The sequence below is a fragment of the Capricornis sumatraensis genome, chromosome 20 (genome assembly GCF_032405125.1).
Source record: "Capricornis sumatraensis isolate serow.1 chromosome 20, serow.2, whole genome shotgun sequence".
Classification (NCBI taxonomy): domain Eukaryota; kingdom Metazoa; phylum Chordata; class Mammalia; order Artiodactyla; family Bovidae; genus Capricornis; species Capricornis sumatraensis.
The window spans coordinates 65108137-65252315 of record NC_091088.1 but is presented as its reverse complement, the minus strand read 5'-3'; the positions used below and the strand labels follow the sequence as shown (position 1 = coordinate 65252315).

Genomic DNA, 144179 nt, shown 5'->3' with positions numbered 1-144179 from the left:
ATGTAAAAAGGAATTGAATATTGGCTTTCTTAACTTTAATTCCTCTTAATTCCTCCTAATTAATTACAAGATTACTTCTATAAGGAGCTATCATTCTTTTGACTCATTGTTACCCATGTCAGAAAATTAAGTCTTATAGAGAAGTCTGCCTTGTCAAGGTTTCTACCTTCACCAAGGGGGGTTTCTTTTCAACCCATAAAAGTCTGCCTTGTCAAGGTTTTTACCTTTGGCAAGGGGAGTTTTCTTTTCAACCCGTAAAAGTCGGTTTCTTTCAACCCTTAAAACACTTCCCACTCCTTCTCACCCTGTCTATCTTACAGGGGGGTCTGCAGAACCCTAAGTGAGGTCCTATCCATCCTGAACACTCAACACTGGGGGGGTAACAGAAATTACTCCGGTGGGAGTGATTGAAATCACTCCAGGGGGAGCAACAGAGAGTGCTCCAGGGGGAGAAATTGTTCCAAGAGACCTACCTTCGAATAGCCTGTTCCAGGCACCACTTGCCGGGGTCCCAGCCCCGGTGGATCGAGGGAATTCGAAGCAGGGATGGAGTCGGCGAGGAAAAACTTATTTATTTAGAAATATAAAGAGAGATAAGGAAAGAATAGTGTAGTAGGAAAATTAGTGGAGAAAGGAGGCTCAAGCTACCGCACAATTGCACTCATTTCACACACTAGTAAAGTAATGCTCAAAATTCTCCAAGCCAGGCTTCAGCAATATGTGAACCGTGAACTTCCTGATGTTCAAGCTGGTTTTAGAAAAGACAGAGGAACCAGAGATCAAATTGCCAACATCCTCTGGATCATGGAAAAAGCAAGAGAGTTCCAGAAAAACATCTATTTCTGCTTTATTGACTATGCCAAAGCCTTTGACTGTGTGGATCACAATAAACTGTGGAAAATTCTGAAAGAGATGGGAATACCAGACCACCTGACCTGCCTCTTGAGAAATCTGTATGCAGTTCAGGAAGCAACAGTGAGAACTGGTCATGAAACAACAGAGTGGTTCCAAATAGGAAAAGGAGGACGTCAAGGCTGTATATTGTCACTCTACTTAATTAACTTATATGCAGAGTACATCATGAGAAACGCTGGACTGGAAGAAACACAAGCTGAAAGGGAGAAATCTCAATAACCTCAGATATGCAGATGACACCACCCTTATGGCAGAAAGTGAAGAGGAACTAAAAAGCCTCTCGATGAAAGTAAAAGAGGAGAGTGAAAATGTCGGCTTAATCTCAACATTCAGAAAACAAAGATCTGGCATCCGGTCCCATCACTTCATGGGAAATAGATAGGGAAACAGTGGAAACAATGTCAGACTTTATTTTTTCGGGGCTCCAAAATCACTGCAGATGGTGACTGAAGCCATGAAATTAAAAGACACTTACTCCTTGGAAGAAAAGTTATGACCAACCTAGATAGCATATTCAAAAGCAGAGACATTACTTTGCCAACTAAGGCCGTCTAGTCAAGGCTATGGTTTTTCCTGTGGTCATGTATGGATGTGAGAGTTGGACTGTGAAGAAGGCTGAGCGCCAAAGAATTGATGCTTTTGAATTGTGGTGTTGGAGAAGACTCTTGAGGGTCCTTTGAACTGCAAGGAGATCCAACCAGTCCATTCTGAAGGAGATCAACCCTGGGATTTCTTTGGAAGGAATGATGCTGAAGCTGAAACTCCAGTGCTTTGGCCACCTCATGTGAAGAGTTGACTCATTGGAAAAGACTCTGATGCTGGGAGGGATTGGGGGCAGGAGAAGAAGGGGACGACAGAGGATGAGAGGGCTGGATGGCATCACTGGCTCGATGAACACAAGTCTGAGTGAACTCTGGGAGTTTGTGATGGACAGGGAGGCCTGGCGTGCTGCAGTTCATGGGGTCACAATGAGTTGGACACGACTGAGCAACTGAACTGAACTGAACTGAACTTGGTTTACGTGGAAAACCTTTAAAGTTCCAAGACGAGGAACTTGCACCGTCTATGTAGGCCACCGGTGCCTGCTTGAATAGCAGAGGATGCCCTGCCTTGGGTTCCCTCTCGCGTGGGTCTTAGAAGCCAGGGCAAATGAGTAGACATGGTGAACCTCCATGCTCCAAATGGGAATTCAGCCAGAAAAGGGCAAAAAGAATGACATGGGGGAGCCAAATATCGGTGCCAGACCCAAGACTTTTTTTTCAAAAGCAGCTTATATACCCCAAGTTATACATAAACAAACAATGGAATATGCAGAGTTATGCAGGGGCAGCAGTCCTGACCCTTATTGAGACCAGGCTTTCTTTTTGCATACCTTCCCGTATACAAAAGTTCTCAGGTGGTTTACATTATCTTCTGGCCAAGAGGTCTGTTAACATTTTTATGTCTCTCTTCCTAGATAATGTCTATCAACCAGAAAACACTTTTTCCCTTGAAGTTTTTTTTTTTTCCTTTAATCTGCATCACCCTCAAAGTACTAAATAAAGTTACATTCCTGTAGAACAAAGGTGTAGTGGGTTATAACAAAGAAAGTACTTAACTCAAAGATCTAATGTTGTTAATATCAGGGCTACTACCTGTTTTTTCTATATACCAACTATATCTACAAATAAAAGATATGAAAACTTGGCAGCAAGTATTGGCTCAACAAAAGAAACCCTTAATCAGTCCTATTCTAATGATTTTGATTCCTCGGAAGCCCCTACATTCCTAGGATATTTTAAGCTTCCTGTGCCTCTCGCGGTCGAGAGGCTGCAAACAATCATATGCGCAGCTGTAAGAGTCTGACAGGCAGGCTAGAAAGCCATCAGAGGGGTTTTGGGATTGAAATACTCTTACTATGCCCAGAAGACTTATTATCTAAAAGCTCTAAATTAACTTTTTCCAGAAAAAGGTGGTGGGGTGACAGCCCCCTGTTAATGTCAGAAGAGTAGGTGGAAAGCATAACACAGTAAAGCAGGCAGACTCTGGTTTTGGGGATAGATGCTCGAGAATTTCCAGGGGGACCCCTGAGCCTCGATTCCACCATTGCATATGCCAAGCCTCCTTCCTCATGACGTTTGCCATGGGCGAGGTTCCTCATGATGGCTCCCGGCAATTTATGGTCACCATTCTACAAAATGCTAATATAAAGGACAGTTCATGGTTGTTTAAGGAAAGTAAGTGTTTTTAGTAATAAAAGGTATGAGCAATGACATTGATTTGGGATGCTCATAGCAGTGAATGGTAGTGAGCCGAAGCTGGAAGCAAGTTCTTAATTTCCCAGATCGAGACTCCTAACCCCTGGACTACAGGAGCCAACATTTAGGGCTAAGGTCCCTAGTCTGGCCTGCCTAGTCAAGAACAAATTCAGATGATGAGGCAGATGATAAAGAGTAAAGGACAAAGTTTACTGAAAGGAAAAGTACATGTGGCAAGGCACATGGGCAACCTCAGAGAGAGAGAGAGAGAGACGCCTTTGGGAAGTGTAAATTCTTTACAGAGGGGCTGTTTTCCGGGTCTTCATCTTCCTTCAGGCCAATCACCTTGTTTATTTGCCCTGGCTAATTTGTCTCAGGACCCTCCCTGGAGTGTGCATACACACCTTAGCCAAGTTGGATCTCAAAGTAAAGGCTTCTGGGAGGAGCAGGACTCATTATGGTCTGGAATTATCCTGTGAGTTTTGACTTCAAAGCAGCCTTTCTGGGCATGTGTAGTGTCTCCCTTAACAAACAGGGTTTTTCCCTTTCTTTGCCCTTGCCATAATTATTCCCTGAGATTAGAGAATGACTGTGTATTTACCCTGTTTCTGTTGGGTGTAAATTCCTCAACTGGAGCCCATGTATCTCTTATCTCAGGGAATGCAAAGCGGAAGATGCCACATTCAAGACATTTAACATGGAGCCCATCAGTCTCCTACCAGAAAATTACATTTTATTAGGGAGAAAGAAAGTAAGTCTGACTTACAGGTGGTTGTTTCTAAATGAAGAAAATTATTTAATTAGGGAAAAAAAAGAGTTTTTATGCAAAGTGGACCTCCAAGAAAAGAGGTCCCAAAAGACAGTCTATATGATCTGTAACAATCTGTCATTTGACTCCTGTCAGTGTTGTTGCTCGACTATGGGAAGCATGTGATGAGGTGTTTCAGAGGGATCTATTTCCTCTTTGTCCCCCTTCTGTGCTGGATTTAATTGGATGCCTGCTTTTTGGTCCGTTTAGAACAGTGCTGACACCTCCAGAGATTATTTCAGACCCAGCCTGGTTCTCTTCCTGTGTGCTGCACTTGGGAGACCTCACTGGAAGAAGGGGAAGACTGGCAGCTCTTCGAGTGCATTTGGTGTCTCAGATCCTACACAGAGCTGCCTTCAACCTGTCTTTCTGTTCAGAGCCCTCAGCTGTTCTTGTCATTACTACTTTTGCCACATCCTTCAGGGGTGTGTGTAACAGGAATGTGGTTTGGATCTTCTGTGACTGTAACTCAGGAAACCTGTAAGGACAGTGGATATTGAATGAGGTCCTCTTTTAGACAGGACCTGAATTGATATCTTGTTTTTGCCTTGGAAACGATTTCCAAGAAGGATGGCTGAGTAACACAATTACACAGGTCAGTTCTTGTGTCTGATCTGAAGTTTCCTTTTTACACTCCTGGAGTTCATTGTAACTTTTTGTCCTCTGTTCTGCCCAAGTGGGCCCTGATGGTTCAGAGCATGGATGCATCTGTAAGTCTCGGTTTCAGTCCTGCTTTTGCTCAATTACTTTCATGTTCCCTGGAGTTGTGTACAGGAACCCTGTGAATCCACTACCTTTATTTGTAAAATTGAGGTAATTAGTGCTGTTAGGTGGCATAGAATGTTGCCTGTTTTACAGAAAAGGTCAGAAGTTAGTGTTTTTTGGGGTTTTTTGCTGTGCCTTGTGGCAGGTTGTATGTTAGTTCCCCATTCCTGGATGGAATCTGTATTCCCTCCAGTGTATGTGCATAGTCCTAACAACTGGACCACCAGGGAATTTGCCTCAAAGATTACTTTTGCTTAAAGAATATATTTACTTCCTGTCTTGCTTATTGTGACATCTCTTTGTTTACTTTACATCTTGTATGTTTTTATTTTATTTTTCATCATGCACCCTATCCTATCACTTCATGGCAAAAGATGGGGAACCAGTGGAAACAGTGGCTGACTTTATTTTGGGGGGCTCCAAAATCACTGCAGATGGTGATTGCAGCCATTAAAGTAAAAGACGCTTGCTTCTTGGAAGAAAAGTTATGACCAATTTAGATAGCATATTCAAAAGCAGAGACATTACTTTCCCAACAAAGGTCCGTCCTGTCAACCCTATGGTTTTTCCTGTGGTCATGTATGGATGTGAGAGTTGGACTATAGAGATAGCTGAGCACCAAAAAATTGATGTTTTTGAACTGTGGTGGGGAAGACTCTTGAGAGTCCTTTGGACTGCAAGGAGATCCAACCAGTCCATGCTAAAGAGATCAGTCCTGGGTGTTCATTGGAGGGACTGATGATGTTGCAGCTGAAACTCCAGTACTTTGGCCACCTCATGTGAAGAGCTGACTCATTCGAAAAGACTCTCATGCTGGGAGGGATTGAGGGCAGGAGGAGAAGGGGACGTCTGAGGATGAGATGGTTGTATGGCATGACTGACTCAATGGACATGGGTTTGGGCGGACTCCGGCAGTTGGTGATAGACAGGGTTGCCTGGCGTGCTGCGGTTCATGGGGTTGCAAAGAGTCGGACACAACTGAGAGACTGTACTGAACTGAACTGAACTGCCCGCTGCGCCGAGTCGCCCCTCCTCAACGTGCCGGCCCCGCCGGCTGAGTCGCCGCGCCCAGGCGCGCCGGAACGCTCCGCCCCGCCCCTCCTGCTAATTCGAGACGGCCCGCCCCTCTGCTCATGGGGGTTCCGCCTCACATTACAAAGGTCCGGCTGGTCAGGCTTCTCTGTACCACCTACTCCAGGAAGGCCAGGCCCTGCCTGCAGGCCGTCCAGCTATCTTTCTGCGCGTGCGGCACCGTGACACACGCGGAAGCGGAGAGCGGCGAGTGGAGGTTCCAGCGCAGCGTGAGTTTCTGTCCTTGGAGTCAAACCTGCCTCTCGCAGTCTCCTTTCTTTGTACCCCGGCTCTGAGGGTCGGTACTGACTCTAAATCCCCGCTCCCGCCCCGCCACGCTCAGCAAATTCGAACATCTCCGTAAGCGGCGAAGGGGCGCCTGCCTTTTGGTTTGAAGTCCGCACTGAAGCCGGTTCCTGCTTTTGGAACACTGAAACGCTGCGTTTCGCACTTTTTCTGGCTTAACGCTGTTTACTGACCTCACTGACTCCTCTACCCTTTCTGCACTACATACAATTCTATTAGGCGAGGTGGTTTATTCGCTCCACGTTCTTCAGCCGCTCCTCGGGCCCTGGAGGCCTCGCCGGCCGCCCCTCTCCCGAAGAGGCCGCGTTCTCTCCCCGGTCCTGGGATTCTGGAGAGCTCTCCCCGCTCTGAGACCCATCTCCCTCCCAGCCCCTCTGTTCTCACGTCTGCTCAGGCCGGTCCTTCTGCCCTTCAGTGACCTTTCCCCTGATCCCTGGTAGGGGGAGGTGACCTGAACCAGCCACGTGACACCCATGGTTCTTCGGCCCCAAATACCACCCGCTGGAATTTGGCTCTTGCGGGAGGGCCTTTCTTATTCAGTCTCGTACCCTGTAAATAGTGGGCGGAAGGCGGGATCAGAAGAAGCAGAGACAGCGACTCCTAGAGAAATGGAAAATTGAGAATAGCATGTGGGACAAGCGATGGCAGTGAAGAGGATTGTGAGGAACTTGAAAAGAGACAGCTTCATGAAAGAGAATGAGCCTTGAAGGGAGCGGGTGGGGAAAGGAGAGAAATTCAGAGAAAAGCAGGATCTCCGGAGCGTTAAAGGTGAGCAACATAGGGAGGTGTGGCTGTTCTTTCCGACTCTGCGAGTCTTGTATCTCCCAGAGTTTTCTCAAATCCATGTCCGTTGAGTCCAGGGATGGTATCCAACCATCTCATCCTCTGCTGCCCTCTTCTATAGCCTTCAAGGGAGAGCGCCTGTAAATCAGGGGTCCCAAAGAGGGCGACAGTGGAGAGGCAGTTTACACAATCCGCAAAGGGGACACAAGAGTTGGGACCAGAGCCACAATATCCTGCTGGGAGAGAAAGGGGACTCCTAGAGATTGGAGGAGCTGAGAAAAAAGTGAGCTGGAAGGAAGCATAACCACTTGGGAGTGCCAGAGTTGGGAGGAAGGGAGGGCAGAGGTGGAAGAAGAAAGGCAGAAATACAGGGAGACTGAGGATCACCAGGGAGGTTGAGAGAAAGCAACTTGAAGGCGAACAGATGGCAGAGAGAGGTGGGATGGGAGGCAGGGAAGAAGTAGAGAGGAGGACAGGCACAGCAGGAGAGCAGAGAAAGAGAGACAGAGAAAGAAGCAGGGAAACAGATCAACCAAATGGGGTGGAAACAGCTAGTGTGCAGGTGACGGTGGGGACTAGATCCAGAAGAGTGCTGAGTCAGTTGGGTAAGAATTATTAAGTCGTTATGCATTGATTTTTGGCTTTAAAATCTAATGCAAATCTTGCTGCTTTAAATTATACAGATAAGAATGAGAATTGCAAAACTTCTGTCTGTGAGGCATGTGTATTTTGTAATAATTTGTATTCAAAGATCATCCATGTGTAGAGCCTGTTGAGGTGGGGGCTGCAGCAGTGACTTGATTCTCTCAGCTGTGGGTCACCCCCTTCCCTATTCCTGGTGAGAGCAGAGATGAAGAGAGAAGAAATGGGACAAGAACTGGACTGACTCTTACTACATGATGCCTTTTCAAGGAACTTTAAACATGTTCTTTGTGATGGTTTTACTTTTGGCTTTCTGTTTTGTTTACATTTAATTATTTTTATAGCTTGGGATAAAGATTTGTTCATTCAACAGCAACTTTCTTGTAAACAGTTAAGGAGATGTGTCTCACTTGGGACAACGTGGATGAATGTAGAGAATATCATGGTAAGTGAATTAAGACAGACAGGGAAAGACTGGTATGTCCTTCCATTATATGGAATGTAAAAAAAAATGAAACTCACTAGTACCAGAGGGTAAGATGGTGGTCATCTGGGGCTGGGAGGAGGGGAAGATGGGGGGATGTTGGTCAAACGGTACAGATTTTGAGTTGTGAAATGAATGTGTCCTGGGGAGGTATGTGCAGCATGCTGACCGTAGTTAATCCTGTTATGTTACTGCATGCTGGGAATTTCTCAGGAGAGTGCGTCTTCAGTGTTTTCACCACACACAGAACATGGGAATTTGGAGGTGATGGATGTGTTCATTAGTGGGTTGTGATAAATATTTCACAGTGTACATGTGTCACATGGTCACAGGGTGTATGGTATGTATACACATACTCCTTTGGTTAGTCGCTTCTCTCCCATCAGACAGGCTCCTCAGGATCTTGTATGGGGCCTCGCCCCAGGAATGTGCAAAGAGCTGCAGATGATTCAGATCTGGATCCTGCATTGAGCACCAGGGCTCTTAGCCTCCACTTCTGAGACTGAGTTCAGGCCCTGGGGGAGGGGAGGGTGCTCTGTTCTGAGTGGAGCTGGACCAAGGCCTGCTGTGTGACCTGAAGGGCATCTTGGGGTCAGCAGAGGTGCCCCCTGCCACTGTGTACATGAGGCCTCACCAGGAGGGGAGTGTGATCCAAGGAAATTGTGGGAAAGTCCTGTGTTGGACTCTATGCGGGAATTGACTGTCCTGAGTCCCTCCTGAGACAGTGGCCACAGAGGACTGTCTGTTCCACACAGTGAGGGCTTCCCTGTGTGTGTGTGGTTGGGGCTCAGGAAAGGGATGTGTTGACTCTAAGCATTAAAGAGTGTGTTTTCAACTTTCATGATAGAACTGTGAAGACTCATGGACGAAGAAGCCCAGAAGAGGAAAAAGCAGGAGTCAGGCATGGCTCTTTCTCAGGTAGGGTCATATTCTCAGTGGATTCTCACACTGCCTTCCTGAAATGCCCTTCTCAGGACTCACTAATCATGTCTGACTCTGGAGTGTCCTGTCTGACTACTGTACATGCACACTCACCTAGGGCCTTCCCTCAGGGCCTGTCGTCTCCACTTAGATCCCGTTTCCTTATGACCTGGTGACCTGGCCCCTGTGAGGAGGCTCCCCTGGGCACCATCCTGGGCAGGGCTTCTTACCCACGGGTTGGAGACGGGGTCTCGGTGCTGTTGGGCAGCAGGGACTGTTTAGGGCTGATCTGGATGCGCTGTCTGCTCTCAGTCAACCAGGGTAAAGAAGCTGTATGTGGACCTCAGGTATTAACATGTACAGTACATGGTAAAATCTGCAAAAGAGGCCAATGAGTGGAAATCAGTTCTTACTTTTTATAGTACATTTAAAACTAAATGAGCACCTCCTTGAAAACTTAAGTGTTTGGGAATGGAATGGAAAGTTCAGAAAGAGATCTCAGGACTAGATGGTGTTTCATATCATTGTTTGTTTTATCTTTTTACTTCTTTTTCAGTTTCTTTTTTTTTTTTAATTCTTTTCATTGTTTCTAGTCTTTCCATTGTCTATTTAAACCATGAAATCAAGTTTACTAATATTTTTTGTCTTTCCTTCTTGGTTGCAAGTTGCGTCTTGCAGGATCTTAGTTCCTGAGGATCAATTGAATGTAAAACCCCTGCAGTTGAAATGCAGGGTCTTAAGCACTGGACCACCAGGAAAGTCCCAACTTTACTAATTTTGATTCATTATTTATTTCAGAAACAATATTTAATATAGGCAATTACAGACCAAGAATTGGCTCCAAATAGCTTTCCATTGATTTATCAGAATATTATTTCTACTGAAATGATCCTTACCTCTTTTTCTTCTTCTCCTTTTGTGTGAAAATAAAAACTCTGCTCGGGGCCTCTTGGTGAAATGTATTTTCATATCAGGGACAGTTGACCTTCAAGGTTGTGGCCATCAAATTCACTCCTGAGGCATGAGAATGCCTGAACCCTGTTCAGAGGGCCTTGTACAGGGATGTGATGATAGAGACCCTCAGAAACGTGCTCTCTGTGGGTAAGAATAACTTGCCTCTGAAGCTTGGGATCTGCCCTGGGGGTGTGTCTCTGCATTTTCTCTGTATGCCTCTTGGTAGCCCGTTTTTAGTGACTGAGCTCAAAGCCCTGTTGACTCAGACATGAAAAGCCTCATGATTGGCATTAGGAATTTAAACTTGTCCTTTCTTCAGGTGATCTGCCCACTACATGGTACACAAGGAGGTTTTCCAGAGCTTAAGTATTTATAAAGTTGATTTCAACCTTTTGAAATATCCAGTTTCCTATTTTGTACCCCTATGGTCTTGGTTTAGTAGTTCTTTAAAAGTAATAGATATTTGCATATTGTACTATTCCTTATGCATTCAGAAGGAGGGAGAGAGGGAATGAATACGTGAAGTACTGTTCTTTCCATCTTTAATGCTTTAATCAATATTCACACCTTGGAATTCATCAGAGAATTCATACTGGAAAGAGATGTAAGAAGTGTGGCAAAGTCTTTAGTTGGAGTTGGGGCCTTATAATTCATCAATACGTAATGGACAGAAACCATAGAAATGTAATGAGGGTGGGAAACCTTTAGTGCACGTTTAGTCTTAACTGACCATCAAGCAGTTAAGACATATAGGAGAGAAGCTCTTGAAATGTATGTGGCAAAGCCTTTAGTTACATATCTTATTTTTAAAGTTGACTGGAGAATTCATACTGCAGAAAAACCATATAAATATGATGTTTGTGGCCAGTGCTTTACTCAAAAGGTGAGCCTTGGAATTCTTCAGAGAATTCATACTAGAGAGAAAACTTACAAATGTAATGAGAGTGACCAAGATTTCAATGCATGTTGAGCTCTAACCAACCATCAGGCAGTTCATACAGGAAAGAAATCGTATAAATGTAATTTATGTGGCAAAGCCTTCTGTTACAGGTTTTATATTACGGTTCATTGGAGAATTCATACTGGAGAGAAACCGTATAAATGTGATGTATGTGGCAAAGCCTTTAGTCAAAATGCACACCTTACAGTTCATCAGAGAATTCATACTGAATTCAGTTCAGTTCAGTTGCTTACTCGTGTCCGACTCTTTCCCACCCCGTGAACCGCAGCATGCCAGGCCTCCCTGTTAATCACCAACTCCTCGAGTTCACTCTGACTCATGTCCATCGAGTCCATGATGCTATCCAGTCATCTCATCCTCTGTTGTCCCCTTCTCCTCCTGCCCCAATACCTCCCAGCATCAGGGTCTTTTCAAATGAGTCAGTTTTTCACATCAGATGGCCAAAGTATTGGAGTTTCAGCTTCAACATCAGTCCCTCCAACAAACACCCAGGACTGATCTCTATAGGATAGACGGGTTGGATCTCCTTGCAGTCCAAGGGACTCTCAAGAGTCTTCTCCAACACCACAGTTCAAAAGCATCAATTCTTTGGTGCTCAACTTTCTTTATATTCCAACTCTCACATCCATACATGACCACTGAAGAAACCATAGCGTTGACTAGGCAAACCTTTGTTGGCAAAGTAATGTGTTTGCTTTTGAATATGCTGTCTAGGTTGGTTGTAACTTTCCTTCCAAGGAGTAAGTGTCTTTTACTTTAATGGCTGCAATTACCGTCTGCAGTGATTTGGAGCCCAGAAAAATAAAGTCAGCCACTAATTCCACTGGTTCCCCATCTATTTGCCATGAACTGATAGAACTAGATGCCTTGATCTTAGTTTTCTGAATGTTGAGCTTTAAGCCAACTTTTCACTCTCCTCTTTCATTTTCATCAAGAGGCTCTTCTTCTTCACATTCTACAATAAGGATGGCATCATCTGCATATCTGAGGTTATTGATATTTCTCCCAGCAATCTTGACTCCAGCTTGGGCTTCTTCCAGCCCAGCGTTTCTCATGATGTACTCTGCATATAAGCTAAATAAGCAGGGTGACAATATACAGCCTTGACGTCCTCCTTTTCCTATTTGTCTGTTGTTCCATGTCCAGTTCTAACTGTTGCTTCCTGACCTGCATACAGGTTTCTCAAGAGGCAGATCAGGTGGTCTGGTATTCCCATCTCTTGAATAATTTTCCACAGTTTATTGTGATCCACACAGTCAAAGGCTTTGGCATAGTCAATAAAGCAGAAATAGATGTTTTTCTGGAACTCTCTTGCTTTTTCGATGATCCAGTGGATGTTGGCAATTTGATCTCTGGTTCCTGTGCCTTTTTAAAATCCAGCTTGGACATCTGGAAGTTCACAGTTCATTTATTTCTGAAGCCTGGCTTGGAGAATTTTAAGCATTATCTTACTAGTGTGTGAGATGAGTGCAATTGTGCGGTAGTTTAAGCATTCTTTGGGATTGGAATGAAAAGTGATCTTTTCCAGTCCTGTGGCCACCGCTGACTTTTCCAAATTTGCTGGCATATTGAGTGCAGCACTCTCACAGCGTCATCTTTCAGGATTTGAAACAGCTCAACTGGAATTCCATCACCTCCACTAGCTTTGTTCACAGTGATGCTTCCTAAGGCCCACTTGACTTCACATTCCAGGATGTCTGGCTCTAGGTGAGTGATCACACCATCATGATTATCTGGGTCGTGAACATCTTTTTGTGCACTTCTGTGTATTCTTGCCACCTCTTCTTAATATCTTTTGCTTCTGTTAGGTCCCTATCATTTCTGTCTTTTATTGAGCCCATCTTTGCATGAAATGTTCCCTTGGTATCTCTAATTTTCTTGAAGAGATCTCTAGTCCTTCCCATTTTATTCTTTTCCTCTATTTCTTTGCATTGATCACTGAGGAAGGCTTTCTTTTTTTTTTTATCTCTTCTTGCTATTCTTTGGAACTCTGCATTCAAATGCGTATATCTTTCCTTTTCTCCTTTGCTTTTTGCTTCTCTTCTTTTCACAGCTATTTGTAAGTCTTCCTCAGACAACCATTTTGCTTTTTTGCATTTCTTTTTCCTGGGGATAGTCTTGATTCCTGTCTCTTGTACCGTGTCACGAACCTCCATCCATAGTTCATCTGGAACTCTATCTATCTACTGGAGAGAAACCATATAAATGTGATATATGTGGCAAACCTTTAATCAAAGTGCAAAGTTGTAGTTCATCAGAGAATTAATACTGGAGAGAAACCATATAAATGTGATATTTGTGGCCAGTGCTTTACTGAAAATGCCAACCTTGGAAGTCACCGGAGAATTCATACTGGAGAGTAACCTTACAAATGTAACATGTGTGACAAAGCCTTTAGTCAGATTTCTGGCCTTATAGTTCATCAAAGAACTCATACTAGAGAGAAATCATACAAATATAATTAGTGTGCCAGAGCTTTCATTGCACATTCATCTATAACTGACCATTAGGGAAAGCGATATAAATGTAATTTATATGTCAAAGTCTTCAGTCACAGGAATCGTTTTGCAGATAATCAGTGAATCCATACAGGAGTGAAACCTTACAGATGTAATAAATGCAGTAAAGTATATCATCCTTTTGACCTTCAGAAAAGTCACACTGTAGGAAAACTGCACAAATACAGTGGGTGTGGCAGAGCTTTGGATTCTGAGTTCAGAACTAACTAACCGTCATGTAATGAATTCTGAGATCTTGCCCATGTCGGGATTGTGGCAAATGTTTTAGAAGGCATTCAAACCTTACAAATCATGAGAAAAAATCATACTGGAAAGAAGCCATACATTTAGCGTGCAGTAAATCTTAAGGGGAGCATAAGGTCACCTGTACATGAGAGAAAGGATGTAAATGGAATATATGTGACCACTGCTTCAATACACGTCTCATCAGTCACATCATCAGGGAATTCATAATCCAGAGAAAGGAAATGTAATAAGTGGGGCAAATGCACCAGGTAGCATTCAGGCCTAAAAAGACATCAGGTGATCCATACGCAAGAGACCTTACAAATGTATTCACTGTGGAGAGGCTTTTGTCAGGTGTTTCCATATAGGCTTCATGAGAAAATTCATACTCTAGTACATAGAAGCTATGTTGATGTAATGAGTGTGTCTTGACAACAGTCTTATAGAGAGCTTATAGACAACAGTCTCAATTTAAGATTCCATAAAGAAGTCATTCTGAAGGAAAAGCTTACAAGTGATAATGAATGTGTAAAACCTTTACTCGGGGCTCATATCTCACCAATCATCAGATGATCCGTACTAGGGAGATCCTTACAAGTGTCTGTAATGTTGCAAGGCTTCTAGGTGCTGCCTTAAATGCAGGATTTATCAGATACTTTATACTTAGAATTGCAATGACTGTGGCAGTTTTTACAATTATAACTCACTCTTTAGATATGTAGGAATATATATCCTGGAGACAAGCCACACAAATGTGTTTGTAGGAAGGAATTTTCTGAAACAGCAAAGTTTGGGGACGATACTAGAGCAATGCCTTACAGGTGCAATGGGAGTGGAAAAAGTTTCACCTTGAGTTGAAGTATTATGCAATAAGAGTCCATATTGAAGAGAAGTCATGAACTGTGTAGGCAAGGGCTTTCTCAAGACAACAGAGTGTATTAGACTTAAAAATATATGTCTTCCAAAGAAACCACACAAAAGTTGTGTATGCTATTTCCCCTGAAATCGGGAAGAAGACAAGGGTGCCCACTCTCACCACAACTATTCAACATAGTTTTGGAAGTCCTAGCAGTGAGAGAAGAAAAAGAAATAAAAGGAATCCAGATTGGAAAAGAAGTAAAATTCTTACTGTTTGCAGATGACACGATCCTCTACATAGAAAACCCTAAAGATAGCACCAGAAAATTATTAGAGCTAATCAATGAATATAGTAAAGTTTCAGGATATAAAATTAATACTCATAAATCTCTTGCATTCCTATATACTAAGAATGAAAAAGAGAAACTAAGGAAACAATCCCATTCACCATTGCAATGAAAAGAATAAAGTACTTATGAATAAATTCACCCAAAGAAACAAAAAGACTTATGTATACAAAACTATAAAACACTAGTGAAAGAAAGATGACACAAATAGATGGAGCAACCATGTTCGTGGATTGGAAGAATCAGTATAGTGAAAATGAGTATTCTACCCAAAGGAATCTATAGATGGGAAGATGTTAATGTGTGAACTTTGAGTTGGAAAATGAGTAAGTTCTGGGGAGCTATGTGCAGCATTCTAACTGCAGTAAATTCTTCTGTGTTACTACATACTTTAAATTTGCCAGTAGAGTAAATCTTAAGTGTTCTCACCGTACAAAACATGGAACCTGGGAGTTGATGGATGTGTTGATGACTGGATTGTGATAAATATTTCACAGTGTATACATCTGTCAAATGGTCACATCATGCATGATAAGTATACACATATCCATTTGATTAATTCTATCTCAGTAAGGCTGGAAAAGAAGAAAGTAGGAGGTGGGCTGGGTTTGCCACCTTTAATGGTGTTCAACCCATATTTCCCATGAGATCCATGAAGCATTTTGCAAAACCCATGTATGGTACCCCCTGCCCTATCAGACGTCCTCAGATACTTATGTGGGTCCTAGTCCCAGGTATGTTCACAGTGCAGCAAATCTGATCTGGATCCTGCATTGAGAACCAAGGCTCTTAGGCTCCACTTCTGAGACTGAGAACAGCCCCAGGGATGAGGAGGACACTGCTCTGAGTGGGGATGGACCCGGGCCTGCTGTGTGACCTGAAGGGGATGGTGGGGTCAGCAGAGGTGCCCCCGGCTGATGGGTACGTGAGGCCTCACCAGGAGGGGAATGTGATCCTAGGGAAAGTGTGGGAAAGCTCCTGTATTGGTCTCTGTGCCGGAACTGACCTGAGTCCCTCCTGAGACATTGGGCACAGAGGACTGTCTGTTCCCCATGGAGGGCTTCCCTGCATGTGTAGCTGGGGCTCAGGAAGGGGGAATGTTGATTGTAGGTATTAAACAGCATGTTTTCAACTTTTGGTATCAACCTCTGCAGGATGCCTGAGAAAAAACCTGGAAGACGGGAAAAAAAGAGGCAGGAATGGCTCTTTCTCAGGTGTCATATTCTGACTGTTTCTCAGTCTGTCCTTCCTGAAATGCCCTTCTCTGGACTCGCTAATCGTGTCTGACTCTGGAGTATCCTGTCTGTCTCCTATACATGCACACTCACCGGGGGCCTTCTCTGAGGGCCTGTCATCTCCACTTAGATCCCGTCTCCCCATGACCTGGTGACCTGGCCCTTGTGAGGAGGCTCCCCTGGGCACCGTCCTGGGCAGGGCTTCTCAACCACGGGTTGGAGACAGGGTCTCAGTGCTGTTGGGCTGCAAGTTTGCTTAGGGCCCATCTCGATGTGCTGTCTGCTCTCTGTCAACCAAAATAAAGAAGCTGCACGTGGACATGAGGTATTAACACTCACAATACGTGGTAAAATCTGGAAAAGAGGCCAATAAGGACAAATCAGTCCTGACTATTTCTAGTACGTTTAAAGCTAAATGACGACCTCCTTGAAAATCTTGGTGTTTGAGAATGGAATGGAAAGTACAGAAAGAGACCTCAGGGCTAGGGGGCTTTTCATTCCATCATCTATTTTTCACTATGAAGTCCAGGTTTACTGATTATTTTGATCTTCTTTGTTACATGGTGCAGCTTGCAGAATCTTAGTTCCCTGAGTATGGATTGAACCTGAAACTCCAGAAATGGAAGTGCGAGGTCTTAACCATGGGACTGCCAGGGAAGTCCCCAACTTTACTAACCTTGGTTCATTGTTTTATTGTGGAATTAACAAATAAACTTTGGTTTTTGTTAATAACTACATACCTAAAATTAACTGCAGATAAAGTCATTTTTTTTAGAAAAATTATTTATTTAGGTGTTCTGGGTCTTTGTTGCTGCTTGGTCTTTTCTCTAATTGCCAGCAGTGGGGGCTGTTCTCTAGTCGTGGTGCATGCGATTCCTGTTGTGTCTTGTTGCAGAGCATGGGCTGTATGATACTTGGGCTTCAGTAGTTTCAGCACGTGGGCCTTGTAGTTTGGGCTCTTGGGCGTTACAGCACAGGCTCAGTAGTTGCGTCACTTGGTCTTAGTTGCCCTGAGGCATGTGGCATTATCCTGGAGCAGAACCCATGTCTTCCGCATTTGCAGGTGGATTCTTTACCATTGCGCCAGGAGAGATGCCCTCATATTATTTGTGAAGACAGGTATTTTATAGAGATTGGACTCAACGTATTCTATATATGTTTTTTTATACGACTACTACTTTTTCTTTTTTTAAAACTAATATAGTATTAGAGTTGAGACGTCCCTGTTGGTACAGTGGATAAGAATGTGTCTGCCAATGCAGGGGATATGGGTTGGATCTCCCTGGTCCGAGAGGATTCCTCATGCCTGGGAGTAACTAAGCCCATCCACCACAACTACTGAGCCTATGCTCGAGAGCCTGTGAGCCAAAACTGCAGACCCCATGTGTTGCAACTACAGAAGCCTTGTGCCTGCAGTTCACCTACAACCTGTTCTCTGTAACAAAAGATGCCATTGCAGTGAGAAGCCCACTCACCACAACTACAGAGTATCTCCCCCTCAGTGCAACTAGAAAAAGCCACACAAAGTAAAAAAGACCAGCACTACCTAAATAAATAAACAAGCTTTTTAAAAAAGGTAATATAGACACACTTAAGTACAGTTGATTCATTTTCATGGCCCCAGAGATGCTGAAATACATATGACTAAAAAGTGATAATGGGAAAATGATTTAAAAATGTGTCAAGAGGCAACTCTTCATTTCAGTCAATTGTGTATTTACATGTACATGCATGTGTGCATGGATATGCAACTCCATGGTTTTATTACAAAACATCATCTCATAAATAAGCTTTGTATTTTTGAACAGTTGAAATTATATCTTAAATAAATGTGTAGCCATAATTTTTTTCTATCCTAGCACAGGAATGATTTAAATAGTAGTAAGATTACTGAAATTGTGTGTGGGGGAGGGGTTGAGGAGTGACCCTATACAATGACCTTTTATGGCCTTCCATTGCTCTTCAAATTCCTTGATGTTATTTGAGGTTTCTCAGGGAACTCTTACTGATGGACTTTAATGCTCTGTTACTTAACTGTTTGATTCCTTAGGTTCAAAGGAATTTGACTTAACTTGACTCCCTCCTTTTTTAGTATAAAAAGGGACTGAGTTCTAACTCAGATAAGATGGTTTTGGAGGTACAGTCCACCATATTTTCGGTCTGCTGACTTTCTGAATAAAGCCATTATTCCTGCCCCAGCAACTTGTCTCTCAATTATTGGCCTGTTGTGTGGAGAGCAGTAGAAGTTTAGAATGTGTACTAAAGGAACAATGCGGTTTTCATCAATTTTTAAAGATGTATTGCGCTTTCTGGCCACATGATGCAAAGAGCAGATGCAATGGAAAAGACCCTGATGCTGGGAAAGATTGTGGGCAGGAGAAGAGGGCGACAGAGGATAAGATGGTTGGATGGCATTACCCACTCAATGAACACGAGTTTGAGAAAACTCTGGGAAATAGTGAAGTACAGGGAAGCCTGGTGTGCTGCAGTTCATGGAGTTGGAAAGAGTCAGATTCGACTTAGCAACTGATCAACGAAAATTGCTCTTTTTAAAGCAATGGTTAGTAAACTTTTTCAGTTTCAAAATTAAAAAAAAAAAGGTACTGACGGAAGTTATCACATACCTTAGTCCTCCACTCTCAGACTGTAGGTTTTGACCTTGTGTCTCTGGAACTGAGCCATGTGGAGGTTGGCCTTCCAGCTGAATGAAGAACAAAGAGGAAAAGTTGTGATACAGGATGTCACTGTAAAATGGCACGTTTTCCCCAGGCATAGTTTTGTATTTCTTAATTTAGTTTACAATACAGAGAGAAATCCAGAAAAATTTCTTGTTTTCTTAAGATGGTTAAATTATTCTAATGGCAGGAAATGTTCTGCATCCAACCACTGCCCTACAGGAACTCTTTGAAGACCCAGGTTCTCAACCTCTGAATGGCAGGAGCAGGACAGGCAAGAACCTGCTGATAAAACCATTTATTTATTGCACTTGAAAGTATGTGGGTTATTTTCAAATACCTCTTGGTATTGATTTCTCACATAGTTTCACAGTAATAAGAGAGCACGCCCTGTATGATTTCAATACTCTTTATTTAGGCCATGAAACTTTTGCACCTTGTTTTATGCGAAGTTCCAGTGTCTCCTGGTTAATAGTCTATGGGAACTTGAATAAAATTTGTATCCTGCTCTTGTGTGAAAATTATATAAGTCTTAATTATGATGAATTGATTCACAATTCTTTTCAGGTCTAGTATATCCTACTTTCCTGTCCATTCTATTAATTTTTGAGAGTTTAATATTGAAATTCCAACTAAAAATCTTAATTTGTCCACTGAAGAAATTGTAATATATAGTGGAACGGTCTGCAACTACTTTCAAAGCCTCATGTAAATGTGTTGTCATACTTTCATAATTTCAAAAAATTTTAAAAAGGAAAATAAAATCTTTATTGAAACTTTTCTACTTGTTAGGAGGACATATCCTAGTTTGCAACATACTGGTCTCCAAAGTTATAAGCTTTTGCCTTAAAAGTGTAAAGGGACGACACAATGACCTGGGAAGGCTGGCCGCCCCTGCCTGCATAGCCAGGTGGAGCCCCGCCGCAGCAGTGCCTCTGGTCCGCGGAACCCACCAGCTTCCTCCTCTCTCCTGTGCCCAGTGCATGTTTTCCTCGCATCTTGAGGGGGGAGCTCAAAGTGACCCAGATCAGTTCAGTTCCGTTCAGTCGCTCAGTCATGTCCAAATCTTTGCAACCCCATGAATCGCAGCATGCCAGGCCTCCCTGTACATCACCAACTCCTGGAGTTCACTCAGACTCACGTCCATCCAGTCAGTTATGCCATCCAGCCATCTCATCCTCTGGCATCTCCTTCTCCTCCTGCTCCCAATGCCGCCCAGCATCAGAGTCTTTTCCAATGAGTCAACTCTTCGCGTGAGTTGGCCAAAGTACTGGAGTTTCAGCTTTAGCATCATTCCTTCCAAAGAAATCCCAGGGCTGATCTCCTTCAGAATGGACTGGTTGGATCTCCTTGCAGTCCAAGGGACTCTCAAGAGTCTTCTCCAACACCACAGTTCAAAAGCATCAATTCTTTGGCACTCAGCCTTCTTTCAAGTCCAACTCTCACATCCATACATGACCACTGGAAAAACCATAGCCTTGACTAGACACACCTTAGTCGGCAAAGTAATATCTCTGCTTTTGGGTATGCTACCTAGGTTGGTCATTATTTTTCTTCCAAGGAGTAAGCGTCCTTTAATTTCATGGCTGCAATCACCATCTGCAGTGATTGTGGAGCCCCCCAAAATAAAGTTTGACACTGTTTCCACTGTTTCCCCATCTATTTGCCATGAAGTGATCAGACCAGATGCCATGATCTTCATTTTCTGAATGTTGAGCTTTAAGCCAACATTATGACTCTCCTCTTTCACTTTCATCAAGAGGCTTTTCAGTTCCTCTTCACTTTCTGCCATAAGGGTGGTGTCATCTGCATATCTGAGGTTATTGATATTTCTCCCAGCAATCTTGATTCCAGCTTGTGTTTCTTCCAGTCCAGAGTTTCTCATGATGTACTCTGCAAAGAAGTTAAATAAGCAGGGTGACAATATACAGCCTTGCTGTACTCTTTTACCTATTTGGAACCAGTCAGTTGTTCCATGTCCAGTTCTAACTGTTACTTCCTGACCAGCATACAGATTTCTCCAGAGACAGGTCAGGTGGTCTGGTATTGCCATCTCTCTCACAATTCTCCACAGTTTATTGTGATCCACACAGTCAAAGGCTTTGGCATAGTGAATAAAGCAGAAAGAGATGTTTTTCTGGAACTCTCTTGCTTTTTCCATGATCCACGGATGTTGGCAATTTGGTCTCTGGTTCCTCTGCCTTTTCTAAAACCAGCTTGAACATGAGGAAGTTCATGGTTCACATATTGCTAAAGCCTGGCTTGGAGAATTTTGAGCATTACTTTACTAGCATGTGAGATGAGTCCAATTGTGCGGTAGTTTGAGCATTCTTTGTCATTGCCTTTCTTTGGGATTGGAATGAAAACTGACCTTTTCCAATCCTGTGGCCACTGCTGAGTTTTCCAAATTTGCTGGCATATTGAGTGCAGCACTTTGACAGCATGACCTTTCAGGATTTGAAATAGCTCAACTGGACCCACATCCTCAAAATTTCCAGGAGGCTGTGGGGGAATGCATGAAATTCAAATTAAATTGGAAGAATTTAAGGGGAAGAGAACTGTCTAGCAGCCAACAGGCAGTAAAAGAAAAAATCAAAGGTAGGCCCGGATTGCAGATTTTTAAGTCTGTCCCCAAACACTGACCATACCCTGGCTGCTTAGATGTTGTTGCTAAAACACTGGATGAATCTTACTAACAGGGGCTTCCCTTGTGGCTCAGCTGGTAAGGAATCCGCCTGCAATGCGGGAGACCTGGGTTAGATCCGTGGCTTGGGAAGATCCCACGCAGAAGGGAAAGACTACCCACTCCAGTGTTCTGGCCTGGAGAATTCCATGGACTGTATACACCATGGGGTCGCAGAGTCGGATACGACTGAGCGACTTTCACTACTACCACCGTTCTTTCCTCAACATATGACAAAAAGTTTATTTTGTTCATCGACATTTTTATACTGTAATTACAGAAGAATATACTATCTATTTATATATTAAAGGCAATAAATTAAAAAAAGAACCAGACTGTAATTTATGGGGCATCACAGGACTCTTACAACACCTCCCGGCCCCTTGCCCCACCTAGCTCTCCTGGGGCAGACAGGGACGCTCCTCGCCCCGCCCCTCGCCTGCAGCGATCCGCCCTGCCCCCGACCCGGAAGCTCAGCCTAGGAATCCGCGCGTGCGCAGTTTCCTGCGGAAGCGGAAGGCCGCGAGAGAAGGGCGCCGGGCGGTCATTGACTTTTTTTCTCCGAGTGTAAACGCGTGCTGCGCGCTTAGCCGTCCAACCCGCCCTCGCCACGCCCATCTTCAGGGTCCCGGTGGCTCTGCAGAAGTAATATCCCAACACCCCGCCGTCCGCCGGTCGAGTGTTCGAAATCGCTCTGAGGCTTGTCCTTGCCGTTTGCTTTTCAGCCTTAGGCCCCAGAGACACCGCCTTTCGGGATATTTTCCTGCTTAAAACTTAACCGTTAGTACTTAGGCCTGTGCCTTGTAAAGTCCCCGGGCGCGAGGGGGATTCGGGCACGTCCACCTCCACCGCTTCACCCTGTCGGCCCCTGGAGGTCGCGTCGACAGCCGCGCCCCCGAAGAAGCCGCGTCGTCTCCCCAGTCCTGAGATTCTGGAGAGCCCGCCCCGCCCGAAACCTCCCTGGCTCCCAGCCTCTCTGCCCTCGTCTTCTTAGGCCGGTCGTTCTGCCCCGCAGGCCTCCCTTCCTGGTCAGTCCCTTTTCCTCACCCCTGGGCTGAACGTGTGACACCCAGTGTTTTTCCGTCACGAGTCCCTCTTGTTAGAAAAGGTGCTCTTTTGATAGGCGGGCGTTTCATTTATTCATCATTTCTGTAGATACCTGGGCGAGGGGGATCAGAGAAGCAGTGACTGAGAGTGAAAGGCAAACTCAGAAGTGGAATACAATGAGAGAACGGACGGGGTCGCCCAGGATGGCTGAGGCAGTTGTAAAAGGATGGTGAAATGAAATAGAGTTAGCCCTTAAAGTAGCGGGTGGGTGAAAGAATAATGGACAAAGGCGTGGGATCTCCAGGAGTTGGAGACAAGGAGACAGGGGCCCTGCGTCTGCAGTAGGAGGGCTGACAGGGGTGATCCTGGGAGAGAAACAGGGATAGGTGTTGACTAGAAGAGAAGAGAAGGAGGTAAGCCTAGACACCTGGAGTGCCCCAGAGTGGGAGTGTAACAGGGAGAGAAGGGGTGTGACTAGAAGGCAGAGAGGGAGCAGAGTTGGAGAAAGAAAGAGACAGATGTATAGATGTTTAGGACAATTAGAAGGGTGGGGGTGGGGAGAAGAGCAGCAAGAGGAGAACAAGTTGCCGAGGGGGGCAGGACAGGTGTGAGGGAAGAAATAGGAGGGCAGAAACAGCATCCCACCTGAGGCAGTGGACACCAAAGGACTGTTCCACATAGTGAGGTCTTCCTGTTTTTGTGGAGGTGGCAAACGAAGGGGGGATGTTGATTCTAAGCCTGAAGCAGCCTGTTTTCCACTTGCCAGATCAACTTCTAAAAACTTACATTGTCTGAGGAACAAGCTGGGAAGAGGAGGAAAAAAGGCAAGAAAGGAGGAATGGCTCTTTCTCACGTAAAATCATATTCTCAGTTGATTCTCAGTCTGTCCTTCCTGATATCCCTTCTTTGGACTTACTAATCATCTCTGACTCTGAAGTATCCTTCCTGACACTGGTACATGCACACTCAGCAGGGAACTTCCCTCAGGGCCTGTCATCTCCACTTAGATCCCATCTCCCCATGACCCAGTGGCCTGGACCTTGTGTGGAGGGCACCATCCTGGGCAGGGCTTCACTCCCACAGGTTTGAGAAGGGGTCTCAGTGCTGTTGGGCAGGAGGGATTGCCTCGGGTCCTTCTGGATGTGCAGTCTGCTCTCTGGAAATCTGGAAGTAGACCTAAAATGGGAAATTTGTTCTAAGGTAATTGAAGCTAAGTGAGTGAGTCACTGACTTCAAAATCTTGATTGGAAATGGGATGGAAAGTTCAGAGTCAGGTATCAGTGATAAAGGGTGTGCTATTCCATCATCTGTTTGAAACTGTGACATGAATCTGAATCTCTGAGAGCTGGAAATTCACTGTCATTGCCTTCATTGTTCAGATTTTGTCTTTTCACTGTGTTCATTTTGTGGTTTGGCACAGAGATGTTTTTACTTTTGATCCAGGTGGGGTTTCCTCTTCATTGTTTAACCCATAGATTCACCATTTGTTATGGCAGCTGTCTATTTTCCACTGGGTTTTCTTAGATTTTAAATATATGCAAATAGTTATTTCTGAACATTCCCTTCTGTTCCCTTGGTGTATAAATCTGTGTTTATGCCAGTAGTACACCATCTGGATGATATTGTGATATGGCTTGAAAGTTTAAAAAGGGTGGCCTTCATCTTTCATCTTTGTACTTATTGAAGAGTATTTTTGCAGTTTGTGGTCCCCTTGAGATTCTTTATGATTTCTGGCAAGTGTTTTCTATTTCTGCGTACATCTATTGTACATTTCATAATGAATTCATTAAATCTGTGGAACATTTTGAGTAACTTGGAAATACAGAGTGCTGAGATTTCCAGTCCATGACTACTAGATTTATTTGTTTATTGTGGATTTCTTTTAGAAATGGTTAAGTAGTTTTCAGTGTATATGTTTCACCTCCTTGGTGAATTATTCCTAAGTATTTCATCCATTTTTAATACAATAGCAAGTAAAATTGTTATGTGATTTTCTTTTCACATTGTTCATTGTGTATAGAAATGCAGCTGATTTGCACGTTGACTGTTGTATCTTGCAAGTTTGCTAAAATTGCTATTTGATGTGGCAGGAGGTTTTTTTCTGTCTGTATGGAATCAGCAGTTTATACACAAAAGACTTTATCCTCTAGGGAAGAAGGTAACTTTCTAATTTTTCACTTTGGAAAGTTTTGATTTCTTTTTCTTGTGTAATTGCTCTGGTTAGGGGTTTCAGTCCTTTGTTGAACAGTGATGCAGTGTGCACATCCTTGCCTTCTTCCCAATCTCAGAAGAAAAGTTTTCAGTCTTTCACCATTGAGAACAATGTTCAGTTCAGTTCAGTTCAGTCCCTCAGTTGTGTCTGACTTTTTGTGACCCCAGCATGCCAGGCCTCCCTGTCCATCAGCAACTTCCAGAGTTCACTCAGACTTACATCCATCGAGTCAGTGATGCCATCCAGAGCCATCTCATCTTCTGTTGTCTGCTTCTCCTCCTGCCCCCAATCCCTCCCAGCATCAGAGTCTTTTCCCATGAGTCAACTCTTCACAAGTATTGCAGTTTCAGCTTTAGCATTGTTCCTTCCAAAGAACACCCAGGACTGATCTCCTTCAGAATGGACTGGTTGGATCTCCTTGCAGTCCAACTCTCACATCCATACATGACCGCTGGAAAAACCATAGCCTTGACTAGATGGACCTTTGTTGGCAAAGTAATGTCTCTGCTTAGTACACAGTTTAAGCGGAGTTGTTTTGTTGTGTAATCATCAGCTCTGGACTTAAAGAAAACAGTTTGTCCTTTTCTCCTCCTTGATAATTCCAGACCACTTTCTATCCTCCTCAAGAGCCCCAGACCCCTTTCTCCTCCTGGGATACCCCAGACTTCTCAACCTACCTAGGAATTGACTCTCTCAGCTCTTTGGCCAAGGAGAAGTTTGTTTATTAAAGTCCCAGAGGAAGCTTAACCTTTCCCCACGTCCTCAGCCTGTCCTTCAACATGTATCATGTGTTCTTTCACCCGCCCGTGGTGCTGCAGCTCCATCAGACACAAAGGCAAGGTTTGTATCCACAACACTCGCCATCTCCCTGCTGTGAGCTGGTTGTTCTTGAGTGTGAGGAGCAAAAGGTGGGCTGCCTTGCCCCCTCTTCTCTCTTTGTGGGCTTGGATGTATTGGCTACTCAATTCTTAGTCCATATAGATCAGAGCTGATGCCCCAAGCGTCTAACCCCGGGTCCGGTGATGCTTTCATCACAGTTGTCATATTTGGAAGATAGAATCGGCAAATGGGAAAGTACTGGCTGCTCTTTAATTTTATCTGGCACCTCAGAACCTGTAATGAACTGTCTTAGTCCCTGTCGGCCTCTTGAGATTGCTCAGCCATTTCTGCTGTTCTCCTTTTGTTGCCATACATGTCAGGGTGTGTGGAATAAGCTGGTGGATTGGGTCTTCTGTGCCTGTTACTTAGGAAAACTGTAAGGACAGCAGTCGAACAAAGGGAATATGTGTGAATCTTTCAGGCTCTTAGCTTGGCATCTCTGGGTGGACCAAATAGTCCCATCTCAAGGTCTTAGGCTATGAGACCCCCACATCTCATAGTTTTCCACTCTTGTACTGGTCTATCTAGTCTGGGAGTGTAGACTCTTCCTGACTTTGCCTTCTCCTTAGTTTGTATAATTTTTCCTTTTAAATTTGATTTGGGAGTATGTGGCTCTAGGGTCTGAAGTCATGTCCAGTTTCTTTGCTGTGGTAATCCGCCTGTGTTTACAGGGCAGCTCCTCCTGGACTCTCTGTGGTGTGGGTTTACTGGGTAAGAGAAAAAGTTTAAAGGAGAATACTTTCCCTTATTGGTTGTAATATTTTCCTGCTGCATACGGAATTACCACTTGAAGCTACTTAGTATAGTGGTCAGTGTGTTCTGTGATATGAGAAAGAATCTGAAGACCTTGACCTGTACATCTTTTTCTGGCTTTGAGTGATGTCAGAGAAGCCTGCGTGACGGGCACTGTGATAGTGGTGTTCACGTGTACTATCACCATGCCCTTTGAGCCTCACCAAGAGGTGTAGGAACTTCTCCTGACAAGGGTACTGTCCAGGTTCACACCCTCATATTTGTGAGGCTGTTGACTAAACTGTTGCTGATGCTGCATGCTTGTCACCTGGGTGCCTCCACACTTAATTTTGTAGCAACTTAATGACAGAGCTTATGTAGCGGAGTGATAACTTCGGTGATGAACCATCATTTGTTTTTTTTCAAGGCATAGCTACTTTCCATTTTTTATATTTGTATGCATTATAAATGATTGTCTTTTTTATTTTTGTCATTAAGTTTCTATTTTATGTTACTCTTTGTATTTTATTTATAATATGTGGGATGGTTGGTTAAGAAAGCTCCCCCATCTCTGTGGTGGAATTGGTGATCAGTACTTTGTAGAGTTCTTTATGTATTCTTAATGTTAAACTATTATTGAATATATGCTTGGCAATTTTTTGGTCTTATAGTGTACATTGCTTTTTCATTGCTGAGGATGGATTACTGCACAATATTTGATAATCAGGATGTGTGCAATTTACCTTTTTTACTTTGTTGGCGTGAGCTTTGTGTTGTATCTGATAAATCATTGGTGAATCCACTGTCGAGAATCATTTTTAGGTTATCTGTATGAAATTATGGATGCTAGGCAAACTTACTGTGATAATCGTTTCACAGTATACGTATCAGTTAATTTTTTCTCTGTAGCTTAAACTTACACAATGATATTTGTCATTGTAAGAGTTGCTTATAAAACCCCTTTATGTCACTGTTTAAAGAGTTGGGTTTAGAAAGGGGAAATAATTAAAACACGTTGGATAAAAGAATCAATAACGCAGTTTATAATCATTTAAAGTGTCTTGCTCTTAAAAGGCTGTGGTTAGTGATCCAAATGATCACATCCCTTAAGTCCTCCATCTCAGACACCCAGGTACTGACCCTAAGTTTGCTGTTTTGTAGGGTATGAGTAGGGAATAGCCCGTTTCTACCTAGGCAGAGTTTTGTATTTGCAATATAGAGACTAGTCCCATTCTTGTTTCTTAAAACTGCCCAAGTTCCCAGATCCCTGAATTGCTTCAGCCTCACTAGCAGGATCTGAGCACAACATACTGTGAAAAACAGTTTTTATTGAGAATAAACCCTTTTAGACTTAAGAGGAAGTATCTTGGCTTCCGACATAACTTGAAGCTTTTACCTGAGCAGTGTTACAGACGGTAACGGAATGCTGTCAAGGTAACAGGCCCCGCCCCCTCCACGCCCCGCCCCTCCCACGAACTCTGCGCACGGCTGGTGCTCGCCCCGCCCCTGGTCGGAAGCCGCGGCTCTAATACCAAAAGCCCTTTCCCACGGAGCCGGAAGTTGGAGAGCGCGGATCCGAGGTCCCCGAGCGGCGCCTAAGATTCCTTCTAGAGTAAGTTTGCAGAGCTCGCCACCCCTCCAACCGCCACTTCCGCCCCCGCTCACCCGTCCTCATGGTGTGGTAATTGCAAGCGACCTGAAAACCCTGGCACCCGGTGCTCGGCCTCGAATAAACGCTGCTGCTGCCGTTTCGGCCCAGTTATCTTTTCGTTTGGGTTTTAAGTATTGCTGAGGCGGTTTCGGCCCTCGGTGAACCCTTTTTGACCCCTGGCCTTGCCAAGTAAAGCCCTCTCTCGCGAGTTGGAGTCGCGCCGCCCCGTCGCCTTCTCGACCGCTGGAGGCAGAGCCCAGATAGGCCGCGCGCCCACTCCCCGGTCCTGGGATTCCGGAGAGGCGGCCCCGCTCCTGAGCCCCCTCCCTCCCAGCCCCTCCGTCCTCGCGTCTCCTGAGGCCAGTCCTTCTGCCTCGCAGCAGCCCCCTTTCCTGTCAGCCCGTCCCCTCACCCCTCATAGGGCAGGTGACCTGGGCCAGCCATGTGTGTCCCATGCCCAGTTCAACTCGGTCGGAAAAGGTGATCTTCAAGTCCGGGGGCGTCTCGTTCTGTCGCCCACTCAGTAAATTCAGGAGGCAGGAGGATCAGGAGAAGCAGAGTCTGAAGGACTGAGAGAAATAACTGAAACCGAGGAGAAAAGCATCAGGGAGAACCAATGGGAAAACTGAGAATGGCTGAGGGATTTGCAAAGGGATAGTCAAGTCAAAGAAGTTAAGCCTTGAAAATAGCCAAGTGAGTAAAATAGGGAAGTATTAATAAATTAGAAAGCCAGATCTCCAGGGACTGGAAAACAAGCCATAGGGAGAACTGCCCTGTCTCAGTGATGGGAGCGGGGAGGCAAAGGGCGATGAGGGACGTCAGAGGTGGAGAGTCCCTAACTGGGTTTTGGCCAGGTTTAAGTCCAGGCCTCTTGAGTTAGGGTCCTGAGTTGTGTTTTCACCCGGTTGGAGTCCCGCCACAAGGGTTCAAGTCTCAATCTGAGGTGGCCGGTTTTATGGTGCTGGCAGAGAAGGGTAGGAGCAGAGGAAGAAAGGGCTGGAAGGAAGCATAGCCACATAGCCTGCCAGAGAGTGGGGAGGAAGGGAGAGTCACAGCGAGAGGAGGGGAGTAATCTGGAGCGCAAAGAGGGAGCCGAAATGGGGGAAGAAAGAGGCAGACATAGGTATGGATTTTTGAAAGACTCAGGAAGGTTGGAGAGAGAGCATTTCGAGGGGGAACGAGTTGCAGCAGCCTGGGACAGGACACGCGTGAGGGAGGAAATAGGACAGGAGCAGCAGGAGAGCAGAGAGGGAGAAAAAGAGACACGGAGACCCAGATGAAATAGGGAGCTAGGTGAACAGAGGGGTAAGCTCGATCCAGGTGTGGCCAGTTTTCGGATACAGATGATTTTTTTAGTTATACAGAGGAGAATGAGAATTTCAAAACTCCTGTCTATGAGGCTTGTGTCTTTTTTTATTACTTGTGGCAGAAGATGACTTTCATTTGCAGACCCTGTTGAGCCTGGGGCAGTGGCTTCATTCACTGAGTTGGGAGTGACCCCCTTCCCTTGTCCTATCATAAAATAGAGGTCAGGGAAGAAGAGACCTGGGGCAAGAAATGACTGATTCTAAAGTGTCAATCTGTGGTAGCTTTTTTTTTTTTTTGATGAATTTTTTGGCTGGACTGTGCTGTGGGCTCAGGAGCTGTGGCTCCCAGGTTCTAAAGCACAGGCTCAGTAGTGCACAGGCTTAGTTGCTTGTACTTGTGGGATCTTCCTGAACCAGGGATAGAACCCATGTCCCCTGCACTGTCAGGCAGATTCTTAGCATTTTTAAAGGAACACTTTTGTTTTTTTTTAAACGGATTCACATTTTCTCCTTTCTTTATGTATGGTGCTTTTTGTGGCTTGGACTAGGTCTTAATTCATTCAGTTTCTGTACTCATTTTTAACTTCAGAAATAAGCTTTTTTAGTTTCCAGTATTCTACTCTTATCATCCTTTTCTAAATATGATTATTCTCCACATTTTTTTAATCTTTGACACCAGGTTTTTGGATTCAAAATCATCAGTTTTTTTTCCAAATTTTTTTTAGATTCATTCCTTGCCTGAGTGCTTTCTTCCCTTCATCTCATACATTTGAAATTTTCTTTGGTAAGTAGTAAATGTTCTTAGACTATTTTGTGCCATACTTAGCAAAAATGTCACCTCGTTTATCAGTTCTAATGAGATAGATGAACCTAGAGTCTATTATACAGAGTGAAACAAGTCAGAAAGAGAAAGACAAATACTGTATATTAATGCATATATATGGAATTTAGAAAGATGGTACCAGTGATCCTATATGCAGGGCAACAAAGGGAGACACAGATGTAAAGAACAGACTTTTGGACTCAGTGGGAGAAGGTGAGGGTGGGATGATTTGAGAGAATAGCACTGAAACATGTAAATTACCATATGTGAAATAGAATGATCAGTGCAAGTTCAATGCAGTAAGCAGGGCACCCAAAGCCGGTGCTCTGGAACAACCCAGGGAGATCTGGTGAGAAGGGAGGTGGAAGGGGGTTCAGAATGGGGGGTGGCTGCTTCTGCTGCTAAGTCGTCTCAGTTGTGTCCGACTCTGTGTGACCCCATAGACGGCAGGCCAACAGGCTCCTCTGTCCCTGGGATTCTCCAGGCAAGAATACTGGCATGGGTTGCCATTTCCTTCTCCAGTGTATGAAAGTGAAAAGTGAAGGTGAAGTCGCTCAGTCGTGTCTGGCTCTTAGCGACCCCATGGACTGCAGCCTACCAGGCTCCACCATCCATGGGACTTTCCAGGCAGGAGTACTGGAGTGGGTTGCCATTATAGTCACTGCTACTGCTAAGTCACTTCATTTGTGTCCGACTCTGCGCGACCCCATAGACAGCAGCCCACCAGGTTCCCCCATCCCTGGGATTCTCCAAGCAAGAACACTGGAGTGGGTTGCCATTTCCTTCTCCAATGCATGAAAGTGAAAAGTGAAAGTGAAGTCGCTCAGTTGTGTCCGACCCTCAGAGACCCCATGGACTGCCGCCTTCCAGGCTTCTCCTTCCATGGGATTTTCCAGGCAAGAGTATTGGAGTGGGGTGCCATTGCCTTCAGTCTGTTTATGAAAGAATGGAATGTTTTAAAACTCAGAATGGCACCAGGCCCCTCATCCATAAGATGCATTTTGGGATAATCTTGGCACCAGATGATACATCCCAGGCTAAAAATGATTAATTTGAATCTTGTAGAAGGGCAGATTACCATGCAAATAGTTTTGTTTACATAGATTAGGGGACAGTATCTGAGTATAACATACTGGTTTGTGAAGTAGGTTCTGAGCCATTAGGCAGAACAGACTTGAAGACAGAGTCTGGGGTAAATGCATAGTCCATTCACGTAGCTTAAGACAAACATTTCCATAAGAAAAATGCCTTGGTTAACTCAAGGTTTGAGAGTAGTTAACTTCAGGTAAAACCAGGTGTCATTATGGAAACAAGGTATGTTAAAAGAAACCTCCTTTTAAATTTGTATAGAGAATGACAAAAGTATCCCTAGTTGGTTTCCTCCTGCCGATTAAGAGAGAAAACGTCTGACACTTACAGCCTATTTCCTCCATTTGGAGACCCCTGGCCTTCCTGCCTGTTACCCTCTCATTCCCCTCCTTTCTTTTAGAAGAATTAGGTTGCCTAGGGAAAAGGGGTATTGTTCCCGTTCCATAACTGCTTCCGAGCTGAAAATGGGCATTATCCCTAAATTGGTGAGGCAACATATTCTCCTAACCCTCATACCGAAGATGTCTGATCCAGGGCCCCCAAATAGTAGTGGGAAGAAGCTGCAGCAGTAGCAGGAGTTTGAGCAACTATTGCAGGAAGGGGGACCACTTACAGGGTCCAAAACTGAGCTCTTATCTAGCATTCGGAAATGCATTGCCCGAGGAGACATATGTGCTGACAAAGCAAGAGATTTTATTGGGACGGGCACTTGGGTGGAGAGCAATAGAGTAAGAGAACCTAGGAGAACTGCTTGGCTGGGCGGCCCACAGTCTCGGATTTAATGGTGATGAGATTAGTTTCTGGGTGGTCTTTGGCCAATCATTCTAATTCAGAGTCTTTCCTGGTGGCACACGCATTGCTCAGCCAAGATGGATGCTAGCGAGAGGGATTCTGGGAAGTTGACAGACTCCATGTCTCCTTTCAACCTTTTTGGAACTCTTCATGTTGGTGGTGGCTCATTAGTTCCCTATTCCTTATCAGGATCTCCTGTCATAAAACAACTAATGCAAATAGTTACTATGGTGCCTGGGGGGGGAGTGGGGGGGTGGAAGGGGTTTCAATTAGTGTGCTTCCCCTAACACAGCCATTTGTAACTTAAAAGCTTTCATGCAACTAGAAACAAATCCAGTTACACAGTTACAGATGCAGGGAGCAAACAGCAAAAACAAAACAATCAATTATTGTAAGAAAGATAGTTTTCCACCATGGGGCGCTAGTTAACATCTCCCAAAATGAGGCAATTGAGGCTTCAGGAATATCCATAGCCCCAATCATCTTGTTCATGTGTTTAGTAAAATGAATAACATTAGGGCTAATATCAGGTATATATGTACAGCATTAGGTATGAACATTGGGGATAAGTTCCTCCTTGCACAGCTGTCAGAATATCTAAAGGCAATCTGTTTTGTAAAACCACGTTTCTAATTTGTGCTTGTTCAGCATTAAGAGGTGAAATAGCTTTTTGAGAATCTTGTAATGCCTGTTGAGTAAAATTAGTCAAAGCATCCACTCGTAGCATACCATCTGTAGTTCCCAAAGAGGGAACAAAGACTGCAGCCAAATAATCATACCAGTGAAATACGGACCTTGCCCGCCGAGTTTTAAGGTGGGGTAAATTAGCAGGTTTTTCTGGAAGCTCTGAAAATATAAAGCCGTGAGTAAAGGCTAGACCCAGGGTGCATCTCCCTATCCACCAAGGGGAAGCCATGCCCATAAGTAAGAGCCACATATCCAATAGGTCCAGGTCGCGTTTGGAGCAAGCCAGCTGACTGAGATATCCAGTCCCAATTAGTGCCTGGCCAGACAAAGGGAGGACCTGAATTGGGGTTGGAAAACACAGGAATGATTACATTGCATACATCCTGAGGCAAAAAATCCCAATCATTTCCAATCATTGTAATGAAGTTGTTGGCTGACTTTTGGGAATGGCTCTGTTTGCTCCCAGCATATAGTGGCAGTAGATCCTAGACGTCCTTTTTCAGGAGTTAGCCATATAACCTCATCCCATATTTGATAAACGTCAGGTAAAAAACCATTAGATCCAGACCTATTTGCCTTATGTGTAGCGAAATAGTCATTAAACCAAGACAATGTATAATCAAAATTAAAAGTCACATTATGTCCATAGTTAAAGTACAGAGTGTTGCACCAGTGCAATTTAGGGTTGGTAGATGCCATCAGATGTAGAAGAGGCATCACATATGATTGCTGTCGAAGGTATTCGCAGACTTGGAGAAAGTCTTTTTCTTGAAGTGGAGATGTCCACCACAGGAAGCCTTTCATGATGAAGAGGGGAGTGCTCCACAGACCCAGCAGTTAGACCAATTGTGGAATGCAGCGGGGTGAGCCCAGGACAGGAAGTCATTGTCTTGAGAATCAAACAGCACACTCAGGATTTTTGGAGCCAGCAGAAGTAGGCTCACATAGATTCTCAGGCCCATCTGAAAGGTACAAAGTCAGAGCATAGAAAGTAAAGACATAAAATGAAGTCCCTTAGTTCTGGTCAGGGTGCCTCCTCTTAACAAGTGTGATGTACCCACGAATCAATTCCTGGCACTTTGACAGCTGTGGAAGAAGAAAGAATTACCTGGTAAGGGCCTTCCCAGAGGGGCTTGAGGGATGGGCCCCCAGATCCCAATGCTTTTATGAGGACCTCGATTCCTGGCTCAAATAGAGACTTGCTTGACTCAGAGGCTGGGTCAGGAGTCATTTCCTGGAGTTCTGTTAATGCCTGTTGAAAAACTCAGCTGAGTTATATAACTAGTGAATTCCAAGGCTTCAGGGTCTATAACTATATCTGTGCATAAGTAGGCCTTCCATAAATACATTCAAAGCTGGACAGTCCTTCCCTTTCGGGGGCAGTTCAAGCCCTCATTAAAGCTGTGGGTAGGACTTTAATCCGGTTGTCCTGTGTCTCTTTAGTTAATTTGGGCGGATGTCTTTTGATAATGTCATTAGATTTTTCAACCTTTCCTGAAGATTGGGGTCTCCAGGAACAGTGTAAGTCATACTCTATTTCTAGAGCTTTAGATACCCCGAGTTACAGCAGCTTTAAATGTGGAGCCATTATCACTCTGAAGGCTCCGTGGCAGCCCAAACTTGGGGATAGTTTCATGAATTAGAATCTTTATAACCTCCTTAGCCTGCTTACTACAGCAGGGAGAAGCCTCAATCCATCGAGTAAAAGCATCTACCCAAACTTGTAAGCAACAATATCAATTAGCTTTTGGCATATGAGTAAAATCAATTTCCCAGTCCTCTCCAGGATACTTTCCACTTCGTTGTAATCCAGATATTGCTACCTTCTCAGTCTTTGGATTATTTTTCTGACAAACCTCACACCTTTTGATAATGTTCTTTAAAGTTTTCATTACATTTTTACCTTCAAACAAACGAGAAGCAATCTGGTAAGTACTCTCTGCACTCAAATGAAAACTCTGGTGTAAACCCTTAAGAATTTTCCATTGAGCATTTTCAGGAAGTATTAATCGTCCATCCTGGGACTATAACCATCTTTTGTTTGTAATCTTAGTTCCTCTTTTCTCATATCTTTCTAATTCTTGCTCAGTATATTATGGTTTTTCCTGTTTCTCAGGACCTGTCTAGCTCAAAGGCATCTGCAATGAAGGGGTTTCATAAAGTGCCAGCTTTTCTGGCTTGAGAGTCACCTTCAGCTGCTTTACTCCCATCCCTGCTGTGCCCTTTGCAATGCATAGCAGCTACACAATATAAAGCAGTTAAAAGTCTCTCAATCTCTCTGAAATGCTTCATAGGTTCTCCTGTTGCTGTTTCAAACTGTCTTTCTTCCCATATTGCAGCATGAGCATGCAAAGTCAAAAAGGCATACTTAGAATCCATGTAGATATTTAATTGCTGCTTTTTGCTTAACTCTAGAGCTCGGGTCAGAGCCACAAGCTCTGGTAACTGAGCACTGGTTCCCTGGGGGAGAGATTTTGTTTCTGAAACCTGTACAGCAGTCACCATGGTGTAACCTGCTTTATGCTTTCCATCCCGAACAAAAGAACTGCCATCTGTAAATATTTCCATGTCAGGATTGTCTAATAGGGTATCCATTAGATTCTACCAAGCTGCATAGTTTAAAGTTAGAAATTGGGAACAATCATGATCAGGTGTTTCATTTTCCTTCTCAGGAAGGAAAGTGGCAGGATTTAAATGTCCACACACTTTAAGCTTAGTTACTGGTCCTTCTAACAACAATGACTGATTTTAAGAAGCCTACTGTCTGTCATCCAAATATTAACCTTAGAATTTAAGATTCAATTCACATCATGAGAATTCAGGACAGTAAGATTTCTTCGATTAATTACTTTTAAAGCTTCAGGTGGTAATAAAGCCGCTGCCCCAATTACTCTTAGGCAGTGGGGCCACCCACGTGAAATTACATCTAATGTTCTGCTTAGATGAGCAATAGGTTGCCAGTGAGGCCCTCGGGCTTGTGTCAAAATTCCCAAGGCCACACCTTTTCTTTCAGTGACAAACAAATTAAATCGTGACCCTGTGGGCAAGCTCAAAGCGGAAGCTTGCAGGAGGGCATTCTGAAGAACCTTAAAAGCCTTTTGAGTATCTGGAGACCAAAGCAGTTGGTCTGTTTGGGCCTGCTTAGTTTAAGCTATAAGTTTATATAAAGGCCGGGCAAGTTCCCCATAACCCGGAATCCAAATATGACAGTAGCCTGTGATTCCCAGAAATCTTCTCAATTGTCTTAAAGTCATAGGTAGGGGATGATTTGGTATGGGTTTAATTTTCTCAGGGCCTGTGGCCCTAGTCCCTTCTGATATGATTAGGCCCAGATATCTAACAGATTGTTGACAAAGCTGAGCCTTTTCTCTTGATGCCTTGTAAGTGCAGCCTGCCAGAAAGTTAAAGAAATCTTCTGAGGCTCGGGAACAAGCTTCCTCTGTCTCAGCACAGAGCAAAATATCATCTACATATTGTAACACCACCGCTTCGGAGCTATTAAAGTTTTTTAAATCCTGTGACAAACTTTGTCCAAATAAGTGAGGACTTTCACGAAATCCCGGGGGCAAAACTGTCCAGGTTAACTGAGAAGCTGGCTGCATAGGGTCTTCAAAGGCAAATAGAAATTGACTTTCCACCACCAAAGGCACAGAATAGAAAGCATCTTTCAAATCAATTACTGAGAAATATTTGGCTCGTTGAGGAATTTCAGACAATAGAGTATAAGGATTAGGCACCATGAGGTGTAAAGGAACTACAGCCTCATTTATTATTTGTAAATCTTGGACTAGTCTCCATTTACCATTTGATTTCTTTATACCCAAAATAGGAGTGTTGCATGGACTGTTATAGGGAACTAATAGTCCCTGCTCCTTTAAAGTTCTGATGATGTGTTTTAACCCTTAACCTCAGGTTTCAGTGGATACTGCTTTTTATGTGGAAATAAGTGGGTCTTTGAGCTTGACAACTACAGGAATAGCATTTTGTGCTCGACCCACAGATTTTCCATCAGCCCATACTCTAGGATTTACAGTTTGTTCAACTAAAGGGAGAGAGAGGGAGGGCTCCATATTTATAAAAACAGAAGCATGGACCTTGTTCAGTATATTCCTCCCCAAAAGGGGTGAGGGAGACTCTGGCACAATCAGAAACTCGTGTGAAAGTAACACAGAATCTCAGTTACAACATAAAGAATAACTGAAATAATACCCTTTGGCCCATCCAGACAGTCCCATTATGGAAGTGGATCGGGAAGGAAGTGGGCCAGGGGCTTCAGTAAGCACGGAGTAAGTTGCCCAGTATCTAAAAGGAAATCGACGGATTGGCCCCCCACAGTTATTAATACCTGGGGTTCCTCAGGTGTAATTAGGACAGGAGCTTGTGTGGGAACCGCCAGGCACCTTCAGTCCTGATTGTCTTGAGAATCTGACCCCAGGTGTCATTATGACAACCCAGTATTTTAAGAGAAACCTCCTTTTAGATTTGTATAGAGAAGGAAAAAAATATTGCTAGTTTGTTTCCTCCTGCTGCTTAAGAGAGATAAAAATGTCTGACACTTGCAGCCTATTTCCTCCCTTTGGAGACCCCTGGCCTTCCTGCCTGTTACCCTCTCAACATCGTGTAATAAAATAGACATATTTTCAACTGTAGTTTTACCAAAGACATGAATTGTGTGTATGTGTTTATGTGTGCACACACAAATGGATATTTCTGGTCTCAGCTCTTTACCAGAGGATAACGGAGGTATGACATTAGATCTTGTGAAATTAAAGGCATTTCTTTGAGAAATGGGAAAATAAAAGAACATTTAACACGATAAAACCACCAAAATGCTTCATTCTTTCCTTTCAAAAAAAGAAAAAAAAAAAACCACCTAGTTTAACTGGTTAGTCTAATGGTCTGTTTTCTCCATGTTCTATGATCAGTGAAAAAAAAGTGAGCTGTGCGGTGATATGAAGATGTTTCCCTCAGGTCCCTTTGTGACTTTTCTGTGCAAATGGGGAAGGATGGGCTGGATTGACCTGCAGCCTTCCAACAGAGCCTCTCTCTTCATAATGAAAAAGATTGCTCAGATCCTATTTCCAAGCTGACCCCTTACAATGTTTGTTGTACCAGTGGATATATATTTGCAATTCTGTATTTTTAAAATATTTTACTGCAATCATATAATAAAGGATTACCTGCTTGGTATCAGTTTGACCCAGTCTTGAAAGAAAAGTTTCTTTTGCTCAGATACATGACAGATGTTCCTGGTCTTAAATGGGATGGGCAATAAGGACAAATTTGGCCCACTTGCCCTTCAGCCTCCCATTTCATTGTTCAGTTATACCCAGTTCTCTTCACTCAGCTCAGACCTTCTCACAAACGGCTTCTCTCTGGGCCTGAGGAAGCCGACTTGTAACATGCAGATGAGAGACTAGAGTGGAATCTCTGAGCATGAGCAACACTGGCCCCTGAAACGATTAGGCAAATTGGCTGTGTGTCTGTGTGTGGCAGTTCCGGTTTGGAGGGAGTTTCTGGTGGTAATTAGAATTGTAAATAGATCTCAGTCCTCCCTGAATGAAAAAGGAAAAGGAAAACTGTATGATGGAGGCAGGATCACAGGCTCAGAATTAGATGACTTCTATGACTAAGGCTAAATCTGAAGGGAGGTTTTTTTTTTTTTTTAAAGTCCTGACGTTCAGACCTCCACTGGCTTTCATTTGTTGGGTCAAAAGCTTGACTCTTCGCTGTTTCTCCACAGCCCTCTGTCAAGCTCAGGGCCCTGTCAGTGTCTCCAGCCTCATCCTGGGAGTTGACCCTTTGCTCATGGTTCAGCCTGTCCTGGTCTCATTTACTTTTTCTCTGTTTCCAAATACCAAAACCATTTCTGTCTGACATTGTAGTTCCTTTTCTCACTATCAGGCCACCATGCCTCAGGCCCTTTGTCACCCTTCAAGTCTGGGCTCAGAGAGGTCTCCCCATCCCCTCCTAACAGTCTCTCTCATGTTATCCAGGTTTATTGCCTCTGTATCAATTGCCATCAGCAGAAATTAATGCCCTTCTTCATGGGTTATTTTGAGTCCTTCCTGGTTCCCCTCTTTTTAGGGCTCATAGTGTTCCTCTTCTTCCCAGCATGGCTGCAGTACCTGATACTGGAAATGTCTGTAGATGACAGGACTATGGGTTGGGCTGAATAATCCTCTGGGAAGATCAAGAGAACAGGGCAGCTGATGAAGATGTTTCCCATGTTCTGGACTTTTCAGCTGTAATTGATTTTTACCCCATGTCACTACTTAATTACTCAAAAGATGAGCCAAGAAATATAGGAAGTCCTGAAAAGCCCTACAGAACTGGTGTCCTCAAGCAGTGAGCTAAGATGTCCCCATGTTTCGTCTGCTGGGTTTCATCCTCTGCAGCCCCCAGATCTAAACTCTGTCCATCCAGGACCAGTCATCATTGTGGACAGCAGCTTTGCCATCTAGGAGTTCATGTCCTTAGTGTCAGCATTGTGATTTCACCGTGCTGAGGATGATCAGAAATCCAAAACCTAACGGAGCAGGAAGGAGACGCTGCCCCCTGCTCCCTGCAAGAGCTAGAATATCTTCCAAGTAGGTGTGGGTGGAGAAAACAGGAGACAGTGAAACCTGGAGACCCTTGCATTGAGACTTACTCATCTCAAATGCCTTTGTACGTGGACTCCATAATGTCCCCAGGTGGTGGCAGACTTTCGCAGGAGGGCCAGTCTCTTGATTTTCATCCTGCATGTGCAGTGTCCTTTTGGTGGTAGCTCGTGGGCACTCCTCTTGTGACCGCCTTTGCCAGGAAACCCCTGTGTGCTTTAGTCTTGCTTAGTCCAGTCATCAGGGAGGAGAGGTAGACAAATGGGGAAAGCGGAGGGAGCCTGGTGGGGTCTGCAGGAGGGTTGTGGCAGTACTTGGGGGCATCAAGGTGAGTCCAGTGAATGGAGCATGTGCCCATCCCAAGTGTAGTTGCAGGGACAAGGGGTGTGTGGATCTGTTGGAAAAGAATGTCTCCGTTCAGGCTGGAGCACCTGGAAGCGGGTTTGTTGGAGAGCCCACATGGAGTGGTTTGAGGTTCTACTGCCTGAGCTCGTGTTCCGCAGGACAGCAGTGCTGAGGCTAACGTGCCTGCAGAGGTTTGATTTGACAACTCATGACCACACGTGAGCAGCAATGAAGGACGTGGAATTCAGCCAAGAGAAGTCTTTCCCACTGTTAGAACAGTGGCCTGTGCTGAGCCCACAGGCAGCTGTACGTGCAGGAGGATGGGAGCCTTGGGCTTGAGGGGCTGGTTCTAGCAGGTGCCCCCAGCATCCACTCCAGTCCCTGGCTTTTGTTGGCTCTTTTAACAGGCAGGCACTGTAGAGTAACATGGAAAATCTCAGGTCATTTTTTTGCATCAACTTTGGTATCATTGTGTACTTGGGGTTGCCGGTGCAGAAAGGTTCATGTGCATTTGGGAAGATACCAAGGGAATCTGGAGTGTTTCCTTGGAAGATGCCGAGTTCTCAGTGGGCCATGTGCATCATTGGAATTAACCCTCTTTTTCATAGTCTTTGGAGATTTCGATGTTTGACCTGGATCACTCACTCTAAATGAAAATATAGTGTCTTGTGTCTGTGGATCCTTGGGTGTCCTCTTTCGTATTTTGCCTCATGCATGAGCTATCAGGGCTTGGAATGCTTTGTGTTTGTATAAGAGGGTTAGAGGCTCATTATGGGCTCTGTGGAGACTCTGTTGGATACCATGAAAGTTTGTAAGTTTGTTTGAGTCCCGCAGGGAAAATAGGAGTACTAAGGTTAAGATCACAGAATACTTGTTATAAGGTGGTCCTGCTCGGTAGGGATCTCTGTGCCCAACCTGAGAAGAGTCATAAAGTCCTGTGATGTAGGGGAGGATGGCTCCAAAAAATCAGAGGGCAGCAATGCCACAGTGATCTGCAGCCTGGAGGCTTGTCCTCTAGAAGATGCAGCTGCAACTGTCTTGCTGCCAGGCTGGGTTCTGTGTTATCCACTCCTGTCCCTCCAAAAATAAGCACACATACAGCACAGTACAGAAAACACGGAATCTTAACTGCACTGCTGGTGGTAATGTAAATGGTTCTGCTGTGTTGGAAAATACAATGGAAGTTCCTTAACAAATTAACACAGAAGAGGCCTACAGTCTGTCAAACCCATTTGTGACAGATATCCAAAGGAAAAGCAATCAGTTTTTCAGGGATATGTCCGCAGTCCCATTAGTGTGACTGGATTTGCAGTAGCCAAGGCATAGACACAGTCCAGATGTCTCTTGACAAAAGAATAGGTTACAAAAGTGTGGTATAGAAATATTTATTATATACTGTATATTCATGAACTATTTTTTCTCTGTATATAAATACAAAAATCAAGAATCCTGCATTTATGCCAGAATGAATGAACCTAGAGAACATTATGCCAAGTTAAATAAGCCTGACAAACAAGGGCAGACACTATGTGGAAACTAGAATTGTCAAACTCATAGAGCCATCAAGTAATGAGGCTTTTACCAGGAGCTGGGTGGAGGGGCAAATGGGGCACTGGTAGTCTAAGAGTAGAGATTTTCCATTGTAAAATAAGTAAGTTCTGGGGATCTGAGGTACTGCGTGCTGCTGGTAGTGTTTCTATATCCTTGAAATTCACCCAGAGAGAAATAATACAGTGTAGTCATAGGTGGAAGTGTAACTTATTCAACTATATTAATTATTCAGTGTATGAGGCTATCACATGATCACTTTGTACACAGTACATTTATACCATTTTTGTTAGTTACACCTTAGTAAGGCTAGGCAAGAAAAAGAGAGTTGGGGGGGTGGTGTGCTTTTCGCCTCTGAATGGTGCTCAGTCCAGGCTTCACGTTTCATTGATGACATATTTTGCATACAGATGTGCCGGAGTCCAGCTCCAGCAGCCAGGGAATCAGCCTGAAGAGATGTGCGGTATCGGCGGAGAATGATGCAGCCTCTGACTGAAGGTACGGGACTGCATGTATATTTCAAGCTTCAGGTTCGCTCTTATACTTTAACAAAACCATTAGGTCAGAGGTTTGGCATTTTCAGTTTTCCCCTCACCCAGATTTATTGTCTCTATAAAACATTGTTGCCCTTCAAACAGAGTTTCTGCTTCAGCTATTCTCTCAGAATCTTGGTTACTTTAACTTGTGATTACACTGTAACTCATGCTTATGTCTGGGCTGTATAACACATTCCTCAGTTTATTTCTTATCTTTCTAAATCCTGTTTGCCCCTAGCATCCTAAGTTCACTATCTCCTAAGAAGGCTTTAGCTATTAATATCTCTGAAATTCCTAATCTGTGTAAGCTATTGTAAAACATGCTAGCACTACCACATTGCTTAAATTTTTAGCTTCTAACTATTCTTAATTATTCCAAAACCCTACATTCAGCAAACTTCCTTTGCCATAAACATTTCCCTCACAAATAGGTCTCAGATGACAATCCTTCCCATGGCCTCAAGCTGCGGCCTACTTGCTCATCCTGGAACACTCTTTGTAAAGATCCTTGAACAAAGGTCAGTGGTTAACTATATGGATTATTCTCTGGGCACAACTTCAGAAGGCTTTGTGCCTTCTCATGCTCCTCTCAAGGACAATAAGCACCTTAACCTTCTTTTCAGTAACGCAACCAAGGAAAGGAAAAAACAATTAGAATCACAAGACCTAACTCCTTCATTCTAGGTCTGTGCCTGGGGGACAAGGAGAAGGGGTTGGGGCCGTGCCTCCATTTTGTCAGTAATGTCTAATGGAGCTCCCGACACACATGTTTTGTACCCTCTGACCAGAGATTCCCCTTCAGGTAGTTTGTGTTGGTCCACAGCTCAAGACTGTTTAAGATGCCCCAGTTGATTCCAGTCTGGATCCCTCACGGAGCATCAGGACTCTTGAGTCCTCCCAGTCCTGAGGGCTGAGGTCTGGGCTGAGGAGGGGATGCTCCGTTCTGAGTGGGGATGGATCAGGGCTTGCTGTGTGACCTGAAGGAGATTGCCTTGTCAGTGGAGGTGCCTCCTGCTTCTGTGTACATGAGGCCTCAGCAGGAGGGGAGTGTGAGCCGAGGGAAAGTGTGGGAAAGTCCCATGTTGGTCTCTCTGCAGAAGTTAACTGTCCTGAGTCCCTCCTGAGACATTGGCCACAGGGGCCTGTCTGTTCCTCATGGTGAGGGCTTCCCTGTGTGTGTGTGGTTGGGGCTCAGGAAGGGGATGTGTTGACCCTAAGCATTAAACCGCATGTTTTCAACTTTCATGATAGACCTCTGAAGACGCGTGTTGCCTGGGGAAGCCCTGAAGTTAAGGAAGAGGAAAGGAAACGAGTGAGGCATGGCTCTTTCTCAGGTAAGGTCATATTTAGTCTGTCCTTCCTGAAATGTCCTTCTCTAGACTCACTAATCATGTCTGACTCTGGAGTGTCCTGTGTGACTCCTGTACACACACACTCACCCGAGGCCTTCCCTCAGGCCCTGTTGTCTCCACTTAGATCCCGTCTCCCCATGACTCGGTGACCTGGCCCTTGTGAGGAGGCTCCCCTGGGCACCGTCCTGGGCAGGGCTTCTCACCCACGGGTTGGAGAAGGGGTCTCAGTGCTGTTGGGCAGCAGGGATTGCTTAGGGCCTATCTGGATGCGCTGTCTGCTCTCTCAACCAGGGTAAGGAAACTGCACGTGAAAGTCAGGTGTTTGTATGCACAATAGCTGGTTAAATCTGGGAATCAGATCAATTGAGCCTGTCCTTTCCCTTTTGTGTATCTTGACATCCTTGTGAATATACCTTACATATACACAAAGAGTAATTTCTGAGTACTGTGTTGTGTTCAGTTGGTTTATTTGTCTGTTTTTATACCAGTACCACGTCACCTTGATTACCTTGTAGTAGGTGTTGAAATAGAAAGACCTCCATCTTCCTTCTTCAAGAGTTTTGCTGTTTGCTCTTTGAATAATTCTGTGACTTTCACGATGTTTTATTCTGCTTCTACAAAGATTGTCATGGCAGTATTGATAATGAGTTAATTGGTTGATTGACCCTTTGTGTGGTTATTAAAGAATCTGTTTTGATATAGCATGTTTAAATCTTAATGTTTTCTACTGATGAAACTTTGTCATGTGGGAAAGAAGATCTCATCTAATTCCTCTAAGGGTTTCAGTGCTTTGTAGAACTGCAGTGCAGAATGTGCATCCTTGCCGCCTTCTTGACCTCAGAGGAAAAGCTTTCATTCTTTCCCCATTGCTATGCTCTTTTCATAATGGCATTTATTATGTTGATGTTGGTATAATTTATTGTTTGTAGTTTGCTGAGAGTTCCATCTTGAAAGGTTGTCAAATTGTTGTCGAATGGTTTTTTTCTGCATCGAGTTGATCCTGTTTTTTTTTTCCCCCCCTTTAATCTGTCAATGTGGTGTGTCATATTAATTGATTTTTGTGTGTTGACTTCTCCTTGCCTTATGTGAATGAAATCCACTTGGTCATGGTGTCAGATCTTTTTATTTTTTTAGTTAAATTATTTTAATTGAAGGATAATTGCTTTACAGAAGTTGTTATTTTCTGCCTAATACCAACATGAATCAGCCATAGGTATACATATGTCCCCTCCCTCCCATCTTCCTCCCTATCCCACCCGTGTAGGTTGTTAGAGAGCCCCTGTTTGAGTCCCTGAGTCAGTCAGGAAATTCGCATTAGCTCTCTACTTTATATATGGTCATGTAAGTTTCCATGTTGCTGTCTCCCTACATCTCACCCTCTCCTTCCTCCCCTCCCACCTCCATCTGTTCTCTGTGTCTGTTTCTCCAGATCTTTTTAATATGTGTTGAAGTTGGTTTGCAAGTATTTTAATTTTGCATCAGTATTCGTCAGGGGTATTGGTTTCTAGTTTTCCTTTCTTGTGTCTTTGGGAAATCAGCAAACTATTAGAATCATGCTTGCTCCATAGAATTAGCAGGATTAGTGGTAATTCTTCTGTAAATGTTTGGTAGAATTTGGTCCTGTATTTTTCTTAGAGGTTTCTGACTACTTTTCAAATCTAGTTATAATGGGCTTCCCTGGTGACTCAAATCATAAAGAATCTGCCTTCAGTGCAGGAGACCCAGGTTCTATCCCTGGGTTGGAAGATTCCCTGGAGAAAGGAATGGCTGTCTAGTCCAGTATTCTTGTCTGGAGAAATTCCATGGACAGAGGAGCCTTGTGGGCTACAGTGCATGAGGTCACAGAGTCAGACATGACTCAGTGGCTATCACTTTCACTTTCAACACTTCTCAATTTTTTTATTTCTTAATAAGTAAAATAGTTTGTATGTTTCTGAGAATTTGCCAGTATGTCCTGTATTCTGTCATTTATAGGCATTATTGGTCATAGTACTTCCTTATCTTTTTGACCTCAGTTGTAATCACTCCTGTTTCATATCTGTTTTTAGTTATTTGAATCTTTTTTTCTCTTTTCCTTAGTCAAGGTGGGGTTTTCCTATACAGTTTTTTCAAAACATCAACTGATGGTTTGTTGATTTTTATATTTTTCTACTTTCTATTGTATCTCTGGTTTAATCTTTCTTATTTACATGTTTCCTTCTGCTAAACTTGAGTTTAGTTTGTTTTCTGTTTTCTGCTTCCTAGAGGTCTAAAAATGTATTTCAGATTTAAGATCTTTTCTTTTTTTTACTATAAGCATTTAACAGTTCAGACTTTCCTTTTAGTACAGTGTTCTCTGTGTGTTATAAATTTTGTAATGTTGTCTCTTCATTATTATCCATGTATTTAAAAATTTCCATGTGATTTTTTTCTTAGACCCATTTGTGGTGTAAGATTGAGTTGTTTAATGTTCACATTTGAGGAATTTTCTTGTTTTCTTGTGTTTATTTCGTTGTTGTTAGGGAAGACACTTTTATGGTATCAGACTCTTAAAATGGTTAATTTTGGCCTAACGTGGTCTCTCATAGAGAATATTTTCTGTGTCCTTGAGATACATGTGTTTTCTGCTTTTCTTGGGAAGTGTGATCTGTACATGCCTGTTCAATATTTGCTTCATTTTTCTGAGATATCTAATGTTAGATGTATATATATTTTTACTTGTTACAGCTTTTTGGTAAATTGACCATTTTATCATTACACAATATTTATCTCATTGCACTTTTTTTTCCTTCAGTTTATTTTGTCTGATATAACAGTCTCCCCTGCTCTCTTCAGGATGAACTGTCTTTTTCCATCCCTTCACTTTTCACCTTTCCATGTCCTTAGACTAGTGAGTACTACCTGTTTCAACTCTCTGACAAACTCTGTGTCTCTTGCCCTGGTTTTTTCCTCCTGTTAGTTCTAGTGGCTCCTGCTCCTGTGCATCATATGGTGGTGTAAGACAGGCACCCTGGACAGCTCCTTTCGTGCCACTGTAATTTCAGAAGGAATGTATTGAATATTTCCTTCCTATCATGATGTTTCTTGAGATAGTCTTGCTTAATAACAATATTTTTTTCCATATTATTTTTTGCCATGATTTTTAATTCTCCAAGAAGTTTTTTTACTTGATATTGTGATATTTTATTTTGGTCATAATCTAATGACTCTTCTAATTTCAAATCACTGTTTTATTGGAAATGGAAAAAAAGGCAAAGAAAGTCTTTGGCTTCTGTTAATGCCTTGCTATGTAAATCTAAATGGATAAAATTATATTTGTATCTTTGTATGTGGTAATTTTATTATGAATTGAGTTCAATTCATAATTGTTTTTAATTTTTTACCAGTTTTCTTTGGTAGCCTAGTATAGAATCCTGTTGACAAACTCAGCTGAGTACAAAGGATACATTTTTATCATCTGAAAGATGCTGAAACACATGTGAATAAAAGGATGATATAAAATTGTCCAAAAAATCTGTCAAAAGATGAATCCTCTCATGTCAGTTAATTTTTTATAGATAAGCATGCATGCATGTGCGAGTCTGTGGTTTAGATAGAAGACATCATGATTTAAAAACTACATATCACCTTTTTTTTCAGTTGAAATTATGTTATCAGTATAATCTGTGGCCTTGAAATTTTCTAAACCATCCTGTTAGTGTTTTAAGTAGTAAATTACTAAGAGTTGTGTTTCTGTATCCAAGTCTATAATGACCTTTCATGCCATTCCACACTGTTCACCTTGGACTTTTTTTTTTTTTTTCATATTAATACAATATTTATTTGTTTTCCTTCTGTCAAACCCTGAGCCCACCACTTTCCCCAGGCTGCCTGGGTAGTTACAGGAAAGGGAACATACAGGGAAGACACAGGAGAAAGAACTATGGGAGGTGGAAAGAGCTCCTTCACATCGTGAAGAAGATGAGCTAGACCACCATCAGCCAAAAGAGCCCCATGGCCTTTGAGAGGGCCAAGCCCGTGGTGTAGAAGAGCTACTGTTTCAGAGAAGGGTGCCTGGCATAACAGTGATGAAGCTCCCGAACAAAGTCCCACTTCAGCCCCGTAGTCAACCACCCCTGCTGTGGCAACTCCAGCTCCAGAGAACTTGGCTGCTGTGTCAAAGTCCTTTGAAATGGCACTGGTTTGGAAGCTGTGGCTAGGAATAAGTGAGATGGTCCAGGGACCTGGGACTGCCAAGCTGCTGTGGCTCTCATGGGTCAGTGTCTCTGGTCCTTCACCACCACTGCAGACAGTGATCACTCAACAGTGGGGAGGTTCTCCCAATCAGGGAGGGGGTAGAGACTAATTTGGCGCAGGTGTCCATTTTCAAGGGATGAAGCCCTGAGGCCCGAGAGCTGCTTTCCCTGCAGAGAAGACAGAGGGGCAGGGAAGAGGCTCTCCTTGGACTTCTTTCAAGTTTTCTTTAGGAGCCCTCTGTCAAAGGACTTGTAATGTTCTCTGTATTACTTCACTGTTAGATGCTTAAGCTTCAGTTGCTAAGCCCAAGCTTCTGAATTCAGGTGCTTCATGTAACATTTCTTACCTTCTTGATCTGAGTCAAGTTTCTCAGAGTGTCTGTGACACAGGTTTTCTTCTCTAAGGTGGGAACAGATGGTTCTTTAATGAGCTATTATGTTGATGACAGGTTCTTGCCTGTAAAGTACTTATTTAATGTTTAGAGTAATACTACAGTAATTTAGAACAACAGGAAGCCTTGAGACATTTGGTCTTTGCTGCTATTATCAACATCATAGCTGAAAATTTTGACCTTTCCATTAAAAGTGCCGTGGACTTTGTCATCTCTGAAGACACCACTCATGCTGTACCTCATCTAGAAAACGAGTTGCACTCACTGGGTAGAACATAATATCTGACACTTCTGTATAGCTAAAACAGTGTTGAGCTTTATTTTTATATATTGCATGGATTTTGAACAATGATGAAAAATCCATATTAATTGGAGGATCTCATAAGGTCTTAGGAAAAAGCATAAGAAATTAAAATTAGAGATCCATAATTTCTCCAGATACAGATACCCCTGCATTGATCTGTTAGAACACATACTTCAACCAAGTCAATCCATACCCTTTTACTACCCTTTCTCTTTTGCATGAAAATGAAAACTTTTCACGGCCCTTTTGGTGACATGTGATTTCATTTCAGGAACGACTGACCTCCGAGGATGTGGCCATCAACTTCACTCAGGAGGAGTGGGAATTTCTGGACCCTGCTCAGAGGGCCTTATACAGGGATGTGATGCTGGAGACCTACAGGAACCTGCTCTCCCTGGGTGAGGTTGACTTCCTTCCAGAGCTGCCCTTGGGATCTGCATTTTCCCTGTGTGCCCCTTGGGAGCCCCTGATATGTTTCATGTGAGAGTTCTGGTGACTGGGGCATGACACAGCTTCACAAGGTTAAACTGACCCTCTTCAGATGCTGTGTCTGTTTCATGTCATATCTAAGGTTGTCCCAGAGCTTGATTATGTACAGAGCTCACTGGCAGATGTTAAAAAAAAAATACCTAAAAACCAGATTTCCTATTTTCTACCTTTTGACTTTTGCTCAGTGTTTAAAAAAATCTGCGTCACTTTAGATTTCTTTCTTCTGATAACACTCAATATCTATTTGTTTTCACTTGCTTGTTTACTTTTTTTTGGCTGCACCATTCTGCATGTGGGATCTTAGTTCCCTGACTGAGGATCAAACCTACACCTCCTGCATTGGAAATGCAGAGTCTTAACCACTGGATCACCAGGGAAGTCCCAGAATTTCTGTTTCTGATCTCAATATTATCTCCATGTTGGAGCCTGAGAAAAAGCTCTGGACAGTGGGGAGTGATGTAAAAGTAGCCAAAACTACAACATGTAAAGAAAAACGAGAATCTCAAAAGCAGTTTTCTTCTATTTAGGAGTGGGACAAGTTGGTGGATTGGATCGTCTGTGGTTGTTACTTAGGAAAATGTAAGAGTGGGTAGAGAGATCGTCTTTTTGATCCTAGATCCCACGAGGGGAGCATACGTGAATCTCGCACGCTCTTAGCTTGCCATCTGTAGGCTGAGCGCATGGTCCCGTCTCAAGATGCTGTAATGTCTGACCTTCATGTTGTATTAGTTTTACTCTTGTGCTGCTCTACCCAGTCTGGGAATGTCAACTGTTCCTGATGTTCCATTCTCCTTACTTTGTATCATTTTACCTCTTCAGTTTCTTTGAAATATATTCCTGAGGGTCTGAAATTTTATCTGGTTTCCTTGCTGTGATAATCCACCTATGTTTAATTGGCAGCCTCTGAGTCTCTGTGTAGTGGATTTAGTAGGTAACAGAAAACTGTGATGGAGACACTATTCCTTATGTTATTTTCTTGCTCTGTACAAAGTCACCACTTGAAGCTATCCAGTAGAGTGATCAGTATGTTCTAGGATTATGAGAGAGAAAGTATCGTGAGAGCCTGATACATCTTTCCAGGTTATTTTCTGGCTTTGGAGACTCTGTCAAGGGCACCATGACAGTGTTGTTGATGTGTATCAAGGACCATATATTTTAGCCTCTGTAAATGGTATGGGAATTTATCCCAGGACAACTTTGTCCAAGTTCACATTCTCATATCTATGAGGCTATTGGCTGCACTATTCTGTGCATTGTAGGTTTTTTTTTTTTTTTTATCATTGAGTTCAAATTTCTGTGTTACTCTTAGTGTTTCTGTTTTGTATTTGCAATGCATTGGATGATTGATTGGGAAATAGTCCCTATGGTGGAACTGGTGATCAGTCTCTCTTAAAATTCTTTATATATTCTTTGTACTCAACTTACTATCAGATGTACGATTTCCACATATTTTCTCTTTTACTGTTGATTGTCTTTTCAAACTTGCTGCACTTTAATGCAGAGTAGTTTATAATTTTGATAGAGTTCAATTTATTAATATCTGGTTTTATTTTGTGGCCTGTGCTTTTGGTGTTATATCTTGTAAATCATTTGTGGGTCCAATTTCCAGAAATATTTCCTGCACATTTACTTCTAGGAGTTTTATACATTTGGGACTTAGGTTTAGGTCTTTGAACCATTTGAGTTTGTTTTTGTCTGTAGTGTAAGATAATGTTCCAAGTAAATTCTTTTGCTGGTGGGTATTCAGTTTTGTCAACATGTCTTGTTTCATAGACTGCTTCCCCCTTTTAGTAGCTTTTACACCCTTGTGAAACATCTTTTGAACATCTCTGCAAGAGCTGTTTTTGTTTTAACCATTCTTTTAAGGTTTGCTGCTGCTGCTGCTAAGTCGTTTCAATTGTGTCTGACTCTGTGCGACCTCACAGACGGCAGCCCACCAGGCTCCTCTATTTCTGGGATTCTCCAGGCAAAAACACTGGCATGGGTTTGCATTTCCTTCTCCAAGGCATGCATGCCAAGTTGCTTCAGCTGTGTCTGACTCTGTGCGACTCCATAGACAGCAGCCCACCAGGCTTCTCTGTCCTTGGGATTCTCCAGGCAAGAATACTGGAGTGGGTTGCCATTTCCTTCTCCATTTTTTAAGTACAGTTAATTTAGTTTTGTGTTTCAGCAGTTTACAAGATACTCAATGTAGTTCTCTGAGCTGTATCGTAGGTTCTTGTTGTTTTATCTATTTTGTATATACATTAGTTTGTAAATATTCAGACTCCTAATTTATCTCTCCCTTTCCTGCCCCCTCACCATCCTGTACTATCTATCCCCTTTGGTAACCATAAGTTTGTTTTTTATTCTGGTGAGTTTATTTTGTGAATAAGTTCATTTGTATCATTTATTTCATTTCAACATGTAATATCCTATGATATTTGGCTTTCTCTGTCTGATTTCACTTAGAATAATCCCTAAGTCTGTCTATATTGATGCAAAAAACATTACTTCATTGTGTTTTATGCTGTGGAGGTGGCAACCCACTCCAGTGTTCTTGCCTGGAGAATTTCATGGACAGGGTAGGCTGCCAGCTGCAGGTCATGGGGTCTTAAAGAGTTGGACACGGCTGAGCTACTTTCACTTCACAATATTCCCCTGTATATATGTACCACATATTCTTTATCCCTTTGTCTGTCAGTGAACATTTAGGTTGCTGCCACGTTTTGGCTGGTATAAATAGTGCTGCTAAAAACATTGGGGTGCATGTATCGTTTTGAATTAGTTTTCATCCTTTCTGGATATATGCCCAGGATTGGAATTGCTGCTTCATGTGATAGCTGTATTTTTATTCTTTATGGAACCTCCATGCTATTCTCCAAAGTGGCAGTACCAATTTATGTTCCTTCCAATAGTGTAGGAGGGTTCTCTTTTCTCCGCACCCTCTCAAGCATTTATTGTTTGTAGACTTTTTGATGGTGGTCATTCTGACCAGTGTGAGGTGATACATTTTTGTGGTTTTGATTTGCATTTCTCTCATAAGTAGAGACATCAAACATCTTTTCAGGTGACTGTTGGCCATCTGTTTGTCTCCTTTGGAGAAGTATCTGTTTTGATCTTCTGCCCAGTTCTTGACTGGGTTGTTTGTTGGTTTGTTTTGATATGAAGCTGTATGAACTGTTTGTATATTTTGGAAATAAATCCCTTATAGATAGCATCGTTTGCATATATAGTCTCCTAGTGCAAAAGTTGAATTTTTGTTCTTTTTTAGGTTTCCTTTGCTTTACAAGAAGGTTTTAAATTTAATTAGGTCTCATTTGTTTGATTTCGCTTTTATTACCATGACTCTAAGAGATAGATTCAAAAAAATTTTGCTGACATTTATGTCAGTGTTTTGCATTTGTTTTCCACTATGAATTTTATAGTATCTGATCTTACATTTAGATGTTTCACACATTTTGAGTTTATTTTTGTATGTGGTGTTAGAGAATGTTCTAATTTCATTCTTTTTCATGTAACTATCCATTTATCCCAGCATCACTTATTAAAAAGACTTCTTCATTCTATATTCTTTTCCTCCTTTGTTATAGAATAATTGACTCTGAGTAAATTGGTTTATTTCTGGGTTTTCTGTCCTGTTCTACTGATGTGTGTTTCTGTTTTGTGCCATCATCATACCACTTCCCTGGTGACTCAGATGGTAAAGCCATCTGCCTACAATGCAGGAGACCCAGGTTCAGTCCCTGGGTCAGGAAGATCTGCTGGAGAAGGAAATGGCAACCCACTTCAGTATTCTTGCCTGGAGAATCCCATGGACAGAGGAACCTGGTAGTCTACAGTCGATGGGGTCACAAAGAGTTGGACATGACTGAGCGACTTCACTTTCACTTTGTTGACTGTCAGTTTGTAGTATAGTCTGAACTCAGGGAACATGATTCCTCCAGCTCTGTTCTTCTTTCTCAAGATCATTTTAGATACCAGAGTCTTTTGTATTTTGGTACAAAGTAAGTTTTTCTTTGTTTTATGAAATATGTCATTGTTAATTTGAGAAGGGTTGCATTGACTATGTAGATTGCCTTGGATAGTATGGTCATTGTGACAGTGTTACTTCTTTCAGTCCAAGAACATGGTATATTTTGTGCCATCTGTTTGTGTCATCTTTGGTATCAGTCATCAGCATCTTACCGTTTTATGAGTACAGTTCTTTTGACTTTTAGGTAAATTTATTCCTTAGAATTGTATTGTTTTCTCTGAGATGGTGAATGGGATTGTTTCATTAATTTCACTTTCTGATATATCATTATTAGTGTATAGAAATGCAGCAGTTTTCTATATATTTTGTATCCAGCAAGTTTACTCTGTTTATTGATGAGGTCTAGTAGTCATCTGGTGGCATCTTCGGGATTTTCTGTGTGTAGCATCATAGTGACAGTTTTACTTTTCCTTGAATTCCTTTTATTTCCTTTTCTTTGCTGATTGTTGTGGCTAGGACTTCCAAAAATATGTTGAATAAAAGTGGCAATAGTGAACATTCTTGTCTTATTCATGTTGTTAAGGGGAGTGCTTTCAGTTTTTCCCGGTTGAGTATGATGTTAGCTGTGTGTTTGACATATACGGTCTTAATAATGTTGAGGTAGGGGCCATCTGTGCTGACTTTCTGAAGGGTTTTTATCAGAAATGGCACTTGAATTTTGTCAGAACCTTTTCTGCATCTATTGTGATCATATGGTTTTGAGTCTTCAACTGTTACTGTGGTGTATCATAGTGATTAACTTGTGGATATTGAGAAATCTTGCATCCCTGAAATAAATCCCACGTGATCATGGTATGATCCTTTCATGTCCTTTAATGTATTAGTAACTGTTTGAATCTGCTCTTTTGAACTCAGGGAAGGTCTAGGAGAAAAAAGCCTTTTCCTACAAAAAAGAGTTGGATGCCTCAGAAAGGCTTTTGCAACTGGGAAGGTCTTCCAGAATCAGTGACAGTCCCTCCTTTCCTTTGATACTCCTCGATCTTGAGATGACCATGTGTGGAAGAAGAAACAAAGTAAATGTCCAATAGAGAGGTTAATCATACTTGGCAGAGGAACCCAGGTTTAGATAGCCTTTTCCTGGATTTTCCTTCTGATTTCTGCTAATAAGATTCTTACACAATATCCTGGAATATTGTGTATGTTTTTCTTGAATATAAGCATTCCATTGTAAGTTACAAAATCAGAGTTGGATACATTACATTGTAAATAGTATAACAGGTATTATCCTGCTTTCTCCGTATATCACAGTCACTTTTAAAATCTCTCTTGTTTCTGTCCCATACCCGTAGTATAATGACCATAAACTTGCTGAACCAGTTGTTTTCTTTTAAGGTCAGTATATTCGTTTGCGCTCTCAGTTATTTTCACAAAGACATGCAGTCAGAAGCTGATATCTGACATAAACCTGTGTACCCTATGCTCCACGCAGGCCCTTTCTTAGTCCTGACCAGTCCTCACATAGTACCTTGATATGGATGGAAACATTGTTCTTACCTATCACATCCCTCCGCCTTCTACATATTCTCACTGTAAAGATAATCTCTGATAATTTATTGAACATGTTTCTCAGGACATGACCTAAATCACTCTGTGCATCCATGATGGCTCACAACCCATTTCAAGATGGGATGGTTGAATAATAGTTAAACAGACTTCTTTTTTCTTGTATCTTCTTTGATATTTTCCTTCTAAGTTTCTTGTATTATTTTTTTGAAATATTTTCTAGTCTATTCATTTGTTGGGTGGTCATGTTTACAAATAATTTTTTTTAGTTGTCCCTGTAGGTTCAGATTCATATCCTTGTTCTCTTACCACTTTGTGGGCCAATTGGGTGTGTCTCCTGCTCTGATTAGAGAAAAACATGTTAATGTACCTCAAGCCTTTAAAGCAAATTAGTGCTGTCAGTAGTACATGTTTTATAGTAAATACTCAAAATTTTATTTGTTTAAAAAAGGTAATATCTATATTCTGTCATGTTCTTTATGATACGACTTTATCTACATTATATCTTTTTTAAAATATAAATTTGTTTTCATTGGAGGTTAATTAGTGTACAATTATTGTATTGGTTTTGCCATACGTCAACATGAGCCCACCACAGGTATACACGTGTTCCCCATCCTGAAGCCCACTCCCTCCTCCCTCCCTGTACCATCCCTCTGGGTCATCCCAGTGCATCAGCCCCAAGCATCTAGTATCATGCATCGAACCTGGACTGGCGATTCGTTTCATATATGATATTACACATTTCAATGCCATTCTCCCAAATCGTCCCACCCTTTCCCTCTCCCACAGAGTCCAAAAGCCTATTCTATACATCTGTGTCTCTTTTGCTGTCTTGCATACAGGGTTATCATTACCATCTTTCTAAATTCCATGTATATGCTTTAGTATATTGTATTGTTGTTTTTCTTCCTGGCTTACTTCACTCTGTATAATTGGCTTCAGTTTCATCCACCTCATTAGAACTGATTCAAATGAATTCCTTTTAATGGCTGAGTAATACTCCATTGTGTATGTACCACAGACTTCTTATCTATTCATGTGCTTTTGGACATCTAGGTTGCTTCCATGTCCTAGCTATTATAAACAGTGCTGCGATGATCACTGGGGTACACATGTCTCTTTCAATTCTGGTTTGCTTGATGTGTATGACCAGCAGTGGGATTGCTGGGTCATAAAGCAGTTCTATTTCCAGTTTTTTTAAGGAATCTCCACACTGTTCTCCATAGTGGCTGTACTAGTTTGCATTCCCACCAACAGTGTAACAGGGTTCCCATTTCTCCACACCCTCTCTAGCATTTATTGCTTGTAGACTCTTGGATCGCAGCCATTCTGACTGGTGTGAAATGGTACCTCTTTGTGGTTTTGATTTGTATTTCTCTGATAATGAGTGATGTTGAGCGTCTTTTCATGTGTTTGTTAGCCATCTGTATGTCCTCTTTGGAGAAATGTCTATTTAGTTCTTTGGCCCATTTTTTGATTGGGTCGTTTATTTTTCTGGAATTAAGCTGCAGGAGTTGCTTGTATATTTTTGAAATTGGTTGTTTGTCAGTTGCTTCATTTGCTATTATTTTCCCCCATTCTGAAGGCTGTCTTTTCACCTTGCTTATAGTTTCCTTTGTTGTGCAGAAGCTTTTAAGTTTAATTAGGTCCCATTTGTTTAGTTTTGCTATTATTTCCAATATTCTGGGAGGTGGGTCATAGAGGATCCTGCTGTGATGTATGTCGGAGAGTGTTTTGCCTACGTTCTCCTCTAGGAGTTTTATAGTTTCTGGTCATCTGTTTAGATCTTTAATCCATTTTGAGTTTATTTTTGTGTATGGTGTTAGAAAGTGATCTAGTTTCTTTCTTTTACAAGTGGTGACCAGTTTTCCCAGCACCACTTGTTAAAGAGGTTGTCTTTAATCCATTGTATATTCTTGCCTCCTTTGTCAAAGATACGGTGTCTATAGGTGCATGGATTTATTTCTGGGCTTTCTATTTTGCTCCATGGATCTATATTTCTGTCACTGTGCCAGTACCATACTGTCTTGCTGACTGTGGCTTTGTAGTAGAGCCTGAAGTCAGGCAGGTTGATTCCTCCAGTTCCATTCTTCTTTCTCAAGATTGCTTTGGCTGTTTGAGGTTTTTTTTTTGTGTTCCCATACAAATTGTGAAATTATTTGTTCTAGCTCTACATTATATCTTCTTAAAATTTTATTTATTTTTTAATTGAAGGATAATGGCTTTACTGAATTTTGTTTTCTGTCAAACCTCAACTACATTATATCTTGTATGCATTTCACTTGCAACATTTTTCAGCAATATTGTGTCTGACCTTAGTCAATGAATACACAAAGCACTCACTTTTTATTTATTATATTTTGGTGCCATTAAACTAGGTAATTAAGAATAGTGCATGGCTAGAGATTAGCCTTGCTTGGTTGCTCAGTGGTAAAGAATTCAGCTGCTAATGCAGAAGATGCAGGTTTGATCCCTGAGTCAGGAAGATCCTATGGAGAAGGAAATGGCAACCCACTCCACTCTTCTAGCCTGGGAAATCCCATGGACAGAGGAGTCGGGTTCACTACAGTCCACAGTGTCGCAAAGAGGCAAACACGACTAAGCGACTGAACAACAACATAGGTGGGGGTTGCATTGTTTATTGGCTGTTAGAAAACCAGTGAATATTTTACGTCTTAATTTATGTGTCATTTACAGATGATGGTCTTTTAGCATGTATTCTGCAATACAGCTGACACATACCACTTGTTAACATTATAAAATGCCTTTTCTTTTTGGGTACATAGTTATATAGCAGATTTAAAAAACTATGTTGTTTCAAAAAATTGTTTTAATCATATTCTTCATTTTCTCTTTTTTTTTCAATTGTAAACAACCAATTATGAAAAGTTAATTATTAGTTGTGTAAGCTTGGTTTTGGATTATTTACTGTTAAAATATATACTATATTTTTTAGAATTTATGTACAGTAAATTTGCAGAATACAATGATAGTGTAATATTTTGTTTTCAATTTGAGACAGCTGTTGATTGATACGTTCCTAAGGGTTCTGGTAGAAAAACACTCTGTTTTTGAGAGTTGGCATAAGATTGTCCAATGTGAGTGTTTGGCATATTGTTTTTAAAACTAGGCTACCATAATGGTGAATTTATGTTATGCTTTCTTAAGTTAAGAATTCTATTCCTTTAGTGTTTCTAAAGACTTAAGGTGATCATTGTGGTGTTTCATAACTTGATGTATTACTTTTGGTATAATATATATTCAACATGAAACATTAATTTTGAATTATTGTGAGCAGGATACCTATGATTCTTTTTATCTTGTAGATATCTCTCCTACACATGTGATGAAGCATTTACAACCCAAAGCGAACAGTGATAAACGAGAAACATTCCAAACATTGATGCTGGGAAGCCCTGAAAGCTGTGAAATCAAACATTTTCATCTTTGGGAAAGTCAGGAAAATATGTGTGACTTTGAGTGTCAGGGGAGAGACGACAAAAGAAACTACAAAGGCACACCTGTAAGCCTTAATGGAAATGTGCCTGATGGAAGAGATTCGCATGATAGAAAGGATGGAGGCATCAAGCCCTTTGGAAAGAGGGTTGGATTTAACTTTCAGGATAAACTGCAGATATTTCAAACTGGCGGGATAATTTCTGAATATAATGAAGCTAAGAGTTCTGTCAACAACAGTTTCTCATTTTCACCAGTTCAAAGAATTCCTCCTTGTGTCCAAACCAGTGTTTCTAATATATATGGGAATGATTTTATGAATCCTTCAGGAATAACACAAGAACTCAAAGCACACAGGGAAAAACCTTACAAATGTGATGAGTGTGGCAAGGCCTTTACTCACAGCTCACACCTCAAGAGACATAGGAAAATTCATACAGGAAAGAAATTATTTAAATGTGATATATGTGATAAAGTCTTCAGCCAAAATTCAAACCTTGCTCGTCATCAGAGAGTTCATACTGGAGAGAAACGTTACAAATGTGAAGAGTGTGGCAAGGCCTTTTGTGAAAAGTCAACCCTTTTAAGGCATCAGACAGTTCATACTGGAGAGAAACCTTACAAATGTGCTGAGTGTGGCAAGTCCTTTTGTGTAAAGTCAACCCTTTTAAGTCATCGGACAGTTCATACTGGAGAGAAACCTTACAAATGTGATGAGTGTGGCACGGCCTTTCGTCTAAAGTCAAACCTTTTAAGTCATCAGACAGTTCATACTGGTGAGAAACCTTACAAATGTGATGAGTGTGACAAGGCCTTTGCTCACAGCTCAGTCCTCAAGAGTCATAAGAACATTCATACAGGAAAGAAATTATTTAAATGTGACACATGTGACAAAGTCTTCAGCCAAAATTCAAACCTTGCTCGTCATCAGAGGGTTCATACTGGAGAGAAACGTTACAAATGTGATGAGTGTGGCACGGCCTTTCGTGTAAAGTCAACCCTTTTAAGGCATCAGACAATTCATACTGGAGAGAAACCTTACAAATGTGATGAGTGTGGCACAGCCTTTCGTGTAAAGTCAACCCTTTTAAGTCATCAGACAGTTCATACTGGTGAGAAACCTTACAAATGTAATCAGTGTGGCACGGCCTTTCGTCTAAAGTCAACCCTTTTAAGTCATCAGACAGTTCATACTGGAGAGAAACCTTACAAATGTGATGCGTGTGGCAAGGCCTTTCGTGTAAAGTCAAACCTTTTAAGTCATCAGACAGTTCATACTGGTGAGAAACCATACAAATGTGATGAGTGTGGCAAGGCCTTTCGTCTAAAGGTAACCCTTTTAAGTCATCAGACAGTTCATACTGGAGAGAAACCTTACAAATGTGATGAGTGTGGCACGGCCTTTCGTGTAAAGTCAAGCCTTTTAAGTCATCAGACAGTTCATACTGGAGAGAAACGTTACAAATGTGATGAGTGTGGCAAGGCCTTTTGTGTAAAGTCAACCCTTTTAAGTCATCAGACAGTTCATACTGGAGAGAAACCTTACAAATGTGATGAGTGTGGCAAGGCCTTTTGTGTAAAGTCAACCCTTTTAAGTCATCAGACAGTTCATACTGGTGAGAAACCTTACAAATGTGCTGAGTGTGGCAAGGCCTTTCGTCTAAAGTCAATCCTTTTAAGGCATCAGACAGTTCATACTGGAGAGAAACCTTACAAATGTGATGAGTGTGGCAAGGCCTTTCGTGTAAAGTCAACCCTTTTAAGTCATCAGACAGTTCATACTGGAGAGAAACCTTACAAATGTGCTGAGTGTGGCAAGGCCTTTGCTCAGAGCTCACACCTCAGGAAACATAAGAAAATTCATACAGGAAAGAAATTATTTAAATGTGATATATGTGACAAACTCTTGAGCCAAAATTCAACCCTTTTAAGTCATCAGACGGTTCATACTGGAGAGAAACGTTATATATGTGATGAGTGTGGCAAGGCCTTTCGTCTAAATTCAACCCTTTTAAGGCATCAGACAGTTCATACTGGAGAGAAACCTTGTGATGAGTGTGGCAAGGCCTTTACTGACAGCTCATACCTCAGGAGACATAAGAAAATTCATACAGGAAAGAAACTATTTAAATGTAATATATGTGACAAAGTCTTCAGGCGAAATTCAAAGCTTGCTCGTCTTCAGACGGTTCACACTGGAGAGAAACCTTACAAATGTGATGAGTGTGGCAAGGCCTTTCGTGAAAAGTCAACCGTTTTAAGTCATCAGACATTTCATACTGGAGAGAAACCTTACAAATGTGATGAGTGTGGCAAGGCCTTTCGTCTAAAGTCAACCCTTTTAAGGCATCAAACAGTTCATATTGGAGAGAAACCTTACAAATGTGATGAGTGTGGAAAGTCCTTTCGTCTAAAGTCAACCCTTTTAAGGCATCAGACAGTTCATGCTGGAGAGAAACGTTACAAATGTGATGAGTGTGGTGAGGCCTTTCATGAAAAGTCAACCCTTTTAAGTCATCAGATAGTTCATACTGGTGAGAAAGCTTACAAATGTGATGAGTGTGGATAAGTCCTCGGTCAAAAACCACATCTTCAACTTCACTGGAGAATTCATACTGGAGAGAGACCTTTCAGATATAATGAATGTGGCAGGTTCTTCAGTCAAAATTCACACCTTACAAAACACTGGAGAATACATATAGAGAAACCTTCCAAATGTTTCGAGTGTGGAAAATCCTTTTCTCAGGTCTCAGCACTCACTAAACATCAGAAAATCCATACATGAGAGCAACTCATGTGAATGTGGTATATGGTAGAAGTCTTCAAAATTCAAAGTTCAAAATTCACAACCTACTGTTGCTCAGAGAATTCATCCTACTGAGAAACCATACAAATATCATGAGTGTGGCAACATCTTAGGCTTTATGAGAAAATTCATACTGGATAGAAGCCAGATGTATATGTATTGATTAGTCAGGTCTTTAGAACATGAGTTCATTCTAGAAAGATTCCTCACCAATTTCACAAATGTTAAAAAAAAAAAAAAAAAAAAGTAACCCTATCCTCACATCTCACCAGTAGTATCAGAGTATTTATCCTGGAGAAAACACACAGCAATGTAACGTGTGTGGCAAGGATCTTACCCAAAAGTCACAAGATAGGAACGTAGGGGAGCCATACTTCCCAGACTCAGTGGTTGTGGCAAATCCTTTACCTTTTTCTCTATATGTGTTCTCTGATGACTTTAGTTCAGGTACTCAGCAACTGCAGTAAGTCCATATTTGAAGAGAAGCTATAGAGATCTTTTCATGTAAAAGAAACCCGAATTCTACCTCAGCAAATATGATTCTTTGGGACAGTAGTCCGCCATCTTTTTGGTCTCCTGGCTTTCTGAATAAAGTCACTATTCCTTGCCCAACAAGTAGTCTCTCAGTTTATTGGCCTGTTGTGTGGTGAGCTCTAAGAACTTGGCTGTGGTAATCCATTGATCAAATGCATTTGCTACATGCGTTTCATGATGGTCTCTGGGAAGGAATCAGTGCAATGAAGGGATCGACTTCATTAGATACAATTCATTCACATCCATGTTCCCTGGAAAAACACACAGCCTGAATTACAAAATTCAATAGTGTGTGTGAATTAGCAATAGGGAGGGGAGAAAGTAACATAAAACTAGGACATGACTCATCACGGTCAGTAGGATCAGGAAGCCCTTCTGTACATAGTCCAGCCTGTTATAAAACATAATGTTCTACCAACTGACCCTGAACAGAGTAGGCAAGATGTTAAAAGGCCTGGGCTTTTCGTAGGAGGAGAGGGAGAGTTACCAGGGACTGATGGTGTGCTAGGAACAATGCATAGAAATAGGGTCATGTTCTCCATTGGATAGAAATAACTGTTGTATATATGATTAAAGAAGAGTTACTCTTATTTGTGGAAATTGAAGACAGAGCTGTCATGGTCTTTGTAGACCGGGACCCAAGGAATGGAGTCGATGAGAAGAAGGAAGCAGGGAACCCAAGTCTCGAGTGAAACAAGTGTGTTTTATTTGCAGAAACGGATGTTTCTATATCTTCATTCAAGGCAGCTTTAGGCAGTAAAAAAAACATTGAGGAAAAACAAAGCGAAGCAAATAACAATCTTGAAAGGGCCAGAAAGCATTCCATATCCTGAGGAAGAGGGGCATAACTGAACAGATTACCTTCAAGTAAAAGGCCACTGAAGGGAGTCACTGAATGGATTCCAAGCAGATGCTCTTTCTCATGACCTCAGTCCTGAGAACTGCGTGCAGCTCTGCTCATTCCTGTTTTCCAGGAACTGGTAAAGAATAGAGTCCTTGAGAATCAGCACACAGAAGAAGAAAATATCCTGTTGGATCCTTTAAATTTGAATGTCCCCTGACAGTTCCCTCTTTTTACTTTTTCATAATTGGGGATGACTGTAGATACTTGTGTGAAAAAGGCCCTGAGCAAGTGAGTTTGTTTAGTTTGAACAATTTTAGTTGAAAGGCATCAGTATGTTAAGATTATAATCACCAGGATAATTATCAGCATTATAGTTCCAGATCCAATACTATGTGTAATGCCTTGAAACCATCTTTGAGGGTCTAGCCCAGATAATTGATCAGCTAGCTGTTCAGCTAAGATTCCCAAATTGTTGGAAGAGGGTAGACTCTTAGAGAAGGTTTCAAGGATTTCCTTTTGCAACAATTGTACATTTAAGGAAGCATTATTATGCATATCTTGCAAATGAAATTTGATTTTTTTCCCAATTGTAAGCACTATGGTTGAACGGAAGAGGAGTGATACAAAATTAAGTAGAATTCCAATCACAATTTAATAATACTTGTTTTTGTAAATCTATTAATTGATCTCCAACCCATTGGATGGCTGTTTTTATCTTGAACTTTTTCATCTTTCTCAACCTGAGTGACCCATATTGTATGAGCATCTTTAGTCCAGTTTTGAATAAAGTTTCGTATTTGAATTGAAGTTTGTAAAGCAGTGTCTGTGACAGCGGCAGTGGTGCAAATGGCTATTAACCCCAAAATGCCAAGAATCAAGCATCTAATTGCTTAGACTGTCAGAGTAATTTCGTGAGTAACTGGGAGGTAAGTCTTACGATGGGATCCTGTTTGCAGGGTCGTTGGAGATCTGCTGGCAACCACAGACTACATTGTGATCGAAGAATCAAAAGGGATTTGTGTTTTTAGAGACATAGAGGAATTAAGACAAGTATACAATTTGCAATCTATACAAGTCACAGAACGTAAAGTCTTATTGTAAGTTTCCTATGGCGATAACAAAAGGAAGGGGAACGCAAGCTTGTATAAAATATGAATGATTATAATGGAAGGAATAGTTACTATGACTATGACTGGTCCCTATGAAATATCCAGTCCAGGTTCCAAGTTTTCAGTATTTGTAGCAAGTTTCCAGATGTCCCATTGTTCAGGGCCAATTTGTTTATTGAGGACAATTTGAGGGCTAGGAGGTGCCATTGCACCATCAAGCCAGCCAAGGAGTCCTTTGTCATGGAAGTGTTCCATTGAACTGTTGGTAATCTTCCATGTTACTTGAGTAACATAATCACACATGGTACTGTTAATATCATCTGAGCAGTACGATAACCACATACCATAGGCTCCCCAATCAACAATGGTGTAATTGGCCACAAACATGAATTTCCATGATTTAGCTTGACATCTATCTCAACAAACAGGAGTATATTTAAAATCCTTATAAGTAAACCCCTTACATTCCAACTTTTGCCCTTGTCCTGGAGTGTTGGTAGTATTGACATGGTTCTCATAAAAGGACAGGGCAGTAAACAGTCTAAGCAATGTGTGGAAATTCTTTTTTGGAGGCAGGATGAAAGCCCACGTCTGTCGACTAACATTAATACATAAGTCTGCTGGGCCCATGCATAAAGGAAGAATTTTATAGCCTAGAGGAATGTTAATTAATCTTCCTTCGTCCTCAGGATGAGAGGGCCCCTCCAAGCTCCAAGGAGGAGGCATATGTACTGAGTCATTAATGGATATAGCCGGTCCTGTATCTGTCCATTCTACAACCTTCAGTAAAGGGGGGTTAGGTATATAAGCCCAATAAGTGTGATTAATCAAGTCAGCCTGAACGGGGAAAGCAAAAGCAAGCATAGTGACAAAAATATTTTTAGGATTCCGAGGCATTCGCTGTTGAGAAACCAGATTTTCAGCTGGATTAGTAAGGGTTTTTATCTGTCCCCAAGTGGGGAAATCATAAGGTCGATGACCTCGAGTGCAGTGTTTCTTGGAAATTTTCAAGTCACCATGGCTTGTACTGGAAATTCCTCCACCTGGGGATTTTGCCATTTCTTCTCTATCATGAATGCCAGTGGCTCCCCTGGGGCGGATCTTCCAAAGAGGGAGCCAGCTGATCTCGTTGGGTCCATCTGGAGAAATCCAAGCATACCCCTTTCCCTGTAATATTAATTTTCCAGATGTCCATTGTTTAGTCCACCCGTCTTGATACCAAATGGGCAGAGGAAGGGAGGTATCCTTCAATGCCTCAATGTTTTTCTGCTTTGTCAAAGTATCCCCTTGAGGCAAGTTTAAAAATTTTAAGCCAATAAAGCTGTATTAAAATCACTGCAGATGGTGATTGCAGCCATGAAATTAAAAGACACTTACTCCTTGGAAGAAAAGTTATGACCAAGCTATATAGCATATTCAAAAGTAGAGACATTACTTTGCCGACTAAGGTCCGTCTAGTCAAGGCTATGGTTTTTCCAGTAGTCATGTATGGATGTGAGAGTTGGACTGTGAAGAAGGCTGAGTGCTGAAGAATTGATATTTTTGAACTGTGGTGTTGGAGAAGACTCTTGAGAGTCCCCTGGACTGCAAGGAGATCAACTCTGGGATTTCTTTGGAAGGAATGATGCTAAAGCTGAAACCAGTACTTTGGCCACCTCATGCGAAGAGTTGACTCATTGGAAAAGACTTTGATACTGGAAGGTATTGGGGGCAGGAGGAAAAGGGGACAACAGAGGATAAGATGGCTGGATGGCATCACGGAGTCGATGGACGCAACTCTGTGAACTCGGGAGTTGGTGATGTACAGGGAGGCCTGGGGTGCTGCAATTCATGGGGTCTCAAAGAGTAGGACACGACTGAGCGACTGAACTGAAGTGAACAATAGTTATAGGATTAAAGAGTATATTGTATTGGAATCTGTTGGGGTCCTTTAACGGACTGGAACCTGGTGGTCCGGAGTCGACGATAAAAAGTGAAAGAGAGAGAGACACGGGCACCCAAGCTCTGATGAAGCAAAGGTGCTTTAATGATCTTTCTGTGAGAGTATATAGGCTGTTGTACAAGAAATTTCTTTTGATAAAAACAAACATACAGCAACCATTACCAAGGGAACAAGGGATTAATAATGGTCACAAGGTCAGGAGACAATCCATATCTCAAGAAAGAGGATCGAGATTAAGCAGTTTTGTCATAAGGAGAAAGTTTACTGAAGGCGTTTCAAGCCTGTCTCCTATGACCTCAGTCCTGAGAGCGGTGTGCTGTTCCACTGGTTTCTGACAACAGAAACTGATAAGGAACAGAGGATTTATGAGGAACAGCACGTTAGAATCCTCCTGTTAAACATTCCCTGACAATTCCCCCTTATTTATATTTGTAAAAAGGGTTCTGACCATTTGAGTTTTTTAGTTCTAACAATTTTGCATGAAGGCAATGGTGAACGACAAGTATAATTGTCAAGACAATCACCAAAATTACAGTTCCAGACCCAGTGCTGTGAGTAATGCTTTGAAACCATCCGCGTAGGTCTAACCCAGATAATTCATCAGCTAGTTGTTCAACTAAAGTTTGCAAATTAGTGGAAGAGGGCAGATTTTTAGAAAAGGTTTCAAAGATTTCTTTTTGTAATAATTGTACATTCAGAGAGGCATTGTCATGTATGTTTTGTAAATGAAATTTGATTTGTTCCCAGTTGTAGGTACTATTATTGAATTGAACAGGTGTAACACAAAATTGAGTAGAATTCCAATCACATTGTAGCATCGCCTGTTTTTGTTCATGTATTAATTGATCTCCAACCCAGTTGATGACTGATTTTGGTTCCTGTATTTCATCTTGAATATCCTCATCTATCTGAGCCTGAGTGGCCCACATAGTATGAGCATCTTTAGTCCAATTTTGGATAAAATTATGTGTTTGAATTGAGGTTTGTAAAGCAATGCCAGGGACAGCAGCAGTGGTGCAAATAGCTATTAATCCCCAAATGCCAAGAATCAGCCATCCAATGAATTGTTTAGATCACCAGAGCAGTTTAACAAGTAACCGGGCAGCAAGTCCAGCCATGGGCCCTTCTTCCCAGGGCCGCTGGAGATTTATTGGTAACCACAGACTACGTTGAGATCGAAGAATCAAAAAGGGTTCATTTCTTAAGGAAACAGGAGAGTTAAGACAAGTATATAATTTGCAATTTATACAAGTTACAGAACGTAAAGTCTTATTGAATTGTAAACTTCCTATAGCTAGAACAAGAGGAAGGGGAACACAAGCTTGTGTGAAATATGATTGATTATTACGAAAGAAATAGTTTCTGTGACTACAATTAGTCCCTGTGAAATGTCCAGTCCAAGTCCTAAGTTCTTTGGTGCTCTCAGCAAGTTTCTAGGTGTCCCATTGTTCAGGCCCAATCTGGTTATGGAGGACTACTCCAGGACGAGGTGGGTGCCATTCCACTGTCAAGCCACCCAAGAAGTCCTTTGTCATGGTAATGTTGCATTATAGTGTTACTAACCTTCTATGCTACTTGAGTAGCATAATCAAGCGCAGTGCTGTTAATCATCATCTGAGCAGTTAGATAACCACATACCATGGGGTCCCCATTCGACAATTGTATGATTAGCTACAAACATTAATTTTCCTGATTTGGCCTGACACTTGTCCCAATGAACTGGAGTATATTTAAAGTTCTTATTAGTAAACGCTTTGGATAGTGTTCTTTGTTCTTTCCCTAACTCTTTCCCTAAAGTTTCAGTAGTATAAACATGGTTCACAGACAAAGAGAGGGCGGTAAATAATCTAAGCAACATCTGAAAGTCCTCTTTAGGAGGCAGGGCAAAAGCCCAAGTTTGTCTGCTAACGTTTATGCATAATTTTGCTCGGCCCATACATGAAGGACTTCATAACCTAGAGAGGTGTTAGTTTCACTTCTTCAAGGTGTGAGGGCCCTTTAAGCCTCCAGGGAGAAGACATATGTATGGAGTCATTGGTTAATATGATTGGCCCTTTCTCCGTCCATTCTACAACCTGAAGTAAAGAGGGGTTGGATATGTAAGCCCAGTGTGATTGATTCGTTCAGCTTGAGTTGGGGGGAGGTGCCAGCAAGCAAAGCAAACCAGGCAACAAAAACATTTTCAGGACTCCAAGGCATTCTCTATTGAGAAACCAGATTTTCAGGTTGATTAGTAAGGGTTTTTATTTGTTGCCCCAGACGGGAGATCATAAGGTTGTTGCTGCTGAGGGCGGTGCTTTCTGGAGATCTTTAGAGCCACCATGGCCTGTATTGGAATTTCTTCCTCCTGGGGTTTTTGTTGTCTCATTTCTTTATATTGAAGGCCGGGGGCCCCCTTGGGTCGGATCTTCCAAAGAGGAAGCCATGTGAGTTCATCTGGGGAAATACAAGCATGCCCCTCTATAAGATTAATTTCCCATATTTCCATTGTCCATTCAACCTGTCTTATTACCAAATGGGCAGAGGAAGAAGAAGAGTCCTTCATTTCCTCAAAATGTTTTTTTCTGCTCGTGTCAAGATATCTCCTTGCAGTAAGTTTAAAAAATTTAAAACAAAGCCATATTAGCAATAGTTATAGGCTTAAAGAATATATTGCATTGGAATCTAGTAAAGTCTGCTCTGGATAAGGAAGATAGAAGTGTTCCTGTGTATTCCCCCGTATTTAATTTTTTATTTGTAGTTTCAGTGTGTAATGTGTTTGTTTAACTGTGTCTTGTGTTTGTGGATTATAAGAAATGTCTGTAATCTGTATAATAGAGGATGAATGTAAAAATTGTTTGAAATGCTTAGAAATACAGGCAAGGTCATTGTCTGTTTTTATAGAATTAGGTGTTGTCATTATTGCAAAGTAAGCTAACAGGTGGGTTATAACGTGTAGTTTCATGTCGGAGAGCTGTGGCCCATATAAAAGAATTTGTATCGATCGAGACATGTAAGAAGGAAGAGGAAGAAAGTTCAGAGCAATGAGTTCCATCCATTTGCCATAAAATTCTCTTTCATTTGTCAGAAACCTTTTTTATATGTTTGTATTTATCATTATGGCAAATAAAATACATATTTATTAATAGTTTAAATCTCTTTAGTTTTTCTGTAAGGAAAACTTTTTGTAAGAGGAAGTTAGTGTTCAGTAATTAATTTTCTAAATCTTACTTTATTTGGAAATGACCTAGCTATTTAATAAACTTCTTATTTCGTTTAGTACAATTTAATGAATTTAGGTTAACTCAATCCTAAGAGATTTCCTTAGGTAGACATTTTGAAAATATAATTATTTTTATTAGAGTTTATCTAAAAGTTTTCATCTCATTTATATATTTATATATATATATAGTGAGTTACTTTTTGTTGACAAACTTAGTTTACCTTAAATCTAGGCACAATAAAAGTATTATATAATGATTTAAGACATGTCTTAATTAGCAAATGATTATATTTAAATAAACATTAAATATTGAATGTTTTTCAGTTGACATGAATTTAAATAGAGCTCATTAATTTCATATTATCCAAAAACAAAGATATACATTGAGACATAGATAATTTTAGATAGACAGACAGACATAGTTTTCCACTTGACATTTAAAATATCTTTCTGATATATGTATATATATATATGTGTGTGTGTGTGTGTGTGTGTGTGTGTGTGTGTGTGTATATATATATTTTTTTTTTTTCCCCCTGAGTTCCACCAATTTGTTTATGTCTGGAGTCCCAGATAGAGTGGGCTGTGTATCCCAAGGACATGATAAGAGTTAACTTCAGGTTTTTCCTTAGGCCTGTTTTTGTTTCCGAGGCAGAATTGGAGCGCCAAAAAAGTATTTTAACAAGTTAACCTTTTCCTAACTGCACATGTAAGAAGAACCGGTTTTGCAATTTCAAAAAAGATTTAATCAGTTTTTTCTGGAGTCTAAAAAATGAATATCATGGCCATTCAGTGTCAAAAATATCACTTCTCCTTTTTGTAGTTACAGTATATTACTAATGATATATGCATGAGGGACTTGCTGTCACATTGGATGTAAAGCCTTGGCTAAAAATTTTGACCAATAGGACTGTTAAGTATACCTTGAGGTAACACAGTCTAATGAAATCTTTTATGAGGCCCGATGTGATTAGGAAAAGGGAGAGAGAAAGTGAATCTCTCTCAGTCTAAAGGGTGTAAAGGCATATTTAAAAAGCAGTCTTGTACATCAGTAATAATAATGTGCCAATTTTGAGGAACAGTGGTAGGGGATGGGATCCCTGGTTGTCGTGCACCCATGGGTTTCATAGATGCATTAACTTTTCTAAGGTCTGTTAAGAGATGTCATTTGTTGGATTTCTATTTTATAACAAAAATAGAGTTCCAAGAAGAGTAAGATTCCTCAATATGTTTTAATTGTGCTTGTCTGTCTATAAGTTCTTTAGTAGCCTGTAATTTTTCTTTCATGAGGGGCCATTGTTCTGTGCAAATAGGCTCATCATTCTTCCAAGTTAGTTTAATAATTGCTTTGTTTGTTAAATGAGCAGTGGCCCCTAGGAAAAATGTGGAATGTATATTTGAGTTTGCCATTTCATAAGTAAGTCCCTTCCTATTAGATTAAGGGGTGCATCTAACACATAAGGTCTTAAGTTGCGGGCTGGCCTTTCAGTCCTTCATGTGGGTAGATTTGAATCTTTTGATAAATTTCTTATACTTTGGTTTGAGATATTCCTGCAATTTGGCAAGAGATTTTTTTCTATAGGCCAGGTTTTGGGCCATAAGTGTTTGGAAATAATAGTAATATCAGATCCAGTGTTGAGGAGACCAGAAAGTCTTGAAGCATTAATTTTGATATTTATATTTGATCAGGCATATTGAGATACCAATGATGTCCATAAGTGCGGGGGACGGCCCGTGAAGGGTTAAGTCCTGGGAGCTGCTCCGCAGGTATGCAGAGCCTTAGGCGTTGTCCTAAGCTCCCTGTCCCGCCACCCTCAAGAATTCTTGTAGCCCTTAAGGCTCCAGGTCGTCTTGCTCCAGGATGTCTTGTTCCTGCAACATGTCCTAGAAGATAGATTATCTTATACACGTATCATAAAAGATAGATTATCTTATTGAATTCTGTACACAATGGTAGGGGTCTGGTGATTGTATTTTGAGATTAAAGAATAACCTTGTACATGTCTTAAGTCACGTACTTTACCCTATAAATACCGTGGCCTAATAAAGGAAGGCATCAGACATAGTGGGTCTGATCCTCTCAACCCCATCTTTTGTCTCTCTTATTTTTCTTAGCGGGGACGCTCCGTTCTCTCCCTTTGCAGGTGCGACTCTTGCTTGTGCTGGCCGCGGCACATAAGGATTGTTTTTGATCTGCCAAATCTGCTTGTCTGTACATTATTAGAAGAGTTAATAGAAATGTAAGGCAACAGAAGTAATTGAGCAATTTTGTCCCCCTTTTTGAATTGCCATAGAATCTGAGATGACATAATTTGAATCTCTCCTTTATAATCTGAATCAATTACTCCAGGGTGAACAGTAATTCCTTTAGAAATCTAACTAGATTGGCCAAGTAAAAGACCAAAGGTTTGTGGGGGCAGGGGTCCAAAAAGTCCGGTAGGTACTGTAGAAGGGACTGCTTGAAGGTAAAGGGAAAAATCATTTAGGGCTGGTATATCGACCGCAGCACTGCCAGATGTTGAGGTTTGAGGGAAAAGATAGAAGTTGCCCCTGGTTTTTGTTGTAGGGGACCTGCGGGGGGCAGGGGGGGGGTCCCCTGTTTGGAGTTTCCCGGAATAGGTTTTCCTTCAATATCAAATTTAGATTTACAGTCTTTGGCCCAATGCATGCCACTATGGCAGCGAGGGCAGATTCTTTGAAGTTTTCTATTAGCCTTCTTAGGGCAGTCCCTTTCTAAATGGTTTTTTTCTCTACATGTAAAGTATCCTTCATTTCCCTTTCTAGAAGTAGCAGCCATTGTCGTAGCTAGCATTTGCATCTTTTGAGTTTCTGATTCTAGATTGCAACAAGCCTTCAAATAATAATAGTCCCAGTCTCACGAATTGGAACCGTAGCTCTCTGACATTCCAGATTTGCATTCTCATAAGCAAGTAATTTCTCTAGCTTTTTTTTTTTTTGGCTTCTTCTCTGATTACAGTACAGGAAATAGCAGTTTCTAATCGAGCTAGAAAACCAGCATAACGTTGATTTTTTCCTTGTAATGTTTTAGTGTAGCTACCTGTAGGCTCTCTTTGAGGAGTAATTCGATCCCAGGCTTCAAGGACCGCTGTTTTCCATTGTTCATGCAATAAGGGAGGGCATTGTGTTTGAGCTTCTATGGTATCAAATTGCTTGGCGCCAGTTAACATTTCAAAAGTAATTTGGTTTGGGGGAGTGCCAGCCCGAGCATTCTTGTTAGCATGATCTCTGGCTATATCATGAAACCACATTGTCCATTGAAGATATTCTCCTGGTTTAAGGAGAGCTTTTATTAAAGTTCGGCAATCATAGGGAATAAAATTTCCAATAGAAGATGCCACAACATTTAGAAGCTCTTTAGTAACAGGCGAATGTGGACCATACATAGTTACAGCCTTTTTCATGTGTTGCATGTGAAAAAAGATTAATACCCTCATATTGAGGTATTATGTGCCCTTGAGCGTCAGGATTTCTTAAAACTGAGAAGATGGAGAAACCATCGGCATCAGAAACTTGTGATTGCAAAGCCTATTAATTCAGAGAGCCTCTGTTGCGGAGGAGAGTGAGTAAGTGCTGATTTTTTGCAAATATGAGTCTGTACCAAGGACTTTTTGTTCAGAAGAGCATAAAAGGTCGTTGCTGAACCATGCAAACATCCATCCAGTAAAAGTATCCACCCAAACTTGTAAGCAAGAATACCCATTAGCTTTTGGCATATGAGTAAAATCAATTTCCCAGCCCTCTCCAGGATGCTTTCCACTTCATTGTAATCCAGATTTTGCTAGCTTTTCAGTCTTTGGGTTATTTTTCTAACAAACCTCACACCTTTTGATAGTGTTCTTTAAGGTTTTCATTACATTTTTACCCTCAAACAAACGAGATGCCATCCGGTATGTACTCTCTGCACCCAAATGAAAACTCTGCTGTAAACCCTTAAGGATTTTCCATTCAGCATTTTCAGGAATTATTAGTCATCCATCCTCGGACTGTAACCATCCTTTATCCGTAATCTTAGTTCCTCTTATATCTTTCTAATTCTTGCTCAGTATATTGTGGTTTTTCCTGTTCTACAGGACCTGTCCAGAATAAGGGTGTCTGTAGTGAAGGGGTTTCTTAAAGTGCCTCTTTTCTGGCTTGACAATCAGCCAGCTGATTACCTTCAGCTGCTTTACTCCCATCCCTGCTGTGCCCTTTGCAATGCATAGCAGCTACTTCTTTAGGACAATATATAGCAGTTAAAAGTCTCTCAATCTCTCTGAAATGCTTCATAGGTTCTCCTGTTGCTGTTTTAAACTGTCTTTCCATATTGCAGCATGAGCATGTAAAGTCAAAAAGGCATACTTAGAATGCATGTAGATATTTACACGCTGCCCTTTGCTTAACTGTAGAGCTCAGGTCAGAGCCACAACTCCGCTAACTGAGCACTGGTTTCCTGGGGGAGAGATTTTGCTTCTAAAACCTGTTCAGCAGTCACCAAGGTGTAACCTGCTTCATGCTTTCCATCCCGAACAAAGGAACTGCCATCTGTAAATATTTCCATGTCAGGATTGTCTAATGGTGTATCCATTATATCCTTCCAAGCTGCATAGTTTAAAGTTAGAAATTGGGAACAATCATGATCAGGTGTTTCATTTTCCTTCTCAGGAAGGAAAGTGGCAGGATTTAAATGTCCACACGCTTTAAGCTTAGTTACTGGTCCTTCTAACAACAATGACTGATTTTAAGAAGCCTACTGTCTGTCATCCAAATATTAACCTTAGAATTTAAGATTCCACTCGCATCATGAGAAGTCAGGACAGTAAGATTTCATCGATTGATTATTTTTAAAGCTTCAGGTGCTAATAAAGCTGCTGTCCCAATTATTCTTAGGGAGTGGGGCCACCCACGTGAAGTTACATCCAATCCTCTACTTAGATAAGCAACAGGTTGCTGGTGAGGCCCTCGGGGTTGTGTCAAAACTCCCAAGGCCACACATTTTCTTTCAGTGACAAACAAATTAAATTCTGACCCTGTGGGCAAGCTCAAAGCAGGAGCTTGCAGGAGGGGAGTCTGAAGAACCTTTAAAAAACAACTTAGGAGAGTCATTGTCAGAATCATTAGGTTCTAACAAAGGAGAGACTTCTGGATTTGTGCCTGCTGGCAGAGGAGGAGCATTTGAAGCAGCCGGGCAGGGCTAGTAGGAACATTTTGAAAATTTTTATGTTCTACTTGGGCCTTTTGTAAAGTTTTATCATCTACTTGATATTCATGCAATAAGTGTTCTGTCTGTTGTCAAGTATTGGGAGGGCTAGAATTTACCTTGAAATGGCAGAATTACAGCTTTAATGGGAGCCCATAGGGGTCAGAAATCAAATGGAATATTTTTTCCCTGCCTGGTGACTCATTCAACAATTTCTTTGACCCGGTGCCAAATTTCTAAATCAAAACGACCTTTATTAGGGGACCAAGGATTTCATTTAACCACTGTTTGAAAGCAACCTCTATTCATTGGCATGAAACCAAATGTCCCTGAGCTTTAAACAAATGGTAAAATAAAGTAGAGAAAAGATGGGGCTTTCCAGCCGTTTGACCCGTGTCTTAGTACTTACCAACCTCAATAGGTCTCAACCTCAATAGGCCCTGAGTCCCTCTGTCCGAAATGCCACGTATACCAGAGTCCCTGTTCGGACGCCACTTTGGGTCCTTTAATGGATCGGAACCTGGCTGTCCGGAGTCGATGATAAGAAACTGGAAGAGAGTAAAAGAGAGAGAGAAAGAAAGAAAGGCACGGAGACCCAAGCTCTGATGGTGCAAAGGTGCTTTAATATTTCTGTGAGTATATATAGACTGTTGTACAAGAAAGTTCTTTCGATAATGATAAAGATCAGAAAACCAAACGTACAGCAACCGTTACCAAGGGAACAAGGGATGAATAATGGGCACAAGGTCAGGAGACAATCCATATCTTAAAAAAGAGGACCGAAACTAAGCAGTTTTGTCGTAAGGAGAATGTTTACTGAAGGAGATTCAAGCCTCTCTCATCTTATGACCTCAGTCCTGGGAGCGGAGTGCTGTTCCACTCCTTTCTGACAATAGAAACTGATAAGGAACAGAGGATTTATGAGAAACAGCACATAGGAATCCTGTTCAACATTCCCTGACAGGAATCTAGTAAAGTCTGCTCTGGATAAGTGTCAGGGGACGTTCAACTTTAAGAGATCCAATATGTTGCATTTTCTTCCTTTGTGTAAGTTCAAGGACTTTCAGTTTCGTGTCAGCGAATAGAGGCTTATCTCCAAATGGTGGTTGAACATAATCCCTGGTTCCCCGATGAAGGCGGTTTCAATTTAGAAATTTGGAACCAGATTAAAGAGAATCTTAAAGGAGCCTCAAGATGGGGAAAAACTATTCCAGAATATTTCTGGCCCTTATGGGCTCTTATTAATAAAGCTGTGATTCTGCCATTTCAAGGTAACTCTAGCCCCTCTCCTCCGCAATATTCGACAATAGGCAGAACACTTGTTACATGAATATGAATTAGATGATGAAACTTTGCAAAAGGCTCAGTTAGAACAACATAAAATATTTCAGAGTTTTCCCACCATCCCTGCCCCAAGTGCTCCCCTTCCTCCTCTTGCAACGGACACGAAACCGAAAGTCCCCTCAATTCAAGAACAAGATGACCCTGACGGTAATTCTTCTGAGGCTCTTTTTGACACTAAGGCTGACAATACTTTTCTTGATGACAATGATAAGCCTTTGGCACGCACTCGTATTTATGAAAAAAAAAAACTATCATGCTTCACGATGAAGGCTTTCTGAGTTACTTGCTTTGCAGTCTCAAATCACTGAGGCTGATGGTTTCTCTGCTTTTCCTGTTTTTGAGAAATACTAACGCCCAAGGGCAAATAATACCTCAATAGCAAGGCATTGATTTTTCTCACATGCAACAAATGAAAAAAGCTGTAACTATGTACGTCCTCATTTGCCTTTTACTATGGAGCTTTTAAATGCTATGGCATCTTCCACTGGAAATTTTGTAACTTTATGATGGGCAACTTTTGATAAGGGCTCATCTTAAACCAGGAGAATATCTTCAGTGGACCATGTGGCTTCAGGGTGTGACCCGAGATCGTGCCAATTCTAATGCTTGAGCTGGTATTCCCCAAAACCAAATTACTTTTGAAATATTAACCCATACAGGGCAATGTGATGCTATAGAAGCTCAAATACAAAGCCCTCCTTGGTGGAAAACTGTAATAATTGTAGTCATCTGGTTCTTGCTGTTTGCTTTTCTATCTGTAACTATATAATGAACCTAAGTGACTTAGGCATTTAAGTTACAAGTGATTGTTCATGCTCCTGCAGTTTCGGCTGCCTCCTCTAGCTATTACTCAGGGCCACTGGATCAGAGGCCCTCCATATGAGGATAAGGAGGATATGTTGCCTCAACAGTTTAGGGTCTACGCCCCTTCCCAGCAGGAAGAAGTTACAGAACGATTTCCCCACCCCTTTCCCTGCCAACAATATTCTCCTAAAAGCAGGAGGAAATGAAAGAGTTAATGCTTAGGCAGGCAGTCCAAGGCCCTGTAAGGAGGAGACAAACATTCTCACTCATGCTTTCCTTAAGCCTTCTGCAGCAACATATCTTGCCAGAGAACTGACCTTTCTTTAGGTCCAGAACTAATGATTACACAGTGAATGTCTTACTCATGGAAATGCTTTTCTTAGGCTCTATGGTAATGATTATAATTGTAACAAATCTTGCCTGGGAACCTGTATCTCAAGACTTGTACCCCTGCTTACACAGCAACAGTATATCTTGCATAGAGACATTGTCTGGAACCTGTTCTCCCTGGCTAATCTTGTACCAAAGTTATCTCAGCACGTATGTCTTGGGAAATGGCCTAATAGACCTCTTAGAACGTTGAGGTATTCCTTTTATCGTTCTCAACAGCTAGTTGAGAAGTATATAAGGTTCCACTTAAACTAATGAGGTGGATACTCTTTCTACCCCCACAAATCTTCTGCCTTTTACTTGGCCGATCTAGTTTGACTTCTAAAGGAATTACTGTTCACCCTGGAATAATTGATTCAGATGATAAGGGAGAAATTCAAATTATGATGTCATCTCAGATACTATGGCAGTTCAAAAATGGACAAAATTGCCCAACTACTTCTTTTACCTTACATGTCTATTAACTCCTCTAATGGCATCTGCACAGGTGGATTTGGCAGTACAGATCAAAACCAATCCTTATGGACGTCAATAGTATCTGAATATGCACGACCAAATATTAATATCAAAATTAATGACAAAATGTTTTCTGGTCTTCTTGATACTGGATCCAATATTACTATTATTTCCAAACATTTATGGCCCAAATCTTGGCCTATACAGAGAATTTCTTGCCAAATTGCAGGAGTTTCTCAAACCAAAGTACAAGAGGTTTATCAAAGTGTCCAAGTATATCCATGTGAGGGACCAAAAGGCCAGCCTGCAACATTATAACCTTATGTGATAGATACACCCCTCAATTTAATATTAAGAGATTTACTTATGCAATGGCAAACTCAAATATATATTCCACATTTTTCCTAGGGGCCACTGCTCACTTAACAGTCAATGCACTTATTAAAATTACTTGGAAAAATGACGAGCCTATTTGGACAGAGCAATGGCCCCTCACAAAAGAGAAATTGGAGGCTACTAAAGAACTTATCAATACACAATTGAAATCACAGCATATTGAAGACTCTTATTCCCCTTGGAATCTCCTATTTTTGTAATAAAGAAATCTGGCAAATGGCATCTCTTAACAGACCTTAGGAAAATTAATACTATCTATGAAACCTATGGGTGCATTGCAACCAGGAATTCCATCACCTACCACTATCCCTCAAAACTGGCATATTATAGATTTATAAGATTGCTTTTTTACTATGCCTTTACACCCTCTAGACCCAGAGAGATTTGCTTTCTCTCTTCCTTATCCTAATCATATTGGGCCTAATAAACGATATCAGTGGACTGTATTGCCTCAAGGAATGATGAATTCTCCTACCATGTGTCAATATTATGTAGCCAAAGCCCTTGAACCTGTGAGAAAACAATTTCCTATCTTTCTTGTTATTCATTATATGGATGATATATTGTTTTCAGCTCCCTGTGTTTTAGAAACTCAACAAATGTTTGACATAGCTCAAAAATGCTTGAAAGACTCTGGATTAATCATTGCTCCTGAAAACATTCAAACCTCTACTCCTTACCATTACTTAGTCTCTGTTGTTAATAGACAACGTATTACTCCCCAACTAACAGAGATTCATGTTGATAAATTATCAACCTTGCATGGTTTTCAAAAACTTTTAGGCGATATAAACTGGATTAGACCCACTTTAGGCATTGCAAATGATCAACTGACTAATTTATTGAATACTTTGAAAGGAGATCCCTATTTAAATAGCCCTCGTTTAATACAAAATAAATTGCAAGAACAGTTTCTTACTCGTGTTAGACTTGATTTACCTCTCGAGTTGTTTATACTCCCTTCTCTCCCTTCCCCCACGGGACTTCTTGCCCAACAAGAACACCTGATAGAATGGATCTATACCCATTTTAGAGGGACAAGGTCACTTACGCCCTATATTGATTTGATCACTCTAATAATTATCAATGGGAGAAATAGAACTAAGACTCTGATTGGCTCTGATCCTCATAAAATTGTAATTAATAAATCTCAATTCGAGAATGCACTACAAACATCTACCAAGTTCCAAATAGCCTTTCTGGAATATTTTAAAGATATTTCATTTCATTATCCTTCTAACAAACTATGGAATTTCTTCAAAAATACTGAATTTATTCTCTCTTGCATTGTCACCTTACAACCTATACCTCGAGCGGATGTTTTCTATATAGATGGAACTAAAAACACCAAAGCCTCATTCTGGTCTGTCAAAGAATACAAAGTCTTTTATACTAAAATTCATTCTGCTCAACAAAACGAATTATATACTCTTATTCAAGTTATTCACCTACATCCTTACCCTATTAATATAGTCTCTGACTCTTTATATTCAGTTTTTATATTAAGAAATATAGAAACCTCTATTATAAATTCCAATCAACCTATTATTCAACAAGTTTTTCTCAAACTACAGTCTCTTATTAGGGACTGCACTTCCCCCATTTATATTACCCATACCCAAACACATTCCTGCCTTCCTGGCCCTATGACTCATGGTAATGAACAAACTGATAAACTTGTTTCTTTTGCTACTCCTGAGGAACAACATGCTCTATTGTACAATAATGCTGGCTCCTTAAACCAAATTTACAAAATTCCATACCAACATGCTAAAGAAATCATTAATAATTGCTCTATTTGTAGTCCCCTACATCTTCGACCCGGTGCACAGGGTGTTAATCCTCGAGGATTACAACCCAATGAATTATGGCAGATGGATGTAACTCATTGCCCTGAACTTTCTCCATCATCTTTCCTACATGTCTGTATCATCACAAATTATTTTATATGGGCCACCCCTCTTCGAGGTGAGGCTACACGGCACGTTATAACCCACCCATTAGCTTGTTTTGCAATAATGGGAACTCCCAACTCTATAAAAACAGGCAACGGCCCTGCCTATACTTCTAGGCAATTCAAACAATTTTTACAGTCTTTTTCTATTCAACATATTACAGGCATTCCTTATAATCCACAAGCACAGGGCATAATTGAATGAGCACATCAAACACTGAAACTACAAATTAAAAAATTTGTAAGGGGGAGTATGCAGGAACATTTCTATCTTCCTTATCCAGAGCAGATTTTACTAGATCTCAACACTGTATACTCTCTAATCCTATAACTATTGTTAATACAGCTTTATTTGTTTTAAATTTTTTAAACTTACCTCAAGGAGATATCTCGACACAAGCAGAAAAACCTTTCGAGGAATTAAAGGATACCTCTCTTCCTCTGCCCATTTGGTATCAAGACGGGCTCACTAAGCAATGGAAATTTGGGAAATTATCTTACAGGGAAAGGGATATGCTTGTATTTCTCCAGATGGATCCAACGAACTCAGTTGGCATCCTCTTCAGAAAATCTGCCCCAGGGGAGCCTCCAGTGTTCAAAATAAAGACGAAAAAACAAAACCCTGGGAAAAAAATATTCCAATAAATGTCATGGTGGCTCTCAAAATCTTCAAGAAGCATCACCTTGGATGTCATCGACCTGATGATCTCCCTACTTGGGGACAAATAAAAACCCTTACTTATCAAGCTGAAAATCTGGTTTCTCAGCAGGGAATGCCTCGGAATCCAGAGAAGATTTTTGTTGCTATGCTTGCTTTCCTTGCTTTTGCTTCCCCTGCTCAAGCTGAATTATCATACTTATTGGGCCTATATACCCAACCCCCCTTTACTGCAGGTTGTAGAATTGACAGATAAAGGACCGATCATATCCACCAATGACTCAGTACATGTGCCTCCTCCTTGGAGCTTGGAGGGGCCCTTTTATCCTGAGGAAGAAGGCAGATTAATATTTCTCTAGGGTATGAAGTCCTTCCTCTCTGCATGGGTCCAGCAGAATTATGCATTAACATTAGCCGACAAACATGGGCTTTCGTTCTGCCTCCAAAGAAGAACTTTCGGACATTGCTTGGACTGTTTACTGCCCTTTCTTTCTATGAGAACCATGTCAACACTACTGAAACTCTAAGAAAAGGACAAAAGTCGTTATGCAAAGGCTTTGCATGTAAGAACTTTAAATATACTCCTGTTCATATATATATATATATGAATATACAGATGTCAAGCTAAATCAAGGGAATTAATGTTTGTGGCCGATTACACCATAGTTGATTGGGGACCCCACGGTATGTGGTTGTCTAACTGTTCAGATGATATTAATAGCACTGTCTGTGATTATGCTACTCAAGTAACATAGAAGGTTACTGATACTATGATGGAACATTACCATGACAAAGGACTTCTTGGCTGGCTTGATGGTGAAATGGCACCCCTTCGCCCTCGAATCATCCTCAGTAAACGGATTGGGCCTGAACAATGGGACATCTGGAAACTTGCCGCGAGCACCAAAGAACTTGGAACTTGGACTGGATATTTCATGGGGACCAGCTGTAGTCATAGTAACTATTCCTTTCGTTATAATCATTCATATTTCATACAAGCTTGTGTTCCCCTTTTGTTACAGCTATAGGGAACTTGCAGTTTAATAAGGCTTTCTGTTCTGTGACTTGTATAGATTGCAAATTGTATACTTGTCTTAATTCCTAGGTTTCTTTGAAAAACGAATCCCTTTTGATTCTTCAATCTCGACATAATCTATGGTTGCCAGTAGATCTCCAACGACCCTGGGAAGAGGGTCCCATGGCAGGACTTGCCTCCCAGTTACTTACTAAAGTACTTCGATGATCTAGACGATTTATTGGATGGTTAATTCTTGGCAGTTGGGGATTAACTACCATTTGCACTACTGCTGCTATCGCAGGCATTGCTTTACAAGCCTCAGTTCAAACACACAACTTTATTCAAAATTGGAGCAAAGATGTGCATGCTATGTGGACCACTCAGGCTCAGATAAATGAGGAAGTTCAAGATGAAATACAGGAAATAAAAACAGCCATCCAATGAGTCAGCGATCAATTAATAGATTTACAAAAGCAAGTTATACTAAAATGTGACTGGAATTCTGCTCAATTTTGTATTACCCCTGTTCAGTTCAACTATAGTGCCTACTATTGGGAACAAATCAAATTTCTTTTGCAAGACATACATGATAATGCTTCCTTAAATGTACAATTATTACAAAAGGAAATCTTTGAAACCTTCTCTAAGAGTCTACCTTCTTCCAACAATTTGGAAAGCTTAGCGGAACAGCTAGCTGATCAATTATCTGGGCTAGACCCTCGAGGATGGTTTCAAAGAATTACATGTAGTGTTGGATCTGGAGCTATAATGCTGATAAGTATCCTGGTGATTATATTTGTAGTATACTGATGCTTTTCAACTAAAATTGTTCAAACTAAACACACTCAATTGGTCAGGGCCTTTTTCACAAGAAGTATCTACAGTCACCCCCAATTGTGAAAAAATAAAAAAGAGGGAATTCTCAGGGGATGTTCAACTTTAAGGGATCCAATATGTTGCATTTTCTTCCATTGTGTGCCATTTCTCAAGACTCTCTGTTCCTTATCAGTTCCTGGAAAACAGGAACAAGCAGAGCTGCACGCAGTTCTCAGGACTGAGATCATAGGAAAGAGCACCTGCTTCGATTCCCTTCAGTAACTCCCTTCAGTGACCTTTTACTTACAGGACTATCCATTTTCTTACAACTGATGGAATTTCATTCTTAATGGCTGAGTAATCATTTTAATTGAAGATATATAAGCATGCGTTTCTGAAAATAAAGTACCCTTGTTTCACTTGAGACTTGGGTCCCCCGCATTCTTCTTTTGCCTTCTTTTCGTTGACTCTAGACCCCAGGGCCCAGTCTGTAAAGACTATAACAGATAAGGAAGATAGAAGTGTTCCTGTGTATTCCCCCTTTTAGATTTTTTTTATATGTAGTTTCAGTGATGTGCTAATTCTACTATGCACTATTCTTGTGGATTATAAGGAATAACTGTAATATGTTTAATAGGAAATGATTGTAAGAATTGTTTGAATGGCCTAGAAATATAGGTAGGGCCATTGTCTGCTTTTATTGAACTAGGTGTTCCCATTATTGTAAAGCAAGTTAATAGGTGGGTTATAACATGTAGCTTCACCTTGGGGAGGTGTGGCCCATATAAAAGAAGAATTTGTATCAATTGAGATATGTAAGAAGGAAGAGGGAGAAAGTTCAGGGCAATGAGTTACATATATTTGCCATAGTTCATTGGGTTGTAATCCTCGAGGATTGATATTTTGTGCAAAGGGTCGAAGATGTAAGGGCCTACAAGTAGAGATATTATTAATGATTTCTTTAGCATGTCGGTATGGAATTTTCCAAATTTGATGTAATGAGCCAGTATTATTGGATAATAGAGCATGATGCTCTTCAGGAGTAACAAAAGAGACAAGTTTATCAGCTTGTTCACTGCCGTGAGCCATCGGGCCAGGAAGACAAGAATGTGTTTGAATATGGGTCCTTTGAAGAAAAGTTATGACCAACCTAGATAGCATATTGAAAAGCAGAGACATTGCTTTGCCAACAAACGTCTGTCTAGTCAAGGCTATGGCTTTTCCAGTGGTCACATATGGATGTGAAAGTTGGACTGTGAAGAAAGCTGAGCGCCGAAGAATTGATGCTTTTGAACTGTGGTGTTGGAGAAGACTCTTGAGAATCCCTTGGACTGCAAGGAGGTCCAACCAGTCCATCCTAAAGGAGATTAGTCATGAGTGTTGATTGGAAGGAGTGATGTTGAAGCTGAAACTCTAATACTTTGGCCACCTGATGCAAAGAGCTGACTCATTGGAAATGACACTGATGCTGGGAAAGATTGAGAGCAGGGGGAGAAGGGGACGACAGAGGATGAGATGGTTGGATGGCATCACCGACTCAATGGACATGGGTTTGCATGGGCTCCGGGAGTTGGTGATGGACAGGGAGGCCTGGTGTGCTGCGGTTCATGGGGTTGCAAAGAGTTGGACATGACTGAGCGACTGAACTGAACTGAACACCTAATTGATATGTAACCGAATCTATCTACCATGTTCTCATTCCACATTATCTATGTCCTTCATTTAATCCCTAAAGAGGAATACTCAAGACATCTGGCTCCTCCCATGGCTGGAATTCCTCAGGGATGTGTGACCTGTTTGCTAAACATGAATGCTTGACTTTGACATATTACCTTTTAATCTTTCTCCAGGCATTGCTTTCCATGCAAAGTTTAATGACAAGTATAATGAAAGTCATAGCAGACTCTTGGTAGGGGAGCACCTGTAAGAAAACTTTCTCTTACCCCCAATGTGAAATATGTAATTTATACACCACACCCACCTAGATAAAATTACACAACAGGTAAATTAGCTTCCACAAGTACATGATCTGATTTGTCGAGGAATAAGGTTTATATTTGAGATGCTCAGTATAAGGTTTGTGAAAGTGAAGTCACTCAGTCGTATCCGACTCCTTGCGAGACCATGAACTGTAGCCTACCAGGGTCCTCTTTCCATGGGATTTTCCAGGCAATAGTACTGGAGTGGATTGCCATTTCCTTCTCCAGGGGATCTTCCCAACCCAGGGATTGAACCCAGGTCTCCCAAATTTTAGACAGACACTTTACCATCTGAGCCACCAGGGAAGTTTTGTAGTCCTCATCAAACTCTGAACCTGTTCTGTGTCTGGTATCCTTTAACCCATGGCCCTCTAATCTAGGAGTCATGCCATCCTGGTAGCTGACCAGCCATAAAGGATTGCTCAAAAGCCAAACAATATATGGCTTTTGTGATTTGTCAGTAACAGTGAAGAATTTCTGTCACCACACGGTGTTCTTAAAAATGCTCATTACACATTAATGCACATAGAACATTATAGTCTCGGTAAATTGAAGTGAAACCATATCAAGATTCTTCTCTGACTGCTATGAGAGGGAGACTCAAACTACAAGGGGAAAAAGTGCAAAGACAAGATATATAAATTTTTAAAGCTGCACAAAAAATGCCAGCAAATTTGGAAACTTCAGAAGTGGCCACAGGACTGAAAAGGTCAGTTTTCATTCCAATCCCAAAGAATGCTCAAACTACCACACAACTGCACTCACCTCACACACTAGTAAAGTAATGCTCAAAATTCTCCAAACCAGGCTTCAGCAATATGTGAACTGTAAACTTCCAGATGTTCAAGCTGGTGTTAAGAAAAGGCAGAGGAACCAGAGATTAAATTGCCAACATCTGCTGGATCATGGAAAAAGCAAGAGAGTTCCAGAAAAACATCTATTTCTGCTTTATTGACTATGCCAAAGGCTTTGACTGTGTGGATCACAAGAAACTGTGGAAAATTCTGAAAGAGATGGGAATACCAGACCACCTAACCTGCCTCTTGAGAAATCTGTATGCAGGTCAGCAAGCAACAGTTAGAACTGGACATGACACAACAGACTGGTTCCAACAGACTGGTTCCAAATAGGAAATAGTATGTCAAAGCTGCATATTGTAACCCTGCTTATTTAACTTCTATGCAGAGTACATCATGAGAAACGCTGGACTGGAAGAAGCACAAGCTGGAATCAAGATTGCCGGGAGAAATATCAATAACCTCAGATATGCAGATGACACCACTCTTATGGCAGAAAGTGAAGAGGAGCTAAAAAGCCTCTTGATGAAAGTGAAAGTTGAGAATGAAAAGGTTGACTTAAAGCTCAACATTCAGAAAACGAAGATCATGGCATCTGGTCCCATCACTTCATGGGAAATAGATGGGGAAACATTGGAAACAGTGTCAGACTTTACTTTTCTGGGCTCCAAAATCACTGCAGATGGTGACTGCAGCCATGAAATTAAAAGACGCTTACTCCTTGGAAGAAAAGTTATGACCAACCTAGATAGCATATTCAAAAGCAGAGACATTACTTTGCCGACTAAGGCCCGTCTAGTGAAGGCTATGGTTTTTCCTGTGGTCATGTATGGATGTGAGAGCTGAACTGTGAAGAAGGCTGAGCACCGAAGAATTGATGCTTTTGAACTGTGGTGTTGGAGAAAACTCTTGAGAGTCCCTTGGACTACAAGGAGATCCAAGCAGTCCATTCTGAAGGAGATCAACCCTGGGATTTCTTTGGAAGGAAGAAGGTGAAACTCCAGTACCTTGGCCACCTCATGTGAAGAGTTGACTCATTGGAAAAGACTCTGATGCTGGGAGGGATTGGGGGCAGGAGGAGAAGGGGATGACAGAGGATGAGATGGCTGGATGACATCACTGACTCGAGGGACGTGAGTCTGAGTGAACTCTGGGAGTTGGTGCTGGAGAGGGAGGCCTGGCCTGCTGCAATTGATGGGGTCGCAAAGAGTCGGACAGGACTGAACGACTGAACTGAACTGAATTCATATGAAATTATGGATTCTAGGCAAACTTATTGTGATAATCGTTTCACAGTATACGTATCAGTTAATATTTTCTCTGTAGCTTAAACTTACACAATGATATTTGTCATTGTAAGAGTTGCTTATACAACCCCCTTTTTACACTGTTTAAAGAGTTGGGTTTAGAAAGGGGAAATAATTAAAACAAGTTGGATACAAGAAACAATAATGCAGTTTTTAATCATTTAAAGTTTCTTGCTGTTAAAAGGCTGTGGTTAGTGACCCAAATGGTCACATCCCTTAAGTCCTCCATCTCAGACACCCACGTACTGACCCTGAGTTTGTTGAACTCAGCACTATGTTAAGTTTGCTCTTTTGTAGGGTATGAGTAGGGGATAGCCCATTTCTACCCAGGCAGAATTTTGTGTTTGTAATACGGAGACTAGTCTCGTTTTTGTTTCTTAAAACTGCCCCAGTTCCCAGATCCCTGAGTTGCTTCAGCCTCACTAGCAGGATCTGAGCACAACATGCTGTGAAAAACAGCTTTTTATTGAGAATAAGCCCTTTTAGTCTTAAGAGGAAGTACCTTGGCTTCCGACATAACTTGAAGCTTTTACCTGAGCAGTGTTACAGACTGTAACTTAATGCTGTCAAGGTAACAGCCCCGCCCCCCTCCGCGCCCCGCCCCTCTCCGCGCCCCGCCCCTCCCACGAACTCTGAGCACAGCGGATGCTCGCCCCGCCCCTGGTCGGAAGCCGCGGCTCCAATACCAAAAGCCCTTTCCCACGGAGCCGGAAGTTGGAGAGCGCGGAGCCGAGGTCCCCGAGCGGCGCCTAAGCTTCCTTCTAGAGTAAGTTTGCAGAGCTCGCCACCCCTCCAACCCCCACCTCCGCCCCCGCTCACCCGTCCTCATGGTGTGGGAATTGCCAGCGACCTGAACACCCTGGCACCCGGTGCTCGGCCCGAATAAACGCTGCCGCTGCCGTTGCGGCCCAGTTATCTTTTCGTTTGGGTTTTAAGTGTTGCTGAGGCGGTTTCGACCCTCGGTGCTAGTAGACACCGCCTCTGGTGACATTTTCCTGCTTAAAACCCTTGTTTACCTCTGCCTCGCCAAGTAAAGCCCTCTCTCGCGAGTTGGAGTCGCGCCCGCCACGTCGCCTTCTCGACCGCTGGAGGCAGAGCCCAGATAGGCCGCGCGCCCTCTCCCTGGTCCTGGGATTCCGGAGAGGCCGCCGCGCTCCTGAGCCCCCTCCCTCCCAGTCCTCTGTCCTCGCGTCTCCTGAGGCCGGTCCTTCTGCCCCGCAGCAGCCTCCTTTCCTGTCAGCCCGTCCCTTCACCCCGCATAGGGTAGGTGACCTGTGACAGCCAGTGCTGTTCCATGCCCAATTCAACTCGGTCGGAAAAGGTGATCTTCCGGCCCGGGGGCGTCTCGTTCTGTCGCCCACTCAGTAAATTCAGGAGGCAGGAGGATCAGGAGAAGCAGAGTCAGAAGGACTGAGAGAAATAACTGAAGCTGAGGAGAAAAGCATCAGGGAGAACGAATGGGAAAACAGAATGGCTGAGGGATTTGCAAAGGGATAGTCAAGTCAAAGAGGTTAAGCCTTGAAAATAGCCAAGTGAGTAAAATAGAGAAGTATTAATTTATCAGAAAGCCAGATCTCCAGGGACTGGAAAACAGCACAGGGAGAACTGCCCTGTCTCAGTGATGGGAGCGGGGAGGCGAAGGGCGATGAGGACGTCAGAGGTGGAGAGTCCCTAACTGGGTTTCAGCCGGGTTTGAGTCCAGGCCTCTTCGGTTAGAGTCCCGAGTTGTGTTTTCACCCGGTTGGAGTCCCGCCACAAGGGTTCAAGTCTCAATCTGAGGTGGCAGGTTTTATGGTGCTGGCAGAGAAAGGTAGGAGCAGAGGAAGAAAGGGCTGGAAGGAAGCATAGCCATTGGTCTCCCAGAGAGTGGGGAGGAAGGTAAGTCACAGCGAGACGAGGGGAGTAATCTGGAGCGCAGAGAGGGAGCCGAAATGGGAGAGGAGAGAGGCAGACATAGGTATGGATTTTTGAAAGACTCAGGAAGGTTGGAGAGAGAGCATTTCGAGGGGGAACGAACTGCAGCAGCCTGGGACAGGACACGTGTGAGGGAGGAAATAGGACGGGAACAGCAGGAGAGCAGAGGGGGAGAAAAAGACACACCAGACCCAGATGAAATAGGGAGATAGGGGAACAGAGGGGTCAGCTCGATCCAGGTGTGGCCAGTTATTTGGATACAGATGATTTTTTTAGTTATACAGAGGAGGATGAGAATTTCAAAACTCCTGTCTATGAGGCTTGTGTCTTTTTTTATTACTCGTGGCCGAAGATGACTTTCATGTGCAAACCCTGTTGAGCCTGGGGCAGTGGCTTGATTCACTGAGCTGTGAGTGACCCCCTTCCCTTGTCCTATCATAAGATAGAGGTCAGGGAAGAAGAGACCTGGGGCAAGAAATGACTGACTCTTGAGTGTCACTCTGTGGTAGCACTTTTTCTTTTAATGAATTTTTTTGGCTGTGCTGTGCTGTGGGCTCAGGAGTTGTGGCTCCCAGGTTCTAAAGCACAGGCTCAGTAGTTGTGCACCGGCTTAGCTGCTTGTACTTGTGGGATCTTCCTGAACCAGGGATAGAACCCATGTCCCCTGCATTGTCAGGGAGATTCTTATCCACTGTATCATTATTGGGTAGCATTTTTAAAGGAACACTTTAAAAAAAAAAAACAAAACAGATTCACATTTTCTCCTTTCTTTATGTATGGTGCTTTTTGTAGGTTGAAATAGGTCTTAATTCATTCAGTTTCTGTACTCATTTTTAACTTCAGAAATAAGCGTTTTTAGTTTCCAGTATTCTACTCTTATCATCCTTTTCTAAATATGATTATTCTCCACAATTTTTTAAACTTTGACACCAGATTATTAGATTAAAAATAATTCTTTTTTTTTTTTTTTCAAATTTTTTTCAGATTCATTCCTTGCCTGAATGCTTTCTTCCCTTCATCTCATACATTTGAAATTTTCTTTGGTAAGTAGTAAATCATCTTAGACTATTTTGTGCCATACTTAGCAAAAGTGTCACCTCGTTTGTCAGTTTTAATGAGATAGATGAACCTAGAACCTATTATACAGAGTGAAACAAGTCAGAAAGAGAAAGACAAATACTGTATATTAATGCATGTATATGGAATTTAGAAAGATGGTACCAGTGATCCTACATGCAGGGCAACAAAGGGAGACACATGTAAAGAACAGACTTTTGGACTCAGTGGGAGAAGGTGAGGGTGGGATGATTTGAGAGAATAGCACTGAAACATGTAAATTACCATATGTAAAATAGAATGATCAGTGCAAGTTCAATGCAGGAAGCAGGGCACCCAAAGCCAGTGCTCTGGAACAACCCAGGGAGATCTGGTGAGGATGGAGGTGGAAGAGGGTTCAGAATGGGGGAGCTGCTTCTGCTGCTAAGTCGTGTCAGTCATGTCCAACTTTGTGCGACCCCATAGACAGCAGCCCAACAGGCTCCTCTGTCCCTGGGATTCTCCAGGCAAGAATACTGGCATGGGTTGCCATTTCCTTCTCCAATGCATGAAAGTGAAAAGTGAAAATGAAGTCATGCAGTAGTTTCTGACTCTTAGACTCTTAGCGACCCCATGGACTGCAGCCTACAAGGCTCCACCATCCATGGGAATTTCCAGGCAAGAGTACTGGAGTGGGGTGCCATTATAGTCACTGCTGCTCCTGCTGCTAAGTCACTTCAGTCGTGTCCGACTCTGTGCGACCCCACAGATGGCAGCCCACCAGGCTCCCCTGTCCCTGGCATTCTCCAAGCAAGAACAGTGGAGTGGGTTGCCATTTCCTTCTCCAATGCATGAAAGTAAAACGTGAAAGTGAAGTCGCTCAGTCCTGTCAGACTCTTAGTGACCCCATGGACTGCAGCCTACCATGCTCCTCCATCCATGGGATTTTCCAGGCAAGAGTACTGGAGTGGGGTGCCATTGCCTAGCAGTCTGTGAATGAAGGAAAGGAAGGTTTTAAAACTCAGAATGGCACCAGGCCCCTCATTCATAAAATGCATTTTGGGATAATCTTGGTAGCAGATGATTCATCCCAGGCCATAAAATGATTAACTTGAATCTTGTAGAAGGGCAGATTACCATACAAATAGTTTTGTTTACATAGATTAGGGGAACAATATCTGAGTATAGCATACTGGTTTGTGAAGTAGGTTCTGAGCCATTAGGTGGAACTGACTTGAAGACAGAGTCTGGGTAAGTGCATAGTCCATTCACGTAGCTTAAGACAAACATTTCCATCAGAAAAATGCATTGGTTAACTCAAGGTTTGAGAATAGTTAACTTCAAGTGAAACCAGGTGTCATTATGGTAACAAGTATGTGAAGAGAAACATCCTTTTAAATTTGTATAGAGAAGGAAAAAAGTATTGCGTTTGTTTCCCCCTGCCGCTTAAGAGAGATAAAAATGTCTGACTCTTGCAGCCTATTTGCTCCATTTGGAGACCCCTGGCCTTCCTGCCTGTTACCCTCTCAGCCCCACCTTTTCTTTTAGAAGAATTATGTTGCCTAGGGAAAAGGGGCATTGTTCTTGTTCCATAACTGCTTCCGAGCTGACAAGGGGTGTTGTCCCTAAATTGGTGAGGCAACATATTCTCCTAACCCTCATACCGAAGATGTCTGATCCAGGGCCCCCAAATAGTAGTTGGAAGAAGCTGCAGCAGTAGCAGGAGTTTGAGCAACTATTGGAGGAAGAGAGATCCCTTCCAGGGTCCAAAACTGAGCTCTTGTCTAACACTCGGAAATGAATTGTCCGAGGAGATACATGTGCTGACAAAGCAAGAGATTGTATTGGGAAAGGGCACCCGGGTGGAGAGCAATAGGGTAAGGGAACCCAGGAGAACTGCTCTGCCACATGGGTCGCAGTCTCGGGTTTAATGGTGAAGAGATTAGTTTCCAGGTGGTCTTTGGCCAATCACTCTAACTCAGAGTCTTTCCTGGTGGTGCACGCGTTGCTCAGCCAGGATGGATGCTAGCGAGAGGGATTCTGGGAAGTGGACAGACACTCTGTGTCTCCTTTGGACCTTTCCCGATCTCTTCAGGTTGGTGGTGGCTCCTTAGTTCCGTATTCCTTATCAAGATCTCCTGTCATAAAAGAACTCATGCAGATGGTTACTGTGGTGCCTGGCCAGGGTGGGGGGTTTCATTGTGCTTCCCCTAACACAGCCCTTTGTAACTTAAAAGCTTTCATGCAACTAGAAGCAAATCCAGTTACACAGTTACAGATGCAGGGAGCAAACAGCAAAAACAAAGCAATCAGAATTATTGTTAAGATAGTTTTCCACCATGGGGCACTAGTTAACATCTCCCAAAATGAGGCAATTGAGGCTTCAGGAATATCCATAGCCCCAGTCATCTTGTTCGTGTGTTTAGTAAAATGAATAACATTAGTGCTCATATCAGGTATATATGTACAGCATTGGGTATGAATAATGGCACAAGTGCCTTCTTGCACAGCTGTCAGAATATCTAAAGCCAATCTGTTTTGTAAAACCACCTTTCTAATTTATGCTTGTTCAGCATTAAGAGGTAAAATAGCTTTTTGAGAATCTTGTAATGCCTGTTGAGTAAAATTAGTCAATGCATCCACTCGTAGCATAACATCTGTAGTTCCCAAAGAGGGAACAAAGACTGCAGCCAAGTAATGATACCAGTGAAATACAGACCTTGCCCACCAGATTTTCAGGTGCGGTAAATTAGCAGGCTTTTCTGGAAGCTTTAAAAATATAAAGCCGTGAGTAAAGGCTGACCCAGGTTGCATCTCCCTATCCAACCAAGGGGAAGCCATGCCCATAGGTAAGAGCCACATATCTGATAGGTCCTGTTTGGAGCAAGCCAGCTGAATGAGATATCCAGTCCCAATTAGTGCCTGGCCAGACAAAGAGAGGACCTGAATTGGGGTTGGAAAACACGGGAATGATTATGTTGCATACATCCTGAGGCAAAAATCCCAATCATTTCCAATCATTGTAATGAAGTTGTTGGCTGACTTTTGGGGATGGCTCTGTTTGTTCCCAGCATATAGGGGCAGTAGATACTAGACGTCCTTTTTCAGGAGTTAGCCATATAACCTCATCCCATATTTGATAAATGTCAGGTAAAAAACCATTAGATCCAGACCTATTTGCCTTATGTGTAGCGAAATAGTCATTAAACCAAGACAATGTATAATCAAAATTAAAAGTAACATTACGTCCATAAAGTACAAAGTGTTGCACCAGTCCATTTTAGCGTTGGTAGATGTCATCAGATGAAGAAGAGGCATCACATATAATTGTTGTCAAAGGTATTCACAGACTTGGAGAAAGTCTTTTTCTTGAAGTGGAGATGTCCACCACAAAAGCCTTTCATGATGAAGAGGGGAGCGCTCCGCAGACCCAGCAGTTAGACCAATTGTGGAATGCAGCGTAGGAGTGAGCCCAGGACAGGAAGGCATTGTCTTGAGGATCAAACGGCACACTCAGGATTTTTGGAGTCAGCAGAAGTAGGCTCACATAGATTCTCAGGCCCATCTGAAAAGTACAAAGTCAGAGCATAGAAAGTAAAGACATAAAGTGAAGTCACTTAGTTGTGGTCAGGGTGCCACCTCTTAACTCAAGTGTGATGTACCCACGAATCAATTCCTGGCACTTTGACAGCTGTGGAAGAAGAAAGAATAACTTGGTAAGGGCCTTCCCAGAGGGGCTCGAGGGATGGGCCCCCAGATCCCAAAGTTTTTATGACGACCTCAGTTCCTGGCTCAAATAGAGGCTTGCTTGACTCAGAGGCGGGGTCAGGAGTTGTCTCCCAGAGTTCTGTTATTGCCTGTTGAAAAGCTGAGAGCTGAGTTACATAACTAGTGAACTCCAAGGCTTCAGGGTCTATAACGATGTCTGTGCATAAGAAAGGCCTTCCATAACTACATTCAAAGGGGGACAGTCCCTCCTTTTGGGGGCAGTTCAAGCCCTCATTAAAGCTATGGGTAGGACTTTAATCCAGTTGTCCTGGGTCTCTTGAGTTAATTTGCGCAGATGTCTTTTGATAATGTCATTAGATTTTTCAACCTTTCCTCAAGATTGGGGTCTCCAGGAACAGTGTAAGTTATATTAAATGGCAACCCACTACAGTGTTCTTGCCTGGAGAATCCCAGGGACAGAGGAGCCTGGTGGGCTGCCGTCTATGGGGTCTCACAGAGTCGGACACGACTGAAGCGACTTAGCAGCAGTAGCAGCACAGCTTTAGATACCCCCTGAGTTACAGCAGCTTTAAATGCAGAGCCATTGTCACTCTGAAGGCTCCATGGCAGCCCAAACCTGGGGATAATTTCATGGATTAAAATCTTTATAGCCTCCTTAGCCTGCTTACTACAACAGGGAAAAGCCTCAATCCATCCAATAAAAATATCTACCGAAATTTGTAAGCAAGAATATCAATTAGCTTTTGGCATATGAGTAAAATCAATTTCCCAGCCCTCTCCAGGATACTTTCCACTTCGTTGTAATCCAGATATTGCTAGCTTCTCAGTCTTTGGGTTATGTTTCTGACGAATCTCACACCTTTTGATAATGTTCTTTAAAGTTTTCATTACATTTTTATCTTCAAACAAACGAGAAGCAATCTGGTAAGTACTCTCTGCACCCAAATGAAAAGTCTGGTGTAAACCCTTAAGAATTTTCCATTGAGCATTTTCAGGAATTATTAATCGTCCATCCTCAGCCTGTAACCATCCTTTATCTGTAATCTTTGGTCATCTTTTCTCATATCTTTCTAATTCTTCCTCAGTATATTGTGGTTTTTCCTATTCCACGAGATCTGTCCAGATCAAAGGCGTCTACAGTGAAGGGGTTTCATGAAGTGCCGGCTTTTCTGGCTTGAGACTCAGCCAACTGATTACCTTAAGTTGCTTTACTCCCATCCCTGCTGTGCCCTTTGCAATGCAAAACAGCTACTTCTTTAGGACAATATACAGCAGTTAAAAGTCTCTCAATCTCTCTGAAATACTTAATAGGTTCTCCTGTTGCTGTTTTAAACTGTCTTTCTTCCCATATTGCAGCATGAGCATGTAAAATCAAATAAGCATACTTAGAATCCATGTAGATATTTACTCGATGCCCTTTGCTTAACTTTAGAGCTCAGGTCAGAGCCACAAGCTCCACTAACTGAGCACTGGTTCCCTGGGGGAGAGATTTTGTTTCTGAAACCTGTTCAGCAGTCACCATGGCCTAACCAGCTTTATGCTTTCCATCCCGAACAAAAGAACTGTCATCTGTAAATACTTCCATGTCAGGATTGTCTAATGGGGTGTCTGTCATGTGAGTGTATGTTCCTCGATTCTTTGTCTTGTCACAACAAAGATTTGGAGTGACGGACATTAAAGCCCCCTCGGGTGTCACAGCTCTCAGGTCTTGGATAGACCATGTCATTGCTCTCAGGTCTCAAATGGACCATGTTATAGCTCTTAGACAAATCAGTGTTACAGCTGTATTTTATTTAGAAAAGAGCAGGAAAATCAATCTTCAAGGTGTGAAGGCACATCGATCTAAAGACAGGAGGAGAAGAGTGCCCCAGCTTGCGGTGGGGGCTTGGAGGGGTTGGGGAGAGCTAGCTTTGGCTCCTCTATTTATATGTTTATCTCTCTCTGGGCCTGTCCTATGTAAATTGGGCCAGCCAGGAGTAGTTGTTTGTTTTACCTGAGGTCCTCACTCTGGTCCTCGGACCTTCTTTTGTTTCATTTTCAGGGGCTTTTCCCTTCTTTGTCTTGTAGCCACCGCCATTTTGGACTCTTTTTCCCTGTTCTACCTACCTAACAGTATCCATTAGATCCTCCCAAGCTGCATAGTTTAAAGTTAGAAATTGGGAACAATCGTGATCAGCTGTTTCATTTTCCTATGTAGGAAGGAAAGTGGCAGGATTTAAATGTCCACAGACTTTAAACTTAGTTACTGGTCCTTCTAACAACAATGACTGATATTTAAGAAACCTACTGTCTGTCATCCAAATATTAACCTTAGAATTTAAGATTCCATTCACATGATGAGAAGTCAGGACAGTAAGATTTCGTCGATTAATTATTTTTAAAGCTTCAAGTGCTAATAAAGCCGCTGCCCCAATTACTCTTAGGCAGTGGGGCCACCCATGTGAAATTACATCTGTTTTTCTGCTTAGATAAGCAATAGGTTGCTGGTGAGGCCCTCGGGGTTGTCTCAAAATTCCGAAGGCCATACCTTTTCTTTTAGTGACAAACAAATTAAATCCTGACCCTGTGGGCAAGCTCAAAGCGGGAGTCTGAAGAACCTTAAAAGCCTTTTGAGTATCTGGAGACCAAAGCAGTTTGTCTGTTTGGGCCTGCTGAGTTTCAGCTATAAGTTTATATAAAGGCCGGGCAAGTTCCCCATAACCCGGAATCCAAATATGACAGTAGCCTGTGATTCCCAGAAATCTTCTCAATTGTCTTAAAGTCATAGGTAGGGGATGATTTGGTATGGGTTTAATTTTCTCAGGGCCTATGGCCCTAGTCCCTTCTGATATGATTATGCCCAGATATCTAACAGATTGTTGACAAAGCTGAGCCTTTTCTCTTGATGCCTTATAAGTGCAGCCTGCCAGAAAGTTAAAGAAATCTCCTGAGGCTCCTGAACAAGCTTCCTCTGTCTCAGCACAGAGCAAAATATCATCTACATATTGTAACACCACCGCTTCGGAGCTATTAAAGTTTTGTAGATCCCGTGACAAACTTTGTCCAAATAAGTGAGGACTTTCACGAAATCCCAGGGGCAAAATTGTCCAGATTAACTGAGAAGCTGGCTGCTTAGGTCTTCAAAGGCAAATAGAAATTGACTTTCCTCCGCCAAAGGCACAGAATAGAAAGCATCTTTCAAATCAATTACTGAGAAATATTTGGCTCGTTGAGGAATTTCAGACAATAGAGTATAAGGATTAGGCACCATGAGGTGTAAAGGAACTTCAGCCTCATTTATTATTTGTAATCTTGAACTGCTGCTGCTAAGTCGCTTCAGTTGTGTCCGACTCTGTGCGACCCTGTAGACAGCAGCCCACCAGGCTCCCCAGTCCCTGGGATTCTCCATTCAAGAACACTGGAGTGGGTTGCCATTTCCTTCTCCAATGCATGAAAGAGAAAAGGGAAAGTGCAGTCGCTCAGTCGTGTCTGACTCCTAGCGACCCCATGGACTGCAGCCTACCATGCTCCTCCATCCATGGGATTTTCCAGGCAAAAGTACTGGAGTGGGGTGCCATCGCCTTCTCGGAATCTTGAACTAGTCTCCATTTACCATTTGATTTCTTTATACCCAAAATAGGAGTGTTGCATGGACTGTTACAGGGAACTAATATTCCCTGCTCCTTTAAATTTTCGATGATGGGTTTTAACCCTTAACCTCAAGTTTCAGTGGATACTGCTTCTTGTGTGGAAATAAGTGGGTCTTTGAGCTTGACAACTACAGGAATAGCATTTTGTGCTTGACCCACAGATTTTCCATCAGTCCATACTCTAGGATTTACATTTTATTCAGCTAAAGGGAGAGAAAGGGAGGGCTCCGTATTTATGAAAACAGAGGCATGGACCTTGTTCAGTTTATTCCTCCCCAAAAGGGATGAGGGAGACTCTGACACAGTCAGAAATTCGTGTGAAAATAGCACAGAATCTCAGTTACAACACAAAGAATAACTGAAATAATACCCTTTGGCTCGTCCAGACAGTCCCATTACGGAAGCGGATCGGGAACGAAGTGGGCCAAGGGCTTCAGTAAGCGTGGAGTAAGTTGCCCAGTATCTAAAAGGAAATAGATGGCTTGGCCCCCCACCATTATTAATACCCGGGGTTCCTCAGATGTAATTAGGACAGGAGCTTGTGTGGGGACCCCTGGGCACCTTCAGTCCTGATTGTCTTGAGACTCTGACCCCAGGTGTTATTATAAGAACACAGTATTTTAAGAGAAACCTCCTTTTAGATTTGAATAGGGAAGGAAAAAAATATCGCTAGTTTGTTTCCTCCTGCTGCTTAAGAGAGAGAAAAATGTCTGACACTTGCAGCCTATTTCCTCCCTTTGGAGACCCCTGGCCTTCCTGCCTGTTACCCTCTCAACATCTTGTAGTAAAATAGACATATTTTCAATTGTGATTTTACCAAAGACATGAATTGTGTGTATGTGTGTATGTGTGCACACACAAATGGATATTTCTGGTCTCAGCTCTTTACCAGAGAATGACGGAGGTATGACATTAGATCTTGTGAAATTAAAGGCATTTCTTTGAGAAATGGGAAAATAAAAAAAAATTAACATGATAAAACCACCAAAATGCTTCATTCTTTCCTTTCAAAAAAAGAAGAAAAAAAAAAAAAACCACCTCGTTTAACTGGTTAGTCTAATGGTCTGTTTTCTCCATTTTCTATGATCCGTGAAAAAAAGTGAGCTGTGCGGTGATATGAAGATGTTTCCCTCAGGTCCCTTTGTGACTTTTCTGTGCAAATGGGGAAGGATGGGCTGGATTGACCTGGAACCTTTCAACAGAGCCTCTCTCTTCATAATGAAAAAGATTGCTCAGATCCTATTTCCAAGCTGACCCCTTACAATGTTTGTTGTACCAGTGGATATATATTTGCAATTCTGTATTTTTAAAATATTTTACTGCAATCATATAATAAAGAATTACCTGCTTGGTATCAGTTTGACCCAGTCTTGAAAGAAAAGTTTCTTTTGCTCAGATACATGACAGATGTTCCTGGTCTTAAATGGGATGGGCAATAAGGACAAACTTGGCCCACTTGCCCTTCAGCCTCCCATTTCATTATTCAGTTATACCCGGTTCTCTTCACTCAGTTCAGACCTTCTCATAAACGGGCCTGAGGGAGCCCACTTGTAACATGCAGATGGGAGACTAGACCGGAATCTCTGAGTGTGAGCAACGCTGACCCCTGAAATGATTAGTCAAATCGGCTGTGTGTGTGTGTGTGGCAGTTCTGGTTTGGAGGGAGTTTCTGGTAGTAATGAGAATTTGAAATAGATCCCAGTCCTCCCTGAATGAAAAATGAAAGGGAAAACTGTCGGATGGAGGCAGGATCACAGGCTCAGAATTAGATGACTTCTATGAATAAGGCTAAATCTGAAGGGAGATTTTATTTTACGTCCTGACGTTCAGACTTCCACTGCTTTCATTTGTTCTTGAGTCAAAAGCTTGACTCCTCGCTGTTTCTCCACAACCCTCTGTCAAGCTCAGGGCCCTGTCAGTGTCTCCAGCCTCATCCTGGGAGTTGACCCTTTGCTCATGGTTCAGCCTGTCCTGGTCTCATTTACCTTCTCTGTTTCCAAATACCCAAACCATTTCTGTCTGACATTGTAGTTCCTTTTCTCACCTTCAGGTCACCGTGGCTCAGGCCCTTTGTCACCCTTCAAGTCTAGGCTCAGGGAGGTCTCCCCAACCCCTCCTAACAGTCTCTCATGTTACCCAGGTTTATTGCCTGTGTATCAGTTGCCATCAGCAGAAATCAGTGCCCTTCTTCATGGGTTATTTTGAGTCCTTCCTGGTTCCCCTTTTTTAGGGCTCATAGTGTTCCTCTTCTTCCCAGCATGGCTGCAGTACCTGTTACTGGAAATGTCTATAGATGACAGGACTATGGGTTGGGCTGAATAATCCTCAGGGAAGACCAAGAGAACAGGGCAGGTGATGAAGATGTTTCCCATGTTCTAGACATTTCAGCTGTAATTGATTTTTACCCCATGTGACTACTTAATTACTCAAAAGATGAGCCAAGAAAAATAGGAAGTCCTGAAAAGCCCTACAGAACTGGTGTCCTCAAGCAGTGGTCTAAGATGTCCCCATGTTTAGTCTGCTGGGTTTCGTCCTCTGCAGCCCCCATATCTAAGCTCTCTCCATCCAGGGACCAGTTATCATCGTGGACAGCAGCTTTGCCATCTAGGAGTTCATGTGCTCCTTGTAAGCATTGTGATTTCAGTGCACTGAGGATGAGCCCCCTGCAACCCCCAAGAGCTAGAATATCTTCCAAGTAGGTGTGGGTGGAGAAAACAGGAGATAGTGGGATCTGGAGACCCTTCCTTTGAGACGTCCTCATCTAAAACACCTTTGTACGTGGACTCCATAATGTCCCCAGGTGGTGGCAGACTTTCCCAGGAAGGTCAATCTCTTGATTTTCATACTACATGTGCAGTGTCCTTTGGGTGGTAGCTTGTGGGCACTCCTCTTGTGATCCCCTTTGCCAGGAAACCCCTGTGTGCTTTAGTCTTGCTTAGTCCAGTCATCAGGGAGGAGAGGTAGACAGATGGGGAAAGCGGAGGGAGCCTGGAGGGGTCTGCAGGAGGGTTGTGGCAGTACTTGGGGGCATCAGGGTGAGCCCAGTGAATGGAGCGTGTGCCCATCCCAAGTGTAGTTGCAGGGACAAGGGGTGTGTGGATCTGTTGGAAGAGAATGTCTCCATTCAGGCTGGAGCACCTGGAAGCGGGTTTGTTGGAGAGCCTGCATGGAGTGGTTTGAGGTTTTACTGCTTGAGCTCGTGTTCCCCGGGACAGCAGTGCTGAGGCTGACATGTGCCTCCAGAGGTTTGATTTGACAACTCATGACCACACGTGAGCAGCAATGAAGAACGTGGCATTCAGCCAAGAGAAGTCTTTTCCACTGTTAGAACGGTGGCCTGGGCTGAGCCTGCAGGGAGCTGTGGATGCAGGAGGATGGGAGCCTTGGGCTTGAGGGGCTGGTTCTAGCAGGTGCCCCCAGCATCCACTCCACTCCCTGTCTTTTGTTGGCTCTTTTAGCAGGCAGGCACCGTAGAGTAACAGGAAAAATCTCAAGTCATTTTTTGCATCAACTTTGGTATCATTGTGTACTTGGGGTTGCCGGTGCAGAAAGGTTCATGTGCGTTTGGGAAGATACCAAGAGAATCTGGAGTGTTTCCTTGGAAGATGCTGAGTTCTCAGTGGGCCATGTGCATCATTGGAATTATCCCTCTTTTTTCATAGTCTTTGGAGATGTTAATGTTGACCTGGATCACTCACTGTAAATGAAAATGTGGTGTCTTGTGTCTGTGGATCCTTGGGTGTCCTCTTTTGTATTTTGCCTCATGCATGAGCTATCAGGGCTTGGGATGCTTTGTGTTTGTATAAGAGGGTTAGAGGCTCATTCTGGGCTCTGTGGACACTCTGTTGGACACCATGAAAGTTTGTAAGTTTGTTTGAGTCCTGCTGGGAAAATAGGAGTACTAAGGTTAAGATCACAGAATACTTGTTATAAGGTGGTCCTGCTCGGTAGGGATCTCTGGGCCCAACCTGAGGAGAATCATAAAGTCCTGTGATGTAGGGGAGGATGGCTCCAAAAAATCAGAGGGCAGCGATGCCACAGTGATCTGCAGCCTGGAGGCTTGTCCTCTAGAAGATGCAGCTGCAACTGTCTTGCTGCCAGGCTGGGTTCTGTGTTATCCACTCCTGTCCCTCCCAAAATAATCACACATACAGGCACAGTACAGAAAACATGGAATCTTAACTGCACTCTTCGTGGTAATGTAAATTGTACTGCTGTGTTGGAAAATAAAATGGAAGTTCCTTAACAAATTAATATAGAACAGGCCTACAGTCTGTCAGACCCATTTCTGACAGATATCCAAAGGAAAAACAATCAGTTTTTCAGGGATATGTCCACAGTCCCATGAGTGTGACTGGATTTGCAGTAGCCAAGGCATAGACAAAGCCCAGATGTCTCTGGACAAAAGAATAGGTTACAAAAGTGTGGTATAGAAATATTTATTATATACTGTATATTCATGAACTATTTTTTCTCTGTATATAAAAATAAAAATCAAGAATCCTGCATTTATGCCAGAAGGAATGAAAACATTATACCAAGTTAAATAAGCCTCACAAACGAGGACAGACACTATGTGGAAACTAGACTTGTCAAACTCATAGAGCCATCGAGTAATAAGGCTGTTACCCGGAGCTGGGTGGAGGGGGAAATGGGGCACTGGTAGTCAAAGAGAGGAGATTTTCTGCTGTAAAATAAGTAATTTCTGGGGATCTGAGGTACTGCATGCTGCCGGTAGTGTTTCTATATCCTTGAAATTCACCCAGAGAGAAACAATAAAGTGTAGTCATAGGTGGAAGTGTAACTTATTCAACTATATTAATTATTCAGTGTATGAGTCTATCACATGATCACTTTGTACACAGTACATTTATACCATTTTTGTTAATTACACCTTAGTAAGGCTGGGAAAAAAAAAGAGAGTTTGGGGGCGGTGCTTTTCTGCTCTTAATGGTGCTCAGTCCAGGCTTCACGTTTCATTGATGACGCGTTTTGCATACACATGTGCCAGAGTCCAGCTCTAGCAGCCAGGGAATCAGCCTGAAGAGATGAGCGGTATCGGCGGAGAATGATGCAGCCTGACTCAAAGTACGGGACTGCATGTTTATTTCAAGCTTCAGGTTCTCTTTTATACATTGACAAAAGCATTAGCTCAGAGGTTTGGCATTTTCAGTTTCCCCTCACCCAGATTTATTTTCTCCATAAAACATTGTTGCCCTTCAAACAGAGTTTCTGCCTCAGCTATTCTCTCAGAATCCTGTTTACTTTAACTTGTGATTACATTGTAACTCATGCTTATGTCTGGGCTGCAAATCACATTTCCTCAGTTTATTTCTTATCTTTCTAAATCCTGTTTGCCCCTAGCATCCTAAGCTCACTATCCCCTAAAAAGGCTTCAGGCTGTTAATATCTCTGAAATTCCTAATCTGTAAAGCTATAGTAAAACATGCTAGCACTACCACATTCCTTAAATTTTTAGCTTCTAAGTATTCTTAATTATTTCTAAACCGTAAATTCGGCAAACTTCCGTTGCCATAAACATTTCCCTCACAAATAGGTCTCAGATGACAATCCTTCCCATGGCCTCAGGCTGTGGCTTACGTGCTTATCCTGGAACTCTCTTGTAAAGATCCTTGAACAAATGTCAGTGGTTTCCTTTATGGATTATTCTCTGGGCACAACTACAGAAGGCTTTGTGCCTTCTCATGCTCCTCTCAAGGACAATCAGCACCTTAACATTCTTTTCAGTAACGCAACAAAGGAAAGGAAAAAACAAGTCAGAATCACAAGACCTAACTCCATCCCGGGTCCGTGCCTGCGGGACAAGGAGAGGAGGTTGGGGCCGTGCCTCCATTTTGTCAGTAATGCCTAACGCGGCTCCTGACACACGTTTTGTACCCACTGACCAGAGATTCCCCTTCAGATAGTTTGTGTTGGTCCACAGCTCAAGAATGTTTAAGACGGCCCAGTTGATTCCAGTCTGGATCCCTCACTGAGCATCAGGACTCTGAGTCCTCCCAGTCCTGAGGGCTGAGATCTCGGCTGAGGAGGGGATGCTCTGTTCTGAGTGGGGATGGATCAGGACCTGCTGTGTGACCTGAAGGAGACTGCCTGGTCAGCGGAGGTGCCTCCTGCTGCTGTGTACATGAGGCCTCAGCAGGAGGGGAGTGTGATCCAAGGGAAAGTGTGGGAAAGAGACCTATGTTGGTCTCTCTGTGGAAGTTGACTGTCCTGAGTCCCTCCTGAGACAGTGGCCACAGGGACCTGTCTGTTCCTCATGGTGAGAGCTTCCCTGTGTGTGTGTGGTTGGGGCTCAGGAAGGGGATGTGTTGACTCTAAACATTAAACAGCATGTTTTCAACTTTCATGATAGACCTCTGAAGACTCGTGTTGCCTGAGGAAGCCCTGAAGTTAAGGAAGAGGAAAAAAAAGGAGTGAGGCATGGCTCTTTCTCAGGTAAGGTCATATTTAGTCTGTCCTTCCTGAAATGCCCTTCTCTAGACTCACTGATCATGTCTGACACTGGAGTGTCCTGTGTGACTCCTGTACATGCACACTCACCCAAGGCCTTCCCTCAGCCCTGTCGTCTCCACTTAGATCCCATCTCCCCATGACCCAGTGACCTGGCCCTTGTGAGGAGGCTCCCCTGGGCACCGTCCAGGGCAAGGCTTCTCACCCACAGGTTGGAGCTGGGGTCTCAGTGCTGTTGGGCAGCAGGGATTGCTTAGGGCCTATCTGGATGCGCTGTTTGCTCTGTCAACCAGGGTAAGGAAACTGCACGTGGAATAGCTGGTAAAATCTGGGAATCAGAGCAATTGAGCCTGTCCTTTCCCTTTTGTGTATCTTGACATTCTTGTGAATATACGTTACATACACACAAAGAATTATTTCTGAGTACTGTGTTCTGTTCAGTTGGTTTATTTGTCTGTTTTTATACCAGTACCGCATCACCTTGATTACCTTGTAATAGGTGTTGAAATAGAAAGACCTCCATCTTCCTTCTTCAAGAGTTTTGCTGTTTGCTCTTTGAATAGTTCTATGACTTTCACGATGTTTTATTCTGCTTCTACAAAGATTGTCATGGAAATTTTCATGGAAATTTTCATAATGAGTTAATTCGTTGATTGACCCTTTGTGTGGTTATTAAAAAATCTGTTTTGATATAGCATGTTTCTTTTGTAATCTTTATGATTTTTACTGATGAAACTTTGTCATGTGGGAAAGAAGATACATTTACTTCTTTTTTAATTTGGGGACCTTTGATTTCTTTTTCTCATCTACTTGCTCTAAGAGTTTCAGTGCTGTGTTGAACTGCAGTGCAGAGTGTGCATCCTTGCCTTCTTCTTGACCTGAGAGGAAAAGCTTTCATTCTTTCTCCATTGCTGTGCTCTTTTCATAATGGCATTTATTATGTTGATGTTGGTATAATTTATTGTTTGTAGTTTGTTGAGTGTTCCGTCTTGAAAGGTTGTCAAATTGTTGTCAAATGTTTTTTTTTCTGCATCGAGTTGATCCTGTTTTTTTTTTCTCCTTTAATCTGTCAGTGTAGTGTGTCATATTAATTGATTTTTGTGTGTTGACTTCTCCTTGCCTTATATGAATAAAATCTACTTGGTCATGGTGTCAGATCTTTTTATTTATTTATTTAAGTTATTTTAATTGAAGGATAATTGCTTTACAGAAGGCGTTGTTTTCTGCCAAACACCAGCATTAATCAGCCATATATATACCTATGTCCCCTCCCTCCCATCTTCCTTCCTATCCCACCCCTGTAGGTTGTTAGAGAGCCCCTGTTTGAGTCCTTGAGTCAGTCAGGAAATTCGCATTGGATCCATACTTTATATATGGTAATGTAAGTTTCCATGTTACTGTCTCCATACATCTCACCCTCTCCTTCCTCCCCTCCCACCTCCATCTGTTCTCTGTGTCTGTTTCTCCAGTTCTTTTTAATATGTGTTGAAGTTCGTTTGCAGGTATTTTAATTTTGCATCAGTATTCGTCAGGGGTATTGGTTTCTAGTTTTCCTTTCTTGTGTCTTTGGGAAATCAGCAAACTATTAGAACCATGCTTGCTCCATAGAATTAGCAGGATTAGTGGTAATTCTTCTGTAAATGTTTGGTAGTATTTGGTCCTGTATTTTTCTTAGAGGTTTCTGACTACTTTTTAAATCTCTCTAGTTATAATGGGCTTCCCTGGTGACTCAGATCATAAAGAATCTGCCTTCAGTGCAGGAGACCCAGGTTCTCTCCCTGGGTCGGAAGATTCCCTAGAGAAAGGAATGGCTGTCTAGTCCAGTATTCTTGTCTGGAGAAATTCCATGGATAGAGGAGCCTTGTGGGCTACTGTCCATGAGGTCAGAAAGAGCCAGACATGACTCGGTGGCTATCACTTTCATTTTTAACACTTCTCAATTGTTTTATTTCTTAATAAGTAAAATAGTTTGTATGTTTCTGAGAATTTGCCAGTATCTCCTATATTCTGTCATTTATAGTCATTATCAGTCATAATACTTCCTTATCTTTTTGACCTCAGTTGTAATCACTCCTGTTTCATATCTGTTTTTAATTATTTGAATATTTTTTTCTCTTGTCCTTAGTCAAGGTGGGGGTTTTCCTATACAGTTTTTTCAAAAGATCAACTCTTGGTTTGTTGATTTTTATATTTTTCTACTTTGTATTGATTCTCTGGTTTAATCTGTCTTATTTACAGGTTTCCTTCTGCTAAACTTGAATTCAGTTTGTTTTCTGTTTTCTGCTTCCTAGAGGTCTAAAAATAGATTTCAGATTTAAGATCTTTTCTTTTTTTTACTGTAAGCATTTAACAGTTCAGACTTTCCTTTTAGTACAGTGTTCTCTGTGTGTTGCAAATTTTGTAATGTTGTCTTTTCATTTTCATCCATGTATTTAAAAATTTCCATGTGATTTTTTTCTTAGACCCATTTGTGGTGTAAGAGTGAGTTGTTTAATGTTCACATTTGAGGAATTTTCTTTTTTTCTTGTGTTTATTTTGTTGTTGTTAGGGAAGATACTTTTATGGTATCAGTCTCTTAAAATGGTTAATTTTGGCCTAATGTGTGCTCTCTCATAGAGAATGTTTTCTGTGTCCTTGAGATACATGTGTTTTCTGCTTTTCTTGGGCAGTGTGATCTGTACATGCCACTTCAATGTTGGCTTCATTTTTCTGACATATCTAATGTTAGATGTATATATATTTTTACTTGTTACAACTTTCTGGTAAATTGACCATTTTATCGTTATGCAATATTTATCTCATTGCACTTTTTTTTTCTTCAGTTTATTTTGTCTGATATAACAGTCTCCCCTGCTCTCTTTAGGATGGACCTTTTCCATCCTTTCACTTTTCACCTGTCCATGTCCTTAGGTTTGTGAGTACTATCTTTCAACTCTGACAAACTCTGTGTCTCTTGCCCTGGTTTATTCCTCCTGTTAGTTCTTCTAGTGGCTCCTGCTCCTGTGCATCGTATGGTGGTGAAAGACAGGCACCCTGGACAGCTCCTTTCATGCCACTGTAATTTCAGAAGGAATGTATTGATTATTTCCTTCCTATCATGATATTTCTTGAGATAGTCTTACTTAATAACTATATTTTTTCATGTTATTTTTTGCCATGATTTTTAATTATCCAAGAAGTTTTTTTACTTTTCTATTGTGATATTTATTTTGGTCATGATCTAATGACTCTTCTAATTTCAAATCACTGTTTTATTAATGGAAAAAAACCAAAGTCTTTGGCTTCTGATAATGCCTTGCTATGTAAATCTAAATGGATAAAATTATATTTGTATCTTTGTATATGGTAATTTTATTATGAATTGAGTTCATGTATTCTTTCTTTTTTTAAATGTTTTTACCAGTTTTCTTTCTGTAGTCTCGTATAGAATCCTGTTGACAAACTCAGCTGAGTACAAAGGATACATTTTTATCGTCTGAAAGATGCTGAAGCACATGTGAATGAAAGGATGATATAAAATTGTCCAAAAAATCTGTCAAAAGACAAATCCTCTCATGCCAGTTAATTTTTTGTAGATAAGCATGCATGCATGTGCGAGTCTGTGGTTTAGATAGAAGACATCATGATTTTTAAACTATATATCACCTTTTTTTTTTAGTTGAAATTATGTTATCAGTATAATTTGTGGCCTTGAAATTTTCTAAACAATCCTGTTAGTGTTTTAAGTAGTATATTACTAACAGTTGTGTTTCTGTATCCACGTCTATAATGACCTTTCATGCCATTCCACATTGTTCACCTTGGACTTTTTTTTTTTTTCATACTAATACAATATTTATTTGTTTTCCTTCTGTCAAACCCTGAGCCCACCACTTTCCCCAGGCTGCCTGGGGAGTTACAGGAAAGGGAACATACAGGGCAGACACAGGAGAAAGAACTATGGGAGGTGGAAAGAGCTCCTTCACATCGTGAAGAAGATGAACTAGACCACCATCAGGCAAAAGAGCCCCATGGCCTTTGAGAGGGCCAAGCCCGTGGTGTAGAAGAGCTACTGTTTCAAAGAAGGGTGCCTGGCATAACAGTGATGAAGCTCCCGAACAAAGTCCCACTTCAGCCCCGTAGCCAACCACCCCTGCTGTGGCAACTCGAGCTCCAGGGAACTTGGCTGCTGTGTCAAAGCCCTTTGAAATGGCACTGGTTTGGAAGCTGTGGCTAGGAATAAGTGAGATGGTCCGGGGACCTGGGGCTGCCAAGCTGCTGTGGCTCTCATCAGTCAGTGTCTCTGGTCCTTCACCACCACTGTGGACAGTGATCACTCAACAGGAGGGAGGTTCTCCCGATCAGGGAGTGGGTAGAGACGAATTTGCCACAGGTGTCCATTTTCAAGGGATGAAGACTGGAGGCCCGAGAGCTGCTTTCCCTGCAGAGAAGACAGAGTGGCAGGGAAGAGGTTCACCTTGGACTCCTTTCAAGTTTTCTTTAGGAGCCCTCTGTCAAAGGACTTGTAATGTTCTCTGTATTACTTCACTGTTAGATGCTTAAGCTTCAGTTGCTGAGCCCAAGCTTCTGAGTTCAGGTGCTTCATGTAACATTTCTTACCTTCTTGATCTGATTCAAGTTTCTCAGAGTGTCTGTGACACAGGTTTTCTTCTCTAAGGTGGGAACAGATGGTCCTTTAATGTGCTTTTATATTAAGGACAGGTTCTTGCCTGTAAAGTACTTATTTAATGTTTAGAGTAATACTACAGTAATTTAGAGCAACAGGAAGCCTTGAAACATTTGGTCCTTGCTGCTATTATCTACATCATACCTCAAAATTTTGACCTTTCCATTAAAAGTGCCGTGGACTTTGTCATCTCTGAAGACACCACTCATGCTGTACCTCGTCGAGATAATGAGTTGCACTCACTGGGTAGAACATAATATCTGACACTTCTGTATAGCTAAAACAGTGTTGAGCTTTATTTTTATATATTTCATGGATTTTGAACAATGATGTGAAACCCATATTAATTGGAGGATCTCATAAGGTCTTAGCAAAGAAATTAAAATTAGAGATCCATAATTTCTCCAGATACCCCTGCATGGATCTGTTAGAACACAAGCTTCAACCAAGTCAATCTGTACGCCTTACTACCCTTTCTCTTTTGCGTGAAAATGAGAACTTTTCATGGCCCTTTTGGTGACATGTTGTTTCATTTCAGGAACGACTGACCTCTGAGGATGTGGCCGTTGAATTCACTCAGGAGGAGTGGGAATTCCTGGACTCTGCTCAGAGGGCCTTGTACAGGGACGTGATGCTGGAGACCTACAGGAACCTGCTCTCCTTGGGTGAGAATGATTTCCTTCCAGAGCTGCCCTTGGGATCTGCATTTTCCCTATGTGCCCTTTGGAAGGCCCTGATGTCTTTCATCTGAGAGTTCCAGTGACTGGGGCATGACACAGCTTCAGAAGGTTAAACTGACCCTCTTCAGATGCTGTGTCTGTTTCATGTCATATCTGAGCTTGTCCCAGAGCTTAATTATGTACAAAGCTCACTGGCAAATGTTAAAAAAAAAAAATACAAAAAACCCGATTTCCTATTTTCTTCCTTTTGCCTTTTGCTCAGTGTTTAAAAAAATCCACGTCACTTTAGATTTCTTTCTTCTGATAACTCTGAATATCTATTTGTTTTCACTTGCTTGTTTACTTTTTATGTCTGCACCATTCTGCATGTGGGATCTTAGTTCCCTGACTAAAGATCAAACCCACACCCCCTGCATTGGAAATGCAGAATTTTAACTGCTGGATCATCAGGGGAGTCCCAGAATTTCTATTTCTGATCTGAATATTATCTCCACATTGGAGCCTGAGAAAAAGCTCTGGACAGTGGGGACTGATGTAAAAGTAGCCAAAAATACAACATATAAAGAAAAACGAGTATCTCAAAAGGGCTGTTTTTTTCTGTTTAAGAGTGGGACAAGTTGATGGATTGGATCCTCTGTGGTTGTTACTTAGGAAAGTGTAAGAGTGGGTAGAGAGATCATCTTTTTCATCCTAGATCCTACGAGGGGAGCAGATGTGAATCTCGCAGGCTCTTAGCTTGCCATCTGTAGGCTGAGCGCATGGTCCCATCTCAAGATGCTGTGAAGTCTGACCTTCATGTTGTGTTATTTTTACTCTTGTGCTGCTCTACCCAGTCTGGGAATGTCAACTGTTCCTGATGTTCCATTCTCCTTACTTTGTATCATTTTACCTCTTCAATTTCTTTGAAATATATTCCTGGGGGTCTGAAATTTTATCTGGTTTCCTTGCTGTGATAATCCACCTATGTTTAATTGGCAGCCTCTGGTGAGTCTCTGTGTAGTGGATTTAGTAGGTAACAGAAAACTGTGATGGAGACAGTATTCCTAATGTTACTTTCTTGCTCTGTACAAAGTCACCACTTGATGCTATCCAGTAGAGTGGTCAGAATGTTCTAGGACTATGAGAGAGAAAGTATCACGAGAGCCTGATACATCTTTCCAGGTTATTTTCTGGCTTTGGAGACTCTGTCAAGGGCACCAAGACAGTGTTGTTGATGTGTATCAAGGACCATATATTTTAGCCTCTGTAAATGGTATGGGAATTTATCCCAGGACAACTTTGTCCAAGTTCACATTCTCATATCTATGAGGCTATTGACTGCACTGTTGTTCTGTGCATTGTAGGTATTTTTTAATTTTGTCATTGAGTTCAAATTTCTGTGTTACTCTTAGTGTTTCTGTTTTGTATTTGCAATGTGTTGGATTATTGATTGGGGAATGGTCCCTATGGTAGAACTGGTGATCTGTCCCTCTTAAAACTCTTTATATATTCTTTGTACTCACTTACTCTCAGATGTACGATTTCCACATATTTTCTCTTTTACTGTTGATTGTCTTTTCAAACTCCCTGCACTTTAATGCAGAGTAGTTTATAATTTTGATATAGTTCAATTTATTATTATCTGGTTTTACTTTGTGGCCTGTGCTTTTGGTGTTATATCTTGTAAATCATTTGTGGGTCCAATTTCCAGAAACATTTCCTGCACATTTACTTCTAGGAGTTTTATACAGTTGGGACTTAGGTTTAGGTCTTTGAACCATTTTGAGTTCCTTTTTGTCTGTAGTGTAAGATAATGTTCCAAGTAAATTCTTTTGCTGGTGGGTATTCAGTTTTGTCAACATATCTTGTTTCATAGACTGCTTCCCCCATTTAGTAGTTTTTACACCCTTGTGAAACATCTTTTGAACATCTCTGCAAGGGTGTTTTTGTTTTTGCTTTAACCATTCTTTTTAAGTATGCTGCTGCTGCTGCTGCTAAGCTGCGTCAGTCATATCTGACTCTGCCCACAGACGGCAGCCCACCAGGCTCCTCTATCCCTGGGATTCTCCAGGCAAAAACACTGGCTTGGGATGCCATTTCCTTTTCCAATGCATGCATGCCACGTCGCTTCAGCTGTGTCCAACTCTGTGTGACCCCATAGACGGCAGCCCACCAGGCTCCTCTCTCCCTGGGATTCTCCAGGGAAGAATACTGGAGTGGCTTGCCATTTCCTTCTCCACTCTTTAAGTAAATTTACAATGTTGTGTTTCAGGTATACTGCAGTTTACAAGATACTCAGTACAATTTCCTGAGCTATATGGTAGGTTCTTGTTGTTTATCTATTTTGTGTATACATTAGTTTGTAAATATTCAGACTCCTAATTTATCTCTCCCTTTCCTGCTTCCATCACTGTCCTGTACTATCCCCTTTGGTAACCATAAGTTTGTTTTTCATTCTGGTGAGTTTATTTTGTGAATAAGTTCATTTGTATCATTTATTTCAGTTCAACATATAATATCTTATGATATTTGTCTTTCTCTGATTTCACTTAGAATAATCCCTAAGTCTGTCTGTGTTGCTGCAAAAGGCATTACTTCATTGTGTTTTATGCTGTGGAGGTGGCAACCCACTCCAGTGTTCTTGCCTGGAGAATTTCATGGACAGGAGTCTGGCAGCTGCAGGTCATGGGGTCTTAAAGAGTTGGACATGGCTGAGCTACGTTCACTTCACAATATTCCCCTGTATATATGTACCACATATTCTTTATCCCTTTGTCTGCCAGTGAACATTTAGGTTGCTGCCATATTTTGGCTGGTATAAATAGTGCTGCTAAAAACATTGGGGTGCATGTATCATTTTGAATTAGTTTTCTTCATTTCTGGATATATGCCCAGGATTGGAATTGCTGGTTCATGTGATAGCTGTATTTTTAGTTCTTTATGGAACCTCCATGCTATTCTTCAAAGTGGCAGTACCAATTTATGTTCCTTCCAATAGTGTAGGAAGGTTCTCTTTTCTCCACACCCTCTCAAGCATTTATTGTTTGCAGACTTTTTGATGGTGGTCATTCTGACCAGTGTGAGATGATACATTTTTGTGGTTTTGATTTGCATTTCTCTCATAAGTAGAGACGTCAAATATCTTTTCAGGTGACTGTTGACCATCTGTTTGTCTCCTTTGGAGAAGTATCTGTTTTGATCTTCTGCCCAGTTCTTGATTGGGTTCTTTGTTTGTTTTGATATTAAGCTGTATGAACTGTTTGTATATTTTAGAAATTAATTCCTGATAGGTAGCATTAGTTGCATATATCGTCTCCTAGTCCAAAAGTTTAGTTTTTATTCTTTTCTTGGTTTCCTTTGCTTTGCAAAAAGGTTTTAAATTTAATTAGGTCTCATTTGTTTGATTTTGCCTTTATTACCATGACTCTAAGAGATAGATTCAAAAAAATTTTGCTGACATTTATGACAGTGTTTTGCATTTGTTTGCCACTATGAATTTTATTGTATCTGGTCTTGCATTTAGATGTTTCACACATTTTGAGTTTATTTTTGTATGTGGTGTTAGAGAATGTTGGAATTTCTTTCTTTTTCATGTAACTATCCATTTATCCCAGCATCACTTATTAAAAAGACTTCTTCATTCTATATTCTTTCCTCCTTTGTTATAGAATAATTGACTCTGAGTAAATTGGTTTATTTCTGGGTTTTCTGTCCTGTTCTACTGATGTGTGTTTCTGTTTTGTGCCATCATCATACCACTTCCCTGGTGGCTAAGACGATAAAGCCGTCTGCCTACAACAAGAAACCCAGGTTCAGTTCCTGGGTCAGGAAGATCTGCTGGAGTAGGAAATGGCAACCCACTTCAGTATTCTTGCCTGGAAAATCCCATGGACAGAGGAACCTGGTAGTCTACAGTCGATGGGGTCACAAAGAGTTGGACACAACTGAGTGACTTCACTTTCACTTTGTTGACTGTCAGTTTGTAGTATAATCTGAACTCGGGAAACATGATTCCTCCAGCTCTGTTCTTCTTTTTCAAGATCATTTTAGATATCAGAGTTTTTTGTATTTTGGTAGAAATTAAGTTTTTCTTTGTTTTATGAAATATGTCATTGTTAATTTGATAAGGGTTGCATTGCATATGTAGATTGCCTTGGATTGTGTGGTCATTTTGACAGTGTTACTTCTTTCAATCCAAGAACATGGTATGTTTGTCCCATCTGTTTGTGTCATCTTTGGTATCAGTCATCAGCATCTTACCGTACAGTTCTTTTGACTTTTTAGGTAGGATTATTCCTTAGAATTTTATTTGTCTGAGGTGGTGAATGGGATTGTTTCATTAATTTCACTTTCTGATATATCATTATTAGTGTATAGAAATGCAGCAGTTTTCTATATATTTTGTATCCAGCAAGTTTACTCTGTTCATTGATGAGGTCTAGTAGTCATCTGGTGGCATCTTCGGGATTTTCTGTGTGTAGCATCATAGTGGCAGTTTTACCTCTTCTTTATTTATTTTACCTTGAATTCCTTTTATTTGTTTTTCTTTTCTGATTGTTGTGGCTAGGACTTCCAAAATATGTTCAATAAAAGTGGCAATAGTGAACATTCTTGTCTTATTCATGTTGTTAAGGGGAGTGCTTTCAGTTTTTCCCTGCTGAGTATGATGTTAGCTGTGTGTTTGACATATACAGTCTTAATTATGTTGAGGTAGGGTCCATCTGTGCTGACTTTCTGAAGGGTTTTTATCATAAATGGCACTTGAATTTTGTCAGAAACTTTTCTGAGTCTATCGATCATATGGTTTTGAGTCTTCAACTGTTACTGTGGTGTATCATAGTGATTAACTTGTGGATATCGAGAAATCTTGCATCCCTGAAATAAATCCCACTTGATCATCCTTTTATGTCCTTTGATGTATTAGTAACTGTTTGAATCTGCTCTTTTGAACTCAGGGAAGGTCTAGGAGAAAAAAGCCTTTTTCTACAAAAAAGAGTTGGATGCCTCAGAAAGGCTTTTGTAACTGGGAAGGCCTTCCAGAGTCAGTGTCAATCCCTCCTTTCCTTTGATACTCCTCGATCTTGAGATGCCCATGTGTGGAAGAAGAAACGAAGTAAATGTCCAATAGAGAGGTTAATCATACTTGGCAGAGGAACCCCAGTTTAGATAGCCTTTTCCTGGATTTTCCTTCTGATTTCTGCTAATAAGATTCTTACACAATATCCTGGAATATTGTGTATGTTTTTCTTGAATATAAGCATTCTATTGTAAGTTACAAAATCAGAGTTGGATACATTACATTATAAATAGTATAACAGGTATCATCCTGCTTTCCTCATATATCACAGTCACTTTTAAAATCTCTCTTGTTTCTGTCCCATACCCATAGTATAATGCCCATAAACTTGCTGAACCAGTTGTTTTCTTTTAAGGTCAGTATATTAGTTTGCGCTCTCAGTTATTTTCACAAAGACATGCAGTCAGAAGCTGATATCTGACATAAACCTGTGTACCCTATGCTCCATGCAGGCCCTTTCTTAGTCCTGACCAGTCCTCACATAGTACCTTGAAATGGATGGAAACATTGCTCTTACCTATACATCCCTCCACCTTCTACATACTCTCACTGTAAAGATAATCTCTGATAATTTATTGAACACGTTTCTCAGGACATGACCTAAATTGCTCTGTGCATCCATGATGACTCACAACCCATTTCGAGATGGGATAGTTGAATAATAGTTAGACTACTTCTGTCTTGTATCTTCCTTGATATTTTCTTTCTAAGTTCCTTGTTTTTGTTTTTTTTTTTAATATTTTCTAGTCTATTCATCGGAAAAGGCAATGGCACCTCACTCCAGTACTCTTGCCTGGAAAATCCCATGGACTGAGGAGTCTGATGGGCTGCAGTGCGTGGGGTCGTGAAGAGTCGGACACGACTGAGCGACTTCACTTTCACTTTTCACTTTTATGCACTGGAGAAGGAAATGGCAACCTACTCCATTGTTCTTGCCAGGAGAATCCCAGGGACAGGGGAGCCTGGGGGGCTGCCATCTATGGGGTCGCACAGAGTTGGACACGACTGAAGCGACTTAGCAGCAGCAGGAGCAGTCTATTCATTCGGTGGGTGGTCATGTTTACAAATAAGTTTTATCAGTCGTCCCAGTAGGTTCAAATTCATATCCCGGTTCTCTTACCACTTTGTGGGCCAATTGGGTGTGTCTCCTGCTCTGATTAGAGAAAAACATGTTAATTTACCTCAAGCCTTTTAAAGCAAATTAGTTCTGTCAGTAGTACATGTTTTATAGTAAATACTCAAAATGTATTTGTTTAAAAAAGGTAATATCTATATTCTGTCCTGTTCTTTATGATAAGACTTTACGTTATATTTTTTTAATATAAATCTGTTTATTTTCATTGGAGGTTAATTACTTTACAATACTGTATTGGTTTTGCCATACATCAACATGAGTCTACCACAGGGATACACGTGTTCCCCATCCTTAACCCCTCTCCCTCTTCCCTTCCCGTACCATCCTTCTGGGTCATCCCAGTGCACCAGCCCCAAGCATCCAGTATCATGCATTGAACCTGGACTGGCGATTCATTTCATACATGATATTATACATGTTTCAATGCCATTCTCCCAAATTGTCCCACCCTTTCCCTCTCCCACAGAGTCCAAAAGCCTTTTCTATACATCTGTGTCTCTTTTGCTGTCTCGCATACAGGGTTATCATTAGCATCTTTCTAAATTCCATATATATGCGTTAGTATATTGTATTGGTGTTTTTCTTTCTGGCTTACTTCACTCTGTATAATAGGCTTCAGTTTCATCCACCTCACTAGAACTGATTCAAATGAGTTCTTCTTAATGGCTGAGTAATACTCCATTGTGTATATGTACCACAGCCTTCTTATCTGTTCATCTGCTGATGGCCATCTAGGTCTGTTTTGTTCCATTGATCTATATTTCTGTCTTTGTGCCAGTACCATACTGTCTTGATGACTGTGGCTTTGTAGTAGAGCCTGAAGTTAGGCAGGTTGATTCCTCCAGTTCCATTCTTCTTTCTCAAGATTGCTTTGGCTATTAGAGTTTTTTTGTATTCCCATACAAATTGTGAAATTATTTGTTCTAGCTCTACATTATATCTTCTTAAAATTTTATTTATTTTTTAATTGAAGGATAATGGCTTTACCGAATTTTGTTTTCTGTCAAACCTTAACTACATTATATCTTGTATGCGTTTCACTTGCAGCATTTTTCAGCAATATTGTGTCTGACCCTAGTCAATAAATACACAAAGCACTCACTTTTTGTTTATTATATTTTGGTGCCATTAAACTAGGTAATTAACAATAGTGCATGGCGAGACATTAGCCTTCCTTGGTGGCTCTGTGGTAAAGAATTCATCTGCTTATGCAGAAGATGCAGGTTTGATCCCTGAGTCAGGAAGATCCCATGGAGAAGGAAATGGCAACCCACTCCACTATTTTTGCCTGGGAAATCCCGCCTGGAAAATCCCATGGATGGAGGAGCCTGGTAGGCTGCAGTCCATGCAGTTGCTAAGAGACTGAGCGACTTCACTTTTCCTTTTCACTTTCATGCATTGGAGAAGGAAATGGCAAGCCACTCCAGTATTCTTGCCTGGAGAATCCCAGAGACAGAGGAGCCTAGTGGGCTGCTGTCTATGGGGTCGCACAGAGTCGGACACGACTGAAGCAACTTAGCAGCAGCAGCAGCAGAGATTAGCCTTCCTTGGTTGCTCCGTGGTAAAGAGTTCACCTGCTAATGCAGAAGATGCGGGTTTGATTCCTGAGTCAGGAAGATCCCATGGAGAAGGAAATGGCAACCCACTCCACTATTCTTGCCTGGGAAATCCGATGGACAGAGGAGTCCAGTGAGCTTCAGTCCACAGGGTCGCAAAGAGGCAAACACGACGGAGCAACTGAACAACAACAACATAGGTAGGGGTTGCATTGTTTATTGGCTGTTAGAATACCGGTGAATATTATACATCTTAATTTACGTGTCATTTACAGATGATGGTCTTTTCGCGTGTATTCTGCAATACAGCTGACACATACTACTTGTTAACATTGTAAAATGCCTTTTCTTTTTGGGTACATAGTTCTATAGCAGATTTTAAAAACTACGCTGTTTCCAAACAGTTTTTTTAGTCATATTTTTCATTATCTTATTTGTTTTCAATTGTATACAACCAATTATGAATAGTTAATTATTAATTGGGTAAGCATGGTTTTTGATTATTTACTGTTATAATATATAATGTTTAGAATTTATTTATGTACAGTAAGTTTGCAAAATACAATGATAGTGTAATATTTTTCTTTTCAATTTGAGACAACTGTTGATTGATACGTTCCTAAGGGTTCTGGTAGAAAAACACTGTGTTTTTGAAAGTTGGCATAAGGTTGTCCAATGTGAGTACGTTTGGCATATTGTTTTTAAAACTAGGCTACCATAATGGTGAATTTATGTTATGCTTTCTTAAGTTAAGAATTCTATTCCTTTAGTGTTTCTAAACACTTAAGGTGATCATTGTAGTGTTTCATAACTTGATGTAAGTATTACTTTTGGTGTAATATATATTCAACATGAAACATTTATTTTTGAATTATTGTGAGCAGGATACCTATGATTCTTTTTATCTTGTAGATATCTCTCCTACACATGTGATGAAGCATTTACAACCCAAAGCGAACAGTGATAAACTAGAAACATTCCAAACATTGATGCTGGGAAGCCCTGAAAGCTGTGAAATCAAACATTTTCATCTTTGGGAAAGTCAGGAAAATATGTGTGACTTTGAGTGTCAGGGGAGAGATGACAAAAGAAATTACAAAGGCACACCTGTAAGCCTTAATGGAAATGTGCCTGATGGAAGAGATTTGCATGATAGAAAGGATGCAGAGATCAAGCCCTTTGGAAAGAGGTTTGGATTTAAGTCTCAGGATAAACTGCAGATATTTCAAACTGGCGGGATAATTTCTGAATATAATCAAGTTAAGAGTTCTGTCAACAACAGTTTCTCATTTTCACCAGTTCAAAGAATTCCTCCTTGTGTCCAAACCAGTGTTTCTAATATATATGGGAATGATTTTATGAATCCTTCAGGAATAACACAAGAACTCAAAGCACACAGGGAAAAACCTTACAAATGTGATGAGTGTGGCAAGGCCTTTCGTGTAAAGTCAGTCCTCTTAAGTCATCAGACAGTTCACACTGGAGAGAAACCTTACAAATGTGATGAGCATGGCAAGGCCTTTACTCACAGCTCACATCTCAGAAGACATAAAAAAATTCATACAGGAAAGAAATTATTTAAATGTGATATATGTGACAAAGTCTTCAGTCAAAATTCAAACCTTGCTCGTCATCAGAGGGTTCATACTGGAGAGAAACCTTACAAATGTGATGAGTGTGGCAAGGCCTTTTGTGTAAAGTCAGCCCTTTTTACTCATCAGACAGTTCATACTGGTGAGAAACCTTACACATGTGATGACTGTGGCACGGCCTTTCGTCTAAAGTCAACCCTTTTAAGGCATCAAACAGTTCACACTGGAGAGAAACCTTACAAATGTGAGTGTGGCAAGGCCTTTTGTGTAAAGTCAGCCCTTTTAAGTCATCAGACAGTTCATACTGGTGAGAAACCTTACAAATGTGATGAGTGTGGTGAGGCCTTTCGTCTAAAGTCAAGCCTTTTAAGTCATCAGACAGTTCATACTGGAGAGAAACCTTACAAATGTGAATGGTGTGGTAAGGCCTTTTGTGTAAAGTCAACCCTTTTAAGGCATCAGACAGTTCATACTGGAGAGAAACGTTACAAATGTGATGAGTGTGGCAAGGCCTTTCGTCTAAAGTCAAACCTATTAAGTCATCAGACAGTTCATACTGGTGAAAAACATTATAAATGTGATGAGTGTGGCAAGGCCTTTTGTGCAAAGTCTAACCTTTTAAATCATCAGACAGTTCATACTGGTGAGAAACCTTACAAATGTGATGAGTGTGGCAAGGCCTTTGCTCTGAAACCAACCCTTTTAAGGCATCAGACAACAGTTCATAGTGGAGAGAAACCTTTCAAATGTGATGAGTGTGGCAAGGCCTTTCCTGTAAAGTCAACCCTTATAAAGCATCAGACAATTCATACTGGTGAGAAACCCTACAAATGTGATGAGTGTGGCAGTGCCTTTCGTCTAAAGAAAATCCTTTTAAATCATCAGGCAATTCATACTGGAGAGAAACCTTACAAATGTGATGAGTGTGGCAAGGCCTTTCCTGTAAAGTCAACCCTTATAAAGCATCAGACAATTCATACTGGTGAGAAACCTTACAAATGTGATGAGTGTGGCAGTGCCTTTCGTCTAAAGTCAATCCTTTTAATGCATCAGAAAGTTCATACTGGTGAGAAACCTTACAAATGTGATGAGTGTGGAAAAGTCTTTGGTCGAAAACCGCATCTTCAACGTCACTGGAGAATTCATACTGGAGAGAGTCCTTTCAGATGTAATGAGTGTGGCAAGTTCTTCAGTCAAAATTCACAGCTTAAAAAACATCAGACAATGCATATAGAGAAACCTTTCAAATGTGATGAGTGTGGAAAAATCTTTGGTCAAAAACCACATCTTGAACATCACTGGAGAATTCATACTGGAGAGAGACCTTTCAGATGTAATGAGTGTGGCAAGTTCTTCAGTCGAAATTCACACCTTAAAAGACATCGGGGAATACATACAGAAAAACCTTTCAAGTGTTTCGAGTGTGGAAAATCCTTTACTCAGGTCTCAGCACTCACTAAACATCAGAAAATCCATACATGAGAGAAACTCATGTGAACGTGGTATGTGGTAGAAATCTTCAAAATTCGAAGTTCAGAATTCACACCCTACTGTTGCTCAGAGAATTCATCCTACTGAGAAACCATACAAATATCATGAGTGTGGCAACATCTTAGGCTTCATGAGAAAATTCATACTGGATAGAAGGGAGATATAAATGTATTTATTAGTCAGGTCTTTAGACCATGAATTCATTCTAGAAGATTCCTCACCAATTTCACAGCTGTTTTTTAAAAAATAATAACCCTATCGTCACATCTCACCAGTAGTATCAGAGTATTTATCCTGGAGAAAACACACAGCAATGTAATGTGCATGGCAAGGATCTTACCCAAAAGTCACAAGATAGGAACATAGTGGAGCCATACTTCCCAGACTCAGTGGTTGTGGCAAATCCTTTACCTTTTTCTCTATATGTATTCTTTGATGACTTTAGTTCAGGTACTCAGCAACTGCAGTAACTCCATATTTGAAGAGAAGCTAGAGATCTTTTCATGTAAAAGAAACCCAAATTCTACCTCAGCGAAGATGATTTTGGGGACAATAATCCGCCATCTTTTTGGTCTCCTGGCCTTCTGAATAAAGTCACTATTCCTTGCCCAAGAAGTAGTCTCTCTGTTTATTGGCCTGTTGTGTGGTGAGCTCTAAGAGCTTGACTTTGGTAATCATTGATCAAATGCATTTGCTACATGCGTTTCATGATGGTCTCTGGGAAGAAATCAATGAGATGAAGGGACCAACTTCATTAGGTACAATTCATTCACATCCCTGTTCCCTGGAAAAACACACAGCCTGAATTACAAAATGCAATAGTGTGTGTGAATTAGCAACAGGGAGGGGAGAAAATAATGTAAAACTAGGACATGACTCATCACGGTCAGTAGGATCAGGAAGCCCTTCCGTACATAGTCCAGCCTGTTATAAAACATAATGTTCTACCAACTGGCCTTGAACAGAGTAGGCAAGATGTTAAAAGGTCTGGGCTTTTCATAGGAGGAGAGGGACAGTTACCAGAGACTGATGGTGTGCTAGGAACAAAGCATAGGAATAGGGCCATGTTCTCTATTGGATAGAAGTAACTGTTGTATCCATGATTAAAGAAGACTTACTTTTATTTGTAGAAATTGAAGACAGAGCTATCAGGGTCTTTGTAGCCCGGGACCTGAGGAATGGAGTTGACGAGAAGAAGGAAGCAGGGGACCCACGTCTCGAGTGAAACAAGGTTGCTTTATTTGCAAAAATGCATGTTTATATATCTTTATACAAGGCAGCTTTAGGCAATAAACACATTGAAGAAAAACAAAGCGAAGCAAATAACAATCTTGAAAGGGCCAGAAAGCATTCCATATCCTGAGGAAGAGGGGCATAACTGAATAGATTACCTTCAAGTAAAAGGCCACTGAAGGGAGTCACTGAATGGATTCCAAGCAGATGCTCTTTCTCATGACCTCAGTCCTGAGAACTGCGTGCAGCTCTGCTCGTTCCTGTCTTCCAGGAACTGATAAAGAATAGAGTCCTTGAGAATTGGCACACAAAAGAAGAAAATATCATGTTGGATCCTCTGAAGTTGAATGTCCCCTGACAGTTCCCCCTTTTTTACTTTTTCATAATTGGGGGTGACTGTAGATACTTGTGTGAAAAAGGCCCTGAGAAAGTGAGTTTATTTAGTTTGAACAATTTTAATTGAAAGGCATCAGTATGTTACAATTATAATCACCAGGATAATTATCAGCATTATAGTTCCAGATCCAATACTATGTGTAATGCCTTGAAACCATCTTTGAGGGTCTAGCCCAGATAATTGATCAGCTAGCTGTTCAGCTAAGGGTCCCAAATTGTTGGAAGAGGGTAGACTCATACAGAAGGTTTCAAAGATTTCCTTTTGCAATAACTATACATTTAAGGAAGCATTATTATGCATATCTTGCAAATGAAATTTGATTTTTTTTTCCCAATTGTAAGCACTATGTAGAAGATATTAAAAAGAGATGGCAAGAATACACAGAAGAACTGTACATAAAAAAGATATTCAACCCTGATAATCACGATGGTGTGATCACTCATCTACAGCCAGACATCCTGGAAAGTGAACTCAAGTGGGCCTTAGAAAGCATCACTATGAACAAAGCTAGTGGAGGTGATAGAATTCCAGTAGAGGTGTTTCAAATCCTGAAAGATGATGCTGTGAAAGTGCTGCACTCAGTATGCCAGCAAATTTGGAAAACTCAGCAGTGGCCACAGGACTGGAAAAGGTCAGTTTTCATTCCAATCCCAAAGAAAGACAATGCCAAAGAATGCTCAAACTACTGCACAATTGCACTCATCTCACATACTAGTAAAGTAATGCTGAAAATTCTCCAAGCCAGGCTTCAGCAATACGTGAACCGTGAACTTCTTGATGTTTAAGCTGATTTTAGAAAAGGCAGAGGAACCGGAAATCAAATTGCCAACATCCACTGGATCATGGAAAAGCATCTATGTCTGCTTTATTGACTATGCCAAAGGCTTTGACTGTGTGGATCTCAATAAACTGTGGGAAATTCTGAAAGAGATGGGAATACCAGACCACCTGACCTGCCTCTTAAGAAACCTGTATGCAGGTCAGGAAGCAACAGTTAGAAATGGACATGGAACAACAGACTAGTTCCAAATAGGAGAAGGAGTACGTCAAGGCTGTATATTGTCACCCTGCTTAGTTAACGGTTATGCAGAGTACATCATGAGAAACGCTGGACTGGAAGAAGCACAAGCTGGAATCAAGATTGACGGGAGAAATATCAATAACCTCAGATATGCAGATGACACCACCCTTATGGCAGAAAGTGAAGAGCACCTAAAAAGCCTGTTGATGAAAGTGAAAGAGGAGAGTGAAAAAGTTGGCTTAAAGCTCAACATTCAGAAAACTAAGATCATGGCATCTGGTCCCATCACTTCATTGGAAATAGATGGGGAAACAGTGTCAGACTTTATTTTTGGGGACTCCAAAATCACTGCAGATGGTGACTGCAGCCATGAAATTAAAAGATGCTTACTCCTTGGAAGAAAAGTTATGACCAACCTAGATAGCATATTCAAAAGCAGAGACATTATTTTGCCGACTAAGGTCCGTCTAGTCAAGGCTATGGTTTTTCCTGTGGTCATGTATGGATGTGAGAGTTGGACTGTGAAGAAGCCTGAGCAATGAAGAATTGATGCTTTTGAAATGTGTTGGAGAAGATTCTTGAGAGTCCCTTGGACTGCAAGGGGATCCAACCAGTCCATTCTGAAGTAGATCAGCCCTGGGATTTCTTTGGAAGGACTGATGCTAAAGCTGAAACTCCAGTACTTTGGCCACCTTGTGCGAAGAGTTGACTCATTGGAAAAGACTCTGATGCTGGAGGCATTGGAGGCAGGAGAAGAAGGGGACAACAGAGGATGAGATGGCTGGATGGCATCACTGACTCGATGGATGCAAGTCTGAGTGAACTCCGGGAGAAGGTGATGGACAAGGAGGCCTGGAGTGCTGCGATTCATAGGGTCTCAAAGAGTCGAATATGACTGAGCGACTGAACTGAACTGATGATTGAATCGAAGAGAAGTGATGCAAAATTGAGTAGTTTTCCAATCACAATTTAATAATACTTATTTTTGTAAAGCTATTAATTGATCTCCAACCATTTGGATGCCTGTTTTTAATTCCTGAATTTTATCTGGAACTTTTTCATCTTTGAACCTGAGTGACCCATATCGTATGAGCATCTTTAGTCCAATTTTGAATAAAGATTTGTATTTGAATTGAAGTTATTAAAGCAGTGTCTGTGACAGCAACAGTGGGGCAAATTGCTATTGACCCAAAAATGCCAAGAATCAAGCATCTAATTAATCGCTTAGATTGTCAGAGTAATTTAGTGAGTCACTGGGAGATAAGTCTTGCCATGGGACCCTCTTTCCAGGGCTGTTGGAGATCTACTGGCAACCATGGTCTACGTTGAGATTGAAGAATCAAAAGGGATTCATGTTTTTTAGAGAAATAGAGGAATTAAGTATACAATTTTCAATCTATACAAGTCACAGAACGTAAAGTCTTATTAAGTTGTAAGTTTCCTTTGGTGAGAACAAAAGGAAGGAGAACACAAGCTTGTATAAAACATGAATGATTATAATGGAAGGAATAGTTACTATGACTATGGTCCCTGTGAAATATCTAGTCCAAGTTCCAAGTTTTTCAATATTTGTAGCAAGTTTCCAGATGTCCTATTGCTCAGGCCCAATTTGTTTATTGAGGACAATTTGAGGGCGAGGAGGTGCCATTCCACCATCAAGCCAGCCAAGGAGTCCTTTATCATGGAAGTGTTATTGAACTGTTGGTAATCTTCCATGTTACTTGAGTAACATAATCACACGTGGTACTTGTAATATCATCTGAGCAGTTAGATAACCGCATACCATGGGGTCCCCAATCACCAATGCTGTAATTGGCTACAAACATGAATTTCCATGATTTAGCTTGACATCTATCTCAACAAACAGGAGTATATTTTAAATCCTTATAAGTAAACCCCTTACATTCCAACTTTTGTCCTTTTCCTAGAGTGTTGGTAGTATTGACATGGTTCTCATAAAAGTACAGGGCAGTAAACAGTCTAAACAATGTGTGGAAGTTCTTTTTTGGAGACAGGATGAAAGCCCACGTCTGTCGACTAACATTAATACATAATTCTGCTGAACCCATACATAAAGGACGAGTTTTGTAGCCTAGAGGAATGTTAATTAATCTTCCTTCGTCCTCAGGATGAGAGGGCCCCTCCAAGCTCCAAGGAGGAGGCATATGTACTGAGTCATTAGTGGATACAACCGATCCTATATCTGTCCATTCTACAACCTGCAATAAAGGGGGATAGGTATATAAGCCCAGTAAATGTGATTAATCAAGTCAGCCTGAGCAGGGGAAGCAAAAGCAAGCATAGCGACAAAAATATTTTCAGGATTCCGAGGCATTCCCTGTTGAGAAACCAGATTTTCAGCTTGATTAGTAAGGATTTTTATCTGTCCCCAAGTGGGGAAATCATAAGGTCGATGATCTCGAGTGCGGCGTTTCTTGGAAATTTTTCAAGTCGCCATGGCTTGTACTAGAAACTCCTCCTCCTGGGCATTTTGCTGTTTCTTCTCTATCTTGAATGCCCGTGGCTCCCCTGGGACGGATCTTCTGAAGAGGGAGCCAACTGATTTTGTTGGGTCCATCTGGAGAAATCCAAGCATACCCCTTTCCCTGTAATATTAATTTTCCAGATTTCCATTTAGTCAACCTGTCTTGATACCAAATGGACAGAGGAAGGGAGGTATCCTTGAATGCCTCAAAATGTTTTTCTGCTTTGTCAAAATATCCCCTTGCATCAAGTTTAAAAATTTTAAATAATGCTGAATTAACTATAGTTATAGGATTAAAGAACATATTGCTTTGGAATCTGTTGGGGTCCTTTAATGGACTGGAACCTGGCGGTCCAGAGTTGACGATAAGAATGTGAAAGAAAGAGAGAAAGAAAGACACGGGCACCCAAGCTCTAATGGAGCAAAGGTGGTTTAATGATATTTCTAGAGTATATATAGGCTGTTGTACAAGAAATTTCTTTCGATAAAGATCAGAAAACCAAACGTAGGACAACCGTTACCAAAGGGAACAAGGAATTAATAATGGTCACAAGGTGAGGAGAATGTGTACTGAAGGCGTTTCAAGCCTGTCTCACCCTATGACCTCAGTCCTGGGAGCGGTTTCCAGTGGTTTCTGACCATAGAAACTGATAAGGAACAGAGGATTTATGAGGAACAGCACGTTGGAATCATCCTGTTAAACATTCCCTGACAATTCCCACTTATTTATAATATATTTAAAAAGGGTTCTGACCATATGAGTTTGTTTAGTTTTAACAATTTTTGCATGAAGGCAACGGTGAATGACAAATATAATTGTCAAGACAGTCACCAAAATTACAGTTCCAGACCCAATGCTGTGAGTAATGCTTTGAAACCATCGGCATAGGTCTAACCCAGATAATTGCTCAGCTAGTTGTTCAGCTAAAGTTTGCAAATTCGTGGAAGAGGGCACATTTTTAGAAAAGGTTTCAAAGATTTCTTTTTCTAATAATTCAGAGAGGCATTATCATGTATTTTTTGTAAATGAAATTTGATTTATTCCCAGTTGTAGGTACTATTATTGAATTGAACAGGATCAGTGCAAAGATATGGAGGAAAAGAAGAGAATGGGAAAGACTAGAGATCTCTTCAAGAAAACTAGAGGCACCAAGGAAACATTTCATGCAAAAGGAGCTCGATAAAGGACAGAAATTTTATGGACCTAACAGAAGCAGAAGATATTAAGAAGAGGTGGCAAGAATACACAGAAGAACTATACGAAAAAGATGTTCACGACCCAGATAATCACGATGATGTGATCACACCTAGCGCCAGACATCCTGGAATGTGAAGTCAAGTGGGCCTTAGAAAGCATCACTACGAACAAAGCTAGTGGAGGTAATGGAATTCCAGTTCAGCTATTTCAAATCCTGAAAGATGATGCTGTGAAAGTGCTGCACTCAATATGCCAGCAAATTTGGAAAACTCAGCAGTGGCTACTGGAGTGGAAAAGGTCAGTTTCCATTCCAATCCCAAAGAAAGACAATGCCAAAGAATGCTCAAACTACTGCACAATTGCACTCATCTCACACGCTAGTAAAGTAATGCTGAAAATTCTCCAAGCCAGGCTTCAGCAATACGTGAACCTTGAACTTCTTGATGTTCAAGCTGGTTTTAGAAAAGGCAGAGGAACCAGAGATCAAATTGACAACATCCGCTGGATCATGGAAACAGCAAGAGAGTTCCAGAAAAACATCTGTGTCTGCTTTATTGACTATGCCAAAGGCTTTGAATGTGTGAATCACAATAAACTGTGGAAAATTCTGAAAGAGATGGGAATACCAGACCACCTGACTTGCCTCTTGAGAAATCTGTATGCAGGCCAGGAAGCAACAGTTAGAAATGGACATGGAACAACAGACTAGTTCCAAATAGGAGAAGGAGTACGTCAAGGCTGTATATTGTCACCCTGCTTAGTTAACGGTTATGCGGAGTACATCATGAGAAACGCTGGACTGGAAGAAGCACAAGCTGGAATCAAGATTGACGGGAGAAATATCAATAACCTCAGATATGCAGATGACACCACCCTTATGGCAGAAAGTGAAGAGGAACTAAAAAGCCTGTTGATGAAAGTGAAAGTGGAGAGTGGAAAAGTTGGCTTAAAGCTCAACATTCAGAAAACTAAGATCATGGCATCTGGTCCCATCACTTCATTGGAAATAGATGGGGAAACAGTGGAAACAGTGTCAGACTTTATTTTTGGGGACTCCAAAATCACTGCAGATGGTGACTGCGGCCATGAAATTAAAAGACGCTTACTCGTTTGAAGAAAATTTATCACCAAACTATATAGCATATTGAAAAGCAGAGACAATACTTTGCCAACAAAGGTCTGTCTAGTCAAGGCTATGGTTTTTCCTGTGGTCATGTATGGATGTGAGAGTTGGACTGTGAAGAAGGCTAACCGCCAAAGAATTGATGCTTTTAACTGTGGTGTTGGAGAAGATTCTTGTGAGTCCCTTGGACTGCAAGGGGATCCAACCACTCCATTCTGAAGTAGATCAGCACTGGGATTTCTTTGGAAGGAATGATGCTAAAGCTGAAACTCCAGTACTTTGGCCACCTCATGTGAAGAGTTGACTCACTGGAAAAGACTTTGATGCTGGGAGGGATTGGGGGCAGGAGGAGAAGGGGATAACAGAGGATGAGATGGCTGGATGGCATCACTGACTGGATCGACGTGAGTCTGAGTGAACTCCGGGAGATGGTGATGGACAGGGAGGCCTGGCATGCTGCGATTCATGGGGTCGCAAAGAGTCGGACATGACTGAGCAACTGAACTGAACTGAACACAAAATTGAGTAGAATTCCAGTCACACTTTAGCATCACCTGTTTTTGTATATTTATTCATTGATCTACCCATTTGATGACTGTTTTTAGTTCCTGTATTTCATCATGAATATCCTCATCTACCTGAGCCTGAGTGGCCCACATAGTATGAGCATCTTTAGTACTGTTTTGGATAAAATTATGTGTTTGAATTGAGGTTTGTAAAGCAATGCCCGTTTGGCAGCAGTGGTGCAAATAGCTATTAATCCCAAAGTGCCAAGAATCTGCCATCGAATGAATCGTTTAGATCACTGGAGCAGTTTAGTAAGTAACCGGGAAGCAAGTCCAGCCATAGGGTCTTCTTCCCAGGGCCGCTGGAGATTTATTGGTAACCACTGACTACATCGAGATCAAAGAATCAAAAGGGATTCATTTCTTAAGGAAACAGAGGAGTTAAGTATATGATTTTGCAATTTGTACAAGTTACAGAACTTAAAGTCTTACTGAATTGTAAACTTCCTATAGCTAGAACAGAAGGAAGGGGAAGACAAGCTTGTATGAAATATGATTGATTATAACAAAAGAAATAGTTACTATGACTACAACTGGTCCCTGTGAACTGTCCAGTCCAAGTTCCACGTTCTTCGGTGCTCGCAGCAAGTTTCCAGGTGTCCCAATGTTCAGGCCCAGTCTGTTTTCGAGGACGATTCCAGGACGAGGTGGGTGCCATTCCACTGTCAAGCCACCCAAGAAGTCCTTTGTCGTGGTAATGTTCCATTATAGTGTTACTAACCTTCTATGCTGCTTGAGTAGCATCATCACACACAGTGCTGTTAATATCATCTGAGCAGTTAGATAATCACATACCATGGGGTCCCCAATCGACAACTGTATGATTAGCCACAAACATAAATTTTCCTGATTTGGCCTGACATTTGTCCCAACGAACCAGAGTATGTTTAAAGTTCTTATTAGTAAACCGTTTGCATAGTGTTCCTTGTTTTTTCCCTAACTCCCTAAAGTTTCAGTAGTATAAACATGGTTCACGGACAAAGAAAGGGCAGTAAAGAATCTAAGCAGCGTATGAAAGTCCTCTTGGAGGCAGGGTAAAAGCCCAAGTTTGTCTGCTATCATTTATGCATAGTTTTTCTGGTCCCATACCCAAAAGAAGGACTTCATAACCTAGAGAAATATTAGTTTCCCTTCTTCTTCAGGGTGTGAGGGCCCTTTAAGGGTCCAAGGAAAAGGCATATGTATGGAGTCCTTGGTTAATACGATTGGTCCTTTCTCCATCCATTCTACAACCTGAAGTAAAGGGGGGTTGGGTATGTCAGCCCAGTAAGTGTGATTGATTGATTAGTTCAGCCTGATTGGGGGGCAGGTGCAAGCAAGCAGAGCAACAAAAATATTTTCAGGACTCTGAGGCATTCTCTATTGAGAAACCGGATTTTCAGATTGATGAGTAAGGGTTTTTATTTATCCCCAAGAGGGGAGATCATAAGGTTGATGCCGCCAAGGGCAGTGCTTTCTGGAGATCTTTAGAGCCACCATGGCCTATATTGGCATTTCTTCTTCCTGGGGTTTTTGTTGTCTCCCCTCTATGTTGAAGGCCGGGGGCCCCCTTGGGTCGGATCTTCCAAAGAGGAAGCCATGTGAGTTCGTTGGATGCATCTGGGGAAATACAACCATACCCCTTTCCCTATAAGATTAATTTCCCAGATTTCCATTGTTTATTCAATTTATCTTGGTACCAAATGGGCAGAAGAGAAGAGTCCTTCAATTCCTCGAAATGTTTTTCTGCTCATGTCAAGATATCTCCTTGCGGTAAGTTTAAAAAATTTAAAACAAATAAAGCTATATTAACAATAGTTATATGCTTAAAGAATATATTGCGTTGGAATCTAGTAAAGTCTGCTCTGGATAAGGAAGATAAAAGTGTTCCTGTGTATTCCCCTTTATTTAATTTTTTATTTGTAGTTTCAGTGTGTAATGTTTTTGTTTAACTGTGTCTTGTGTTTGTGGATTATAAGAAATGCCTCTAATCTGTTTAATAGAGAATGAATATAAAAATTGTTTGAACTGCTTAGAAACACAGGCAGGGCCATTGTCTGTTTTTATAGACTTAGGTGTTCTCATTATTGCAAAGTAAGCTAACAGGTGGGTTATAATATGTCGTGTAGTTTCATCTCGGAGAGCTGTGGCCCATATAAAAGAAGAATTTGTATTGATCGAGACATGTAAGAAGGAAGAGGAAGAAAGTTCAGAGTAATGAGTTTCATCCGTTTGCCATAAAATTCTCTTTCATTTCTCAGAAACCCTTTTTACATGTTTGTATTCATCATTTTATTTGCCAGTTTTCTCTTTTTATTAACAGCATACATCTTACTTTTCTTTAGCAACTGTGAAGTATCTTGTATATTAGCATTTTATTTTGCTGAATATATTTATTATATATTGTAATATATATTTATCTTTATATAAGTATATATATTTATATATATTAATAGTCTAAAATCTCTTTAGTTTTTTGGTAAGAAAAACTTTTTCTAAGAGGAAGTTAGTGTTCAGTAGTTAATGTTTAAAAATCTTACTTTATTGGGAATGACCTAGCTATTTAATAAACTTTCATTATTTCATTTAGTACAATTTTATGAATTTAAGTTAACCCAATCCTAACACATTATTTTAGGTAGAGATTTTGAAAATATAATTATTTTTATTAGAGTTTATCTAAAAGATTTCATCTCCCTTATATATATATATATAAAGAGTTACTTTTTTGTTGGCAAACAGTTTACCTTAAATCTAGGCACAATAAAAGCATTATATAATGATGATTTAAGACATGTCTTAATTAGATTAGCAAACAATTATATTTAAATTATCAGTTCAGTTCAGTTCAGTCACTCAGTCGTGTCTGACTCTTTGCGACCCCATGAATCGCAGCACGCCAGGCCTCCCTGTTCATCACTATCTCCTGGAGTTCACTCAGACTCACGTTGATCCAGTCAGTGATGCCATCCAGCCATCTCATCCTTGGTCGTCCCCTTCTCCTCCTGCCCCCAATCCCTTCCAGCATCAGAGTGTTTTCCAATGAGTCAACTACTTTCATGAGGTGGCCAAAGTACTGGAGTTTCAGCTTTAGCATCATTCCTTCCAAAGAAATCCCAGGGTTGATCTCCTTCAGAATAGACTGGTTGGATCTCCTTGCAGTCCAAGGGGCTCTGAAGAGTTTTCTCCAAAACCACAGTTCAAAAGCATCAATTCTTCGGTGCTCAGCCTTCTTCACAGTCCAACTCTCACATCCATACATGACCACAGGAAAAACCATAGCCTTGACTAGACGGACCTTAGTCGGCAAGTAATGTCTCTGCTTTTGAATATGCTATCTAGGTTGGTCATAACTTTTCTTCCAAGGAGTAAGCATCTTTTAATTTCATGGCTGCAGTCACCATCTGCAGTGATTCTGGAGCCCCCAAAAATAAAGTCTGACACTGTTTCCACTGTTTCCCCATCTATTTCCCAAGAAGTGATAGGACCGGATGCCATGATCTTAGTTTTCTGAATGTTGAGCTTTAAGCCAACTTTTTCACTCTCCTCTTTCACTTTCATCAAGAGGCTTTTTAGTTCCTCTTCACTTTCTGCCATAAGGGTGGTGTCATCTGCATATCTGAGGTTATTGATATTTCTCCCGGCAATCTTGATTCCAGCTTGTGTTGCTTCCAGTCCAGCGTTTCTCATGATGTACTCTGCATAGAAGTTAAATAAGCAGGGTGACAATATATAGCCTTTACGTACTCCTTTTCCTATTTGGAACCAGTCTGTTGTTCCATGTCCATTTCTAACTGTTGCTTCCTGACCTGCATACAGATATCTTAAGAGGCAGGTCAAGTGGTCTGGTATTCCCATCTCTTTCAGACTTTTCCAAAGTTTCTGTGATCCACACAGTAAAAGGCTTTGGTATAGTTAATAAAGCAGAAATAGATGTGTTTCTAAAACTCTCTTGCTGTTTCCATGATCCAGCGGATATTGGCAATTTGATCTCTGGTTCTTCTGCCTATTCTGAAACCAGCTTGAACGTCTGGGAGTTCACGGTTCACGTATTGCTGAGGCCTGGCTTGGAGAATTTTGAGCATTACTTTACTAGCGTGTGAGATGAGTGCAATTGTGCAGTAGTTTGAGCATTCTTTGGCATTGCCTTTCTTTGGAATTGGAATGAAAACTGACCTTTTCCAGTCCTGTGGGCATTGCTGAGTTTTCCAAATTTGCTGGCATATTGAGTGCAGCACTTTCACAGCATCATCTTTCAGGATTTGAAACAGCTCAGTTGAAATTCCATCACCTCCACTAGCTTTCTTCATAGTGATGCTTTCTAAGGCCCACTTGACTTCACATTCCAAGATGTCTGGTTCTAGATTAAAGATCACATCATCATGACTATTTGGGTCGTGAAGATCTTTTTTGTACAGTTCTTCTGTGTATTCTTGCCATCTCTTCTTAATATCTTCTGCTTCTGTTAGGTCCATACCATTTCTGTCCTTTATCGAGCCCATCTTTGCATGAAATGTTCCCTTGGTATCTCTAATTTTCTTGAAGAGATCTCTAGTCTTTCCCATTCTGTTGTTTTCCTCTATTTCTTTGCATTGATTGCTGAAGAATGTGGTCCACTGGAGAAGGGAATGCCAAGCCACTTCAGTATTCTTGCCTTGAGAACCTGTGAACAGTATGCAAAGGGAAAATGACAGGATACTGAAAGAGGAACTCCCCAGATCAGTAGGTGCCCAATATGCTACTGGAGAGTGGAGAAATAACTCCAGAAAGAATGAAGGGATGGAGCCAAATCAAAAACAATACCCAGCTGTGGATGTGACTGGTGAAAGAAGCAAGGTCCGATGCTGTAAAGAGCAATATTGCATAGGAACCTGGAATGTCAGGTCCATGAATCAAGGCAAATTGGAAGTGGTCAAACAAGAGATGGCAAGGGTGAACGTCGACATGCTAGGAATCAGCTAACTAAAATGGACTGGAATGGGTGAATTTAACTCAGATGACCATTATATCTACTACTGCGGGCAGGAATCCCTCAGAAGAAATGGAGTAGCCATCATGGTCAACAAAAGAGTCCGAAATGCAGTACTTGGATTCAATCTCAGAAACGAGTGAATGATCTCTGTTCGTCTCCAAGGCAAACCATCGTCTCCAAGGCAAACCATTCAATATCACAGTGATCCAAGTCTATGCCCCAACCAGTAGTGCTGAAGAAGCTGAAGTTGAACAGTTCTATGAAGACCTACAAGATCTTTTAGAACTAACACCCAAAAAAGATGTCCTTTTCATTATAGGGGACTGGAATGCAAATGTAGGAAGTCAAGAAACATCTGGAGTAACAGGCAAATTTGGCCTTGGAATGAGGAATGAAGCAGGGCAAAGGCTAATAGAGTTTTGCCAAGACAATGCACTGGTCATAGGAAACACCCTCTTCCAACAACACAAGAGAAGACTCTACACATGGACATCACCAGATGGTCAACACTGAAATCAGATTGATTATATTCTATGCAGCCAAAGATGGAGAAGCTCTATACAGTCAACAAAAACAAGACCAGGACCTGACTGTGGCCCAAATCATGAACTCCTTATTACCAAATTCAGACTTAAATTGAAGAAAGTAGGGAAAGCCGTGAGACCATTCAGGTATGAGCTAAATCAAATCCCTTATGATTATACAGTGGAAGTGAGAAATAGATTTAAGGGCCTAGATCTGATAGAGTGCCTGATGAACTATGGAATGAAGTTTGTGACATTGTGCAGGAGACAGGGATCAAGATCATCCCCATGGAAAAGAAATGCAAAAAAGCAAAATGGCTGTCTGGAGAGGCCTTACATATCACTGAAGAGAAGAGAGGCAAAAAGCAAAGGAGAAGAGGAAAGATACAGGCATCTAAATGCAGAGTTTCTGAGAATAGCAAGAAGAGACAAGAAAGCCTTCAGCGATTTAAGTTATAATTTAAACATTTTATTTAATGTTGAATTTCAGTTCACGTGAACTTGAATTTAAATAGAGCTCATTAATTTCATATTATCCAAAAACCAAGACATACATTGAATCATAGATAATTATACCTAGACAGATATAGTTTTCCACTTGACATTTAAAATATATTTTTGATATATATATATTCTTTTTTTTTTTCCTTAGTTCCACCAATTTGTTTATGCCTGGAGTCCCAGATAGCGTGGGTTGTGTATCCCAGGGACATGATAAGAGTTAACTTTAGGTTTTTTCTTAGGGCTGTTTTTGTTTCCCAGGCAGAATTGGAGCTCCAAAAAAGTATTTTAACAAGTTAACCTTTTCCTAACTGCACATGTAAGAAGAACTGGTTTTGCAATTTCAAATAGATTTTATTTTAATCAGTTTTTTTCTGGAGTCTAAAGAATGAATATCATGGCCATTCAGTGTCAAAAATATCACTCCTTTTGTAGTTACAGTATATTATTAATGATATATGCATGAGGGAATTGCTGTCATATTGGCTGTAAAGCCTTGGCCACAAAATTTTGACAAATAGTAGGACTGTTAGGTATACCTTGAAGTAACACAGTCTAATGAAATCTTTTATGAGGCCCGATGTGATTAAGAAAAAGGGAGAGAGAAAGTGAATCTTGGTCTAAATGGTGTAAAGGTATATTTAAAAAGCAGTCTTGTAAATCAGTAATAATAATGTGCCAATTTTGAGGAATAGTAGTAGGGGATGGGATCCCTGGTTGTCGTGCACCCATGGGTTTCATAGATGCATTAACCTTTCTAAGGTCTGTTAAGAGATGTCATTTGTTAGATTTCTTTTTTATAACAAAAATAGGCGAGTTCCAAGGAGAGTAAGATTCCTCAATATGTTTTAATTCTAATTGTCTGTCTATAAGTTCTCTAGTAGCCTGTAATGTTTCTTCCGTAAGGGGCCATTGTTCTGTGCAAATAGGCCTGTCATTTTTCCAAGTTATTTTAATCATTGCCTTGTTTGTTAAATGAGCAGTGGCCCCTAGGAGAAATGTGGAATGTATATCTGAGTTTGCCATTGCATAAGTAAGTCCCTTCCTATTAGATTAAGGGGTGCATCTATCACATAAGGTCTTAATGTTGCAGGCTGGCCTTTTGGTGCTTCATATGGGTAGATTTGAATATTTTGATAAATTTCTTATACTTTGCTTTGAGAAATTCCTGCAATTTGGCAAGATATTTTTTTCTATAGGCCAGGTTTTCAGGCATAAGTGTTTGGAAAGAATAGTAATATGAGATCCAGTGTAGAGGAGACCAGAAAATCTTGTACCATTAATTTTTATATTTATATGTGGTTGGGCATATTGAGATACCAATGATGTCCATAAGGATTGTTTTTGATCTGCCGAATCTTCTTGTCCTTATGTTATTAGAAGAGTTAATAGAAATGTAAGGCAACAGAAGTAATTGAACAATTTTGTCCCCCTTTTTGAATTGCCATAGAATCTGAGGTGGCATCATCATTTATATCTCTCCTTTATAATCTGAATCAATTACTCCAGGGTGAACAGTAATTCCTTTAGAAGTCAAACTAGATTGGCCAAGTGAAAGACTGAAGGTTTGTGGGGGCAGGGGTCCAAAAAGTCCGGTAGGTACTCTAGAAGGGACTGCTTGAGGGTAAAGGGAAAAATCATTTAGGGCAGGTATATCGATGGCAATACTGCCGGGTGTTGAGGGTTTGAGGGAAAAGATAGAAGTTGCCCCTGGTTTTTGTTGTAGGGGACCTGGCGGTGGAGGGGGGGGGGGGGTCCACTGTTTGGAGTTTCCCAGAATAGGTTTTTCTTCAATATCAAATTTAGATTTACAGTCTTGGGCCCAATGCATTCCACTATGGCAGCAAGGGCAGATTCTTTGAAGATTTTTATTAGCCTTCTTAGGGCAGTCTGGAGAAGGGAATGGCAAACCACTTCAGTATTCTTGCCTTGAGAACCCCATGAACAGTATGAAAAGGCAAAATGACAGGATAGTGAAAGAGGAACTCCCCAGGTCAGTAGGTGCCCAATATGCTACTGGAGATCAGTGGAGAAATAACTCCAAAAAGAATGAAGGGATGGACCCAAAGCAAAAACAATACCCAGCTGTGGATGTGCCTGGTGAAAGAAGCAAGGTCCAATGCTGTAAAGAGCAATATTGCATAGGAACTTGGAATGTCAGGTCCATGAATCAAGGCAAATTGGAAGTAGTCAAACAACAGATGGCAAAAGTGAACGTTGACATTGTGGGAATCAGCGAACTAAAATGGACTGGAATGGGTGAATTTAGCTCAGATGACCACTATATCTACTACTGTGGCAGGAATCCCTCAGAAGAAATGGAGTACCCATCATGGTCAGCAAGAGAGTCTGAAATGCAGTACTTGGATAGAGTCTCAAAAACAACAGATTGATCTCTGTTCATTTCCAAGGCAAACCATTCAATATCACAGTTATCCAAGTCTATGTCCCAGCCAATAACACTGAAGAAGCTGAATTGAATTTGAATGGTTTTATGGTTTTATGAAGACCTACAAGACCTTTTAAAACTAACACCCCAAAAAGATGTCCTTTTGCATTACTGGAATGCAAAAGTAGGAAGTCAAGAAACATCTGGAGTAACAGGCAAATTTGGCTTTGGAATGTGGAATGAAGCAGGGCAAAGACTAATAGAGTTTTGCCAAGAAAATTCACTGGTCACAGCAAACACCCTCTTCCAACAACACAAGAGAAGATTCTACACATGGACATCACCAGATGATCAACACTGAAATCAGATTGATTATATTCTTTGCAGCCAAAGATGGACAAGCTCTATACAGTCAACAAAAACAAGACCAGGAGCTGACTGTGGCTCAAATCATGAACTCCTTATTACCACATTCAGACTCAAATTGAAAAAAGTAGGGAAAACCACTAGACCATTCAGGTATGACCTAAATCAAATCCCTTATGATTATACAGTGGAAGTGAGAAATAGATTTAAGGGCCTATATCTGATAGATAGAGTGCCTGATGAACTGTGGAATGAGGTTTGTGACATTGTACAGGAGACAGGGATCAAGACCATCCCCATGGAAAAGAAATGCAAAAAAGCAAAATGGCTGTCTGGGGAGGCTTTACAAATAGCTGTGAAAAGAAGAGAAGCGAAAAGCAAAGGAGAAAAGGAAAGATATAAGCATCTGAATCCAGAGTTTCGGAGAATAGCAGGGACAGATAAGAAAGCCTTCTTCAGCAATCAATGCAAAGCAATAGAGGAAAAAAACAGAATGGGGAAGACTAGCGATCTCTTCAAGAAACTTAGAGATACCAAGGGAACATTTCATGCAAAGATGGGCTCAATAAAGGACAGAAAAGGTATTGACCTAACAGAAGCAGAAGATATTAAGAAGAGGTGGCAAGAATACACAGAAAAACTGTACAAAAAAAGATCTTCACAACCCAGATAATCACAATCGTGTGATCACTCACCTAGAGCCAGACATCCTGGAATGTGAAGTCAAGTGGGCCTTAGAAAGCATCACTATGAACAAAGCTAGTGGAGGTGATGGAATTCCAGTTGAGCTATTTCAAATCCTGATAGATGATGCTGTGAAAGTGCTGCACTCAATATGCCAGCAAATTTGGAAAACTCAGCAGTGCCCACAGGACTGGAAAAGGTCAGTTTTCATTCCAATCCCAAAGAAAGGAAATGCCAAAGAATGCTCAAACTACCACACAATTGCACTCATCTCACATGCTAGTAAAGTAATGCTCAAAATTCTCCAAGCCAGGCTTCAGCAATACTTGAACCGTGAACTTCCTGATGTTCAAGCTGGTTTTAGAAAAGGCAGAGGAACCAGAGATCAAATTGCCAACATCTGCTGGATCATGGAGACAGCAAGAGAGTTCCAGAGAAACATCTATTTCTGCTTTATTGACTATGCCAAAGGCTTTGAGTGTGTGAATCACAATAAACTGTGGAAAATTCTGAAAGGGATGGGAATAGCAGACCACCTGACCTGCCTCTTGAGAAATCTGTATGCAGGTCAGGAAGCAACAGTTAGAAATGGACATGGAACAACAGACTAGTTCCAAATAGGAAAAGGAGTACGTCAAGGCTGCACATTCTCACCCTGCTTATTTAACTTCTATGCAGAGTACATCATGAGAAACGCTGGACTGGAAGAAACACAAGCTGGAATCAAGATTGACGGGAGAAATATCAATAACCTCAGATATGCAGATGACACCACTCTAATGGCAGAAAATAAAGAGGAACTAAAAAGCCTCTTGATGAAAGTGAAGGAGGAGAGTGAAAAAGTTGGCTTAAAGCTCAACTTTAAGTAATTTAGAAAACGAAGATCATGGCATCTGGTCCCATCACTTCATTGGATATAGATGGGGAAACAGTGGAAAGAGTGTCAGAGTTTATTTTGGGGGGCCAGAGAATTTGTTGGGATCCATTCAAAATTTGAATTACGAGTAGGCACTACCCCTTGAACAAACAGACACGCACCCAACTGAGCCAATCACTTCAGGGGTCTCTCATTCCCCCTCAGGCCCACCAGGGAGACATTTCTGAAACTGTTGAGTTGAGTGAAAGAACCAGGTATAACTGAATTCTGGATAGGTTGCATGATGGTCTAGTCAGTGGGCAGTTTGTCCTTAGTGTGCATCCCACTTAAAAACACTGGGACCATCTTCTGTGTCCATAAGCCCAAAGGAAAGCTCTCTTTCAATATCTGGTTACACTGGTGGTGATTTAGTTGCTCAGTGTCCAACTTTGCCACCCCATGGACTATATAGGCTGCCAGGCTCCTCTGCGCATGGAATTCTTCAGGCAAGAACACTGGAGTGGGTTGCCATTTCCTTGTCTAGAGGGTCTTTCTGCACCTCCTGCATGACAGGTGGAATCTTTGCCAGAAAAATCTAAATAAAATACTTAAAAAAAAATACTGAGTTGCAAAAACATAGCTACTCCTCAGGAAAACACTGAAATGGAGTTAGGTTAGAAATATGCTGAACAGACATGTCTATTTATCTCATCATGAATAGACAGATCCTCATTTACAGAGAACGGACTTAGGTGAATGTCTATTTAGTACCTCACAGCTCACTGTTTTACATTATAAAAAAGGGAAGAAAAGAGACTGTCAAATGATCATCAACTTTCTTTCCTGGGCTTTCCTGGTGGCTCAGATGGTAAAGAGTCTGTCTGCAATTTGGAGACCCTGGGTCCAAAATATCCCCTGGAGGAGGGCATGGCAACCCACTCCAGTATTCTTGCCTGGGAAATCTCATGGATGGTGGAGCCTGGCAGACTAAAGTCCAAGTACTTGGTAATACTTCTTACCAAGTACTCATCAAAAGTGTAAAATTATTGTTATTACCAACGAACTTTTTCAACATGTAACATAAAGAGGAGAAAGCATACAAGTCCTGATCTAAACTTGAAATGAATGAAAAATATATATATATATAAAGTTTTATTTTTTTCACTTGGTATTATCTTTAATTACAAAGACTTTTCCAATCATATCACATAGAGATCATTTTATCCACTGCTCTGTTTGGGTGCCAATCTCTTATCTCTCTCCTCAGCAATGGTAAGGCGAATACCCTTTCCACGGGGAAGAGAGATCCATGGTTTGTTGCCTTTGCCAATAACGAAAATGTTAGAGAGCCATGTGGCAAATCTGTTGCCGTTTGCATCTTTCACATGAACAACATCAAAAGAACTTGGATGTCTCTCCCGGTTTTTAATCACACCAATTCTTTGCAGGTTAGCACCTCCAGTCACCATGCACAGGTTACCAGTGTCAAATTTGATGAAATCAGTAATCTTGCCAGTCTCCAAGTCAATCTGAATTGTATCATTCAGCTTGATGAGGGGATCATGGTAACGGATGGTACGAGCATCATGGCTTACCAGATGAGGGATTCCTTTTGTCCCCACAAATATCTTTCTTACTTTGCACAATTTATACTTGGCCTCCTCAGGTGTAATACGATGAACGGCAAAGCGAACCTTGGTGTCATAGATGAAACGAAAATTCTCTCCAGTCTTATCAGTGCTGATGACATCCATGAAACCAGAAGGGTAGTTTATATCTGTGTAGACTTTGCCATCGATATTAATGAAACGCTGCATGCAACCCTTCTTTACTTCATCTCCAGTTAGGGCATACTTAAGTCTATTGCTTAGGAAAATGATTAGGGGGAAACATTCCCTTAGCTTGTGGGGGCCGGTAGATGGACTAGGGGCAAACACACCAGTAAGTTTATCCAGCATCCAATGTTTTGGAGCTGGTACGCGTTTCAGGTGCTTCTTGGGACCCCGAGCCATGGCTGTGCTAGGCATGAAAAGAGGAACTTTTTTTTTTAATTAAAAAAAAAAGTCTGGTGTCACGGTCCTTCTATCCTAGTGGTCCAGTGGCTAAGATCCCACATGCTACAACTAAGACCCAGCATTGCCAAATATTTTAAAAGCTTTTAGAATATAGCATAAGAATATGAGTGGATTATAGGAAGCCAGCAAAGTACATTTCAGAATAATTCTTTATAGAAACCAATTCAGTGTAAAGCAAAAAGCAAAACCATCACCGCAAGGAATAAAAGCACCTTTAACATTCCTTCAGAGAGGCACTGCATGGTGACAGATGTCATTTCTGGCTCCACCAGTCTCCCCGTCCTCTACTCCACACCAGGAAACAGAAGGGGTGACCCACAGCTGTCTGAGTCCAGTCACTGTCCCCTGGGCTGAACAGGATGGCAAATGGAAGCTCTATTGTGATACAAATAATTACGAGATGCACACATACAGACAGGACTTTTTCAATTCTCATCCTTATCAGAATAATTTTAAAAGGTATTTTTTGGAGTCCAAAGCCACAAATCAAATACATCACAACTTAATCATGCATAAGCAAACAGCTCAGCACTCATCTCGGTCAGATGTCCACCCCCTCACTTCCACGTGTTTCCCTTTCATTTGGTTTGTCTCTCTGTTCCCCTCTGCTGTCCTGCCTCTCTGCACATTGTTCCCCCTCAACCTTTCTGACCTGTTTTCCTTGTGTCCCTCTCTTTCAGTCCTCCAGGTTACCACCATTGAATCCGTGGCACGCCCTTCATCCCCACTCTGCCCCGCCTCTGGTGGCCGAACTACCTGTCCACCCTCTCTTCCTCTGCTCACTTTGTCCCCACTCCAGCCCTTCTCTCCCAGCATCAAGTCTCTCCCTAAGTCATGTCTTCCACCCTTTTATACCCTCACTATACTGATCAGCCCTGGAGCAGGAAATGGCAACCCACTCCAGTATTCTTGCCTGGAGAATTCCAAGGACAGCTGAGCCTAGTGGACGACAGTCTATGGGAGTCACAAAAAGTCAGACACGACTAAGGGACTAACCTTCCCTTTTCATACTGATCAGGGGCTCCTCTCCTATTCTGTCTTTACTCCTTCATGTCCCAAGTGATCCCAACTTTCTTTCACTTTGTTTTTTACCACCTGCTACTTTCACTCTTTATTCTTTCATTCTTACCATCTCTTTGCAAAACACCCATCCTCCACACTGCCCTCTGATCTCACCACTCTTCTGTTCTCCTCTCGTTTCTATTTCTCTCAGTCACTCTGTCTCCTGATCCCTCTTGCCCACATATTCAGAGTAGGTGGGATGCACTAAGATGTCTACCTCCTGAGAGACCACTGATGAAATGAAAACTCAACAGTTTAAGGCAAGACAGGAAAATTAAATGCAAACTTTTCCTCTGCCCATTTTGGCCCCCTCCCTCCTCTCGCATGAGCCCTCTGTCAACCAGACGTCGATGGAAGAACCTGCTCAACCATAAAGATCAATTTTTATTTTCCATCTTCAGCTGCAAGGAACATAATCAATCTGATTTCGGTATTGAGCATCTGGTGATGTCCTTGTGTAGAGTCGTCTCGTGTTGTCAGAAGAGGGTGTGTCAACTAAAAAAGATGTATAACTTGAGAATTGCGAGTTAAGTTTTATTTGGGGAAAAAGAGGACTGCAGCCAGGGAGGCAGCATCTCAGCTCTGACAGGTGTCCAGAGATCTTTGACTATTAAGACCTAGTCCAATAACAGCACATTGAGCAGCGTATCAGTAAAAACCTTCAGAACTGGGAATGAGCCTTGCCAGCAATGCGGGACCAAATGGTTATGAAATGCCCCCCAAAGTAGGGTCATATTTGCTAAATGGTCATATCAGTAGAATAGTCTGAGCACTGTGAGAGACTGCTCCAAAGCAGCCCTGGGAGAAGTTCAATATATAAGGTTTTGGTGAAGGTGAAGTTGCTCAGTCATGTCCGACTCTTTGTGACCCCGTGGACTGTGACCTACTAGGCTTCTCTGTCCATGGGATTCTTCAGGTAAAAATACTGGAGTGGATTGCCATTTCCTTCTCCAGGGGATCTTCCTGACCCAGGGATCGAACCCAGGTTTCTGGCATCGAAGGCAGACGCTTTAACCTCTGAGCCATCAGGGAAGCAGTTCAGTACCATGAAGCACTCATTTCACAAAAGGTTTTTTGTTAGTCATGAGGATCTGATGTCACCATGAAGGGATTTAGTGCTTCTCTAGATAGGAGGAGGTGCAAGGATTGAGACCATAAAGTCTGTTCCTAAAAACATCCAACTATCTACAGACCAGTCCTACCAGAGTCCCTGGAGCAGAGTGCCTCGCTCCACTCTGAAGTCCCTCCAGGGCTGTTGAAAGTCAACAGCTTTAGCAGAATGGGGTTCAGTTTCCGTGGAGGCAGAGGGTAAATGCCTCTGCTGTTCACTCATTGGCGTGCCCTTGGTAAGTGCCAATTTGTAGATGACATGGCCCTCTTGTGGCTAAACATCCGATCATGTTTTGGGCGGCATTTCATGAACATTTTGTCTCATGTTGCTGGGAAGGCTCCTTCGTTGTTCTGAAGAAGGCTTTGCTGACAAGTCACTCAGTGTGCTATTACTGGACTAGGTCTCCATAGTCAAAGATCTCTGCAGACCTGTCTTCTATTTATGGTCCAGGAAAGTATTCGTTCTTGTTGCATCTTCCCATATCTCAGTTCAATTCAGTCACTCAGTCATGTCCAACTTTGTGACCCCATGGACTGCAGGACACTAGGCCTCCCTGTCCATCCCCAACTCCCAGAGCTTACTCAAACTCATGTCTATCATGTCGGTGATGCGATCCAACTGTCTCATCCTCTGTTGTCCCCTTCTCCTCCCGCCTTCATTCTTTCCCAGCATCAGGGCCTTTTCCAATGAGTCAGTACTTCACATCAGGTGGCCAAAGTATTGGAATTTCAGCTTCAGCATCAGTCCTTCCAATAAATATTCAGGACTGATTTCTTTTAGGATTGACTGATTTGATCTTGCAGCTCAAGGGACTCTCAAGAGTCTTGTCCAACATGACAGTTCAAAAGCATCAATTCTTCAGTGCTCAGTTTTCTTTATAGTCCAAATATCACATACATACATGACTACTGGAAAAACCCTAACTTTGACTACATGGACTTTTTAATAAAGTATCGTCTCTCTTATATGCTGTATAGATTGGTCACAGCTTTTCTTCTAAGGATCAAGTGTCTTTTCATTTCATGGCTGCAGTTACAATCTGCAGTGATTTTGGAGCCCTCCACCCTCAAAAAAAAGTCTCTCACTATTTCCATTGTTTCCCCAACTATTTGCCACGAAGTGATGGGACCGGATGCCATGATCTTCATTTTCTGAATGTTGACTTTTAAGCCAGCCTTTTCACTCTCCTCTTTCACTTTCATCAAGAGGCTCTTTAGTTCTTCTTCACTTTCTGCCATAAGGGTGGTGTCATCTGCATATCTGAGGTTATTGATATTTCTCCCAGCAATCTTGAGTCCAGCTTGTGCTTCCTCCAGCCCTGCATTTTGCATGATGTACTCTGAATATAAGTTAAATAAGCAGGGTGACAATATGCAGCCTTGATGTACTCCTTTGCCAGTTTGGAACCAGTCTGTTGTTCCATGTCCAGTTTTAACTGTTGCTTCTTGACCTGCATACAGATTTCTCAGGAGGCAGGTCAGGTGATCTGGTATTCCCATCTTTTTAAGAATTTTTCTCAGTCTGTTGTGATCCACACAATCAAAGGCTTTGGCATAGTCAATAAAGCAGAAGCAGATGTCTTTCTGGAACGTTTGCTTTTTTGATGATCTAGCAGATGTTGGCATTTTGATCTCTGGTTCCTCTGCCTTTTCTAAATCCAGCTTGAACATCTGGAAGGGGAAGTTACTCCTATATCTAGAGTAATATTATTACAATCACTGATCACATATCGAGCTATACATTTGATCAACTGCTTCAAGTCCAGCCATTATTGAGCCCATCTTTGCATGAAATGTTCCTTTGGTACCTCTGATTTTCTTGGAGAGATCTCTAGTCTTTCCCATTCTATTGTTTTCCTCTGTTTCTTTGCACTGATCACTGAAGTAGGCTTTCTTATCTCTCCTTGGTATTCTTTGAAACTCTGCATTCAAATGGGCATATCTTTCCTTTTCTCCTTTGCTTTTCACTTCTCTTCTTTCCACAGCTATTTCTAAGGCCTCCTCAGACAGCCATTTTGCTTTTTTGCATTTCTGTTTCTTGGGGATGGTCTTGATTCCTGTCTCCTGTACAATGTCATGAACCCCTGTCCATAGTTCATCAGGCACTCTGTCTGTCAGATCTAGTCCCTTAAATTTATTTCTCAGTTCTACTGTATAGTCATAAGGGATTTGATTTAGGTCATACCTGAATGGTCTAGTGGTTTTCCCTACTTTCTTCAACTTCAGTCTGAATTTGTCAATAAGGAGTTCAGATCTGATCCATAGTCCACTCCCAGTCTTGTTTTTGCTGAGTGTATAGAGTTTCTCCATCATTGGCTGCAAAGGATATAATCAATCTGATTTCGCTGTTGACCATCTGGTGATGTCCATGTGTAGAGTCTTCTCTTGTGTTGTTGGAATAGGATGTTTTCTATGACCAGTGTGTTCTCTTGGCAGAACTCTGTTAGCCTCTGCCGTGTTTCATTCTGTACTCCAAGGCCAAATTTGCCTGTTACTCCAGGTGTTTCTTGACTTCCTACTTTTGCATTCCAGAAGGGTTCAGGTGGAGAGAAAAGAGAAATGTTTCAATTTGTGTATAAAATATAATTTTCCCAAATTGCTGTCATAATTAGTTTCAGGGGAAGATTTTTTTCCCTTACACCTGGAAAACACTTATTCTAACCAGCAATTTTTCAGATACAAACCATAAAAGTTATAAGCATATTCATCAGTCCTTCTGTTAAGCTTTGTGAAGTCATCAGGTTTTCCATTAGAATCCGTACCCATTTCAGAAAGTGGTATTTATCCTAAACTCTTTTCTGTACATCTTGTTGAAGAGCAAGTATTTTTGCGAAACTTGATTAGTGCTCTGACAGTATTTTGAGATAGTAATTAGAATTATGCCTGATAACATTTTACCCAAACATATCAGAATTTTAGGAGCGCCATATGGTTTCTATGATATCTATATTAGTAACATTTACCATACGTATAACCCGATACTTATTCCTCACTTGACAATACTTCCCATGTCATTCTGTATAGGAAATGAGCTGAACTGGGGTAATATCTCTCTCTGGGGTGTTTCAGGGCCCTCTGAAGCATCCCAAAGTTAGCTAGAAATCAACTTTTTATTACAATGCCTTAGGAAGCTTTGTCAACAAATATAAAAAAGCTTTAGCACACTTAGTCAGATAGGATTATAGGTCATTGTGAAACAATAGCTTTTCATACAGCTAAAGTAACAATAAAAGATTTCAGAACCAATCATTTAAGAGATAAAGAAATTTAAATCTGTTATCAAAGGCAGTTCACCATCTGAAGAAAAGGTGTCATCTTAACAGACAGAAAAGCTAAATTCAAGTTTGCAACAGATGGAAAAGCAAAACTCAAACCTAAATAAGTTTTACTTTATTTAAAAGGCAAACAGTTAAATTTATTTTACACTTATTTTAAACCATGTACAAAACTCACTTCTCATGGTTCACTTTTCACAAATCTTATCACTTTCTGTACCCATTACTTTGTTCTTCCATCCTAAAAAGCCACCTGTAAGTCAGATTTACTTTCTTTTCCTTTCAGAAAATGCAATTCCATTCCTCATACCTTCTTTACTGAAAACACACTTTGTACTTTCCTTAAGCAACCAAGAATTGACTCTCTATCTCTCCCTCTCTCTCTCTTTTTTTTTTTTTTTTTTGACAAGTTGGTCCATTTTTAATACTGAGTCAAAAGAAGTTGTTTTTGGCTTCCCAAAGTGTCTGTCCCTTTTTATTGAGGTGAAC

General features: G+C 41.5%; 3 protein-coding genes and 2 pseudogenes across 3 annotated transcripts; 2 read left to right on the top strand and 3 right to left on the bottom strand.

Annotated features, from left to right (window-relative positions):
- The first annotated feature begins 41532 nt into the window (after positions 1–41532).
- LOC138096913 (zinc finger protein 665-like) lies at positions 41533–60739 on the top strand. The gene is made up of 8 exons (XM_068993151.1): positions 41533–41601; positions 42891–42973; positions 48173–48312; positions 48788–48873; positions 57238–57771; positions 57844–58143; positions 58228–59218; positions 59549–60739. The coding sequence occupies exons 2-8, from the start codon at positions 42959–42961 to the stop codon at positions 59934–59936; spliced, it is 2454 nt and encodes an 817-aa protein (XP_068849252.1). The 5' UTR covers positions 41533–41601; positions 42891–42958; the 3' UTR covers positions 59937–60739.
- Positions 46936–47333, bottom strand: LOC138096116 (ATP synthase F(0) complex subunit C2, mitochondrial pseudogene; annotated as a pseudogene).
- A 24914-nt stretch (positions 60740–85653) lies between the features above and the next one.
- LOC138096465 (zinc finger protein 665-like) lies at positions 85654–118421 on the top strand. Its single transcript, XM_068992681.1, has 5 exons — positions 85654–85686; positions 87819–87877; positions 101601–101683; positions 106903–107029; positions 115704–118421. The coding sequence occupies exons 3-5, from the start codon at positions 101669–101671 to the stop codon at positions 117863–117865; spliced, it is 2304 nt and encodes a 767-aa protein (XP_068848782.1). The 5' UTR covers positions 85654–85686; positions 87819–87877; positions 101601–101668; the 3' UTR covers positions 117866–118421.
- LOC138096115 (ATP synthase F(0) complex subunit C2, mitochondrial pseudogene) lies at positions 105681–106078 on the bottom strand (annotated as a pseudogene).
- An 18967-nt stretch (positions 118422–137388) lies between the features above and the next one.
- Positions 137389–138180, bottom strand: LOC138096479 (small ribosomal subunit protein eS4, X isoform-like). Its single transcript, XM_068992699.1, has one exon. The coding sequence runs from the start codon at positions 138178–138180 to the stop codon at positions 137389–137391; it is 792 nt and encodes a 263-aa protein (XP_068848800.1).
- Positions 138181–144179: the final 5999 nt, after the last annotated feature.

What these genes read in the sequence shown, in the direction of transcription:
- LOC138096479 (XM_068992699.1), bottom strand. Translation starts at nt 138,180, where the DNA reads ATGGCTCGGGGTCCCAAGAAGCACCTGAAACGCGTACCAGCTCCAAAA.
- LOC138096913 (XM_068993151.1), top strand. An exon ending in AGTAGCCAAAACTACAACAT is followed by an intron (nt 48,874 to 57,237) that starts GTAAAGAAAAAC and finishes TTTATCTTGTAG; the next exon opens with ATATCTCTCCTACACATGTG. An exon ending in TCATCAGACAGTTCATACTG is followed by an intron (nt 58,144 to 58,227) that starts GTGAGAAACCTT and finishes ACATTCATACAG; the next exon opens with GAAAGAAATTATTTAAATGT.
- LOC138096465 (XM_068992681.1), top strand. An exon ending in CAGGAACCTGCTCTCCTTGG is followed by an intron (nt 107,030 to 115,703) that starts GTGAGAATGATT and finishes TTTATCTTGTAG; the next exon opens with ATATCTCTCCTACACATGTG.